This window comes from Leptodactylus fuscus, chromosome 1 (genome assembly GCF_031893055.1).
Source record: "Leptodactylus fuscus isolate aLepFus1 chromosome 1, aLepFus1.hap2, whole genome shotgun sequence".
In the NCBI taxonomy this organism is placed as follows: domain Eukaryota; kingdom Metazoa; phylum Chordata; class Amphibia; order Anura; family Leptodactylidae; genus Leptodactylus; species Leptodactylus fuscus.
In genome coordinates, this window is record NC_134265.1 from 329,378,426 (window position 1) to 329,522,604 (window position 144,179).

Here is a 144,179-nt window from a genome sequence, read left to right on the forward strand (position 1 = left end):
ATTGAGTCCTTAACTAAATACTAGCTAAAGTATGAGTGAACACATCTGCAACATCTGGACTCCACAAGGTTCTAATAAACAGAACATAGGACACCATAAGTTTCTGTAGTGATCCAAGTTTGGTTCAATAGAAGGATGTGCAGTCTATGAGTCAATAATACTGCAGAAACATAGTGGAGGAGTATGGAGAAGATGGAAGTAGCAGTGGTCTGTTACGGTTGGGTTTACAGTTAGTTGGTTGGTAGGGTTGAGCCGATCTTGAGATATCAGGATCGTTTTTAAAATCCGATTTTCGATCATTTTCCTGCCGATCTCGATCATGAAATTTGCTCGATCGCCGATCAGGATTCGATCTTTCCCGATCCCGATCGCTCAACCCTAATGTTAACTTTTCCCACAATGATTGGCCAGTAGCCAAGCATTGTGGGAAATAACCTCCGACCTTGATCCCCCTGGAAAAGATCAGGATCGGAATTCTGATTGCGATCGTGAAATTTACTCGATCGCCGATCGGAATCTGATCTTTTCTGATCCCATTCGCTCAACCCTACTGGTTGGTCTTACCAAACTCTTTTGATGATGATGATGAGGCCTGCAGTGTGGATGCCGTTGATAGTTGTTTTGATGGTGAGGTGCAGGAATAAAGGAATCTGGAGACAGTAGGCTAGGTTGTAAGTAACTCATGGCAAGGCACACAAAATGGAGGTACAGCATCTTGAAACCACTGAGCTGTAGCAAAGGTTTATAGATGGTTCTCCCTGGGTCAGCAAGTAGTAGTTGTTGGTCAGTGACTCGGGTGCCTGGTTCATTTTGGGTCTAATCTCTTTTAGATAGAACTGGAAGTGAAATTATGATACTCTGGGGTCACTTCAGGTGGTGACCCCGGGCGAATGACAACAGAGGTCATGAAAAATGAACGCATTGGTGATATCTGAGGACTGAAATATAGGAAAACTTTTCTAGACCACTCTTCTACTATGTTATTTTCAGCTTCTTTTATTGTACTGTATCCACCCTTACCTTACCTTAAATTTTGTTAAGGACTCCAATTTCTCAAAAACCAATTCAATACAATCTCGCAAAATGCTAGCAAGACTCTTGAGAGGGTGTAATGCACAAAAACACCCCTGGGTGGCCACTCGTAGACACCTATAGGATAAACATCTCGTGACAGAGTATCAGACGATCATGGTATTTTTTCAAAGCTATTCCTTTTGTGTCACACAACAGTAAGGACGGACACGTCTGTAAATTCTACGAACATTTTTGACAAATCAAATCCGGAGGAAGGGGTAAAGAATTGAAGTCTTGTGCCACAGCTTTTTCTTCTGACGTGTGGTTGTAGCACCTTCCCGATTTACCACTACTCGTCACCGTGGAGCCCTAGACCCTAGATTTGTTTGATCAGCCCCCCCTCACTGGACCCGGTACCTGTTTTCTATAGCAAACCTTAGACCATGGACCACTCTTATAGACCTTGGGTTTCAACCCACTTATTTATGTTTCACATGGATCAGTCCATACTCCTTATAGTTTCATTCCATTATACTGTATTGTCATCTCTACCTGTAATAACTTTCATAACTTTAAAGAAACAAAATCCAAAATTTCTAATTCCGAAAGGGATCTAGGATTCCCTAGGCCCTTCTTCTGTGTTGTCTTGTAGATTCTGTACATAGAAATAATAAATGTTTCTTAGGAAAAAAAAAAATCTCTATTTTTTTTTGCTCACCACTGTATGGCATAGGCTGCAAAAACACCACGTCTGCGTCCTTGGGTTCCTTGTGCAGCTTATTTTTAATGAGTGACTGTAGATCTAGAAAAATCAGGTATCTCAGGCTTTCCACGTCGTTCCTACATCCCGGCTTTCTATATATTTAGACTCCAAAGAAGTGTCATTATTCACGAGGATCCTCTACGACTGAATGTATCCTCACTTCATTTCGCTGTATTTAGTAACCTATTTGTACTTTTTTCTTGGATTTTTGTGTATACTGTTCCTGATAGGATTTTGTACTGTATAGCAGAATATTTATTGTATATATGGTATCTCTTATTTTGCACTAATATATAACTGTATTTTTTTGGAACTGTTTCAAAATATTTGAGGATATTGCTTGACAGGGTTTGCCCGTGAGAGCAACTTAATGTATCCGCCATATTGCTTAAAGGGTTTGCCCAAGAGACCAACTTTTCCCCTGTATTGCTTGAAGGGATTTGCCCATGAGAGCAACTTAATGTATCCGCCTTATTGCTTAAAGGGGTTTGCCGTCAAGATCAACTCATCCCCATCCCCAGGAAATGCTCTACTACTCCATTGCCTTCTATAGGACTGCCAGAGATTGACAAGTTCTATAAGATGAATAGAGTGCATTGAACCACTGCTCTGTTCATCTGGGGTGTGCATGCAGCCATGTTCCTGTGATCAGTGGGGGTCCCAGTGGTCGTATACCCTCGAATCTGCAATGTATCAGCTATCCTGTTGATAAGTTACTCCCATAAAAAAAAAAATGAAGGCCTGTTCTTAAAGAGATGAGTCCAATCATTGCATTAGACTTATGCTCCTGGCACATACGCAATTGTTCAGTGAAGCTGGGGAAAATACATCTCAACATCATTGCGCATGCACCTGAGATTTGGTGAATGCGTAGTAAAGCTAAAGTGACTTTTCACACTGCGCAGGTGCCAGGAATACAGAGGCTAGGGTAGAATTAAGGTTTATAGCAGGGCTACAGGAAAAACTATCCCTCACAGCACCCTATGGACTGATTTGTGGTTTATTGTCCAAAATCGACATGACTAGATCCCTTTAAAGGGATTCTATCATTAGAATCCCTTTTTCAGGTAGTAAGACATCAGAATAGCCTTAAGAAAGGCTATTCATCCCCAGCTTTTATATTTCTGCGCCGCCATCCTGTTGACATACAGTTTTTTCCCGGTATGCAAATGAGTCTCCAGACGACACAGGGGGCGTCCCCTGTGCTGCCTGAAGACTCTTTAGCAATGCCTCCATCTTCTACAGCCGCACCTCTCCGCCGCGTCCAAAGTGTAGTCTTCTTCCGGCGAGCCTCCAATCTAAATTCCACGCATGCGCAGTTGGCTCTGCCATCGGGCTTCGAGCAGACCTGACTGCGCTTGTCTGTTTGGCCATTTTACTGTGGCCACTTACACAAGCGTACTGTTCCTGTAAGCGGCCACAGTAATGACATGTGCACAGACATGTGCAGTCGGCCATGACCAAAGCCCGATGGCAGAGCCAACTGCGCATGCGCAGAATTTAGATTACGAATGCAGTCTCACCAGAAAAAGGCTAAATGAAGGACGTGGCAGAGCGGCATGGCTGTAGAAGATGGAGGCGTTGTTGCAGAGTCTTCAGGCAGTACAGGGGACGAATAGCCTTCCTCAAAGCTATTCCAACATGATATTACCTGAAAAGGGATTCTAATGATAAAATCCCTTTAAAGGATAAATATCTCACAGAAGTAGGTCCCACTTGGAGACAAGTACAGGTACCAGATGTGGGACCCTCACTTATCCTGTAGATAGATGTCCTATTGTAAATGTCTAAGATAAGAATACTCATTTTAGAAGGGAATTGGATAGGGCCTGACCATAACCTCCTCAGTCATATCACTTTAATGGTATTAAACTACAGAGTAAAATTTAACAGTACCTATAGAAGAGCGCCTCTACCAAAAATGAAGGAGTTTCTGGGCTAGCACTCCCACTGACTACACAGATGTAGTCAAATATAACAAGATAAATGGAAAATGCAGCAAGATTTAACTTGACTATTATGAACCTGCAGCAAGTTATCAGCTTCAGGTTAAACTGTGCTGCATCTGTAGATCCCAGAAATCTCTGACAAATTGTAGTTCATCACCTTAATGTTACTTATTAAATTAAATTTGCCCCATTAGCTGAAAAAACTGAACTAAAATGCAAAAAATGGCCATGGGTTAGGATGGGGAAGGAGGTAGGGGTGAGTCCAATTACTTTGCATATTCTCTATTTTCTCAGCAGACTAGAGATTGAAATTTACTGCAGATTAGGCTCCGATTGGATTCAAGCTACAGCCTGCCGAAACAATGTCTTGAGCAATTCCTTAATATATTCTGAGAAGCAGATCAAACATGAAGCTTTACTTTATGGGGAATCTGCTTTCTACAAACTATGATAAGATCAAAGTGGACCTAGTGAATTTTAGTCAAAGTCATCCCTGAGATACAAGGGCAGATAGGCGTGGATGGGGCCTGGGATCAGTGATGTCATATCCTCACTGATGTCACTATATACACTTTTCCCCTGTCTTCAGGATAGGGGATAAGTGTCTGATTATTGGGGATCCCAATGGTCACAAAAACTTTGATTCCCAGTGGCGATGTGGCTTAAAGATTGGTGCATGTACATAGCATACCCCTTATTCAAGCCCATTCTTGCGATTGCAGGGACCACAGAGACCAGATGCATATCCCCTATGCTGTAGTTAAGGGAAAAGCATTATTAGTGGAAATCCCTTTAAGGATGGAGCCCCACACAGCTTCTTTATTGTACACATTTTGCTTTATTTTTTTGAGCCAGGAGTGGATTGAGCAGAAGGTAGAAGTCTAAGAACTTCCTATATATTTCCCATTCCTTTTGTTGCCATTCTTGACTTTGGCTGAAGAAGCTGCAACAAAATCTGTACCAAAAAAGCTGCGTTTCCGCAATTTGGGGCCTCAGCCTAAAAGGGTTGTCCAGAATTAGGAAAACATGATTTTTTCCCCAAAAAAAAACAGCGCCACATTTCTCTTTAGGTTATATCTGGTATTGCAACTCAGCTAATAGAATTAAATTCAGTTAAACTGTAATTTATATTTGCCAACACTGGCACTGGGATGACCACACCCATTTCTCACAACACTCCTTTTGGGAGCATACCCCAGTCCGTTGTGTGACGTGGGCAGATAATGTCCTGACTACACCTCTCTTTTTTTTTTTAAATGTGACGGCACATAAGGTGTCTGTGTCACATATGTTAGAGACTCTGTTGGATACAGGAGCTTGAGAGATTTGCCAGTTCTTTTAGGACTCTGGCAGGTCAACTCTTTTTTCGGTATCTTCCCAGACGGAAGTATTCTGTAACACCCCCACAAACTATGGATGTGTGTGACACTGGTTCAGGAAGAAAGCAGCAACATATCAAGAACAGGGGGAACATCAAGAACAGGAGGAACATCAAGAACAGGGGGAACATCAAGAACAGGAGGAAGGCACCTTTCTTGTTTATGGCTATAAGAAAGCAGATATTGCCTCCTTGAGGTCACTGGATACTAGTGTGGAGATAGACTATGCTGGTAGTACCCCTAAAGATGGCTGCCTAGGCAGTATGTAGGAGACAGGACACTTCAAATTACATTTTATGACCAGGTATAAGAAGCGAGGAAGATTATTTTTTTACTGACTGCGACAGCAGGTGATACTTTTATGCAGATGGATATATGACATATATAGAGGATATTCTAGAACACTGCTGGAGCAGTAGGAGATATCTTTAGTAGAAGAAGGGTACTAGGTGTAAATCTGTATTCGACTGGAGCGTTTTGTGCCAAAAAGAGTTTTGATAATCCTTATCACAGAAAACCTACAATTTGGTGCAGTAATGTATTTGTTACGTCAATTGTAGGATTTTATTATTTTTAAGATAATGTAACTGCTAAGTTTTTTGTGATGCAAATTGTCCCATAATTTCTGTAATTGAATAAAAAACATATTTATCAGAGTGTTTTATATATTTTGTGGTTTGTGTGCTTTTTGACGTGAGAAAAATTATATTCTTTAGAATTTCGGCAATATAGATCATTCAGTCGTATGTAAATAGCTGGACAGTCAATGTCCATCTTTTAAAGGGGTTTTCCAGGAACTGACCTTTAACATCAATATCAGATCGGTGGGGGTCCAACTATGAGCACCCCCAGAAATCAGATGTTCGAAGCAGAAAGCACATAGCTTCATATGTAATACAATAGAGGGATGTAGACCCACTGTGTTACCAAATCAGTCTGAATTGGGGAATCCGCTAAGGGCGTTGTCTAGAGAGAGGCTACATCTAATACAGGAATCCAAACAGGACCTCAAGGAGTTCATAATAGAACAGACCTGGGCAAAGCCCGGCCCCCGGGCCATATCCGGCCCTTTGACTGATTCAGTCCGGCCCTCACAGCTTGACTAGGGGTGTGTGTCTAGGGGGGGCGTGTCTTAGTGCCGGCAGGAAGATGGAGACGTGGTGTGTGTCATAACGTATTGAGAGATGTAAGGTGAGATGCAGGGGGGAGAGTGTGTGTGTCTCTATATGTGTCTGTCTGTCTGTGTGTCTCAGTAACCTAGGGACAGAGATGGAAGGGGAATGTTATACTGGGGCAGAGATGGCAGATGGAGGAGGGGACATGAGACTGGGGGAGAGATGGAGGGAGGGCATGAAACTGGGGGAGAGATGGAGAGGACATGAATCTGGGGGCAGAGATGGAGGGGACATGAATCTGGGGGCAGAGATGGAGAGGACATGAATCTGTGGGCAGAGATGGAGGGGACATGAATCAGGGGGCAGAGATGGAGGGGGGGACATGAATCTGGGGGCAGAGATGTGGGTCATGAATCTGGGGGCAGAGATGGAGAGGACATGAATCTGTGGGCAGAGATGGAGGGGACATGAATCTGGGGGCAGAGATGGAGAGGACATGAATCTGGGGGCAGAGATGGAGGGTGGACATGAATCTGGGGGCAGATATGTGGGGACATGAATCTAGGGGCAGAGATGGAGGGGACATGAATCTGGGGGCAGAGATGGAGGGGACATGAATCTGGGGGCAGAGATGGAGGGGACATGAATCTGTGGGCAGAGATGGAGAGGACATGAATCTGTGGGCAGAGATGGAGGGGACATGAATCTGGGGGCAGAGATGGAGAGGACATGAATCTGGGGGCAGAGATGGAGGGGGGACATGAATCTGGGGGCAGAGATGTGGGGACATGAATCTGGGGCAGAGATGGAGAGGACATGAATCTGTGGGCAGAGATGGAGGGGACATGAATCTGGGGGCAGAGATGGAGGGGGGACATGAATCTGGGGGCAGAGATGTGGGGACATGAATCTGGGGCAGAGATGGAGAGGACATGAATCTGTGGGCAGAGATGGAGGGGACATGAATCTGGGGGCAGAGATGGAGAGGACATGAATCTGGGGGCAGAGATGGAGGGGGGACATGAATCTGGGGGCAGAGATGGAGGGGACATGAATCTGGGAGCAGAGATGGAGGGGACATGAATCTGGGGGCAGAGATGGAGGGGGGACATGAATCTGGGGGCAGAGATGTGGGGACATGAATCTGGGGGCAGAGATGGAGGGACATGAATCTGGGAGCAGAGATGGAGGGGACATGAATCTGGGGGCAGAGATGGAGGGGACATGAATCTGGGGGCAGAGAAGGAGGGGACATGAATCTTGGGGGCAGAGATGGAGGGGGGACATGAATCTGGGGGCAGAGATGTGGGGACATGAATCTGGGGGCAGAGATGGAGTGGATATGAATCTGGGGGCAGAGATGGCAGATGGAGGGGAGGGGCATGAACCTGGGGGAGAGATGGAGGGGGGGGACATGAAACTGGGGGTAGATGAAGAGGGCAATTAAACTGGGGAGACATTAAACTGGGGACAACTGGAGGGGGTATTAAATCGTGGAGGAAGCTGTAGGGGGACCTGTCTGCCTCTAGTTGCCCCCAGTTTAATGTCACCCTCCAGCTACCCCTACGGTTTATTGTCTGCTTCCAGCTTCCCGATTTTAATGTCCCCCTCTAGTTGCCCCCAGTTTCATGTCCCGCTCCAGCTGTCAATTTATTCCCCCCCCCTCCAACTACCCCCACTGTTTAATGTCCACCTCCAGCTGCTCCAGTTTCATGTCCCCTCTAGTTTCCACCAGTTTCCACTGAGGCACTAGGAGAGGGACCTAATACTGTGGGGCAGTTGGAAGGGAATATTATAGTGTGGGGGCATATTATGTACGAGTGACTGTAGGAGGATTATACTTTGTGGGGGCAAATGGAAAGATTATTGGGAATAGGCGGAGTCATCTTAGAAGTGGGTGGAGCTAAATTTGCCATGGCGCGGCCCTCTAGCATAGTTTCAATTTCTTATGCAGCCCCATGGGAAAATTAATTGCCCACCCCTGTAATAGAAGGACAAGCAGCAAAGACACAAACACAGTGGATGTTCAGAGACCCAACACACATAGCAGAAGGCCCAGAAGACACAAGCAGCAAAGGTACAAACACAATGGGAGCTTGTAGGCCAAACACCCGTAACAGAAGGCCCATAAGTTACAGGCAGCAGAGATGCAATAACATTGGAAGCATGAAGGCCAAACATTCAAAACAGAATGCCCAAAAGCCACAGGCAACAGAGATACAAATATGGTGGAAACCAAAAGGCCAGAAATAGCAGAGAGAAGGATAGTCATCCAAACATATAAGACAGAAGGACATGCATCCAAACATGGAAGACAGAAGGGTAGGCATCCAAACATGGTAGACAGGAGGACATACATCCAAACATAGAAGACAGAAGGGTAGGCATCTAAACATGGAAGACAGGAGGACATGCTTCCAAACATGGAAAGCAGAGGGACATACATCCAAACATGAGAAACAGGAGGACATGCATCCAAACATGGAAGACAGAAGGGTGGGCATCCAAACATGGTAGACATAAGGACATACATTCAAACATGGAAGACAGAAGAATAAGCATCTGAACATGGTAGACAGGAGGAGGACATACATTCAAACATGGAAGACAGAAGGGTAGGCATCCAAACATGGAAGACAGGAGGACACGCTTCCAAACATGGAAAGCAGAGGGACATACATCCAAACATGAGAAACAGGAGGACATGCATCCAGACATGTAAGACAGAAGGACATGCATCCAAACATGGAAGACAGAAGGGTGGGCATCCAAAGATGGTAGACATAAGGACATACATTCAAACATGGAAGACAGAAGGGTAGGCATCCAAACATGGTAGACAGGAGGACATTCCTCCAAACATGGAAAGCAGAGGGACATACATCCAAACATGAGAAACAGGAGGACATGCATCCAAACATGGTAGACAGAAGGACATACACCCAAACATAAAAAACAGGAGGACATGAATCCAAGCATAGCAGACAAAAGGACGATACATTTAAACTCGACAGAGCGAAGGATATACGTTCAATATACATTGAAACATGGCAGACAGAAGGACATACACAGAAGGACAAGCGAGTACACACAGACAGGGTTGATCAAAGGACAAATATGTCCAGAGAATTACAGACTCCAGTGTCAGATATATTCAGACATACAGACATGCATCCTAACAGCAGATCATAAAACAGACATCTGAACATTGCTCACCCAGGGTGTGGCTAGAGAAGCCTGCATTTATACAAACAGGCAGATAAGAATTGGTAAAAGTAAGCTTACAGATGAACATGGTAATCCATAAAGAAACGGGAGCGCTCACTGAAATAACTAAACAGGTATATTAGGAAAGGTAGTATGCTGGCAAGTGCAGAGCCCTGGTTACACCATACATTGTACACTGCCCATGAATGGAAAGGCAGATTAATCCTATTATTTTGAATGGGACTGAACTACATTAACCAGGCTGGTCATCATCATCATCAATATTAAAATTCCAGAAACCACTATGATTTATGGATAGAGTTCAGTAACAATATTTTGTCTGCCTCTGGCAGCCACTAGGGGGTGCTTAGAAGTTCACTGTATAATGTGTTATTACTGAGTTCAATGTATAACACTACGCTGTAAACGCCACCTATGGCAGCCAGCATTTTACTATGTAAATCTATGTTTATGCTAGAGCTCTGTATGGCATCGTTCACACTGTCAGTATATGGACATTGTACTGCACTGTCTGATCAGAACAACGGACATTAAAGTTTCCCTTTTTTGTGTTCATCAGCATGTAAAAGGGTGGATAGTTTTCGTAATCTTATAGTTTTGACACGTGCACTTCATTGTTTGGATCTATTAGTCAAGTGGGTGGTAACACAATGGTTCCTCTGAGGCGGGGTCTCTGTGCTTTGTATGTCTACCAGTTTCAATAGAGTCCATATGAAATTGGTACATTTCTTTTGTAGCAGGAAGGTGGAGCCATTTTCAACTCTCTTATACCATTACAGAAGAGACCTCCCAACATATGCTAACTCCTTTGGTAGCAACTGATGCAGGTGAAACAGAGATCAGGCAGATCAGATGTGCCCACCCTTGACTTTCTGAGAATTTTATAAAAGACTTAAATTTCTCACTATACAAATGATGTTATTATAACAACAACACGCCAGCAAAACTCTCAACAGGCCGTTATACACATCTTAAATAAAAAATAAAAAAAATGGACACCCCTTCTTATATATGTAAATTTGCAAGATTTGTCCTTTTTTCAGTTTTTCAAAAATTGGGAGATACAGTCCTATGAAAAAGTTTTCGCACCCCTATTAATCTTAATCATTTTTAGTTCTAAATATTTTGGTATTTGCAACAGCCATTTCAGTTTGATATATCTAATAACTGATGGACACAGTAATATTTCAGGATTGAAATGAGGTTTATTGTACTAACAGAAAATGCGCAATATGCATTAAACCAAAATTTGACCGGTGCAAAAGTATGGGCACCTCAACAGAAAAGTGACATTAATATTTAGTACATCCTCCTTTTGCAAAGATAACAGCCTCTAGTCGCTTCCTGTAGCTTTTAATCAGTTCCTGGATCCTGGATAAAGGTATTTTGGACAAACAATTCAAGTTCAGTTAAGTTAGATGGTCGCCGAGCATGGACAGCCCGCTTCAAATCATCCCACAGATGTTCAATGATATTCAGGTCTGGGGACTGGGATGGCCATTCCAGAACATTGTAATTGTTCCTCTGCATGAATGCCTGAGGATTTGGAGCGGTGTTTTGGATCACTGTCTTGCTGAAATATCCCTCCCCGGCGTAACTTCAACTTCGTCACTGATTCTTGAACATTATTCTCAAGAATCTGCTGATACTGAGTGGAATCCATGCGACCCTCAACTTTAACAATATTCCCGATGCCGGCATTGGCCACACAGCCCCAAAGCATGATGGAACCTCCACCAAATTTTACAGTGGGTAGCATGTGTTTTTCTTGGAATGCTGTTTCTTTTTGGACGCCATGCATAACGCCTTTTTTTATAACCAAACAACTCAATTTTTGTTTCCAAAATGAAGCTGCCTTGTCCAAATGTGCTTTTTCATACCTCAGGCAACTCTATTTGTGGCGTACGTGCAGAAACGGCTTCTTTCTCATCACTCTCCCATACAGCTTCTATTTGTGCAAAGTGCGCTGTACAGTATAGTTGACCGATGCACAGTGACACCATCTGCAGCAAGATGATGCTGCAGCTCTTTGGAGGTGGTCTGTGGATTGTCCTTGACTGTTCTCACCATTCTTCTTCTCTGCCTTTCTGATATTTTTCTTGGCCTGCCACTTCTGGGCTTAACAAGAACTGTCCCTGTGGTCTTCCATTTCCTTACTATGTTCCTCACAGTGGAAACTGACAGGTTAAATCTCTGAGACAGCTTTTTGTATCCTTCCGCTGAACAACTATGTTGAACAATCTTTGTTTTCAGATCATTTGAGAGTTGTTTTGAGTAGCCCATGATGCCACTCTTCAGAGGAGATTCAAATAGTAGAACAACTTGCAATTGGCCACCTTAAATACCTTTTCTCATGATTGGATACACCTGGCTATGAAGTTCAAAGCTCACTGAGGTTACAAAACCAATTTTGTGCTTCAGTAAGTCAGTAAAAAGTAGTTAGGAGTATTCAAATCAATAAAATGATAAGGGTGCCCATACTTTTGCACCGGTCAAATTTTGGTTTAATGCATATTGCGCATTTTCTGTTAGTACAATAAACCTCATTTCAATCCTGAAATATTACTGTGTCCATCAGTTATTAGATATATCAAACTGAAATGGCTGTTGCAAACACCAAAATATTTAGAACTAAAAATGATTAAGATTAATAGGGGTGCCCAAACTTTTTCATAGGACTGTATATCTATACCGGGGAAGCAATATTACTTTGGGGGAGGGAACTACTATTTCCGAGGACACTGTGTGGGACTCTATTCACTGCAGGGCACATAATCTGTATGGTATTAGTATTTCCAGACGGGGCAATCTGTTTGCCACTATTATAGTATTTGGCGTAGCAAAATGGATGGGGTGATGGAAAATTGGGGAAGCTAATATGTTTGTATTGTGTTCGTGGTGGTCTGCTCTAAATGGAGATGAGAAAAGAGACATTCTACATTCCAAGGAAATCTCGCCTCCGAGTCACTGGATCGTATAGGTTTGGATGTTTCCTATGTTAGTTATGGGGTCTTTGGTGTAAACAGGCGGAGGGCCAACAATTTCTGAATAACTGAGGGCCATTGGTACCATTAATCTGCCCATGGAGTATAGATTCGTAGGGGAGAAGCCTGCAGGCGAGGGCCAACAATCTCTGAATAACCCAAGGCCATCGGTACCCTTAATCTGCCCATGGAGTATAGATTCGGAGGGGGAGAAGCCTGCAGGCTGGGGGGGCCAACAATCTCTGAATAACTCAGGGCCATCGGTACCCTTAATCTGCCCATGGAGTATAGATTCGGAGGGGGAGAAGCCTGCAGGTGGGGGGGTGGGGGGGCAACCAGGCAGAGGTGGGCAACAATCTCTGAATAACAGGGGGCCATTGGTACCATTAATATGCCCATACATTCGGAGGGGGAGAAACCTGCAGGCGGGGGGGCCAACCAGGCAAGGGGTCCAACAATCTCTGAAAAACCCAGGGCCAACAGTATCTTTAATTTGCCCATGGAGTATAGATTCGGAGAGGAAGAAGCCTGCAGGCGAGGGCCAACAATCTCTGAATAACCCAAGGCCATCGGTACCCTTAATCTGGCCATGGAGTATAGATTCGGAGGGGGAGAAGCCTGCAGGGCCAACCAAGCAGGATGGCCAACAATCTCTGAATAATGTTGCCATGAGGAAGGTGCGTTTGCACCGAAACGCGTAGCTGCTCTAGGACTTTATTCACTGTTTTTTAAACAGTTGCTATGCACCGCTTTTTAATGAATAATTAATAAAATTTCAAAGATTTTTTATCTACAACTTCGGACCTTGGAGATTTCTTTTCTGGTTGGAGCCGAATTTTACAATTTTGTGTCACAATCTCTGAATAACCCAAGGCCATCAGTACCCTTAATCTGCCCATGGAGTATTGAGTCGGAGGGGGAGAAGCCTACGCAAACTGTAATACTGAAATGAGAGCAGAAAAGTCTGTGAAAAAACAATAGACCAGTAAAAATGCTAAAAAGTGATGATTTATTTTGCTAGTTTTCACAGCGGGTTTAGTACATGCTCACATATTTAGTCACCAGCAGGCATATCACACAGGTTTCCTACCAGTTCAATACTCGCCTCTGACTTTGTAACGCTCTTTAAGCTGCTTTGTGCCTGTAAATCCTCTGTGGCTACTAGCGGCCAAACTGTGCTGTAACATGTATAATGCATGGGATGTCTGGCCCCAGTCCTAATAACTTTGCTCTGAGCCTCTTGCCAGCGCTGCTATTGTTCCCATAGTTTAGCGTAGATGTGCTAAGTGGCTCTCTGAGCAGGCGAGCAGCAGGAGAGCGGCCCTTCTGTCTTCTCTACACTTGGAAGAGACGTGCAGTATTTTTAGAAGCAATGGCCTAGCTTAAGATGAACTAATAGACACATCCTGCCAGCACCGCAATATTGGCTGCCAAGCCATACAGTACATAAAGGTCTGTCTAGGCGGGGGGAGACGGAGAACCAGGCAGCGTGCCAATGGCTAAATACACGCAATAACAATGCCAGAATATTTATCGCTATCTATATGACTAGGAAAGGGATTTTAAGGGGTGCGGCGGAAGACATTTTGGGCTCTGCTCTGAGGCTTATTTTTATGGAGGTGTTTTATCAATGGTCTGTATTTTGTTAGGGGATCTGGCAGGGGCATAGATATAGGCAGTGGCGTAACTAGGAATGGCGGGGCCCCATGGCAAACTTTTGACATGTCCCCCCCCCCCCCCCGGCTGACGCCGAAGCCCCCGAACGCCCAACCCCCCTCCCCCCCCGCATTCCTGTGCGCACTATTATGCCCATAGTGGCCCCTGCATGCACTATTATGCCCCATAGTGGCCCGTGCTCGCACTATTATGCCCCATAGTGGCCCCTGCACCCACTATTATGCCCCATAGTGGCCCCTGCACACAGTATTATGCCACATAGTGGCCCCAAAACGATATGCCCCATAATGGCCCTTGTGGACACTCACGAACAATTATTATACTCTGGAGTCTTCTCAGAACCCAGAGTATAATAATCGGAGACTGAGGAGGGATACCAACATGAAAACCACTGTTACCTACCTCTCCCTGGCGCCGCTATAATCCTCGGTGTGTTGGTCATCTTCAATGACGTCCAGGATGTCACATGACCCAGGTCGCAGGCCCAGGGCATGTGACGTCAGCGACATTACACAAGTAGGCCGAAGCCTGCCTGGAGCCCGGAGAGGTAAGTATAAGTGTTTTTTTTTATGTTCCCTTACCTCTGCTGGGAAGTATAATAATAGTGCTTGTGGGGGCCCGCAGTGTTACTTACCGATCCCAGCCTTTGCCAGGATCATTAAGTAAATAGGACCCGTTGCTATCTGGAGTAACTCCAGCCAGTAGCAGCCTATTAAAAAAAAAAACAACAACAAAAAAAAAAAACGCAGCAGTAGCGGCTGTCCCAGGGCCCCTAATGCCCCAGGCCCTGTGGGAGCTGCTACCGCTGCTACCCTGGCAGTTACCCCCCGTTGGTATGGGGGGTGCAGAGATAGCAGTCACTGGAGCCCTGTATCCTGAGTGGGCCCCAGAGGTCTCTCTGCCAAAAAAATATACCGCTACATAGGTAAGGGCTAAAGATGGGCGCAACTACCAATATTTGATTTTGGTTTGGATGGCTTGGGTCTATGATTAGCTTCGGATAGAACAAGTTTGACAGCCCCCCCTCCCCCTTGAGGACAGGGGACACATGGCACCATGGTACCAAATCAAATTAATAAGTTAATTTTAATAGTTAATGCAATTTTCTCCTCAGGAAGTATTCTATGTTAAAGTAATGGCTTTGAATGGTGTCATTTTCCCGCCTTTTTTCTTGTCACTTACCTCCAGTGGTGGGGTTATTCCAGTTCAACTGAATCGGCTGAGGGGATCCTTCTGGAAGCTTCTAAAGAGGCGTGGTTAAGAATCAGCTGTTGGAGACTCTGTCAGCTGATTGGCGGCTGGGACGTTTTTGGCGGGAATTTTGAAAATAAATAGCCGCGCAATTAACTGTTCGGGGGAGTTTGAAGAAGATCTACAATCAAGCGCCCACCCTCCCTTATAATACAGTAAGAAGGATTGTCATGGTGTTTATTGAAGGGGGTCAGTCTAGCAGCTTATGGCCTATAGGACATTCCTTTTTATGGATTAAATTTTATTAATTGGTTTGGATAGTCACCGGAGCATAGGGAGGATGACATGGACTGCAGGGTGCAAGTTAAATCAAATGTCTTACCTTCCCCTAATTCCTCTGTTGCAGAGCTGTCCTGGTCCTATTCTGTGCATCCATCTTCCTTAGCTTGCCACTTCCTCCCTCTCTACTCCTCTGAGGCTTGATGGGTAATCCCCCTGCTTAGCAGCAGGGATATGGTATGCTCCGCATATGTTTAGGTGTACACGCCTCCTCCGTTGCCCTCCTCCCCCTGCTGGGGGGCGGGTTTCATTGTGGTACATCCCGGACGGATTTAAACTGGGACAGGCGGCCATTTTATCCTCTCCGGCTGCCTGTCACCAACGAGTTGCCCGCCCTCCCTCCCTTATGGCAGTGATTTCCTGGCGGAATTTTATGTTTACATGGCTAATATATATATATATAAAAAAAAGGGTTAAATAATACGTGATTCCGGTTCGTTTTACGGAAGTTGCCGATGAGTTACGGTTGGCAACTTGGTTGGTTTTTGGTGTTTTATATTAAAAAAAAAAAAAAAAAAGGGGGAGAATGATGGTTATTTTGGGTTGCTTACGGGAAGATCTTTGGTCTTAATTTCGTATGGAGTTGCTTATGGGCTCTTTTGTTTTGCAGTCAACCCGCATTTCTTGATGTCAAGTCACAGCTGGCGTGCAGTAGTTCAAAGGAGATAAGGGCCGGAAAGGGAGTTTTACGGGCCCCCCGGAAGCGGGGCCGGGCTTAGCTCACCGGTTTATTGACAATATCTCTACAGTTGTTTTGATACGGTTAAATTTGCATAATTTTTCATAAACAGGTTATTGATAACATGGTTAATTATTAAAGCTGTGGCCACCACTCGCCCACTTAAAAGAATCTATAGTGTCTTGTCTTTAATTCAGGTGAATTAAACCGGGGGAAGGAGAGGGTGGTTTGGGTTTACTTCATCCCTGCAGTCTGGTTATTTATTAAATTATTTAATTAATTGAATTACCTTATATACTCGAGTATAAACCGACCCGAATATAAGCCAAGGCCCCTAATTTTACCACAAAAAACTGGGAAAACTTATTGACTCGAGTATAAGCCGAGGGGGGAAATGCGGCAGCTACTGGAAAATTTCAAAAATGAAAATGGTTGGAGTTTTTGGGTGCAGTAGTTGCTGGGTGCTGGGGAAGGGGAGGGGTGATTTGGTTGTCTGTCTGCCCCTTCCCTGAGCCTGAGGACTGAGTTTTTTTTTTCCCCCACTTGGAATTCAGCCTGGCTGACTATAGGGTATCTGCAGTGCTCCTATTAACCCCTTCCCGACGGAACAGGAGCACTGCAGATCCCCTATATTCAGTAGACCGGGCACTGTCAAACACAGGGATACCTAATGTGTTTGTGTTTCACAGTCATTTTCTATTTTTATATGTATTCTAGGGAAAGGAGTGAATTAGAACTTTTACTTACTTTATTTTTTATTATTTTTTTTTAAAGCTTCTTTTCTTTTCACTATTTTATGGGAGATTCTATACATTACTATTGCAGCTGGTCATAGACACCCCCTCTCCCCCCCAAAAAAAAATAAATAAAAAAAAAAAATAATTTTTTTTTTTTGCTTGACTCGAGTATAAGCCGAGGGGGGCTTTTTCAGCACAAAAACTGTGCTGAAAAATTCAGCTTATACTCGAGAATTTTTTTATGAATTGATTATTTATTGATTTATTTAATTCTTTAATTAATTATCTATTTATTGATGAATTATTTATTAAAGTTTAAAGTTACCTTGATAAACACTGTGGCCAAATAAATATTCCACAAAAGATTATTAGTGTTGTGCTTTTTTTTTTTTTAAATTACATACATATATATATATATATATATATATATATATATATATATATATATATATTAATACATATAATAATATATATATATATAATAATCAAACAATTGGTCCCTATGGTCCCCTGAATAGAACCAGAAGTCACCACATTTTTATACTCTCAGACCTCACAGTATAACAGGTGGAAGCCCAGGGGAGGTGTAAAAATAAAACAAACATTTATACCGCCTTCCCTTACCCCCTTTGGGCCTCCTCGCAGCGTGTGGCCCTCTTGCTGTTTCTCCTTGGTGGTGTCATGCGCCTGAGATCACCGCTGAGACCTGTGGTTAGGCCTCAGCGGTGACATGTTCTTGCCAAGTGACCACTGTGGCCCACTCAGGTGCTTGACCTATTATACTCTGAGACCCCAGGTATTTGACATCATCTGGAGAGCGCCAGACGCTGCAACAGGGCCCAAAAGAGATAGTGTAAAGTTTTGTTTTTTTTCACCTTCCCTGGGCCTTCACCAATTATGCTCTGAAACGGCAGATTATAATAATTTGCATGTCACGGTGACCATTTTACTTTGTCCAAGATGACTTTTTTTTTCTTAAAACCGAGGAGTTACAGCCAGAGGAGTAACTTGAAGCTTGTGAGCCCACAATTAGGGTTGAGCCGATCCTGAGATTTCAGGATCGTTTTTAAAATCCGATTGTCGATCATTTTCCAGCCGATCCCGATCGTGAAATTTTCTCGATCCGATCTTTCCCGATCCCGATCGTTCAACCCTAATAAGGATATATACATGAATGGGGTTGAGCCGATCTTGAGATAACCTCTGACCTCGATCCCACCGGAAAAGATCGGGATCGGAATTCCGATTGCGATCGTAAAATTTACTCGATCGCCGATCGGAATCCGATCTTTTCTGATCCTCATCGCTCAACCCTACCCGCAATGCAAAATGGCACCTATCTTGTGCCATTTATAATAGTGGTATATGTAACATGGCAGGCCCCTCAGGGTAAAGGGCCCGGTTACAACTGCTACTTAGCTACGCTACGTCTCCTAAATTGTATAGCGACGTATGCTTCTATTTCTTTCTGCCAAATCTCCCAGTTTTATACATTGCAGTATTATTTCATGTTGCTGTGACTAATGGAAACGTACAGTACTATTTCATCTTTGGGAATTACGTTGGATTTACCTCTTATTGTGACTATTATATTACTTTTACAGACGGTTTTGTTGATTTGCCGGCTGCGAGAATCTTTGGAAAATTTTAAAAGATTTGTTCCTCTTGAATTACTAAAATTAATGTTATGGATTATAATTTTTCTGCAAGAGATTGAGTCAGATATAAACAGTATGTTGTATAATCTGCGGCGCTACATATGGGACAGTGGGGCCACCTAGTGGTAGTAAGGAGCGTTGCAGTTATGTTTCCGTTATATGTCCTTTGTTTTTCTTTCCTTGCTCATTGATTGTTTTCGCACTTATATAATAGTCATCATTGCAGAATTGTCAAATAGAAATTACAGATTTATCACCCAATGAAGGGTATTGTGCCCAGACTAGATGTGTCAACCAAGACAATTAGTTCATGTCGAAAGTTTGTAGCTTGGACAATGACTTTTTCGACCATAGGATATGTTTAAAGAGAATGTGTCATGGCAAAATAATCTAAAGATCAAATCACATTTCCATGTTAAACATATTTTTTTAAGAATTTTTGGTTGTAATCGATATTTTTAAAGAATTCTAAAAGCCATGCAGTTCCAACTCTTGCCACTATGCCTAAAAATAAATTCCTGCAAATTGCAGCATGTTAATTGTACCTATGGACACCGGCGGTTTCCTTATATATTAGAAGTAGAAAGTGAAAAGCGATGCATTGCTCCCGCAGTTTTTCCTGCTACATGGGGCCTTAACCTTATACAGGAAGTCTCAGCATATTATTTAGTTTAGTGGTCAGATTTTAAGGATTTTTTTTTTAATATAGATAGCGGAGTATTGTTAAAAACCCACCAAATATTATTAAAAAATATAACAACTGTATGTTGTCATTAGTCATAAAAACATGAAATAATACCGCAATGTATAAAACTGGGAGATTAGGCAGAAAAATTATTAAAAAATAAAACTTGATTTTAAAAAAAAATATTGTTTTCAGAAGACACCTTCCCTTTAAAATATGAGATGCGGTTGTCCCATATTACCTAAAAGCCACTTGTTTCTATGCATTCTATCTGATAGTGCTGCTCAACTTACTCACTTGAATGAGCTGCAATACCAGACACAACCCATAGACAGGAGTGGCGCTGTTTCTGGAAAGAAGAAATCAGACCATGCTTTTGTAATTCTGAATATTCCCTTTAAAAAATGACTTCTTTGCAGCTGTGTCAATGCTGTGTGAGATACTAATATTCATTATGGTAACATCTGCTCTGCAAAGAGGAGAAAAATGTGTGCATTGTTTTTGGAGGTCGAGTACAATGATGATTACATGCTATTACATTACATCAAAATCCACAAACAAATGTTTCATGTCTTGCTTTTCAAGGCTTAGAGCCACAACATGTGGACAATGTGCTGCGACTCCACCCTGCCTGATTATAGAGGTTGTCAGGGGGCTGCCTGTGCTGAGTCAGCAGAACATACAGGGAGCGGGTGGGGGAAGCACGGACAACGTAAGTTATAAGTAATTCTTAAGGAGACATCCTACAAAGTGCATGTGGCGGTCCAGATGTTGTAGTATTACATATAAGGATTAGTCACTGATAAGTCCAGCTCTTGCTTATTATGTCTTACGTTCGGTTCACAACTCTTTGTTTTTGAGGTCTGCCAGGGGACCCGAATGATAGAGGACCGGAACGCTAAACCAGTAGATACACACGATTGTAAGACTCAATTTAAAAAAAGTGAGGGTATGAAGCTGCAGATCCTATTACAGATACACTGTAGGGAGGCGTATTCTTCACAACTACATAAGTTTTCATGACATCCCATTCTAAATCCAAAGAATTAATATGGATTTTGTTCCCCTTTATTGCACCGTTCTTAGAAGGCTACAAGATTTTGGAGTGCGTCTGTGGGAAGTTTTGGCCATTCGTCCGGAAGAGAGTTCGTAAGGTCAGACACTGATGTTGGACAAGGGGCTTGGCTCTCTATCGTTATTTTAGTTTATACTAAAGGTGTTGGATGGGACTGAGGTCAGGGCTCTTTGCAGCCAGTCAAGCTGTTCCTTTCCAAACTCTTCCTAACATGTCTCTATGGACCTTATTTTGTGCACTGGGGCACAGTCATGGTAGAACAGAAAAAGGTCTTCACAACCTGTTCTCACAAAGCTGGAAGCCCAATCTCAATACTGATGCCAGTGCTTATGGGCCCCCTAAGGCTCCTAAGGCTTCTGGACCCCCTCAAGTTACCCCCTTGGTACTGATGTTAATGTCAGAGCAGATTTAGTATTCTGCAATTACAGAGCCAGTAGAACGTTTGTGACTATTATCACTATGCCATCAGTTGGAGTTGGCCAGGGTCCGTCAACCTTATGACACTGGTCAGGGAAAGACTGATTCTTCAAAAGCTGTTCCCCTTATACACCTGCAATTGCAAAAATCGGAACTCATCCTGTCTTAACTCTACAGGCAACAGAGATAAGTACTGATTTATAGGGGACACAGCGGTCAGGGTATCAGACAACCCAACCACTGTCATGGACTGCAGTGGGGACCCCTCAGTGGATAACCCTTTTAAAGGGTTATTCTATTCACCTGCTATTGATGACTGTCCTGAAGACAATGGGGGTCTAACACACGGGGCCTCTGCTAATCATCTGTTTGAAGGGATGGCAACACATTTGCAAGTGCCATGACCCCTTCACTATTTACATCACACAACATCTGCTTTACAGCAGCCATTCTATGTACTTACAGCCTCATCCTGTAGAAGTGAACACTGAATTACATTGCATGGTCAATACAAAACAGACACGTGAGATGTAAAGTAAAAGTATTGAGCGTGGGCCCTTCCTTCAAATAGCTGATCAGTAGGGGTCCCTTTTATTGATCTTCTATCCTAAAAATAGGGCATTAGTACCAAGAAACTGGAATAACCCTTTAAAGAGTTTATCCACTTTTTGAAAATTGACAACTTATCAATTTTAGTTCATCAGGGGTCCAATATCAGCACCCTGACTGATCAGCTGTTTCCCAGAACACTCAGCACCTAGCATTTATATGTTGCTTACTCACCATATTCTTGTGGGTACTATGGCTATATCCCAATCAAGTCAATGGAACACCACAACACTACTCATAGCACAGCTATCAAGAATACTCCATAGATGAGATAGTGGGCCCCAGTCAAATTTTGCACTGGGGCCCACAAGACTTTATTTATACCACTGACGCATCCATTTTTCAGTTGAACCCCTCACAGGTGATGGTGTAATATCTAGGAACGGAGCTGTTACAGTAGTGAGATCCTATTACAGGACTGCACAGGGATTCAGTGAGCTTCAGAGGAGCGGCCATTCTATCAGAAATGTATGTATGTCTAGCATATATTCACATGGTGCAGTTGAACACAGTTGCATGCAGTTTTTGTTGCAGTTTCTTAATTTCATGAACTTGTAAAATTGAGAAAAATCACATACTGTACTGTATCTTTGCATGAAGGGGCTCAAAACATTTGCAATCCTTATTTCGCGCCCTTTTTATAGCAGAATTCTGGAGTGCAGGTCTCGATAAATTCCCTCCATTGTGTTTTCTGAGAACTTACCTATGTGGCCCACCTTATTCCAATAAATGTGTAATAAACATCAAAAGGCAGCAATCCCATTCTTCTCGGTACTATGCGCGGCTTTCCTTCAAACATCTGGAGTGATTTGCGAGCAGAACATCCATTCGCTTTGATAAAAAAAGACTTTGAAGAAGGAAGATGAATGTCTTTTATCAGTCGTCTACAGCAGGAGTAGGACTAAGGTTCTCTATGTGACAGTCCAGACCCAAACAGGAGACTATACTGTACCTATAGAATCATTTTCTGACAATTATCCCCGGCTTCGGGGCTTACTGACTGCTTACTGACACCAATTAGTCCTGACTGTCTTCTATTTGTTTTCATTCGTTCTGAGAAGTAGTGAAACCATCCCAGTCTTCAAACACTTGAGTAATTGGTTGTCTTGATCTCAAAGATGTTTTATGGATTGCTTTAGGATTATCGTTTTCGCGAGAGTGAAGATAACTACCATAGGACCAGATGTCTGTATATACAGTGCTATGCTAAGTATTATGGGTGGGGGGTGGATTGCAATATTCTGTCAACACAGCAAAGCCGAGCTTGTCCTTTGGCACAATTATGATATCACAATGTGTTATCAGTGGGACGGGTGAGCTGCTGGGTTACCCCATATTATGGCTCTGTGTGTGCACTGGTCCTATGTTGCTTCAGGGGTTGCCACACTAGATCCTGAAGCTTTCGAGTGCACAGCACCACCCTGAGAAAATGAGACAGGGGAGAGCCAGCTGGCCCCCTAAACATGGTCATACAGAAGTGATGGATTTGTATTTCTGGCCCCAACTTTGGTGCACAGGGGGTAGATGGCATACAAATGGTCTGAGGGCGGGACATGGACTGGAGATCACAAAGGTAGAGACAGAAGACGAAATACTGGAGCACTGAGAGATGAAGAAGAGGGGCCTGAGTACGAGAGGGCCTACATCCGTAGTATGGTACTCGGCAGGTGAGTAACAATGACTGCAAAGTAGAAGCAGGTGCAGAAGAGGTACAACCTGCTTGGTGTGAGGGAGAGGACAGGGAGACTCCCTCGCTACAGGCCAGACAGAAAAGATCAAAAGCGGAAGAAGAGATTGTTATCCTTTTAAATAATAAGTTATCCCTGGCTGTTCTTCATTCCTTATCACAAGTAAACTAGTTGAATCTCCTGGCATGGGGTGTAAATTTATATAGGTATCTGCAGTCTAATTACTTAAGGGTGTGAGCTAAAGAGGACCTTTCACCACTTCCAACAAGCCCAGCTTTTTACATCAATTAATAGCTGCCCTTCCACTGATTTCGGCACAGTTGGAATTGTTTCTCTAGCCCTCACTGTTCCTGAGCAATCAATGCTGTTAGTTTTGGTGCCTGATATATTATATAAGGTTCAGGTGCCAGGCAGGAGCAGACAAGGGGTGTGACTCTGAGCTCTGACACTGGCTGCCTCTGATTGGAGCTATGAATCACACCCCCTGTCTGACACCACCCACCTGATATTACAGAGCTTAAGTAGCACATCAGGCACCAAAACTGACTGTACTTGTTGTTCAGGAATGGTGAGGGCTAGAGGGAAAATTCCACCAATTTTTTTTTTACCTCCCATTACGAATTCAACCTGACTGCAGTCAGGTTTAATGGAGGTGTGTCACTTGGTGGAGGGTGCTCCCCTTTACTTCTGTTGGGCACTATACATAGGTGAAAGCTGTATTTCAGCTGTCTCTGGTACTCCCATTGAAGTGAATGGGGGTGTCAGTAAGGATCAGGTATGTATCCTTTACCCTATGGCATGGTCTGAATTTAGTTAAGAGTCCAGTCTTCCTTACTTTGTTGTGATATTTTTAAGGGGTCTGTTCTGAAGTCTACATTTACTTATAGGTCTGAAATAATTTTGAGGACTAGTCTAGGTGGTAATTTATTTAGGGGTGTGTTGTGTACGTGTGCGGCATACGTTCCCTATGTGTAATGTTACACTAAATACTACATTTAGGAATAAGTCAAATGTTAAAAACAATGGGCACCATGTGGCGATAATAATTCACTGCTGTTTGGTTTTCTTATTCCAGAAATATCTCTTGGTTTTCAGTACATTATGTCAGTACTTTTTAGGTTACCATATGGAAACATTTTGTATGTGTACAGTAGGGTGCAAATACTTAAGAGCAAAATATAATGACATTGTTTAGTTGGACTGTAGGGGTTTATTATAGACAAGCTTTTATGTGAAGACTGTCGGAGTCCAACCATGTGAATTTCTGGTTAGCGTTTCTCAGGCTACATTCACATCTACGCTGGAGTCTCCATTCCAGAAACTGCCAGAGAGAAAAGTCTTGCCTGGAGGATTCCAATTTCAGTATGAAAACAGCGAACACCAGCGGACCCCATTTTAGCCAAGGGGGGCTGCCGATGTCTGTGGATAACCGCTGTTTTAGCGGTCCAGCTCTCTATTGTTTGGTTCACTCGGGGCAGATGTGAACTTACCCGTACTCCTAAATATTCATGCCTGTGAATCTTCCCTTGACAAAATCTTGTGTATACCTCTGGTTTGTCGATGTTATAGTAAAAGTCTATGGCCCAGATTTACTAATAATTAGACAGTCTGAAAACACGCCAGATTTACCACAGTGACTGATGTAGGATGGTAAATATGGTATATCCTTACACAGCCTATTTTACATTTGTACCCCTTTTTAGCTGGCTTATAGAGATGAGCGAGTACTGTTCGGATCAGCCGATCCGAACAGCACTCTCGAATAGAAATGAATGGACATAGCCGGCACGCGGGGGGTTAAGCGGCCGGCCGCCGTCAAAGCGGTACCAGGTGCATCCATTCATTTCTATGGAGCGTGCTGTTCGGATCGGCTGATCCGAACAGTACTCGCTCATCTCTACTGGCTTACTTCAAGCCTGAATTTTCCCCATGCTCCCATAATCCTGGTGCATTGTGACATATTCAAGTCATGTTCCCTTTTTTCTGAGAATCTACCCATAGAGATGAGCGAACCTCACGAGATTCATTTTGATAACTATTTGTAAGGTTTGTACCCATTAGTTTGGGGATAAACTTGTTCGGATAGAGCTGGACGTACTAATAGCATACTCTGGCGTCTTCTCAGATCCCAGAGTATAATAAATGGAGGCCCGGTTGAGATGAGTGAAAAAAAACCAAAACACTTACCGTATATACTCGAGTATAAGCCGACCCGAATATAAGCCGAGGCCCTTAATTTTACCACAAAAAACTGGGAAAACTTATTGACTCGAGTATAAGCCGAGGGAGGGGGGGGGGGGGGGAATGCAGCAGCTACTGGAAAATTTCAAAAATTAAAATGGTCGGAGTTTTTGGGTGCAGTAGTTGCTGGGTGCTGGGGAAGGGGAGGGGGTGTTATGGTTGTCTGTCTGCTCCTTCCCTGAGCTTGAGGACTGTTTTTTTTCCCCCACTTGGAATTCAGTATGGCTGAATATAGGGGATCTGCTGTGCTCCTATTAACCCCTTCCTGATGGAACAGGAGCACTGCAGATCCCCTATATTCAGTAGACCGGGCACTGTCAGACACAGGGATACCTAATGTGTATGTGTTTCACAGTCATTTTCTACTTTTATATGTATTCTAGGGAAAGGAGGGATTTACAACTTTTATATATATATATATTTTTTAAAGCTTCTTTATTTTCCCACTATTTTATGGGAGATTCTATACATTGATATTGCAGTTGGTCATAGACCCCCCCTACAAAAAATAAATAAATATATATATAGTTTTTTTTGTTTGCTGACTCAAGTATAAGCCGAGGGGGGCTTTTTCAGTACAAAAACTGTGCTGAAAAATTTGGCTTATACTCAAGTATATTTACCTTGCTTCACTATTCCTTGGTGTCTTTGTGGCGTCCATCAGTCCTTCAGTGTCCTCTTCAGTCCTCTTTTGGACTCTGGATGATGTCATATGTCCCGGGATTCAAGGCATAGGCCTGTGATTAGGCCTCATCAGTCATGGCGCTAGGTTTTAGCAATGTGATGTCGATGCGCCCCGTGAGATCACTGAGGCTCAATTACAAACCTCAGAGATGACCCTGAGCTCATGACATCAGTGGGAGTCCAGTAGAGGCCTGACCAGGATGATAAGGTTGCACAGGAGAGGTGAAGAAAGTTGAGTATAAGTGTTTGTTATTTTGCCTCGCCTCCTATGGGTCCTAAGGAGACCCCAGAGTATAACCGTATTTCATGGAAATTTCAGGTCGAATCCTGTTCCAAAAATGGATTGCCCATCCCTATTCACATGCCTAGCAAGTTGAAAAATTTTAGCCCAAACCAGATGTGTTGCTTGGCACCAAAGATGTTCAAAAGATGCGCCACATTTACACAATACACAATAGTAAATTTGGGCCTATCTGTGAAATAATCTATCAATCCATCTGCCAGAACTGGAGGCTGGAGTAAGGGTGCATTCACATGGAGGAAAATGGGGCTGAATTTGCTGTGGAATTCAACTGAAGTCAAAGGGCTGGCTTTTTTTCAGCCTTGAAATTCCACACCAAATTCCTCACTATTTTCCTCCATGTGAATGGACCCTTAGGCTGAGTTCACACGGGGTATTTTGGTCAGGATTTTGATGCCAAATCTGCCTCAAAATCCTGACCAAAAAGACGGCTCCCATTGAAATCAATGGGAGCCGGTCAGTTCTTTTATAAGCCATAGAAGAGGGGGTACAAGGAGGAATAGAGGAGTATCTTCATCTGTTCAGGTTAGTTAGTGGCTGGTAGGGTTGTATTGGCAGTTCCATGTCATCAGACCCCATACTCACAGAACTACCTTGTACCTGATTTATGCCGAATATTTGCACTCTAGTAGCAGTGAGGAGACATAGGTATACATGGCTAAAACATGCCCTGCATTTTCCTAAGAGTAGTTAAAAAGAGATGACTAAGTCCCAAGTGAATCTGCTGCAGTAAGTGAATGTGCCTCCATGTTGTCTCTTGTAACTGGATGAAACTAACCAAGGAACCAACCATACGTCCTTTGCGATCGACCGGTAGATCGCCATCGACATATTGAGCACCCCTGCTCTACGCCATGTCCAAAAAGTCACTCCGTTATCATCATGCCACCTCAGGCCCTATAAGAGGATTTGGCACCAACTGTCAACGCCACCATTATGGGCCATTACCAACTGCTTGATTTCCACACTGATGAGCCTTGAGACGTTGCACATGACCTTCCGGTCCTTAGCTGTCATGTGATCAATACTCCGACCCTCCAACTGGCTCTGAGTCTTATGTAGAATTGGGGTTCCTATTCATTCGCTATGCAGTGGTGGCACCAAGGTACTGCAGATCTGCTCCTATTTCTTGAGTAGTCGTAGCGTTACTGCCAGAGCTGTCCATCGCTATAGTCTCTGGTGCCCGGAGGAGCTGTATCAGCTGAAAGGTGAATGATTTGGGTGTCAGATCTCCACCGATCAGATACTGATGACCTGTGTTGTCAATAGGTTAATAGTATGAAAAACACAAAGGGGATGAGAAAACCACTTCATGTCCTAGAGAAGCCCTTTAACAACCAACTGACAGAAAGAGACATTTCTAGAATTTATTATATTTACTACATTTTCGGGATCACGTTCCTACGATTTCCTGTAAACAAGTCTATTGCTCAACCTTATATGTGATCAGTGTGTCTTACCAGACTTGTGTAATAAAGTGACCTTTCTCCAAGAAAAGGACAAGGTTCCATGGAAAACTCATTTACTTTTATAATGAAATAATTGAATTGAATTTTTTAGAAAGTTTTAGAGTAAGCACAATGGATTAACTCTTTAAGGGTCTAGTTTGGGAGTGAATGCTCAGCGATTTGACTTCACCTTCTAAAATTCTAAAATTTTTTGTTATTTTTCTGGAAACAGCTAATTGAGGGCTTATTCTTTGCATGACGTGTTGTACTTTAATTTGGTGCCATTTTGGAGTCCATGTTGATGTTTTGATTAACATTTTATGGGGGGGGGAGTCGGGTGAAAAAATCTACAAATCTATCATTATTTTTTGCATTCTATTTTCCCATTGTTCACTCTGTCTCATCATTGGTTTTTGCAGCTGCTCGCTCCTTATCCTTGCAACTCTATTGGATCTTCAGCCCACATACGGTATACTGAGGGGGGAGAAAGAGCTGGACACACCCTTTAAGTCCAAAACATGGTTACTTGAAGCTTGTAGATGTAACAACAATGACATGCCCCATTATAGTATTGGTATCTTCTAATGTTGGAGCTTGGTCTGTGGGCCGTCAAAAGGCTCAGGTGCAACAACTACCATCATAGCTGTACCCCTCGCCTAAATGTAGAGTGCCAGGGGCCCACAGCCTGCAATGACTGTGCGAATGAAACATTATTCTGCACAGGTGTACCTCCCCTACTCTAATTTACCCAAGGACAGGGCCTCTGGGTTCTTGATTGTAGTTATGAAATAGCTAAGTGCTGCAACCCAGATGGAGGGAACCGTAAAATGGGAGTAACGGTGGTGGATGACGTGCACCAGCTAGGCCGAGCACACTCAACCCAGCTCTGTTCTTGGGCCGGACACTGTTGAAGGTGGTTCTGCAGCAATACCTGAATGGCGGTGGTAGTAGTTTCTCCCAGGGCACTTCCAGTTGGTGAGGGGACCTCTACTGTACTGAGTCAGGAAAATGTTTGTTCTCGTAAAGGTATCAACTACTGAAGACTATCAAGTTTTTTGTTTTCTTATATTTCCTACTCTGAGTCAGTGAGATGGAAGTTGGAAGGACCCTGATGGTAAGGCAGGAACGACTCAGGCAGCAAGTTGTGCAGCTGAAACAGGATAATACTTCATTTCAGCAACTGTTTAAGTACCACAATGGGGGTAGTAGTCTCTCAGTATCCAAGTCCCCAGCCTTGGTCTTAGGAAGGTGGTGGCTCCTACAACCTTACATGAAATGAAAGGGTTATATAATTTGATCTGAGGAGAAGGTATCCATATGTTCCATAATAAATGAGATGTTCTGAACACTTACAGTCTCATCCCCTTAGCTCCGCTGTGTGCATAGCAAGAATTTGTGTGCATTTTTGTGGTAGTGTGGTTATAGACGGGGAGCATTTCTGCTCTTGTGCAACCATAGTATGGGAACGGTTAGAGACATATGCATTGCCTCAAAGTCAGGCCTTCCATAAGTGAAACAAATCTACCTCCTTAACTCAGTAATTCACCGCCATCCCAGGCCTGTACTTCTAGCAAACAGCTTCTAAAGAGCCTGGAATTAATGATCCCCTATGTAAAAAGAGAACTCTTATCATCCAGACTGACTAGGGATCTGCAGCCCGCTCCTAGTAAATCTGAAAATCCCTCGAACATCCAATGTAACATGACCCCAGGGATGTATTCATTGTAACACGTGAGCAATTTGGCTGCCTGGAAAGAAAGAAAAAAAAAGGGTCTTGATACAGCCCAGACTCTCAGAAGTGGTGCAGAGCTCTCCAGTGCTGCCTGTGCCACATCAGTCTGCTCCCTCCTGCTCACTATGGCTGGATACAGGTATCCCCTGCTTGGAGGATTGCTCATCATCATCATCATCAGTGTGGGGGTTGTACACTGCTCCCCCAGCTGCCTCCCCGGAGACCGAGCCCTGGGTAAGAACACAAGAACTTATTATTGTCTTGTGCTAACTCCAAGTGTCCAATGAAGATTTGCTGCAACTTCTTCTTTCTTTCTTTCTTTCTTTCTTTCTTTCTTTCTTTCTTTCTTTCTTTCTTTCTTTCTTTCTTTCTTTCTTTCTTTCTTTCTTTCTTTCTTTCTTTCTTTCTTTCATCCATAATTATCGGTTCCTATAAGAATCTTTCTCAAGCCAGGTTGTTTATAGGAACCGAAACGTTGCCTTAGATTACTAAGATTCACTTCGATTTTTCTTATATTGGAGGGTTGTCTTTGTGATTTTTTTTGTAAACAGTGTTAGACATTTTTCCATTGGATTTGCACCCATTTCCTAAAAGGTATATTCTGTTCTTCTTTGGACTTCAGTAAAATATCTATCTATCTATCTATCTATCTATCTATCTATCTATCTATCTATCTATCTATCTATCTATCTATCTATCCATTAACTATCTATCTATCTATTACATAAATCTCATTATCTATCTATCTATCTATCTATCTATCTATCTATCTATCTATCTATCTATCATCTATCTATCTATCTATCTATCTATCTATCTATCTATCATCTATCTATCATCTATCTATCTATCTATCTATCTATCTATATCATATCTATCTATCTATCTATCTATCTATTATCTATCATGTATATTGACCTCTGACCCCGCGCTTAGTGGGGAGAAAATGAGACTATATCTGCTTTTGGATTTGCAGCAGTTCAAGTTGCAACACTGCAGTAAAGGACAGCCTTAGATTTTTGTTGTGGATTCCACATTACATGCCCATTGGATTTTTCCGATGTGGACATGACCTTACGTTAATATAAAATAACTCTAAATAAATATAAACGTGGAATTTTATATGTGGCCTCCATTAAAGGAATGTTTGCTTTGCACTTATACTTGTGCGCTCACCTTGTATGATAGTGGATAGTTTGTAGCACTCCCTATTGTAAAACTGGCGCTATCAACGCTCACCTAATGACTGTTACTATTACATAACAGGGTCAGGGGACAATTGTACACATCAGGGAGAGTGTTTGCCTACATAGGCAGTATGGAGACTTACAAGTCATTCCTGCTCCGCTAGGGATTCTGGGTAAAAAATATGCAAATCTATTCTCCAGGATGTAATTAGGAGAACAGTGCACTCTGTACACCACCCTCTAGAGGGCAGCATCCTTAACATCATGCATGACAGTTATAAAGTCTAATTAATCATGATGTGGATTTAATTGCCAAACACTCTCCCTGCTGTGTACGATTATCCCCTGACCCTGGTCTATAGTCTCTCACTCTGCTAAATCATTATCCCTGCGCTATGCTGAGGAGGCCCAATAGGCCGTAACAGCACTGTCCAATGCTGGGAATCTGTTCCTTTTGGAATAGAAATACTAATTTGGCAATTAAATCCACATCATGATTAATTAAACTTTATAACTGAGTCATGCATGATGTTAAGGATGCTGCCCTCTAGAGGGCGGCGTACAGAGTGCACTGTTCTCCTAATTACATCCTGGAGAATAGATTTGCATATTTTATTGCATAACATGGATGGATACACTGGTCTTGGCTGAGTGTGCATGTTTATTTCAATGAGGAGGGAATGATACTTATGGCATTAACTTACCTACTGCAGGAATACATGACAGGGCAAGTCAGGGGTGCCTATGGAGGACGGAGTTATTAAAGGGGTCCAAAAGCAAAACTGTCTTAGTTGCAATTAGAAACCAATCACCGCGCAGCTTTCATTTTGTATTGTGCTTCTAGAAAATGAAAGATGGCACATGCTCAGTAGCTCAGCCCCCTCATTCCAGGGAAGCAGAGTGATTCCCGCTATTGTGCAGACCAGTCAATAAACATCATGGCCGCCATACACATTATATTATCGTCAGCTGAAACGGCTATTCGTCCAACGATTTTGTTCAAATTTGGCCAATGACTGGTTGGAAATATGGATGCCAGGAATGGCTGTCTTTAGTCTGCCGAGAACAAATTGACCATTCTGGCTGTCAGTGTTTGTTATGATAGCCACTTTTAGCTGACCACCAGCCCACTGGTATAGACTCACTGTGTGCTTCTGTTTTTTTTAACATCTAAACTGACCCCATGATCGGGCAATTTATTTGTTATTGATGATGGTGAGATTGGTTGTACATATGATCCCATCAACAATTGGACGGCTATCATGTAATCTTATTTATATGGCAGCTTCTTCTAACCAGGATACAGATAGTGGACATTCTAAATGACAAGAACAGTAGGGGGCGCCATAACAAATATGTAACAGCAATGTGACTGCTAGTGCAGTCATTACTTGTATACACAATATATTGCAGCAGCCAGTGTTAGCACACTCATTACTTGTATACACAATACACCAGCGGTTCTCAACATGTGGGTCGTGACCCCAGCGGGGGTTGAACGACCAAAACACAGGGGTCGCCTAAAGCATACCTCCAAACCGTCCCGGTCAGTGGGAGGTATGTCCCGGTTTCAACTCATCGGCGCCCGGAGGATGCCGATGAGTTGAAAACACAGGCGATTAAAGCAGGAGCTGGCTGTGACGCTTCCGTGCAGCTTCTGCATGTCTAGCCGCGATGTGATGATGTAACATCGCGCCTACAACTATATGAGTGAGCCAGACTGTCTAGAGAGCGGCGGGGGAGCATTGGAAGGTGAGTATAAGAGTTTTTTTTGTTGTTTTAAACATTAAGGTGGAACATAATGAAGGGGTAGATGAAGGGGGGGGGGACAGCATGACACTGGGGACAGAGATGAAGGGGGGGGACAGCATGACACTGGGGACAGAGATGTAGGGACATACAACTCTGGGCAGATGAAGGGGGGGACGGCATGACACTGGGGGCAGTGATGGAGGGACATGAAGCTCTGGGCAGAGATGGGGGAACATGAAACTGGGGAACAGATGGGGACATATAATGTACAGGTGACTGTAGGAGGATTATACTGTGTGGGAGCACATGAAAAATGAATGAGAATGGGCGGAGTCAACATAACAGTGGGCGGAGATAAATTCGCCGCAGCGCGCTGAGCGTGCCACATATCTTGTCCCTCTTTTCAATCTTCAAAAGTTGGGAGGTATGCCTAAAGCCATCAGAAAATACATATTTCTGATGACTTTAGCCACTCAGAAGCCACACTACTGTCTGCAGCAGCGCTATTCAGCTGGAACGCACGCCGTTATGGACGCACATTCCAAACTGAATTGGGTCACCGCAACATGAGGAACTGTATTGCAGGGTCACGGCATTCGAAAGGTTGAGAACCACTGCAATACACCATAGCAGCCAGTGTTAGTACAGTTATTACTTGTACACACAATATACTGCAGCAGCCAGTGTTAGCACAGTTATTACTTGTATACACAATATACAGCAGCAGCCAGTGTTAGCACAGTCATTACTTGTATACACAATATACAGCAGCAGCCAGTGTTAGTACAGTTATTACTTGTATACACAATATATTGCAGCGGCCAGTGTTAGTACAGTTATTACTTGTATGCACAATTTACTGTAGCAGTCGGTGTAGCACAGTTATTACTTGTATACACAATATACTGTAGCAGTCGGTGTAGCACAGTCATTACTTGTATACACAATATACTGTAGCAGTCAGTGTTAGTACAGTTATTACTTGTATACACAATATACAGCAGCAGCCAGTGTTAGCACAGCTATTACTTGTATACACAATATTCCGTAGCAGCCAGTGTTAGCACAGCTATTACTTGTATACACAATATACTGCAGCAGCCAGTGTTAGCACAGTTATTACTTGAATACACAATATACTGTAGCAGGCAGTGTTAGCACAGCTATTACTTGTATACACAATATTCCGTAGCAGCCAGTGTTAGCACAGTTATTACTTGTATACACAATATACTGCAGCAGCCAGTGTTAGCACAGTTATTACTTGAATACACAATATACTGCAGCAGCCAGTGTTAGCACAGTTATTACTTGTATACACAATATACTGCAGCAGCCAGTGTTAGCACAGTTATTACTTGTATACACAATGTACTGTAGCAGTCAGTGTTAGTACAGTTATTACTTGTATACACAATATACTATAGCAGGCAGTGTTAGCACAGTTATTGATTGTATACACAATATACTGCAGTAGCCAGTGTTAGCACAGTTATTGATTGTATACACAATATATTGCAGCATCCAGTATTAGAACAGTTATTACTTGTACACACAATATACTGCAGCAGCCAGAGTTAGCACAGTTATTACTTGTATGCACAATATACTGCAGCAGGCAGTATTAGCACAGTTATTACTTGTATACACAATATACAGCAGCAGCCAGTGTTAGCACAGTTATTACTTGTATACACAATATACTGCAGCAGCCAGAGTTAGCACAGTTATTACTTGTATACACAATATACTGCAGCAGGCAGTATTAGCACAGTTATTGATTGTATACACAATATATTGCAGCAGCCAGTATTAGCACAGTTATTACTTGTATACACAATATACTGCAGCAGCCAGTGTTAGCACAGTTATTACTTGTATACACAATATACTGCTGCAGCCAGTGTTAGCACAGCTATTACTTGTATACACAATATACCGTAGCAACCAGTGTTAGCACAGTTATCACTTGTATACACAATATAGTATAGCATCCCGTGTTCTCAATATTAGATCTGTCGGAACACATTTGCTAATCTTTTACTGTAAATGTGACGTCTTGACCTGTCTTCAAGATTTCTCTAGAGATATTTTTTTCTCTGTGATGGATTATCCCAGACCTCATTCCTTCTAGCCCAGCATAGCCTGAGGTTATGGCAGAGTTTAATGACGTGTTAGTGGTTGGTATTTTTACCGTGTAATAAACTGGAGATGCCTTATGCTGGAATGTAGAGATTGTAGAGAAGTGATTCATTCAGAAATGCTGGAGCAATAAAATACCAGGACCTGCCATATGATTCGGGGAAAGGGCTGCAATAAAAGAGCCACAATGTGGGATATTTCCATGTGTTGATGGATTTGGTTACTACCCCACGTCCACATAAGTGGAGGGATGTCCAGACTTGCTCCATTGTCCAACACCTGGAATGTGAATGACCCGTACAAATAAATCTGCGACCTAAAGTCATTGCAGCTCAACCTGTTCGCACCTTGTTAAGTAATAAAGAAGGGTAAAGGAGTGCACTAAGGAAGTTTCTCTGGTTTCACTATTGGTTTATAGTTTTCTATGTAATGTAATACTCATACCTGTATTCTAATATCGGGCTCCAAACAGATTAGGTCACCATTTTGGAAGGCAGAGATGTAGTTAGGCCTCCTTTCAACCAGGGCAAAGACTGTCATCTGTCAGCAATTATTCTGATCTTCAGGGACCGGGGGTAGGGGTTTATCCTGGACCCTGTTTTGAGCACAAAGAAAGGTTAGGCTTGGTTCATACCTTGTCTGGGGTTTATGATCATCTCATAGTCTAGAGAAAACCCCTGACGTGTGCACCAAATGTAAAGCCCGAATGTAATGCATTCAATAATGCATGCAATGCATGCAATAATATACATCATACATAGATAGCCTTACAAATTTTAGTATACAGAGCAGATTATGGTCAACTCAATGACTACAAGGTGCCCAGGACCCTTGAATGCAAATCACCCCTCCACCATTATGCTTGATAGTTGGTATAAGGTGTTCTGTGTTTGTTTTGTAGTGTACATTATGACCAAACATCTCCACTTTGGTCTCGTCTGTCCAAAGGACATTGTTTCAGAGATCTTGGATTTTCCTCAGATGCAACTTTGCAAACTTAAACTGTTGCGCCAAATTCCTTTCAGAAAAGAATCTTCTTCTGGCAACCCTTCCAAACAAGACATGCTTGGTCAGTCTTCTTCTAATTGTACTGTCATGAACATAAACATTTAACATCCTAACCGAGACCTGTAGAGTCTTAGAGGTAGCTCTTGGGTTTGGCAATGTCTCTAATCAATGCACGGTATGACCTTGGGGGTGAGTTTCCTGGGAATTCACTTGCCTTGATTTTTTTTGTCCTGTGAATAATCTTTCTCACTATACATTAATGGACTTTAAATTGTTAGGAAATTAGGAAATGACCTTCAACCCTTCCCAGATTGATGGACGGCAACAAGTGCTTCTCTAAGATCAGTGCTGATGTCTTTCCTCCTTGGTATTTGGTCTAGTTTTTGTTGGATAGGAGAGGATAGGTAATCAGTATCTGATCCGTCGGGGTTCAAAACCGAGACCTGGTACAGATTCACTGATCTGGCTGCCATCGGATGCTGGAAACTACACCAGTGAATAGGGAGCAGATGTAGTCTTCTCCTATTTAAGTAATAGCAATTCACCGGGGCCATATAGTAGACATGGCTGCAGTTCTGCTCTTATAACTTGAATATGAGAAGACTACTTCTACATTACATAGACTGGTGTAGCTTCTAGGGCTGTCAGATTAGAGGACCTGTGCATGGTCCAGCTATCAGACCCCCATGGATCAGATACTGATGGCCTATCTTGTGGATAGGTCATCAGTATCAAATATAATTCTGGTTCTGGACAACTCCATAAATAGCATCAGACTCGGAATAAATAGTATTATATGATCCATAGTCTGTCTTCCATGATATAATTAGGAAGTCAGCTGCTGCCTCAGTATTGCAAACCAATAGAGGGCGCTCACTGGAATGTGCAATCCTGTCTTCCCTGATGTAGTTAGGAAGACAGAATTCCAGTGAATCAGGGAAGACAGGCTTGCACATTCCAGTGAGCGCCCTCTATTGGTTTGCAATACTGAGGCAGCAGCTGACTTCCTAATTACATCATGGAAGACAGATTTGCATATTCTTCCCATGGTACTTTGCGAAGTGGAGTGCTAAAGGCTTAATAAGTCTCCACACACCTATATGGTGGTCTCTCCCCAAGGAGTGACAATATCCCCATGATCCATAGTGTAATATAGTACTCTTTATGTGTATATTTGAAAGTCAAATATGTTTTCATTCATTCATTCATTTATTCATTCTTCTTCTACTACATTTCAGGCAGATGCACGGATCCAGCTTTAGAGAAAGGTAAGCCTTGTGACATTGTACTAAATCACTACCCTCATATTTACTTTTCTTCAGTGTCTTCTCTTTCCTATTTGTTGAGTGATGGAAAGTAAATGAGAAAATATTATATTTCCAAATGTCCATATTCCTGGAAGAAAAAGAGATAATTTATTTGACATATGGCATTTCTGGATGAATTCATTGGGTATGGTCCTAGCAACTGTAACAGGAGAGCAGGACGGAGACCAGAGCTGTACAGGTGGTACTGATGTCAGGGGCCCAGGTGAATAAATCCAAAAAGGTACCCAGTGTCACCGGTCAGCTCTCACTTTATAGTCCCATAGACCCTGCACAATGGCCCTATTATCTATGGGGTCGTAGGCTGGAAACATTTATACAGGTCACTGAACATGACGGTAGCCACCAGGTCTTGCATGGTACATAGCAAGGCTGGATTCACACTAGCGTTGGAGTGTCCGTAGGAGAACCTGCCGCAGAATCCACCTAAATTCCACACAGAAAAAAGTCCTGCAAGATCCAAGACCATATGGAAACCCGGCGGAAACCATTTTAGTCTATGGAGACTGCATGTTTCCAAGTAGAACCTCTTTTTAAGCGGACATAGTCTCCGTCTTTGGGGTCCCCAAAGTATAGAGTCACGAACACTAGTGTGAACCTAGCGTAATATAGTAGATGAGTGTGGATGAAGACACAGATCCATCAAGTGTGGCCTACAGTGTTGATTCAGAAGAAGTAAAAAACCCTGAGGGTGATGCCAATTGCCCCATATCTCTCCAACTCCAAATCCAGCAATAAGTAAAACTCTAGATCAATTTGCCTTTACCAAAAATCTAAAACCCATAAGCCATAATATTTTTTTTGTTCAAGAAAGGCGTCGAGGCCCTCTTTGAACTTGTACAGTGAATCCACCATCACCACATCCTATGGCAGTGAGCCCCATAGCCTCACTGCTCTTACAGTAAAGAATCCTTGTCTACAATGCTGGCGAAATGTTTTCCTCTCTAGACGTAGAGAACATCCCGTTGTCACAGGCCTAGGTGTAAAAACATCATTAGTAGAGATGAGCGAGTAGTGTTCGATCGAGCAGGTGTTCGATCGAATACTACGGTATTCGAGATACTCGTACTCAATCGAACACTACTAGCTGTTCGAAGTTTAAGGTTCGATGCAGAACCAGCGTTGATTGGCAGAATGCTATACATTCAATCATACAATTCAATATACAATCAACGCTGGTTTTTCTCTTACCTTTAGAAGTCTTCCCCCGTGCAGCGTCCCCGCGGCGTCTTCCGGCTGGAATTCACTCTGCCTAGGCATCCGGCCTAGGCAGAGCCGAATGCGCATGCGCGGGCATGCCCTCGCATGCGCAGTCGGCTCTGCTCAGACGTCGGGTCGGGCAGAGCCGACCGCGCATGCGCAGTCAGCTCTGCCTAGGCCCCGATGCCTAGGCAGAGTGAATTCCAGCCGGAAGACGCTGCGGGGGCGCTGCGCCGGGAGAAGACTTCAAGGAGAATCCAGCCCGACCGTCACTTGTGGACTTGGTAAGTATAATTTTATCGAATTTTGCGTACCCCTGAAATGAGCATTTCCCCCCATAGACTATAATGGGGTTCGAAATCCGTTCGAACAGTTGACATTATAGTGTTCGCTCATCTCTAATCATTAGAAAGGTCTATGTATAGGGATGTTCAAACTCATTAGTTTAGAACCAGATTTGACCAGAAATTTCCAAATGTCTTTGGTTTACTCCAACACATTTTGGGGTTCACCAACAAAACACAGACCCCAGAGTAAAATAAGTGGAGGCCCAGGAAAGGTAATTGTAAATAACAAACATTAATATTTGCTGTTTCTCACTTCTCCTGGGCATCCGGTGGTCCTTCAGCATCTTTTTCCTGGACCTGGCTGATGTCACACACGCCGGGGTCACAGTCGAGGGCTGTGATTGGGCCTCCGTGGTGACCCCAGGAAGTGTGATGTCAGCCGGACACTAGAAGAGACCTGAGGAGGATGCAAGGAGACCAAAATCATGACGGCACAAGGCAAATTTTTCTATTCAGGCCATAGATTTTCTTTGTAAAGTAAGAGAGAAATCTTCATGCCAGGCCCTATACATACCTCCCAACCGTCCCGATTTCCGCGGGACAGTCACGATTTGGGTGACATGTCCCGCGGTCCCAGTTGGAGGGAGGTATGTCCCGATTTCAACTCAGATCGGCGTCCAGAGGACGCCGATCTGAGTTGAACACATACGCGGCTGAAGCAAGGAGCTGACACAGGTCAGCTCCTCGCTTCGCCGCTGCCCGCCTCTCTCCCTGACACATGCGGCTGAAGCTGCTCGCGTGCTCGCTTCGCCGCTGCGTCTCTCTCTCGCTGACACATGCGGCTGAAGCGAGGAGCTGACCTGTGTCAGCTCCTCGCTTCGCCGCTGCCACCGGCTCCTGGCTTGTAGACGCGATGTACAAGGCGGGCAGAGAGCGGCGAGGGAGCGGAGGAGAAGGTAAGTTTAATGTGGAGGTGGAACGTGAATCTGGGGGCAGATGAAGGAGAGGACGGCATGACACTGGGGGCAGAGATGTGGGGACATGAATCTGGGGGCAGAGATGGAGGGACATGAATCTGGGGGCAGAGATGGAGGGGACATGAATCTGGGGGCAGAGATGGAGGGACATGAATCTGGGGGCAGAGATGGAGTGGACATGAAACTGGGGCAGAGATGTGGGGACATGAATCTAGGGGCAGAGATGGAGGGACATGAATCTGGGGGCAGAGATGGAGAGGACAGGAATCTGGGGGCAGAGATGGAGAGGACACGAATCTGGGGGCAGAGATGGAGAGGACACGAATCTGGGGGCAGAGATGGAGAGGACATGAAACTGGGGCAGAGATGTGGGGACATGAATCTAGGGGCAGAGATGGAGGGACATGAATCTGGGGGCAGAGATGGAGGGACATGAATCTGGGGGCAGAGATGGAGAGGACAGGAATCTGGGGGCAGAGATGGAGAGGACAGGAATCTGGGGGCAGAGATGGAGAGGACACGAATCTGGGGGCAGAGATGGAGAGGACATGAAACTGGGGCAGAGATGTGGGGACATGAATCTAGGGGCAGAGATGGAGGGACATGAATCTGGGGGCAGAGATGGAGAGGACACGAATCTGGGGGCAGAGATGGAGAGGACATGAATCTGGGGGCAGAGATGGAGGGATATGAATCTGGGGGCAGATGAAGGGTGTATATGAAACTGGGGGAGAGATAGAGGGGGACATATAATTTACGGGTGACTGTAGGAGGATTATACTGTGTGCGGGCACATGAAAAATTAACGAGTGGGCGGGGCTAAATTTGCCGCACATTTTGTCCCTCTTTCAGTTCTTCAAAACTTGGGAGGTATGCCTATAACAATTTCACAACATTGACACTTTGGTCTCCATATCAGCACCATTTATTGTGCTTTTGAAGTGCTGGTCCCAAATAACGGAAAACCGAACACTAGCATAAAAGTAAATCTAAGTAAACTTCAACCTGATGTAAAAAGTAGAACATGCGTAAATCTCTTTTAGGTGGGTATCACCTCTAACCAGCTTTTGTCTCTTCTTTAACCTTTCAAGGAACCTGCACGGATAATGTCCTGGGATATTGTGATGATTTACCCTACAAGAAAACAATGTTTCCAAATTTATTAGACCATCGATCAAGAGGGGACATAGAATTTAGTGCTGAGTACATTCTTTTAAGCGTTCTTGACAACTTGCTTCAAGGAGAATGCAACCCTGACCTCCGAATTGTTGGATGTTCCGTTCTTGCTCCAAAATGCGAAAAGAACAAGATGGTGAAACCATGCAGGACAGTCTGCGAAGCCTTGAAGAAAAGTTGCCTGCCCGCCTTTGACGCTATTGACATGGCCTGGCCTTACTTTTTGGACTGTGATCGATTTTTTGTTGGAGAAGAAGAAGGTTGCCACGATCCACTAGAAAAGCTAAGAGGTAAACCAAAAGTTTTTGTAACCATGAGCAAATTATTTCCATATCACATGGACTCCAAAAAGATAATGGAGGAGATTTACTAATACTGTCAAAGATGTAGACAATGCAAACTCAGACTAACGCTGGGTTCACACTAGCGCCCGGACTCCGTTCTGAGCTGTCAGACCTGGTCCGGCCGTGAGCGCCGGTGAGCGTTTTATTCTCTCCGATGTGAAACTTTTTTTTTAAAACCGGACACAGAGTACTGCATGTCTGACTCTGTGTCCGGTTTAAAAGAAACGGTTTCGCGGTGGAGCATAAAACGCTCACCGGCGCCCACGGCCTGACATCTTTCAAACCCATTCAAATGAATGGGTTTGAAAGAGTCCTGCAGCTTTCTGTCTCCTGCTATGTTTTGTGCAGGAAACGGAGACCGGGCGCAGTGTGAACGAGCCCTTACCTGTATAATATAAAATAGTGAACAACGTATAAATGTGGCTCTCTGTATTGGGGAAGGGATGATACAGGTAAGGGGACTTTCACACCTGCGCTTGTTGTCCAGTTTGTGCATTCCACCGGATTTCTGTCTTCTGCCCCAGCGAAACTGGACACCGGGCGCTGGTATGAAAGCCCCCTTACTCTTTACTGTCAATGCCTATCCCTAGATAGGGACAAGGGAATGATATGTGTGTTGTGTATGACAGTCTGTATGGCGCTAGTATGCTATAAGAGTAAACACAGATCTTTTATTAGGTGTAAGAGGAACGGTAGCAACAATTGAGTGTGAAAATCTTCAAATGCGAAGCAATAAACAGGGATTTCTCCTCTTCCTTGGCATTTGCACTTTCTAACATTTTTCCTGGATAGTTTCAGGCAGAAAAGTTTCTCCAAAATATTCACTCACACCCTTTCTGTTGGCACTCGTATGCACCGCTGTCTAGACCTGACCAGAAAAGATTTTTTATTTTGGAGCCTTTGGTATTCAGTGTAAGATGTTCACCTTATGTCCTAATGTTACTTAAAGTGAATCTTCTTCCTAAATCCTACATGTTGTTATCTTATTCTCCATAGACTAAAAATTCTATATTGATTCATTTCTTTACCATTAGGTGGTCCTTCCTGCGTCCTAGAGCAGTAGTAAGTTCTATATTCATACAGTATGCAGCAAGTCTTTAAGCGCCCTCTAGTGGTAGCTGAAGAAACTAGAATTTATCATTTTACTCCATTCAGGGAATTTGAGGCTCTGAATATTAAATGGACTCTGTCAACAAACTTTGTATAAATGAACAGTATAGAATATAAGATACCTTGTGATATATCTTAGCAGAGGGAAATGCCTTTTTCTGCTCAGGCTGCTACAATTGACTTGTACACTTAAAATCATTGCTGTATTCATAGTGAGCTGAAACGCAGATCACCTGACTCAAGTGACTCATAGACTTCATAGAAGTCTATTGAGAAGGGAGGGGGGCAAGTAAACAGGAGGTAGAGGATAAGAGAAGGAAGACAGGACAAGGCTCTATTCAGATCACCTTTTTTTACATCCGTTTAACGGATGCAAAAAAAAAAAAAAAAAAAACCTGATGCAAAAAAGCAGTTGCAAACAGATGGCCATCCACTAACATAGACAACAATTAAAAAAAAAAAAATCTATTACTGTCCCCCCCCTTTTTTTTTTATAGAAGGACACAAAAACGTAGTATACTGTACTTTTGTGTCCATCCCAAAAAAACCAGACAGCATTTTTTTTAACATTGATGGCTATCTGTTTGCATCCACTTTTTTGCTTCCATTTTTTTGCAGTCGGTAAATGAGAGAGCTTAATAGGAGCTTTCTATCACAACCAAAGTTCTTTATGTAGTACATGTCAGTACTTCCCTACATAAGTCCTGCATAGTCCTAGAGCTGTTTCTAAGTGAAAGAGACATGTTAGGATAGCAGATGCAATTCGGAGCCAAAGTGAGACCCAGTACTAGATACACCAATTAAAATGGTCAATACGGGGCCATGTGTCCAACACCCCCCAGACCGCATCAACTTCAACCCCACAGTGGTGTACACCAGAGCCCCAGATGATGGGGATGGATTTGGCAGCACTGCTGGGCAGAGCGGTACGGGTTTAGAAACGCCAAACGGTCAACTGAATAGTCAGCAGCGGTCTGGAGCCAGAGCCCTTCTTAAATAGGCTCCGGCCCGTAGCTAGGCCGAAACTGGAGGTCCTCCGTCCAGCTCCCCCTCCCCCCACTGATTATCAGAACAGGGGTTCCACGCAACCCGTTTACATGTAGTCACAATGGTGCAGCTGCATCTCTATCATAGAAGATTAAGGGTAAGTTTTATTCATCAGGACCAAATTCCCTTGTAACCCATTTATATACTGTTGTATGGCCAGATAGTCATCATACCTTGTGCTAAAGTACAATCTTACTGCCCAGACCTGGCCATACTACCCAGTACTGCTTGCAACATAAAGATTGACAAGAGCTAATGTGAGACAACCATAGGCTATCAGTATCTGTGACAACTGTCAGCCATGCACTACACGATGGTAGATGGTAGCCATGGCAGTACTGCACTAGCCAGACCAAAGTCATGCTTTGACTTTCGACCACAGTTGTTTCTATCTGTGGATGTTTTGCTGATCATTGTATACTGAGGTGTGATCACAGAACCAGTAGACTTCTATGTACCCATCAACACACTTGGGTCATAGACGCCCCTACCAGGCATGCTCCAAGTATTATTTTCTGTCAGGTCTGACATATCACACCCTTGAAACAAATGAACAGATTTTTAGGACAGCACAAGTAATAAAGTTAATCAACAGTTATATAAGTTATGTCACTAGCTAAAAACGTGGCTCCGGTGACAGAAGGTGTGTCAGGAACTAGCTATTTTGTCCAACCCTGTATGTGTCCATATGGATACAGACTACAAGCTAACCCTATGTAGTCTGCTGAAGCAGTCATGTGCTGCTTCACTCAGTTTACAGTATAAAAGGTGGCTAGAAGGTGAAGTCATTCAGAACTTAAAGGGATTCTACCATTAAAATAGAATTTTTTGTCGTTGACACATAGGAATAGCCTTAAGAAAGGATATTCATCTCTTAGCTTTCATTGTCTTCTCTGCCATTTGGTAGAAATCCCGGTTTTCGTTGGTATGCAAATGAGTTCTCTCGCAGCACTAGGGGCGGGTCCCAGCACTCAAACAGCACTGGAGGCGTCCCCAATGCTGCAAGAAAAATCTCCAGCATCACCTACATCTTCAGGAACAGCCTCTTCACGAGTCTTCTTCCAGCACTGGGGGTCAAACTTCTAGGCCTTGGGCAGAGCTGATTGCGCATACCCGCGGCCACAAGAACAATGGCTGCTTACACAGCAAGTAAGTGGCCATTTTCTTGTGGTCTGATTAATTTGCTGATTAATATTTCTTGATGCTTTTGCTTTACAGTAAATGTAGAGGTCACCCCTGAAGACCTGACTCAAGCGCCATCTACCTTCATAAACTTCAATCATCACAGCTACAACCAGATGGTCAGTATACTGAAAAAGACAGCGGCCAAGTGTTCCAACATAGCCAAGACGTACAGCATTGGAAGGAGCTTTGAGGGAAAAGAACTTTTGGTTATCGAATTTTCCGGCAATCCAGGGCAGCATGAATTACGTGAGTACTGACATTATCTGCATACACTTATATACTTCCAATCTATGGGCGAAGTCTAGGCTTCAAGGTAGTTTTGCGTAATTGGAAAGAAGAAAGGTTAAAAAGATATAAAATGGAAGGTCTTTCCTTAAGGCTGAGGCCCCACGTTGCGGAAATGCAGCTTTTTTTGTTGCAGATTTTGCTGCAGATTTTTGAGCCCAAACCAAGAATGGCTACACAAGGAATGGAGAATATATAGGAAGTTCTTATACTTCTACCTTCTGCTCAATCCACTTCTGGCTTTGGCTCAAAAATGCTACAAAATCTGCAAAAAAAAAACGCTGCGCTTTCGCAACGTAGTGCCTTAGCCTAAAGCGCTGTTCCCATAAACATAACCAAATATTCAAATTTGTAGACAGTTAAAAGAGAAACATTTTTGCAATTATTAATAAAAATTAATAAAAAATTGCAGAATTGGTATTATTTATAGAGAAACCCCACAAGATTTGTTTTGTGAGTATTCACGGGGTTCTCCTGCCAGTTTCACTTCCAAATCAGGTTCCGGAGTATAATAATGGAAGGCCCAGGGAGGTGCAGGAAAATAATAATCATACTCAACTTCTATCATCCACCCTGAGCTGCCTCGCAGTGTCTGGTGGTCTCTCCCGGCCTCTTCTGACCTCCTGGGTGATGTCAATAGGGTGAGTCAGTGTCATGCCACGGGGGAGCCCAGGAGAGGAAAGAGGTGAGTATGGCCATTTATGGTTTTCCACACCTCCCCTGGGCCTCCGCTTCTTGTACTCTGAGTATACTTTGACCATCAGAGCATAATGATTTGTGAGTGGTAAAACCCCCAAATCTTGGGTTTGGCCAAACCTGAAATTTTTGGAAAATTTGAAGCAAAACTGATTATATAAAATAATAATAATAATAATAAATGATGGAATAAAACTAATAGTTTGGCTATGCCTTTTACAGTTGAGCCAGAATTTAGATATATTGGCAACATGCACGGCAATGAAGTGGTTGGTAGAGAGCTACTGATTTACTTGGCGCAGTATCTGTGCTCGGAATATCTTCTCGGAAATCCAAGAATCCAGGAAATGATCAACACCACCAGGATTCACCTTTTGCCTTCCATGAACCCTGATGGCTATGAGTTGGCATCGGAGGAGGTAAAGTTTAAGATTCCTTTAAATTCCGGATTCCATTTTTTCATCTGTGCACTGTGATAAATATCTACAAGGGCTTTTCCTCTAAAGACATTTACCCCCTTTCCACAACATAGGGGATGAATGTGTGACTGTGGGGACCCCTAGTAATCATGAGAACGGGGACTCGCGAATGTCTGGCTTGCTACATGTGACTGCAGCAGTGTCAACTTCCAAAAAATCATTTTTCTAGAATTATGATTTCTATGATATTTCTCACAGATTTATCTCTAAATGCTTTCATCTCACAGGGTGCTGGCTACAATGGATGGACAAATGGGCGAATGACCGCGCAGAATATTGATCTTAATAGAAATTTCCCAGATTTGACATCAGAGTTTCATAAAATTTTTAAAGTACGCTCCGCACGAGTCGATCATATGCCAATCCCTGAGTCGTTTTGGTGGGGTAAGGTATGAAGAATTTTGATTTTATACAGATTCCTATATTATATTCTTAATGTAGATGCTATTATTTATTTAGTTCTGCAATATTTTGCTACTTTTTGAAGATTTCATATTCAATTTTGAATTTATATTATTATACATGTAATTTTTTTTAATATTTTATTATTCCATATTTTAATTTTCATACTTATCATATATTATACTGTGCTTGTATTTTATATTGTATATTGTATATATATATAGGACAGTATAGTGTATTTTTTTCTGAAGATTTAATATAATCTGGAATTACAATTTTAATATTGAATTGTGGATTATTTTATACAATCTAAAAACAAACAAACAAAAAAAAAACAACTAAAACAATTGGGCAGATTTAACAATGTGCCAGAATACTGGTTGGAATCTGTACCAAAAAACCGTCTAAGGTTGGGGCCCCATGTAGCTAAAATCGCAGTGTTTTACAGTCCCTGCAAAGTGGATGGGATTACAGCGAATTTCATCCACATATTGCAGAAAAATACTCACAGCAGAAATGCTGCGATTTTCAAAACCGTTGCGTTTTTGGAAATCGCAACATGTCAATTATACCTGCAGAAATGCTGGAGTTTTCCCTATAGGTGTAATATAGGGAAACCTCTGTGGACTTTCTGCGAAAAGTGATGCCGGAAAAACCTCATGGGCAATACGTGGTGCTAGCAAAAAAGGTCCTTTGACCCATACATACTATAGTAATGAATTTTGCTGCACACACTAATAGTAGTGAAGAAATAAAGTGACTAATGACTACATGGGTTGTCACTTCCCTTTCTCAAATAAATAGAGTCCTGCTGCTACTATGAGGAGAGTTATCCTGGCCAAGTGATGTTTATAGGGATCCTACTTGGGGTCATATAAAAGCTTTCAATAGTAATGAATTTTGCTGCACACACTAATAGTAGTGAAGAAATAAAGTGATTTATTTTACAATAAAGTAAAACGCCATTGACACAATGCAAAGTGTCGATATTTGAAAGACAGGCTAGATCAATTGAGTATTGACGTTTCGGTCCTTAGACCTTCCTCAGAAGTGAACTAGTGTGGCTATAAAGGAGGATGAGATGTCACGCCTTGACATCTCATTGTCCTGTATAGCCACACTAGATCACTTCTGAGGAAGGTCTAAGGACCGAAACGTCAATACTCAATTGATCTAGCCTGTCTTTCAAATATCGACACTTTGCATTGTGTCAATGGCGTTTTACTTTATTGTAAAATAAATCACTTTATTTCTTCACTACTATTAGTGTGTGCAGCAAAATTCATTACTATTGAAAGCTTTTATATGACCCCAAGTAGGATCCCTATAAACATCACTTGGCCAGGATAACTCTTCTCATAGTAGCAGCAGGACTCTATTTATTTGAGAAAGGGAAGTGACAACCCATGTAGTCATTAGGGTTGAGCGATCGTGTTCGGAAAAGTTCGGATTCCGAACAGCGATCGAGAAAATTTCACGATCGCGATCGGAATTCCGAACACGATCTTTTTAGGTGGGATCGAGATCGGTGATTATTCACCACAATGCTTTGCTACTGGCCAAGCACTGTGGGAAAAGCTAACAATGTTAGCCTTCACACTGAGTATACGCTCCATAGGAATGAATAGAAGCAGCTGGCACACAGCCTTAACCCTCTGCATGCCGGCTGCATCCATTCATTCTAATAGAAGACTAGCTAACATCTCTAGTAGCTACTTACCTGCAGAGATGGCTGGTCCGGTGCCAGGTGTTCTCGTTCTTCTTCGCCTCGCTGCCCCCGCCTCCCAGGTTATTGTTAAAGAGCTAGGAAGAAGGCGGGGCTTGTGGCTTAGGAGAGTGTGGGCGGGTACAGGGCGGGGAGGCGTGACGTCTCCCCTCCCAGTACCCGCCCACACTCTTCTAAGCCGCCCACACTCTCCTAACCTGGGAGGCAGGGGGCAGCGAGGCGAAGAAGACCGAGAACACCGGGCACCGGACCAGCCATCTCTGCAGGTAAGTGGACACCAGGGGGGACTAAGTAGCCAGAGGATTAAAAAAAATCCTCTGGCTACTTAGTGATTAAAAAAAATCACTACACAGCGTGGATTCTAACAATTAAAGTGTTCAATTCTTAGATTCCATGCTGTATAGTGAATAGGATTGTTTTTAAAATCTGATCTCCGATTAGTAAAAAAATCCCATTGACTTGCATTGGGATCGGAATTGGGATCGAGATCGGGTTCGAATGAAAAATGATTGGAAATCGGATTTCAAAATCGATCCTGAAAAGTCAAGATCGGCTCAGCCCTAGTAGTCACCCAAAAACAGTTCCCATAGAGGTTGTGACAAGTTTTATTATGTGGATGTTACATGTGTTTGGGTTATTTATTGTATATTTAAAGCTTTGCTTCTAAATCGAGATATTGTTAGCTGACATTACAGACCCAAGGCCTAAAAAAGGGATTCTCATGATGCAGAATACAGTGCCCGGTTTAGTCAAGTGCAATGATAATTTTCTCCTGGGAATTTCATGATCACAACTTCATTTCCCTGGGTAACACTTTTTGCAGAGATTTATTGGAGCTTATTGTTCTGATTTGTTACTTTGTATCCATCTGGTTTCTACATAAAATGATGTCACTTATTTCTACTCAGTTTTCTTCTTTCTGGTGTTGAGCTACCTTGGATACTTTTTCCCATGAATCATTGCCTATAAGACTCGATGCCACAGCTTGATATCTTCGGTGAGAATCGGTACCCATAATAGCAAATATAAGTTGTCAGGGTCTGGGGTTGCTAGGTGGGGTGGCATAGACACACAAGTCCAGTTTCTTTTAGTCCAAAACAAAGGTAGAGTTTATTTTCACTCAAAAAGATAGTGCAGCAACAAAAGGAGACAATACAAAAATAAATCCCTGCCCGGCTAGGCTCTAACTAAACATAGAATAGGTTACCTCACCTAGACTAACAGAAATCCAAAAGCCAGTAGAATCACTCAGGACACAGCTCCAAAATATGACCTCTCTGTTTGCTCTCCAGCCAAGCTCTGCCCCAAGTGTTGCTGCTGGAGCTCGCTTCTTAAGCCTCCTTAATGAGGAGACTCTCTGCAGCTGAGTCGCTGCTGGATCATCCCCAAAGTGTGGACTGGAGGGGGGTGGAATGACAGGTCCCACTACCAACCTACCTGTCATTCCTAAAAATCCAGCCCAATAATGAGCATTTACCAAAATGCTCAGCAGACGAAAGTTGTCTGCTGAGAACAAACATTCCTGGAGTTTTCTCATCTCACCCACCTGAGTAGTCTGGGTGAGATGTACACCCCCTCCATTACCTGACCAGCCATCGGTTTACAAAGCTTAAAGGGATTCTATCATTAGAATCCCTTTTTTCAGTACTACGATGTTGGAATAGCTGTAAGAAAGGCTATTCTTCCCCTACTTCTAGAATTCTTCTCCGCGCCGCTGTGCCGTTGATATTCCCGGTTTTCTCTGTATTCAAAATTTCCGACAAGACATGTGCAGTCGGCTCTGCCATTGGACAGTTATTGTCAGACTCACCGGAAGAAGATGGACACACATAGCTGTAGAAGGAGAAGGGCATCACTGGAGAGTCATTAGGCAGCACAGGGGAAACCTCCCTGTGCTGTTTGAGTGCAGAAGTATTGCCCCCTGTGCTGTTTAAGTGTAGAGGTATCGCCCCCTGTGCTGTTTGAGTACAGAGGTATCGCCCCCTGTGCTGTCTGGAGTCTCATTTGCATACAGAGAAAACGGGGAATATCACTAGAATGGCGGCACACAGAAGAATTCTAAACATAGGAGAAGAATAGCCTTTCTTAAGGCTATTCTCACGTGGTTCTACTGAAAAAAGGGTTTCTAATGACAGAATCCCTTTAAGCTGTTATTCAGTTTCCAAAAACTATCTGAAAATACATCCACAGCAGTGCTAAATCCTCCATACCCCTTGTGCACCCATTGCTTGGTTTTACTTTACTTGATGCTCCTTGTATCACTGTTACCAATCTATGGACATACTACATTTCCCATGATTCATCTGCCTGCTCTCACTCTCTGTGTGTCCCTCCCTTCTCTACTCTCCCCTGTAATACAATCACAGGTAATAAATCCCTCCCACATCTGAGGTCATGCGATGCTCTGATGCTTTGTTTGCTGGCATAACTGCTCACTGGAAGGGGTAGTGAGCTTGCAAACAAAACGTCACTCTGAGGTCATTGATCTGAAAATAAATCAGATGAACAGTTGCAAATTTAAATAGGATATATATTAGGAAGTGTTTTGTATTGATACATCCTGTTATTTGGCCCCCTACTTTAAATAAGTTTGTATTACATCAAAACGTTGGCTTCTCAGCCTACATCTCAACTCCCTGCCCTGTCTATACCATACTAAAGCACATTATATATGCAATTATTTAGTTGTCCCTGCCTGTCACTATCAGCCCCAGGCCCCCTACCTTGTTGGTGCATTCTTCTATCCACTTACTAAGTAGCTGGTGGGCATGTGCTAGGAAGACAGAGGGGGCAGGGCTGTTAGCGATCAATGCTAACTGCAAGTGATAGGTAAAGACATGTGGATAAACATTGAAAGGTATATCTTCTCTTTATACCAATGTATGCAAACAGGGAAGAGGTAGGGTAAGGCTAGTTTCACATCTGCGCCAGGGTCTCCATTATCGAGGTCTGCTGGGAGACCTGGAGGATGGAGTGCTGGACTGCTAAAACAGTAGTTACCCCAGGACATTGGCAGACCCCATTAGCTATAATGGCATCTGCTGGGTGTCCGCCATATTTATACTGGTTGTTTGAAGGCTCCGGCTCAGATGTGAACCAAGGGATCGTTCACTCTACCATTGTTAATGTCCGTTGCTGTCTTCCGTCATAGGATGACAGCAACGGACATTAAACTGTTGCAGAGAATGGTCACAGACTGTTTCTGAGTCCATTCCCATTAACATTAATCTAAACAAGCTATCAAATTTGTTTATCTTTATAACGGAAGATAAAAATTGTGCATTCTACCCTCTAACTAAAAGTACAAAAAAAAAAAGTTTTCAAAATTAACAAAAATGTAAAAAAACCGTAAAAATTTAAACACGAACACATTAGACATCCTGAAGTTTGAAAATATCCAAACTATTAAAATTAAAAAAATTTTTTGGTAAATGCTGCAACAGGAAAATAATGTAAATGGCTCAATTGGCTTTTTTTTTGCCGCTTTGCCTCCCTAAAAAAATATAATAAAAAGTGATCAATACATCATCCATTCCCCAACGTGGTATCAATAAAAACTATACATAGTCTCACAAAAAAAACACCTTACACAGCTCTGTATGCTGAAATAGAAAAAAGTCACAGGTGTCAGAACATGGTGATTCAAAAAAAATTTTTTTTCAAAATTTACAATTTTTGTAAGGTCACTAAAATATGACAAAAACTATATAAATTTGGTATCTTCGTGATCGGACCGACTTGGAGAATAAATCTAACATAGCATGTTTACTGTACAGTGGATACTGTAAAAGCAAAACCCGTAAGAAAAAGGAGGTACTGCGTTTTTTTCTCAATTCCACCTCGTTTTGAATTTTTTCCCGTTTCCCAGTCTATTTTACAGAATAATAAATGGTAACGTTGTAATTGTCTTACAAAAATCATACGACTACGTAAACGGTAAATTGAGAAAGTTATGGCTTCTGGAGTAAAAAACAAAAACACAAAAATGAGAATGTCTGCGTCACGTCAGGGTTGAAACTTATTTTTGTGACCTTATTTAAGCTCAACTCAAATTCTAGGGAACTTGTAATAAATTCACATTTGTGTGTAATGAGATTCAGCCGGGGCCGGTACGAGAACCATCTATGTCATCATTAAAGACAATTACGGAGATTATTCACAGAGACGGAAACAATTACTGCGCCCGAACTGTCATCTGAATTTTTCCTTAAGATTATTCATTATCTTGGAGTCATCGTGAAGACATTACTGAGATTCTAGGTAATAATAGCAATATTCTGGGTTACCGGGGTGTAGGAAATCCTATCTGTCTATCTGACCTATCTTAAAGAGGTTGTATATGAGTACAAAGCAAGGGTTCTTCCAGACACATTGGCATTGACCAGTCCTGCTATGGTAGTGTTATCCAGACACAGTATGGGGGTGTAATCCTGTTATGGTATTGTGGTCAGTGGCGTATCTACCACCATAGCAGCAGAGGCAGCTGCCACAGGGCCCGGGACATTAGGGGCCCGGTGACAGCCGCTACCGCTGCGTTTTTTTTTTAAATAGGCCATTACAGGCCCTATTTACTTACCGATCCTGGCTGAGCAGGGATCGGTAAGTGACACCGCGGCCCCACAAACACTATCATTATACTCGGGGGTCTGCAAAGACCCCTGAGTATAATGATTGGAGGCCGGAGAGAGGTAAGAAACATAAAAAACACTGTTACTTACCTCTCCACAATCCTGCCAAGCCTCCTTCCTGACGTCCTTCCTAGTTGTCTGACGTCACATGAACCCGGCCTGCATCCCGGGTCATCTGACGTCTGATGTCATTGAAGAAGGACGGCAGCGGAGGCTGACAGCATAGGAGCCAGGGGACAGGTAAGAAACAGTAGTTTTTTTATGTTTTCTATTCCCCCAGGTCTCCGCTTATTATACTCTGGGGTCTGAAAAGACCCCAGAGTATAATAATTGTTTATGGGTGTCCACAGTGGGACATAATAGTGTGTGCAGGGGCCACTAAGGGACATAGTACTGTGTGCAGGGGCCACTATGGGGCATAATACTGTGTGCAGGGGCTACTAAGGGACATAATACTGTGTGCAGGGGACACTAAGGGACATAGTACTGTGTGCAGAGGCCACTATGGGGGATAATACTGTGTGCAGGGGCCACTATGGGGCATAATACTGTGTGCAGGGGCCACTATAGGGGATAATACTGTGTGCAGGGGCCACTAAGGGGCATAATAGTGTGTGCAGGGGTGACTATGGGGGATAATACTGTGTGCAGAGGCCACTATGGGGGATAATACTGTGTGCAGGGGCGACTATGGGGCATAATAGAGCGCGCAGGAATGCGGAGGAGGGGGTTGGTTGAGGTCGTCGGCATCGGTTGGGGGGTGGGGGAGCCATGTCAAAAGTTTGCCACGAGGCCCCGCCATTCCTAGTTACGCCACTGATTGTGGTGTAATCTAGTCACACTATGTTGCTCTTATTAAGTTTGTTTATGTGGATGTTATCTATAGCTGGTATGGTAGTAGCATTGACACACAGTATGGTGGTGTTATCCAGTTAGGTTAAGGGGGTGTTATTCACTCTTGGTATAGCAGTGTTATCCAATTACAGTATGATGATATTATCCAGTCCTGGTATGAAGAATTGGCTGAGTTACGGGAAGGTGTTTTTGTTCAGTTATGGTAAGAGGGTGTTAACCAGATGCAGTATGGTGGTGTTATCCAGTTAGGTTAAGGGGGTGTTATCCAGTAAGTCAGTGATCAATAAAGTAACCTGTGCTATTGAGTCTATAAATATTACTCACACCGTTACACATGCAGATAAGCAGGAGGGTTTGGCGCAGTCTATTACAACTTTTTCTAACTCAGTAACCAGCGCATTATACAATTTGTCCACAAGATGTCAGTATTGTTCTATATAACTGAATGTCTCTCCCGCACAGCAGATGTCGCCCTTTTCATTTGCAATGTGTTTCTTGCTTCCCAGTCTACACCATGCAGTAGGTTTGGATATAATAGGGTTGATATTCATAGCTGATATGCATTGCTAAAAGACATATCACGGACCTATTCATATTAGTTGATATCCCGTGTGCCCCCGTGCAAGCTTTGAATGGGGTCCCCTACCTGATCCCTATGAGGTATTTTGAAAAACAGCAGTTAAAGGTGCTGCAGAAATGTCCCATAGACTTGAAAGGGTTACAGCTATAGTACTGGCTATTATCAAGGATACATTGGGTGAGCAGGTCAGTGCCTGGCATGTGAGCTGTGTGCTCTGGGAAACAACTGATCTGTGAGGACCCTGACAGTCAGACCCCCCACTGATCTAAAATGGATAGGCTTGTCTTCAAGACAGGCAATTCATAAGAAGTCAGTACGGAATCCAACACTTGGGGTCCTGCTGATCAGCGGTTTGCTGAGACGATTGTGAGAGTGCCGTGACCCCTTCACCATTTGCATTGCATGTCATCTGTTTTATAGTGACCGTGCAATGTAATTACATCCTGTTCACTTCTATAGGATGAGGATGTAATTACATTGCACGGCCGCTATAAAACAGATGGCATGCAATATAAATAGTGAAGGGGTCACGGCGCTCATACAAGTCTTGTGGCCCTTTCAAGCAACTGGGTCAGGGAAAATTAGATCAGCCAACCGCTGTCTCTTTTGTAAAGACAATACAATTTCGGCAGAGATCAGCGCTTATCTCTGCTGTCTGGTAAGTTCAGTACAGTAATAATTCAGTATAGAAATACGTGATGATGCATTGTCTTTACAAGTATCAGGCTTTCCTGACCCCTGTCATTATGCTGCGGAGCATCAGCCATCTACAGCTGGTCGTGAGCCCCTTAACCCCTCCGGGCCAATTATTATGCCCCTGCCTGATAGATTTCTGGCATGTAACTTTACATATGTACTTATATTACCCATGACATAAGAATTCTGGGACTGAATCTGGTAGGATAAGTCGGAGGTCCACCAAAAATAAGGCAGACTCTGTTTCATTCTGATATGACCCTGCTTTGTTTACGTGATTCCTTCAAGGGACTTATTTCATCCCACAGATGTGTCCTTCCTTACCTTCCCTCTTGGCCTTGTCTGTTATGAGTTGCAGTTTTTCAAGGGTTTTATGAGCTTTTTAAGATATTATATTGAGCCGCTTCTATAAGGAGAGAACCACCATTAAGGTGTGTGGAGTCTTATTAAGCCATGAGCGCTCCACTGTGCAAAGAAACATGGAGTGACGATATCCCCTCAACCCTGTCTAAGCCTCTCACCTCTGCCAGATCAGTCCTCTCTACGCCAAGCTGATGAGATGCAAATACATCGAAACGGCTGTCCTTGGCTGTGAAGACTGTAACTGGTATAATCCCAACATCATTGCAAACAAAGGCCTCTGAGAAGGTCGGCATGATGTTAAAGGGAGCGCCCTCTATAGGTGTGTTTGACTGAGACTCTGTCTTCCTAATTACATCATGGAAGATAGACTTGCACATTCTCAGTCGGCGCCCTCTATTGGTGTGTATACTTGAGGCACTGACATCCTAATTACATCATGGAAGTCAGATTTGCTTATTCTCACCAGTCACCCCACTGAGACATGTTACACACCCTCTGTCTTTCTCTCCATCTCTTGCAGATAGCTCCAGAGACAAAAGCAGTCATGAAATGGATGAGGAATATCCCATTTGTTTTGTCCGGTAGTCTTCACGGAGGCGACTTAGTTGTCAGTTACCCTTTTGACTTCTCAAAGCACCCCTTAGAAGAGAAAATGTATTCTCCCACCCCAGATGACAAGGTAAGAAGACGCCATGTAGCATAAGAACAATGGGGCAGATTTATAAAGACTAGAGTTTTGTATGCCAGTCTTAATAAAGGCCCCTGATGGGCACATGACACTGCCATAGGTAGACAGTCCTAAAAAACTATTAGCTAATAAATTGTATATTAAAGAGTATTTACAGGCTAAAATTTTGGATGACTGAGCCTAAGGAAAGGTCATTAATATCAGATTTTTGTGGGTATGGGTTTTGGACCCTCACCTATCAGCTGTTCTCAGTGGCTTCTACACAGAGAATGGAGCAGGAAGCAGATAGCGCTGTTCTGTGTGTAGTGGCTGAACTATGTTACTGCAGCCTAGATCACAGAGAACAGCGCTGTCTGCTTCCTGCTCCATTCTCTGTGTATCAGCCACTGAGAACAGCTGATCAATGGCGGTGCCTGGCTTCAGACCATCACCGATTATACCTTAAAGTGATGGGAGACTCATAATGTTATCCACTAATATATTTCCCATTCGCCAGGTATTCAAGATGCTATCAAAAACCTACGCTGCTTCTCATCCCAAAATGTCAGATCAGTCAACAGAGAGATGTGGTGGAAATTTTCTGAGCAAGGGGTCCATAATAAATGGGGCAGAATGGTACAGCTTCAGCGGCGGTAAGTTCTCTCCATTTATATCACTGGTGCTATAGTCAGCAAATGGAAACATCTTTATACAATTTATTGTCTTCACTGGAGTCATTTATTTTTCAGCTTCTTTTATCTCTGTTACTGCTGTTGATGGATCTTAATATGGCTTTATTTTAATCCTCTTCATTCTACATGGCAGTCTGTTTACACATGAACGTCTCTATGGCACCGGTTTTCACAGTAGGGATGGGATCATTATTGGGATTTCCCAGTAGGACACATTGGGAATTTCATCCCTATGTTAGAAGAATTGGGAAATGCTCCATTCACTTACATGGGAGTTCCACAAACAGAACAAGTAGGCATGCTGGGAGTTGTAGTTTTACACCAGTTGGTGTGCCGAAGGTTGCCTACCTATATAAAGTCCGCTGGGCGTCCATCAGTTTTCCCTCATTTTTATACTAAAACCGATGGAGAGAAAAGTCCTCCGATTTCTGGTGGTTTCTGTGGCAGAGTCTCCAATGGTGCAGATGTGATCCTAGCCTCCAGCCATGGTTCCTTAGAGGTTACCTCCACGGGGGATTTCCTCTCCTGAGTGCTATAGGATGACTCTTCGTGAGTTGGGGGTTTGCCGTGCTTGGTTCTTATCTCATGGCATTTGCCTGAACAATTAGTTTTTAAAGGGGTATTCCCACGTCGCATACTCACCAGTCTTCACTGCTGTAAAATCTTCTTTCTTCCTGGTTTCTTGCGTCATTTGGTGGGCGGGGTTTCATGCAACCTTCCATTTAGCTCCGCCCCCAAATTAGTGTGTAGGTCCGCCCAATGCATAGCGTGATCCTATGGGGCAGCTGAAGGGCCTGTGATGTCATCAAAGGTCCTCAAACACTATATGCACAATACTGCCTGTCTCTGCCATAATGAACACAATTGAATTAGCTAGCCTGATAACTGGGAGAACAGAAGACGAGTTCAGAAATGAAAGCAGCTCCTCTCCCCTATCTGAGAGCAGGACGTAGGTCACGTGGTGCAGACACAGGAATAGCTAGATACACAGGCTCGCTCCCTGCACTTAGCCCCTCCTCCCTCCCCCCTGAGAGCAGCAGATACATCACTTGACTTTTGAGCAGATAAGTCAAGGGCTGTGCCTACAATGAATTGAATAAAGTAAGATAGTGGACAAACAAAGCAGTTTTGCTGAAGCAGTGTATTTAGGAAAAGTCTTACATCCACATTAACAAGCAGTATAGATAGGATCCTTGTGATGGGACAACCCCTTTAAGTTATTGGTTCATGGCATTGGCCATAAGTGTGGAAATAAATAAATATAATAATAATAAAAAAATTATAAAGGGAGTGAGTTGAATGTAATAAAGCGTTACATATCCCATGATCCATTTGTCACTGTCACGGCTTTACATTTCCGGTTGCGTCAGGTGGACGTTGCAGGTAAGTTACTGTGAACTTATTTTAACTAATAGAGGAGGTTACACTACAAAAACTGTGATGTCTCAGGCCCAGTTCATATCTGCGCATGGGTTTCTGTTTGGGGAATTCGCTTGGGGACCTCCCTAATGGAAATCTAATCCGCATTAAAAAAAAAAGGCTACCTTAGGAAACCCACGGACCCCATAGACTATAATGGGGTCCGAGTGGTTTCCACATTAAAAATGCTGAGAGAAAAGTAATGCAGGGGCAAGGAGAGGGGAACGGAATCCCAAAACACAGATGTGAACTAGGCCTCAGCCACAGAGGCAGCAATTCACAAGAGGAAAGCACTGTATGATTCAGGTGACCCTAACCTATCTATATGCAGGCTGGGGAGGCATGCTGGACTCCGATAGACCCCCTTTAAATACTCTGCACTGCCCTGCTCCTTTGTGACATCACTGTGGACTCTGTTTCTTACTTACATGATGACTCTACCCCCATCACATGAAGTCCTGTCCTCAAGAACATAGCTCAGCACATTCATTGCTTCTTTGTTCCACATATTAACTGCAGATTTTAGACATAAAAGTAAACGAATTGCTCCAATTTGTCTTAAAAATGTGTTTATATTTCATTGTGTTCTTGTTCCACTATTAAAACCAAACAAATTAAAACCAGCGATCCTGACAAGTGGCTTTGTTTATCGCCACAGCACTCACTTGAACAAAGTGGTCTCTACAACCAGCTTATCTGTGGGAATCTCGATTGTTGGAACCGCAGTGGTCACATATTGTCCCGGAAAACTACATTAATACTCAATGAGCTGTGGCTTAAAGGGAGTCTGTCACCAGAATGGAGCATATCAACTGAGCCCTGCAGATAGATAGGTTAAGAGTCACCAGAACCCAGCATAACAACCCAACCCTGCAGATAGATAGGTTAGTGTCACCAGAACCAGCATATCACCCCAGCCCTGCAGATAGATAGGTTATTGTCACCAGAACCAGCATATCACCCCAGCCCTGCAGATAGATAGGTTAAGAGTCACCAGAACCCAGCATAACAACCCATCCCTGCAGATAGATAGGTTAAGAGTCACCAGAACCCAGCATAACAACCCATCCCTGCAGATAGATAGGTTAAGAGTCACCAGAACCAGCATATCAACGCAGCCCTGCACATAGATACCGTGTTTTCCCGATAGTAAGACACCCCCGATAGTAAGACGTAGTGGGACTTTTGGGGGGTGGGCTAATGTAAGACGTACCCCGAAAGTAAGACATAGTAAATGTCTAAAAGTAAAAGTAAGACATACCGTAGTAAACATAAGGTGCACCGGACAGCGCTGCGCCTTATAGTTCAGTGCGCCTTATAGTCCGGTGCGCCTTATATATGAACCTAGGCAGGACTATAAGGCGCATTACCCATGAGCGCCTTATAGTCCTGTCTAGGTTCATATATAAGGCGCACCGGATTATAAGGCGCAACGCTGTCCGGTGCGCCTTATATGTGATTGAAAGCGTCATCCATGACGCCCAAAGAAGACAACACAGAGGGGGCGGACGTAGCTCAGGAAGAAGGAGGTGCTGGCTATGGCAAAAGGTAGGAGACGAATAGCCTTTTTTAACGCTATTCCGACGTGGTGAGAGGAAAGAACTTCTTTTAATGGTAGAATCCCTTTAAGCGGCGGCCGTCGGCAAAGTCTGCCTGCCGCTTCCATACATTGCAATGGGAGCGCGCTATTCAAATAGTATTCGCGCATCTCTAACTTCAATTGTAAGAAGTTACAATTGAAGTTAGAGATGAACGAATACTATTTGAATAGCACACTCCCATTGCAATGTATGGAAGCAGACGGCGCTTAACTCCTCGCGTGCCGCCGCTTCAATCCATCAACCCCTGTCATTTTTTTTCCAATATAAGACATACCCCGAAAGTAAGACATAGTGGGACTTTTGGGGATAAAAAGAATATAGGACACTGTCTTACTTTCGGGGAAACACGGTAGGTTAGTGTCACCAGAACCAGCATATCAACCCAGCCCTGCAGATAGATGGATGTGGGTCATCAGAACCAGCATATCACCCCAGCCCTGCAGATAGATAGGTTAGTGTCACCTGTATCAAAAAGTGTTTTCCCCTTGTGAATCGTTGCCTCCATTGTTGAGATATTGCTGTTATTGTCAATATCCAAATGAGTATTTTGCAGCAACGAAGGCATTGTCATTGCTCCAAAGATGTTGCCAACACCCTTATTCTTCCTCATTTTTATATTGACAAAAATGTCAGGCACCGATTCACAAGGGGAAAACACCACTTGATTCGGGTGACATTAAAGGGATCCTATCATTCACACACTGTTTTTTCTAGGTACCACGTCGGAATAGCCTTAAGAAAGGCTATTCGTCTCCTACCTTTCGTTATCTTCTCCGTGCCGCCGTTCGCCTACAATCCCGGTTCTTATTGGTATGCAAATTAGCTCTCTCACAGCACTGGGGGCGGGCCCCAGCACTCAGACAGCACTGGGGGCGTCCACAATGCTGCGAGAGAATTCTCTCCAGCGCCACCTCCATCTTCTTCAGCAGCGTCATCTTCAGCCTCTTCTTCCGGCGGTGGCTTGTAACTTTAAGGCCTCGGGCCTTGGGCAGAGCAGACTGTGCATGCCCACAAGCCACGAGAAAATGGCCACTTACAATACTGTTTTCTCGTGGCCTGTGGGTATGCGCAGTCTGCTCTGCCCAAGGCCCAAGGCCTAGAAGTTACAAGCCACCGCCGGAAGCAGAGGCTGAAGAGGACGTTCCTGACAAAGGAGGCGGCGCTGGAGAGAGTTCTCTCGTAGCATTGGGGACGCCCCCACTGCTGTCTGAGCGCTGGGGCCCACCCCCAGTGCTGCAAGAGAGCTAATTTGCATACTGATAAGAATCGGGATTGTAGGCGAACAACGGCATGGAGAAGACAACGAAAGGTCGGAGACGGGTAGCCTTTCTTAAGGTTATTCCGACATGGTACCTAGAAAAAATAGTGTGTGAATGATAGGATCCCTTTAACCTATCTATCTGAAGGGTTAATATGCTGGGTTTTGGTGAGTCCCTTCAAGATGCGCCAAAAGATGCGTAACATTTGCTTATTTTTAATGCATGCTGGCACATCTTAAGCCACAACCCATTGAGTGTCAGGCCTCACGCACAAGACCAAGTGTGCCGGTATATCGGATGACATCCAAGCGCTATTTGTCCCCCATTGACTTTGACCCATCTGGAGCACCTCAGTAGACACACTTGGTTATCTTCATGAGACCTCAAGCTGCCCACTTATTTATTCCAACAAATGTGCCCTCATTCTGGTGTCTTTACCTTAGTACCTCTCGGCCTTCCTTGTGGGATAACAAAGAGATAAAACATAAGGGTTGGTTTATGGAGAACAAGCTGGAGGATCTCTGTAGGAACGTTGGTCAGTGGTCTTCAGTCATATCCTTCATAACCACATGTCAAAAAATTCTTTCCTAGGAATGCCAGACTACAGTTATCTGCACACAAATTGTTTTGAACTGACCCTGGAGCTGGGATGTGACAAGTTCCCGACTGAGGACGAACTGTATCCTGCCTGGCAAGACAATAAAGAATCTCTGCTGAGTCTAATTGAAATGGTACAGCGCAGCGCTTCAGCATGCCGAACTATGACAAAATATTTCACTAGTATGTCAAGTCTCACTATTAGTGAATGAGAATAGACGGCGGGGGAGGGGAGGGGTGCGTTCATCAGCCCGCTCCGCTCATTGACAACACTCCTCATTGATAGTTGAGGCATGGGCCCGTGTTCTGGGGAGGGGATTTAATGGAAACAAATTCCAGATATAACCTGTGTCATTATGCTTTTCCTCGGCTCGGATTCTGCCAATTGCACATTCTTTTGCACCAATGGGGATTCTTTTTCATCTTTTTCCAAATAGCATCACATTTTAGACAGGGTCGTCCACGGACTGAAAAGTCTAACACATTTTCACATTCAATTCCTTCAAAGTAGTCATTCATTAAATGGCCGCAACCTGGGAACGCAGAATAATCTGGGCAGAGCATTTAGATGTAAAGGTTCCCAGGAGACCATTTTACTTCAATCCCTATGGCTCCGCATCTTAGATACATTCCTCTATGTTTTCATCAGACCTATATAGATGTTAAGAAAGTCTTCAAGTAACAATATGGGTAGAAGATACAAAGACGTAGACTTAAAGGGGATGGATAATAATGACAAGGCCTCATGCACACGACCATGTGTTATCCTGTTTTTTCCTGGATAGCACAATGACCCATTCATTTCAATGGGTCCATGCATAGTACCATGTTTTCCACGGGTTTGTATTCATGAGCATGTCCTATTCTAGTCTTAGTATGGACTAGCCCACAGAAGCCTACGGGACACAGAACACAACAGACGTGTACGTGATGCCTTAATACAATGTGCATATGGGCTGGACTGGGCTCCATGGCCCCATAGTGGCCCTTTCACACAGTATTATGGCCCATTGTGGACCACCCATGAACAATTGTTATACTCTGGGGTCTTTTCAGGCCCCAGAGTATAATGATCGGAGACCCAGCGGAGGATACAAACATAAAAAGCAATGTTACTTACCTCTTCCTGGCTCCGGCGCACTCCCTGATCTTCAATGTTGTACCAGATGTCACGTGAGCCAGGGCGGTGTCGAGACGCATAATGATGCTGGCCTGGCCCACGTGACTTCTGGAACGTCACTGTCACGGAGCAAAGGTATACGTCTTCCTCCGGATGGTCTTTTGAATCAACACGGACGCAAGAGGTCGGGAGACAACAGCAATTTATTGTAATCCACAAAGTTAGTAGCCGGCGGCGGTCACATCAACCGTAATAACAATAAGTCCACAGAAGTCACAATCCAATGATAGCTTTGGTTCCTTGGTCCTGTAACTAAATCCTGGCTCTCTGCAGAGCTGTGCACAGGCCGGCTAACACATACTAACTCCAGCTACAACTATATACTAAGACTGTTACACCTATATCTGTGGGTGGGAAGGGCTGAGTCACAGATCCTTCCCCCCTCACCTATACCAAGGAGAGCAGACTCCCTGTCTACTATGGACAATGCACCATCCAACATCTTCTTGGAGACACTGAGCAGATTATCTCCACCCATTGTCCTCACTGGTCCTCACTAGTTAGAGGTATTTGCATACAATGTGCTAACACACTAGACCCTAATCAGCCAACTACACATTGATGTATATAACAGGTTAGAGAATACATTCCACATGAAATATATATTACACATTGCCTATAGTATAGACTCTAACCATCCCGTGACAACCCCTCCCCCTCTCAAAACATGTGCATGACACAATTGGCCTACACAGGTAAATTGGGGAATGCACATCAGTCTCTATAGCTCATATGTCCTCCTGCCGGGATAACCCATCCGCGTTCTGGTGTTGGTTCCCTCGGCGGTACTGAATGGTAAAGTTGTAGGGTTGAAGGGCTGGCATCTGGCAGAAAATCCGGTCGATCCATGTTGGCGTCTCTCTGAGCTTGGCTTCGGGTCACTGCTCCCACAAAGTGGCACTGTAGATTTCCAACATCATTGCCTAACAGAACATCGGCCGGCAGCCCGCTCATCACACCAATTGTGCATAGTTTTGGTCCATAACCATAGTCGAGTTCCACGTTAGCTTTAGGAATACGTCTCCGAGTACCTCCTGCCAACTCGATAGAAAGGCCAGGGCCCTCCTCTAGGGCCTCGGGTCGAACTACTCGGGGGTCTGCTACCGTTAGGAAAGCTCCCGAGTCCCGGAATCCAACAACTGTTCGGCCATCCAGTAGGACCTCCTGCAAGTGCTTCCTCTGAATGTTTGCGGGATGTGTGGCGGAAGGCTGAATCCCATAGACCCCTGGAGGTGGAACAGATGGGTCATTCATGGAGTCATCTGGAAATGGGGCCAAACTTTCTGTCCTAGGGGTGGTTCCCAGGTAGTGAATAGGCCGGGATGCCACGGTGGCCCGTGCCCCCATGTTAACAGGGCAACTAGCTTGCAAATGTCCAGGCCGCCCGCACCCAAAACATCTGCACTCTAGCATTCTTCCAGTAGGTCGTTGTCTAGGGACAGGGTTGTTCATAGCTGGAGGCCGATGGGCTGGGGCAGGGGTAGAGGGGGAATTGTAATCCTGAGGCCGGACACGAAAGGTGGGTGGCTGGCTGAAGGGTGTCTGGCGGACTGTGGTAGTTTTCTGCTCCTCTGCAAACAACCTCTTCCACTGCGGCTTGATGGTCAGGCCCTCATCTGCAAGGGAAGCAGCTTGCTCCACTGTGGCTGGGTTCCGTTCCAGCACCCACTCACGGATCTCAGCGGGGCACTGGGAAAAGAACTGTTCCTTAAGTATGACTTGGAGGATCTTATCGACTGTGACAGCCTCCTCTCCTTCTAGCCAGCGCTTGCATGCTTGCTTCAACTTGTGGGCGAACATGTGGAAGGAGCTTCCCCCATTGTAAGACAAAGAGCGGAACTGAACTCGGTAGGTCTCTGGAGTGACTGCATAATACTTCTGCACCGCTCTTTTAATGGCCTCATAGTCCTGCTGATCACTAGGGTCCATGGCTCTGAGAGCTTCCGCAGCCCCATCTCGTAGGTGCCCCACCAGATACCGGACCCAATCCTTCTCTGGGACTTCCATCAGGCGGCACTGGTGTTCGAAGTCCTGAAAATATCCATCAACATCCCCAGCCGCTTCATCAAAGGTCTTGAAGTGTTTATGGGAGACATATGGTGGTTCTCTCACTGTTGGGCTGGGGGTCGACGTTTGATTATAATTCCTCATAGTTATCTCAGCCATTCGCATTTCATGCGCCATTCTTTCCTTTTCATGCGCCATTCTCTGTTCCTCCTTCTCCGTTTCCTGAGCCCTCTGTAATGCTCTACTCCTTTGCTCTGCAGTTGCTCCTAGCCCCAGCACTGCCAATTCCTCCTCATACAAAACAACCCATCTGCTCTTTTGGGTCTGTACCTGCCACTCCTGTATCTCTACTGTCTCCTGGGGGCAGCCCTCTTCATGGTCGCTTTGCAGGGTCATCTCCTCCAGTGCCTCGATCAGTTGATCTTTCGTTCTTCCCTGGTAACTCAGGTTTAGTTCCCGGGCCCTTACTTGTAGACTTGCCATAGTCCAGTTCCTGTATTCTGAGGTTGTGGCTCCATTAATCGCTGGGCTGCTGTAGTCCATCTCGCTGTCCGCTGTTGATCCCACCGCTGCCACCAGTTGTCACGGAGCAAAGGTATACGTCTTCCTCCGGATGGTCTTTTGAATCAACACGGACGCAAGAGGTCGGGAGACAACAGCAATTTATTGTAATCCACAAAGTTAGTAGCCGGCGGCGGTCACATCAACCGTAATAACAATAAGTCCACAGAAGTCACAATCCAATGATAGCTTTGGTTCCTTGGTCCTGTAACTAAATCCTGGCTCTCTGCAGAGCTGTGCACAGGCCGGCTAACACATACTAACTCCAGCTACAACTATATACTAAGACTGTTACACCTATATCTGTGGGTGGGAAGGGCTGAGTCACAGATCCTTCCCCCCTCACCTATACCAAGGAGAGCAGACTCCCTGTCTACTATGGACAATGCACCATCCAACATCTTCTTGGAGACACTGAGCAGATTATCTCCACCCATTGTCCTCACTGGTCCTCACTAGTTAGAGGTATTTGCATACAATGTGCTAACACACTAGACCCTAATCAGCCAACTACACATTGATGTATATAACAGGTTAGAGAATACATTCCACATGAAATATATATTACACATTGCCTATAGTATAGACTCTAACCATCCCGTGACAGTCACCATACAGGCCTGCAGATTGCCAGAGCTCAGGAGAGTATAATGATAGCAGTGTTTGTGGGGTTTGCAGGTATGCGGCCTTACATACTGATCCCCACTCCTGCTCAGAGCCGCATCCGCAGAAGGCAACCGTGAGCAGGAACGGGGATCTGTAAGTAAATAGGGCCAATTACCTGCTGGGGTTTCTCCTATTAAAAAAGAACAAAAAACATCAAGGGCCCACTGGACCCCTAAAGTCCCGAGCCCTGTGGCAGCCACTACTGCTGCTACCCCATACCCCCAGTATTTATGCCACTGTATGGATGTTAAAGAAGCAGGTCCTTCACTTGTGGCTATCCTCTGTGAGTCAGAATGGAGACTTACCATCTAAGAGCATCACTCTTCAGATCCCAGTCTGTCCATCTATTACATGGTTAACAATTTATTTTAATGGTCTACATGTAATACTACATTTCTCCTGCAGTGGCCACTATAGGAAAAATGTAGTGTTAGCTGATCCCTATAGATTTCTAAAGCTAGACTCATGACTATTAGCAAATGCTACTTCTTTAGCTACCAAAATTCAAAGGAGAAGCAATTCTTGTAAAAAAAAAATTTGTTTTTAATGACTTTGCAACTTTGTGATATATTTCAAAAATTGTTTGTTTCCCCAGCATGCTTATACCGTAAGTGCTAACTGTTTTTGTACATGTCCTCTGGGGAAAAAAAGTTTACATGGCTTATACTAAAGCTAAATTATTCAGGTTTTTAATTATGATAGTCATTCAGATTCTCATCTGTGGGTTCCAAGATCCATTTACAAATGTTTTTTTTTAGGATAGTCTATTTTTTCTTGTGGGATTCTGGCTATTTTCTTACAAGCATTTTTGTAAATTCATGCAATAGCCTAGAAGTTTTGTAGCCTCTGTCACTCCTATGGAGCTTGGAACTTAATTGCTTTGATGAGGTCCACATAGTGGTGGTGGCCATTTTCTTGGAGGTCTTGGAGATCCTTCCAAGAACATAAGTATCCGAAAGTTGAAATCCAACTGTGCAATCCTTATCTCCCCCGACATCTTAGCAGATTGCCAGGGGCAAATATCACTATAACAACAAAGATATATACAGTGAAAACCTCTCTAAAAGACGACCTATTTGAGGAGATCACCCTCACGTAGACGAGATTTTTATGGGACAGGTTTTCCACATCTCTGTCTTCCGTAGATATTTGTTTGCTCTTGGAAAGTACCATTTTACTAGAAAACCATTTTCACTGGAATTTTTGGTGTCAAATACTATTTGAAACAATGGTACTTCACTCCAAGTAAAGGGTGCTCCGAGGAAGGGTTCTCCAATCTTATCAAAAACAAAAAGTGCACCCAAGGTAGACTTAAAGGGATTCTACCATTAAAAAACTATTTTTTCTAGGTAACACGTCGGAATAGAATTTAGAAAGGCTATTCGTCTCCTACCTTTGGAAGTGCTCTCCGCTGCGCCGTTCGTTCGAAATACCGGTTTTTACCGATATGCTAATTAGTTCCCTTGCAGCGATGAGGGCGTCCCCCAGCGCAGGAGATGCGAGGGGGGCGTCCCCATTGCGGCTCGAAAACCGACTGCAGCGCCGCCTCTATGTTCTTCTGTATCCTCCCCTTCTTTCTTCAGCTTGATGTAGGACGCCTGCGCAGTACGCTCTGTTCGGCAAACTTTGCCGAACGTACTGCGCATGTCCGTGGCCATAGTGCCGACACCTCAATTTCGCGCATGCGCAGTACGTTCCTCGAAGTCTTCGCCGAACAGAGCGTACTGCGAACTAATTAGCATACCGGTACAAACCGGTATTTCGAACGAACGGCACGGCGGAGAGCACTTCCAAAGGTAGGAGACGAATAGCCTTTCTAAAGGCTATTCCGAAGTGTTACCGAGAAAAAATAGTTTTTTAATGGTAGAATCCCTTTAAAGAATTGATTTACTTGTTATGGTACATGGCACATAGGAGAGATTACATATATTCTATCCAGTACTAGCAACATCTGTCCTAGACTTTATCCAATCTGGTAGGACATGTTGTGTATGATGTTATCCAGGATGCATATAAGCAAGGATGGCAGTGCCAGCTATATCCAGGCTTGTTTGGACGAAGAGTCTAGATTAGAGCTGAGCGAATACTGTTCGGATCAGCCAATCCGAACTGCACGCTCCATAGAAATGAATGGATGCACCTGGTACTTCCGCTTTGACGTCAGCCGGCCGCTTAACCCCCCACGTGCCGGCTACGTCCATTCATTTCTATGCGAGCGTGCTGTTCGGATTGGCTGATCTGAACAGTACTCGCTCATCTCTAGTCTAGATAAGTCTACTTCTGATCCAGCCAACCCGGTTTATCCAAGTCCTAGCACTTGATAAAGTCATATGCGATTTAATAAAGGTCCCGGACGGATCAAAATGTTGTCTACGACTCTGCATAAAAATCCATCTGGATGTTGATGCATTCTGAATGGACTATATGTAATATCACGCCTACATGCCATATGCTGGGATTAAAAAAAAATTATTTTTGCATCAATTCTTTCAGCTTTCTGTGACGTAAAATTCAGAGCATATCGGGAAAAATTTAGCATTACTGATAATTCAGTTGGTTTCATATAAAAACTGTGCTTGCTTTTACCCCAAAATATTTGATAACATTTTTGATAAAATGTTTGATTAAAATTTCTCTTAGCAAAAATTAAATTGACAATTGTATTTTCTTTTGATATATTGAAAAATGTTTAAAAAATTTGAAATTGAACAAATTTGTCATTTTAATTTCTGCTAACAGTATAAATTATTTTTAGATGGCTTTGCTTATCTTTCTACTCGGCTCAGAATATCCCAAGATGAGGGTGATAACTAAGGCTAGGTTCACACCAGTGCTTGGTTTCTGTTCGGGATTTCCATCCCCAAATCTGTTTGAAAAATGCAGAGAAAAAAAGTAGGAATTTTCTCTCTGTATGGAAATGTGATTTATCCCATTATAGTAACCGCTAGTAATGAGCGAGTAATATTCGATCGAATACCTCGCCGGCATAGGTATGCGTGTAATCGTCCAAACTCCAAGGGGTTAAATGCTTCATATATTCGGTGTTCGGCCGATTACATGCATACCTATGCTGGGAAGGTATTCAATCAAATGTGTTTAACCCCTTGGCGTTCGGCCGATTACATGCATACCTATGCCGGCGAGGTATTCGATCGAATACTACTCGCTCATCACTAGTAACCACTTTTCAAGGAGATTGGGTTTCCATTTTTTGAATACTCAAGTGGAGGTGAGAACTAGAGATGAGCGAACAGTAAAATGTTCGAGGTTCAATGTTCGTTTCGAGTAGCCCCTCAATATTTGACTACTCGAATCGAATATCGAACCCTATTATAATCTATGGGGGTGAAAATGCTCGTTTCAGGGGTAGGCAACGTTCGATCAAATTATACTTACCAAGTCCACCAGTGAGGGTCGGGCTGGATCCTCCGAGAAGTCTTCTCCTTGCAGCGTCCCCGCAGCGTCTTCCAGCTCTTCATTCACTCTGCCAGGCATCGGGCCTGGGCAGAGCCGACTGCGCATGTCCGCACTACAAGCGATGCCTGGCAGAGTGAATGAAGAGCCGGAAGACGCCGCGGGGGAGCTGCACGGAGAAGACTTCTAAAGGTAGGAGAAGAACCAGCGTTGATTGGCCGACTGTATAGCAATCAGCCAATCAATGCTGGTTCTGCATCGAACTTTTACATTCGAACAGCGAGTGGTACTCGATCAAGTACGAGTATTTTGAATACTGTAGTATTCGATCGAATACCTACTTGATCGAGTACTACTCGCTCATCTCTAGTGAAAACCTAATGTAACCCCCCCCCCCCCCCCAAAAAAAAAAAAGCAAGAAAAAACTTTTGGCCAAAACAAGTTTATTTCTAAAGCTGGTCATGTTGCGCCTCTTAATTTGGTCGATCTTAACACAGGAAATTTTTTATTTTCTATCAAAACTTTTAATATTCACATCAATCTAATATTTAATTTTTTTAAATTCTACTTTTTGAAAAATTGAGGTAGATGCGAATCCTCCCACAAACCGAGCTTTGGTCTTCTACCTTTTTATTATTCTAGTCGTGTAACATTTCGGGATCCCTGTGGTTATTTAACACATCTTGTAAAAGAGTAACAGACGGACTAACAATTTCCTGAAAAATTTGCATGCACGATTTTTGGTGGTTGGTTACATTTACTTTTCTTCTGTAATCCAAGTCAGTTGTGGAAGTCCAGAATCTCATGTACTTTTTCCTTGTTTCCGTCTATAAAGTCAACCGGTGTTGGAATTTAGTCCAAATTTTTTTTTCCAATTGATGGAGTTATTAGAATTTTACGGCTAAGGTAAAAGTAGGGTAAACACCTCGGAAAGGTCTAATTGTAAGCAGAGATGTCCTTGTATCGGGTTGCATGTTTGGTTTTTATTCGTCCTACTTACTGCTTCCATGAAGTCTAGACATGGTTTGAGGTTTTATGATTATGACCGACCATTGTCCCAGATCCACCAGCCATATTTAATTCGGTAATTATGAGCCGCTACTGGGGATGTTATATCTATTATAAATCTCTTGTTAGGGTGTTAAAGGTTAAGTGATGTTTCATATTATTGTAACTAGAGTTGTAACTCCAGGGGAACCGTTTCTGAAAATCTGCACAACACATGGTGAATAGATCATGGCTGGTCACGAGTCAGACGTTAGCTTGGGTCGGTCGATTTGCATTTCCTCTCACGTGAGTAGTTTGGTTACATAAATGGTCCAGAGTCAGGTTAAGCACTGAGAATATAAGCTTACTGTGCCGAAAGGAAGCTTAATGATTTCCTTTATAGAGGAAAAGAGAATGGATGTACTGAGGAAGCAAGATGGACAGCTCAGAATTTAAAGCTTTTACCTGCAGGCATGTGTAATTGATAGCTTGTACATGGAGAAGTAAAGTTCCTGCTGCAGCCAAGGAAAGACTATGAATAACTGAATAACTTATACAGCAATTTTACTTAACAAAAATCCCCTTGATGTACATGCAATGTGTGGGAAATCACTTAAAGGGAACCAGTGAGATTCTGCAGGTTTTATATTGCTGGTATAGTTTAGCTTGGTCTTAAAGGGTTTTTGCAGCCCCTAATGGATGACCCAGGATAGATAATCTATATGTGATCTGCGGGGGTCTTATACTTGGCCCCTGCACAGATCAGCTCTTCTAGCAGTGGCAGGACATGGACATGTAGTGGATGTTCCTATTCAAGTAATCGGAGTGGAGCTGCAGTTCCCCGAAGCCACCACTAGACAGTGGACGGAGCTGTAGCTCTGCGCCTATTTCTAGGATAGGAGCACATCGTGTCCACTAAGGCAGAGTTCACACGGGGTATTTTGGTCAGGATTTTGAGGCCGTATTCGCCTCATAATCCTGACCAAAAAGACAGCTCCCATTGATTTCAATGGGAGCCGGTCGTTTCTTTTTTCCGGGAGCCGTTCGTTCTGGCTCCCGGAAAAAAAAAATGGACATGCTCATTCTTCAGGCGGATTGTGCCTTGCGAATCTGCCTGAAGACACTCCCGACTAGGCCCATTCATTTGGGCCTAATCCGGATCGCAGTGCCGTGACTGGATGCCAGTGCACTGCACCGGCATCCAGACGCGGCTGCCCCATATTTTGGACTGGAACCTGAGGCGGCCTCCATGTCAAATTCTGATCCAAAATATTCCGTCTGAACTCCGTCTGAGTCTGTCTCCGTCTGAGCCTAAGATGCCAGTTCTTGGAGGCTCCTGGATCAGCTGGTCTGTGTGGGTCCGAGTGTTGAATCCCCACATGTCATCAGTATTAAATATCTATTTGGGGCTGGAAAACCCCTTGGTGATGACCTATCCTAAAGATAGGTCATCAATTTAAAATCCATAGGAATCCGACACCACGGAACCCTGCGGATCAGTTTTTTGAAGCAGAAACGGTGCTTTACAGGCCATCTGTCTGATTGATGAGCATGTCAAGCGAAAAGGCTGAGCTGTCATACAAGTACAACTGCTGTCCAAATATATGAATAGGCTGCTCAAATAGGTGATCAACTGGGGATCCAGGTGTAGGACCCTTGCCGATCTTTAATTGATGGCCAATCCAATGGATAGTTCATCAATTATTTAGCCTGGAAAACCCATATCAGGTTGTGTTCACATCTGCATTGCGCCGTGTGTGTCCAACTTTTTTGTTCAGCAGTTTCAGTTTTACAGAACCCATCCAACATATTCCGTTATAGTTAATGTAATCCATTGGGCTCCATATGTGACCGCTATTGTACTCAGACAAACCAGTACCATGGAAAGGACAAAACTAGTGTGAACGTTGAACATACTACAAAGATGATACTGCAGTTATCGGGGCATAGACTAAAGACATTGGTCTCAATCCATTTTATTAAAATGATACCCTGATGATAAACTAATCACATAGTTTACCACTGCAGAAAACCTCATTATCAACAGAAATGGCAGAAAGTGTTACATTTCCCTACAGCGCCCCCATTAGTGAAAGGAAGCGTTACACAGTTTTCATTAAAATCAATGAAACCCCTGTGTCATAGATGTACTTGCTGAGTCCTCCAGAGAGAGAGAGATGGTCTGGCTATTAGATGAGGGTCCTGAACTGGGACTTGATTAACCCAACCATGCAGATAGATAGGATAGGGTCACCTGAATAAAACATGGTTTTCCCCTTGTGAAATGGAGCCTCCATTGGCAAGATATTGGTTAGATATTTAGAGCAATGAGGGTATTGCCATTTCTGCAAAGAAGTGACCATAACCTATCTATCTGAGGGTCTGGATTCTGGTAACAGACTTCCTTGCCCACATGGGCATCTTCATCCAATTTTGTATCATAATGTTATGTTTTCCAAAATATACATAAAAAAACACATTTGTGGCTGGAAACTGTGACCTGAGGAAAGACAGAACCAAACATCACCTCCTAAAATATTACACTGTTTTCATACATACCACTTAAAGGGGCTATCCAGGAATTTCACAAATCGTGGAGGAGGTTGGGGAAGGTCAAACATAAAAAAAAATACTCATTTTCCCCCAGTGCCCCAGTGTCTGTCACTGCAGTCCATTTCGGAACGTACCATGAAGCCGCTGCCAGAAGTCCTGCGTCAAATGTGACCACTGAGTCCATGTAGCGGCCTCATGGAAGGAACCGGTGAAGTGATTGGCCTCTGTGGTCACGTGTGGCGGTTTCTTGGCGTGTGCTGCAGACACTGGAGCCCCAGGGACAGGTGAGTGTGATTTTTTTTTTTAAGGTTTCACCTTCCTCTACCTCCTCCAGGATTTGTGAAATTCCCAGATGCCATTAAGTGCTATGTATGAAAGAAGTAAATCTTATATTAGAAGATGTTTGATTCTGTTACAAAATTACATGAAGGTGCCCATGTGGACAAGGGAGTCTGTTATCCTCAGGTAGGTTAGGGTTTTTGTGTTTCTTCCTTGGACTCTTCTGGGATTTGGGAAGTTTTTGAGATCTGGTAAGATTGTGTGGAGATTAGATGTGGACCTATACATCTTATCATGCCTCTTCTAGAAATAATACACCACTAAATGGAGGTCATACCCTCTATGGCTGTCAAGATGGCTGATAACATTACAAAGGGTTTCTTTATCTCCCCTTGAGGTCATTGGAGGTTGTACAGGGGTGAGATGATAGTAAGGGGTCATGTACTTTCTCCCTGCTCTCACTTGCAGCTTCATCTCCCCTCTTCCCTACCCTGGTACAGGAAGTAAAACTTTTCATCCTTCCGCCTAACCAAACTGGTGCTGCACCCAAAATATGTCACCGGTAAATGGATTAACTTTTGCAAATTTAAACATCCTATCTTTGACCTTATTTGTATCTATCCCGAGCTACGATGGTTACTTCTTGTTGACTGTCTGTAGTTGAGTTTTTATGTCTTCACATTACTTTAACTAACAGTGAAGCTATTGATACAGTCGGCGACCTCGCTGGAGCGCTGGAGGCTCTCAGTGCAGAACATTAATGTTCCTTGTGGCAAGTTTTATTACAACATAAGTACTACAGTTCAGACCACCAAGCCCATTCCATTTTACAGCTCTCCAGTGAAACTTTGTCTTGGTGAGTCCAATAAGGCCGGATAAAATCCATACACATTACACAGTAAAGCTTTCAAGATTAAAGATTTGAGGAGTGGAGACACAGAGAAAGTCTAGCCCGTATACAGCAGGGCTCTGATAAAATCCGCTGATACCGTTCAGCCAATTACTTTATCTATTGCTAAAAATTTGCCAAGACCAATCTAGAATATTACACATGGATGTGCAACAGATCCACTTCTCGGGATGTGAGATACCTGCTAGATCGATTATCTCCACGCTGGATGAAACGGTTTCATGTAATTATTTTACGTCTTTATAGAAGCTTGTTTAGGAAAGTGCAGTACTTAAATAAAGTGTCTGGGATGACAGTTCTAAAGTCAATAATCCCAGCTACACTGAGCAGACAATGCGAATTAGCCTTCTATTTGGCAGACTAAAGGACTCAATGAAATTCATTTGGGTTCTCGTTTTAAAAGTTTTATTCAGAATAGATATGTCAAGTAGAGTATTCGATATTATGAGCTCTGTCTTAGGGAGTCCAAAGGTTGCAGTCACATGTGGGACACCTTCAAAAAGTTGTCCTAATTCTCCCGATCCTGCCATATACATATACGATTGTTTCGGTCAAACATGAAGGTGTCTGAATGTGGCAATAAAAGTAAGCCATTACCAGAAACCTTAGGGCCCCTTCACACGGCGTAAGCACTCGGCTCATTCCGAGCCGTACACGTGAGCGCTTCTAAACACTTCCCATTCACTTCAATGGGAGCGCTCGTAAAGCCGGCTTTACGCGCACTCCCATTGAAGTGAATGGGAAGTGTTTAGAAGCGTTCGTAAAGCCGGCTTTATGCACACTCCCATTGAAGTGAATGGGAAGTGTTTAGAAGCGCTCGCGTGTACGGCTCGGAATGAGCCGAGTGCTTACACTGTGTGAAGGGGCCCTTACATCCACTTAAAACATGGTCATTAAAAATGGTGATACATCTTCAAAAAGTTGTCCTAATTCTCCCACTCTCTCCATGCACATACACGTTCTTTTCAGCCAAGTTTGAAGGTGTTCTGAATGTGGCAAGAAGAGTAAGCCATTGCCAGACACCTAACATGCCTTGAGAACTTAAGGATTGAGCATATTGAAATTCGACATGTCCAGTCTTTCTTTGATGCGTAAAAGTTTTTGGTTTTTTTTGCAATAGAAATGTCAAGTAGAGTATATGGTATCAGGAGCATGTTTAGTCCCAGTTTGTAGTCTTACAGAGTGCAGAGGTTGCCGTCACACCAGGGACCTGGTCATTAAACATGGCCGAACATCTTCAAAAAGCTGTCACCGGAACACCAATTCTCCCAGTCCCTCCATACACATACACGCTTGTTTTGTCCAAGATTGAGCCACTGCCAGACACCTTTGGCGGTTCCTTACATCCCATAAGAACAAAGGGATTAGGCATGTTGCAGTTCAATTTCATGATCTTTCAGATCTTGTTGATGGAGAATTGACACCCCCCCTCCCCACTCACAAAGAATAGACTACCTATGCCATCAAAATTGGTGGGTTGGGTTGAGGAGGCCCATACGTAGCAGCTATTTTTATTTTCTTATATACATGATACTTTTGCCATAGGTTTTGTTCATGCTGTAGTCCCTTCATTTCATGGATACAGTAACTTTTTATTCATTTTTCACTTTCTAACACTATACATTCTGTACTTTAACCTGACGAAAGCCTTCATTGTCTACCGTGTTCTTATTAGGTGCATCGTGGTATTAAAGGAGTAGTCAAGGACGAACATGGAAATCCAATCAAGAATGCTCGAATCTCAGTGAAAGGAATTCGCCATGATATAACTACAGGTATTGGAGCATACAGCGTGATATAGATATCAATCCTTAGAGAGATAGAGATAAAGTCCCATCTGTCCTGAGAGTCATGGGTCTCAGAGGTGGCCCCGGTTCTAAGATTCCCAACCAGAGCATTCATCTTACAATGAAATGGAGAGGTGACGGTAATAGAAGTCTTGGAAATTTATAGACGTAAAAAATAGGAAAGAGGTTCTTTCATTAAGGGGTTAAACCACTTGCCAAATGTGTCATGTTCTTTGAGTCATGAACTCCAACAAGACCTATAAAGGAGTTCTGTAGTGTATCTTGCACTGAGAAACGAGACTTGTTTTTTGAGACTTGTCTTGCACCGAGACTGGCAGCAGACTTGTTTTTCCAGGACATCTGACACATAGAGATTGAGATTTGGGGAGCTTTGAGGCCAAGTCAACACCAGTTGTCACAGTCTTAAAAACCACTCCTGAGCAATTTTTTTTTAGTGTGACTGCTACATCATATGGCAGAAAGAGGACACGGCCATTAGAGATTACTGTTGTTATGAAGGTTTGTACTTGCTCTGCACAATTGTGGTACTTGTATTGCTAACATCCACATGATGCCAAGAGTGAAGATGTTCTGGTCACCTTCAATTATTACGAGGGTTGAGCGATCGGGATTGGAAAAGATCGGATTCCGAACGGCGATTGAGTAAATTTCATAATCTCGATTGGAATTCCGATCCTGATCTTTTCCGGCGGGATCGAGGTCAGAGGTTATCTCAAGATCAGCTCAACCCTGTTATGTATATATCATTAGTAGGGTTGAGGGATTGGGAAAGATCGGATCCCGATCGTCGATCAAACAAATTTCACAATTGCGATTGGGATCGGCTGGAAAATGATCGGAAATTAGATTTTAAAATCGATCGATTTTAAAATTGATCCTAAAATCAAGATCAGCTCAACCCTAATCCACGGTCCAGTTTCAATGTTCACTTGCCTATTGTACTGTAGATGCCATCAGGGGTCTACAGGATCGATATACAGTATGCGTGTAACAAAGCATGCCCACAATACTCTCACACCCTCCCAGACGCATTCTCGATGGACAATCAGTGAAGATCGAAGGGGTTCCAGTATCTCCAATGATGGTGTAGGCAATTTAAGGGCAGGTATTTAGGCAGGGTTAGTGAAGTAGGAGTTTTAGGAAACTAGATATATGAAGGGGTGTCCTAGTAGTCGCAGTCTCATGATACTGGAAAGAAATAATCACTTTAAATGCAAAAATAAAATTGAAAAAATTGGAAAAAAAAAGAAAGCTATTTTTCAATTTTCCTGACTCTTTGTTTGCCCTGCCCTGTTGTTTTTGTAAATAATCCTAATTTATCTTCATTTGTGCATTTTGTATGAGCTGTGAATTTTCTGTCCTACAACTGTTATCTGACCTCCTCCGGGAGAGCTTTTCTAGATGCTGTTTCATCATTTATTTATAATAATAAGTATTGATTATATCCTCTTAGCCAACAGAATTTTCTCTCTTTCTTTTAAAGCGGAAGATGGAGATTACTGGCGACTCTTGATTCCAGGTGTCTATGTGGTCTCGGCAGAAGCTTTCGGCTACTCCAAGGTCTCCAAGAAGATCACTCTTCCAGCTAGTATGACTAAATCGGGACGCGTTGACTTTGTTTTGAACCGTGTTGAGGGAAAAACTCGCAAATTTGAGAGACTTATTCCAGAAGATATCTATGAACGATATGACCCGCTCGATTCTTATGATCCTCATGTTCAACAAGGGCAAAGGGAACGAGGCGAAGACGATCAACAGTCCCAGGATAGAGAGAAACCTTGGTGGTGGTCATACTTTAGCATGTTAGGTCATAACAAACCATCATGGCTACTTAAAAACAACTAACCCCTAATACTAGAATTGTGAGGAACAACAACATTTCTGAATTTTTGTGTTTTTATTCTACCATTTTATCCAATCTATATTGCTTTGATGGATTTATTAATAATTTTATTGTTCATAAGCCATTACGTTAGTTTGTTCTTTATTGCTCGTGTGCATTTTTGTGCACTTTTCATGATGGTTTGGCACATTCCTGTATAAAAGTGTATATTTCAATGAAAATTTAAGAATAGCGCACAAGATGTAGAAATAAATATTATTACCAAACTGATTTACAATTGTGTGAGTGGAGGAGAAAAGCAAGACTAAAAAACACTTTTTGGAGACATTATTTTTCAAAACTGCAACTTCAAAGCCCTGCAAGCATTTTTCATGCGGAAACCCGGAGGACCCCATTATAGTCTACGGGGTCCATGGGTTTCCATGTTCCCTGCAGCATTTTTCTGTCCGGCTCCCTCGGAGGTCCGGTGCCATAACAGCGAAGCCATGTGCTGCTGGGTACAACTGCCTCCATTCTTCTGCAGCACCCGGTGGCAATAAAAGTGAAAGTAAGCCCGGTTCACATCTGCATTCTTGTTTCCTCTTGGGAGGTCCATTTGGGGACCCCCTCCGAACTGAAACCTAATCCACTTCATAAAGTAATTACCCGCGGACCCCATACACTATAATGGAGTCTGTGTGGTTTCCACTCGAAAATGCGGAGAGAATGGCACTGCTTGCAGTGCATTTCTCGCCACATTTTTCAAGTGGAGAGGGGAACAGAATCCCCTTATGGAGAGCCGAAGCTGGTGTGAACCCAATCTTATCCAGATGCCATGTCTGCCGTCCCATGACAGGCTGTTCTTACGGCATAGGATGAACATGGCACCTGCATCACTATGGATCTAGTTGCATAGAACCTGGAGAACGAACCCTGAAGCCTTGTTCACGTATGCTGGCTGGGGCACAGTGTATACTACCTATTCCTCCAGTTCCCACTCTTTGATACTGAAGGAGATAGATGAGCAGCCATAGCAGCTCCCAAGTCTCCCAGGTAAGGGCCCAGAGGATTGTACTATACAACTATAACTCACCCTGAGTAGGGCATATAATGCTGGGGTTTTAGTTCTGAAGTGTGCAGAATTTAGCATGGGTGGGGGTTTAACAGTTAAGGGGCTGGGTTTTATTTCACTGATGTTTTGCAAGCCCAAACGCAGAGCAGGTAAGTGTAAAGGGATGTATGCGCAGTTTTAAGATATGTGTGATCAATGATTTGCAGGGGTGTAACTTGAAGGGTGCAGAGGGTGCAGTCGCACTGAGCCCAGGAGCCTTAGGGGGCCCATAAGCACTGGCATCAGTATTGAGATTGCAGCTTCCATCTGACCCTGGTGAAAATGGACACTAACAAACACTAATGAACAACTGATCAAATCCAACTGAAATCAATGGGATTTTTAACGGATCTGTTAGTGTCCATTTCCAATATTTTGCATCAGATGCTAGCAACAGACACTACTAATGGTGGTGTGAACGCCCCCTAATCCATGGAAAATCTAGTGACTGAATGGCTAAGAAAGCAATTATGTAATAAACATATGCACCTAATTAATTATACAATATCAATAGTTGCGTATAATTAAAACCAATTACTTATTTTAGTTTGAAGCTGGAGTCAAAGTTGGTAACCCAAAACTGGCCTTGTTTCCAACTCCAAGACACCACAACGCTGCTCAAATGTCAGATATAAAAATTAATATATCGGAAATATGAAAAAGTTATAGTATCAAAATACAAAGACATTTCTTTATTTTTTAAGCTTCTGGATTTTGGTAAAATTATTAAAACATAACAAATATTATAGAAATTTGGTATCGCAATTATCAGACCAACCCACAGAATACACGTAATGTCCCACAATGTCACAATTGCTGTTTTCTTTTAAGTTCACCCCATTCAGAATTTTTTTTACAACTTTCCATTACATTGTAAAGAATATTATTTTATATTTGTTTTTTTTTAGTATTTTTTTTTCCGAGCACCGTTAATTCCATGGTTTTGTACATTATTGTATTAATTCCATGGTGCTGTACATTATTGTACTAATTCCATGGTTTTGTACATGGTTCTGTACATTATTATATTAATTAATATATGGGCCGATTCACATTAGCACTTGCCTCCCGTCCGGAAGGAGTCCGCAGGAGGACACCCCCGAACGGAATATCAGCGCAACTGCAAGTACTGGACAGTTAAGCACACGGACCCCATAGCATATAATGGGCTTCGTGTGCTTGCCATGTACTGCCCGCATGAATCATTCGTGCGGGCAGTGCACTGCAAGTACACGGAGCCCATTATATGCCATGGGGTCCGTCCTTGCACCTCACTGTCCAGCGCTTGCAGTTGTGGTGATAGGAGGCCATGGAGGAAAGTGTTACAGTAGTCTAATGGGAGATTATGAGGGTGTGGACTAGCTTTTTTGTAGTTTCAGAGGTGAGGAAAAAGTGAATTTGATGAATGTATTTGAGTTGGAGGCAGCAGGAGGTGTTGAGAGCTTGTATATGAGGCTTGAAGGATAAGGTAGAATCAAAGATAACACAATGGCAATGGACTTACGGGAATGGGGTAAGTGTGGCACTATTAATCTCGATAGATGGGTCATGTACGGGGGCTGTATAAGGTGGGGAAAGATAATGAACTCTGTTATATACATATTGAGTTGGAGGAAGTGGGAGGAGAAAAAGAGGCTATGGCTGTTAGATTCTCATGTAACTCTACTTAGCAAAGAAGTGACATCTGGGACATAGATATATTTGAACATTGTGGACATTACAGTGGTATTGATGGAGATGGAGAAAAGGGACAGAACCTTGAACGACACCTACAGAGAGAAAGTGTGGTAAGAACGCGGTGTGTGAGTGGGAGACAATAAGTAGTAAAAGATCAAGGGTAGGGCCAAGTCGTGGATGCCAAGGCAATAGGGTGTGATCAACTGTGTCGAAGGCAGAGGAAAAGTCTAGAAAGAGGAGAAAAGAGCGGTGCCAATTGTTTTTGCCAGTTATTAGTAGGTCACTTGTGACTTTGGCTAGGACGGTTTCAGTGGAGTTGGTGTTGGAGTTGGTTTCAGTGATTAGGTCGGAAGCCTGACTATAGTCAGTGAAAGAGTCAGTAGAATGAGAGATAGGAGGACAGTTCAAGGAGGACGTGTTGTTCAAGGATTTTTTATAGCAACTGGGAGCAGTGAGATGGGGCAAATGTTGGCTGGAGAGAATGGGTCAGGGCACAGCTCCTTATTAAATAATACCATTACAATCCTACAAATATATGCCCTCATGTGCTGGGAATTGAAAAATACAAAAAGTTTTAGCTTTTGGGAGGCGGAGAGTAAAATAAGATTAAGCAAAATTGAAAAAAAGCTGTGACGAGGGGTAAAATTTCCTCAAAGTACCAAATTAAAGTTATTTTACTTAGAATTTATAGTAGTTGCAGATTCTGACTCTGGTTGAATGATGATTCTGTGACCCCTATTCCTCTAGGCAATGTGTCTTTACTTAAAAAAAAAAAAAAAAAAGGTATTTTTTATTTCACTTTTTTTTTAATTTACTGCAAAACAAAAAGCAGTTATCTAGATCATACATACAGGCGAGGTGGCTTGCTAATTTTTAGGATCTATTCCCTGGTTCTCACGACGTATATAAATAAGAGATTCAGCTGTGTTGAACTGTCTCACCTCTTTCGAGGAGCCCCAAAGTAGTGCAAGCTTTCTTGATATTTAGTATGTCCCTTAATGTAACCAGGCCTTCATATAAATTTGAATTAGTTTGTTATATTGACCAAAATCAGATTTTTATAAATTTTTATTATAAATATATGTGATGATTTGCGAAAAAAAAGTAACATGATGTGATGATGAGTTCTGTTTTCTATAGTGTAGCTGACAGCTTTACTGTATAGAATAGGAAAGAATGAACAGAGTCATTTCATTATCATTAGAGGATAGATGCCTATACACATAGCAGGAAAGACGTCCAGATTCTCATGTGTATGGTGATCTCCTGACTCTACACCAATGGCAGATGTTAGGAGGAAGGGGGAGAAGAGTGGGATTTTAGTGGCTTATATCCTTGCCACCATTGAAAACAAATACTTGACTCAGCCTGGTAAGAGTGACTGTTTGACCAACTTTGGAAAATAGTATAGATCTGTAGTATTACTGGAGGCCTTGATAAAGCTGAACAGTACACACTCAGGCTCTGTACACAGCCCTCCTGGAACTCCCTGGTGTCTGGGGGATGGGCTGTATTCCATTACTTCTTGGAGACTGTGACAAGTTCTGACATTTCTATTCAATTACCACCCATTCATTTAAGCCACCAGGAGACATGCACTGTTTACATAGAAAAAACAAGAAAAAAAGTGATTTCCTCCAATATGGCCGCTTACAGTAATAAGTTTTTTGAAAATAAAAAATAAAGGGCTACAAAATTTCAAAAAAAAGAGCAAGAACATTATTGCTATTTTACTGACCGACATCTAATTCTAACGTCCAAAAATCACACGAGACATTCCCTTTAAGGACGATATTCAATATCACGGTTAATCCAATAATAATTGCAATTTTTTGGAAGAAAAAAAATTCCTTATTTTTTTTCTTTTAAAAGTCCAAAAATAGACTTCAGTGGAGCCTCCAGACCGTTTCTCGCCGGCCTCATTCTTCACTGTTTGCAAAAGAGGTCACAATTTGTGGAAGGAATAAAAATCTTTTAAAGCTTTACGCTCGAAATCCCTGGAGTGAATAGAGTCCAACGTAGCATAGATAATTTGTTTGCTTTGCAATTATTTTCCGTCAGTGGAGACAAATTGATTCATACTAGAAAACTGACTGTCACTGGAAGACAGCTGGCTCTCTAAACTGGAAGAGGATTTGACTAGTTAAAGTGAGTGTTGAAACTCTGATATATGGCGATTTACAAACTAGGTTGCGGGTAATTATAACATTTGATATAAGTGAGACACCATCCGTGTTTTTATGGGTCAAGCATGGCAATTTGAGCGTTATCCATGCTCGGGTGGCCACCTTATCTCTAAACGCTTCCCTTTTTAAATTAAAGCAATCTAAAGACGCTCAAACAGCTTGTGTTCTATATTTGAGACGTCTTACATTGACTATATAAATAGTACCTTTAATGCCTGGTTAATAATTCATGGAAATGACTTAGTTTAAATGGGCCACATTTCACAGTCTCCTGCACTGTCATAGCTTATGTCTGCAAGGAATCGGGAAAAACTTTATGTTAAATCAGCAACGCCATCTGGATTATCTTCTAGAATGAAAGATATTAGTTCTGAACCTTTTCCAAATCTATCTATCTATCTATCTATCTATCTATCTATCTATCTATCTATCTATCTATCTATCTATCTATCATCTATCTATCTATCTATCTATCTATCTATCTATCTATCCATCTATCTATCTATATATCTATCATCTCTCTACAATATCTATCTATCTATCTATCTATCTATCTATCTATCTAATATCTATCTATCTATCTATCTATCTATCCATCTATCTATCTATATATCTATCTATCATCTCTCTACAATATCTATCTATCTATCTATCTATCTATCTATCTATCTATCTATCTATCTATCTATCTAATATCTATCTATCTATCTATCTATCTATCTATCTATCTATCTATCTATCTATCTATTATACATGATCTATCTAATCTATCCATCCATTATACAATATCTAATCTATTATCTATCTATCTATCTATCTATCTATCTATCTATCTATCTAATACAATATTTATCTTATCTATCTATCTATCTATCTATCATCTATCTATCTATCTATCTATCTATCTATCTATCTATCTATCTATCTTTCTGTAGATAGTTCTAGACTCCTAGGGGCAGTTTACAGTTTAAAAAAAAGTTTTCAAAAATTTCAAAAATTAAAAAATAACTAAAAATTCGTATCACCCCCTATCCCTAGAATACATATAAAAATTTAGAACTAATGTAAAACACATACACATTAAACATCCCTATGCCCAAAAATGGCAGTGTGCCTGTAGCCTAACTTGTGCTGTACATATCTGAACAGGTCCAGCCATGAGGTCAGATATTGAAGGCCATATCAGTAAGTCGAAGAGAGTGACATAAGAAGACCAGCTTTGCCAAGAAACATGATTTTGTTATACTCTACCAGGGGTTATTTATGTTGTATGTGGCCACCCAGTGAGCATGTATTGTATTCACAGAAGGGTGGACACATTTGGTCTTGGTTAAACGTTCAACACTTTGCGAGGGACATGTTGCAGGTTCCTTCTGTTAGCTGGACTCAAGATGTTCAGCTGATCACATGACTAATACTCTAATAATGAGATACTGTGATAAAGCAACCACATTAAAGAAGTTTCCAGGCTTATAAGATCGATGGATCTTTGGATAGAGGTCATCAGTCTGACACCAGAAGACTCCTCTGAATCATCATCATTTGGACAAGTGCTGCAGCTTCTTGGTAGAAAACCAAACACAGAGCAATACATGACATAGTGTCTATCCTTGCTATGGAATCTCAGCCCCATTCACTAAAATGGGACCAAGCTACAAACGGGACATGTGACTGATAAACATGATGTCCCATGAGCAGATATTGCGGGTGTTGGACCATCATGAACGTATTATCAGCCCAGAAAACCCCTTTATTATCTTAACCAATGCCCACCTTAAAGTGACAGCTTCCCTTAACCACTTCAGTACCGGGCCAATTTGTGGTCCAGGACCAGACACATTTCCGTGTTTTTTTGTATGTGCGGTTTTCAGGGCTATAACATTTTTCTCATATGTCTCATCTAATTTTTGCGTCTTTTTTCGGGACACATAGGGCTTTATTTTTATGTTGTTTTTATTTTCGAATGTGTTTTAATTTTTTTTATATCCGAGAAAATATAAACATAATAGGAGGGAAATTGTGTCTGGTTTTCACTTTATTTATTTTTTTATTTAATAACACAAAGCATTAATAAAAAACTTTATAAAATAGTTTTTCCTCTCCATTACGGTAATTTTTATTTTGTATGGTGTTGTCGTGGGTGGGGCTATAACCTTTAATAACGGCATTTTATTAGCGTATTATTTTATTTATTTTTTTAAATTATTTTATTTTAATTTTTTTTAACTTTTTTATTATATTTTATTTTATTTTTTTTTTTTTCAGATTGTGTCCCCATAAGGTCATAAGAGACCTTTGGGGACATCTGATCACTTTTTTTCTGTTAGGGAGGCTGATTTCCCCTACAACTGAGGCTGCTACATTTAGCCTCAGTTGCAGGAGGATTACAGCCTCCTGCACACTGTTCTTTACACTTACAGAGCTGATTTGGGTCCTGTAGGACCCAGCAGCTCTTGTAAGACTCTGCTCCCGGCGGATCACGTGACCGCCGGGTCAGAGGGCAGCCGCATCATGGCGGCGCCCATAGCCGTGTATACAGCGCTCATTGAGCGCTGTATACACAGCGATTGAGAAGGCAGGGAAAGGAATAAACCTTCTCTGCCTTCTCTCTGGGAACTCCGGCTGAAGTTACAGCTGGCTCCCAGCTTCAGCAGCTGAACGATCTCCGTGCAGCTGCTGTGTTCTGACTGGACGTACCGGTATGTCCTGTCAGAACTAGGCAACCACTTCCCGGACGTTTATACTCTATGGGCGGTCCAGAAGTGGTTAAAGTCTAATGCAGGGGAGCTCACACTTTTTCAGCATGTGAGCTACTTTATAAACTGAACAAGGCAAAAGATCTACTACCCACTTCTTGTGGCGGGCGGGCCTCTGGGTGGGGTGTGTCTGTGGGCAGGGCCGGGCATGTGGGCGGGGTCGGGCGGAGCGTGAGAGCAGGAGACAGCTGTGTTCTGTGGCCGCCCAGTGATCCCTGGTGTCTGCTTGTTCACAACGCAGGCTGAGAGTTATCTCTGGACACTGGCAGATGCCACTGCCAGTGTCTGGAGATGACTCTCAGCCTGCGCTGTGAACAAGCAGCACCCCAGCTCCCTCCATCGCTAAGAGCGGGGAACGCGTCATCCCCCGGAGCTGCTGCTGCCCGGCCTGCAAGTGTCCGGAGTTCTTGTTCACAGCGCAGGCCGGGAGTCGACTCTCAGCCTGCACTGTGAACAAGCAGACACTGGGGATCCCTAGCTGCATCCTGCGATCGACCCATACGTCCTTTGCGATCGACCGGTAGATCGCGATTGACTTATTGGTCACCCCTGGTCTAATGCATCGTTGATTTCATTGGAATGAGGAATCTTACACAATATTCATTTTCCGAAATGGTCTATGTCTTACGAATAATATTCACTGCAGTTTCCCTCATATTGGAATCCATTTTACTGCCAAGAACAACCTTGGAACATATTCAAGCCATCTGCCCCTGGTTTATGTCCAATAGATAAGTAAATAACTGCACAGCGCACTATTACTGTAACTCTATTATTAATTGTGACAATAAAATGAAAACTTTAGATATCATTAATATTACCTTAATATGAGCGTCTACGAACCGGACATGATCCATGACCACACCGCTATATCCCTTTTATCCACATGTTACAGCTGTTTGATATAAGTTCAGATCAGGCTTCTAAGGCCAAGTGTTGAATTGCCAAAGCATGCATGCCAGCCATAAAAAGAAAGTGGACCTGATGAGCGGGTCTATATCTGAATCCTAAATGAGATGTGAAGATTTGTTCTGTTTTTATGTCTTCTATGATTTTCATACTTCAGGCTCAGTTGTAGTTTAACTTTTTCACTTGGAGTTCTGCTTTTCGGACACAGAGTTCCAGTTTTAAATGCTGGTTGCCTGTAGGCACCTCTAGAGGGAGCCAAGGAGCTTGCTGCATACTGCAGTATTCAATACATTCCTAACCATCCCCTAGTGGCGGCTGAAGGAAGCTACACTTTTATGTTATGTCTAGTGGGAGGATTTGGTGTTAGGATCTGAGTTGTTTTATAAACTGTTGTGTATTTTTCGCGGTGTTCATCTGGGGATTTGAGCCGGTGTCCTGTGGTTCTTTGGTCAATTCGCTTTACCATTGAGCTGTTGGGATAGTGGTTGGGTATCTGCTTCAGTGTCTACATGGGCTTACTTTGTGTCTCAGTAGAGGTGAGCTTCAGGTGTTTGTAATGGTCGTCAATCTATCAGGTCTTTCCGGGGTCTGTAAAATGCTAACTGCTGGCTTCAGTCCTCGCTGGTTTTGTGGTTACCAGCTAGGATTCTTGGCCCTGGTTAGTAGGAGAGGTCAGTGGGAGTTGTACGGTTTCAGGAGCTGAATTGGAAGTGGTGTGAGTTGTGTTCTGTATAAGAGTCTGTTTTACTCTCAACATTCCTACTCAACCCCTGTCCTGCATTTCTGGCTGCCTGTCACTGTTTGGTATTAGTTAGTTTCTGTTTTGGGTTTCAGGTTTGTTTTGCCCCTGTCCTGTGATACCCTTTCCTCACTACTCCACTCTTCTTCTCCTCGATTCCTGTTGCGTATTTAGTGGTTGTGCTGCACCTGTTAGTTCTCTAGCACATCCCATCCTAGTTAGCACTGTTTGCAGCTGCACTTATTCTTTTGCTATGGGGTGACCGCCTCTAGTTTCCCAGTCCCTAGTCTTTTCAGCTCTCATCCTACCTGTCAGTAGGTCTTCGTGTTTAGAGAGCCAGTAGTTGTCAGGGCTGAGCTTAGCTCGGGTTCAGCTGAACAACACCCTCAGGCAGGACCTTGCAAGTGTCGTAGGACTAGGGACAGCTTATCTACCCCGTTTCCATAGTAGTGCAAGCAGCATTCAGTACCTCGGTTGTTCGGGCATTTACACAACCATGACTTTTGAAGAATTTTCCATATAAATGGAGCACTGACCACAATAAAGATATATTACTAAATTAATCATCAAAGAAAACCAAAAGTTGACATGGTAAAGGGTAGAGATTGTGTATAGACCTTTCCATTTGGTCCCCAATGAGAAAACGTAGAATACTCAAAGTGTCATTTAGGGTCAATGTCAAAGCATGCCAAATGTTTTGCTTTTTTTAAGAAAAGTCATCACCATAGGGCAGTACCTTTACCTTAGCTTCAATTTGGATAAAGGGAATCACTCAGACCTTCCATTGATAGTAGAATGGGGAACATTTGTACTTTTTTCTGAATGGGGCAGGGGTTGGGCAGCACGTACACTGCTGTATTTTTTTTCATTGGAAGTGCCATAGATAGCCACGCATTGTACTTCTCCTAATCCCCCACTGATCTGCAAGCTATATTCTATGGATAGGGAATACCTTACTTAAAGGGGAAAATCCCTTTAAAGATTTCAGTTTTTCATGAAACCAGTTCAGGAAAACAAAGCTTTGCTGTGCTGATCCAATCAGCAGCTGAGGAGGGATATTTAAACTCTGTTCCTGCCCACCCAGGTGCCTGCTATTAGTTTGTACTTTTGTGAGGCTCCAGGACCCTGATAGTATGTGATGGATTGATGTATTAATGATACATTCTCACTGCATACATTCTCTTGTCATCTGTTTTTGGCTTGGATGATACCTCTTGGATTGACCCTTTGGCTTGAACATGTTCACTCTTCTGATTCATCCCTCTGGTTTATATCTGCCTTGTGAGTTTGTTATGGGTTCTGGTTTGACTTAAATATTTAGAGCTTTCATTTCTTATACTGCTTATAGTTTCTATGGTCAAAACTTGGGTCCAAATTCATCAAAGGTCCATCTGGCTTCACGGCTGGCTCTGTTGAAACTATTGAAGTACCCAGGATAACTCTCTATCGTGAAGTCGAGACCAGCAGGGAACTGGAAAACAGGGGCATTATGGCATTGAGCGCCTAAAGCTTGTACCCCTTGTTATCCAAATCAACGATAATACAGCTACAATGTTATTTGGGCACTGAATTGTATTACATGGAGGCTGCAGAAAAAATGGAATGGTAATTGAAGGTAATGATCAGCTAACCTAAGCCCAACCCTTATCCTTATGGATATTGACTCACAAAACCCACGTAGTCCCGGCGTGCTAGTACTTAGCGTTCTATTAGCTGTTGAAGCATACAATTGACTAAATTTCCCTTTAGAGTAATAGATCATGATTATTTGTGTGATTATAGTGAAATACAATGAGAACGATGGAAACTTCTCTTATCTTCCCAGCAGCTGGAAGCATATTCACATGATTACAACCAGTACAAAGAAACCTGATGGTGTCATTAATAATGATAAGAGTTATGAGTCAACGCTTTCTACACCGATTGTCCAATAAATCATGTAATGTGTAATACGTATGTGATATCGTGCAAAAGAGCTATGGTCTTCCTAATGATCACATGTTGTATGGTACAGGATAGGGCATCACAATCTCTTGACATCTGGTTACAATATTAACCAATTTACTGCAATATGATGAAAATAATAGTAATTAGTCAGCAAATGATGTATTCTAGGGATACACGCAGCGGCATAACTAGGAATGGCGGCGCCCAGTGGCCAACTTTTGATATGACTGATGCCAGAGACCACGACCAATTCTCAGCTTTCATAAGGCACCAAAGTCACAGTTCTATCTGGAGAATCTCCAGAGAATCACTAGTTAAATACACAGTTAGCTGCTCCCAATCCCAACTATGTTTTCAACTGATGATATCGCTGGAAATACTACAGGTAGATAGGGTCATGAAATAATGTAATCCCTTCATTCAAACCAATGACATGCACCCCGGCTTCACTGTGCAAGTGCCAAAGGTATCAGTGCAGAGCTGCACCAGAGTGAGGAGTATAGCGACGGGTGAGTACAAAACTTTTTTATTTTTATCGCGAGCATTGATGACTTTATTACAGGGTGATTTGGGACACTAACCCCCGGTTCAAAAGGGTCTGTGAGTGGTTTAGCGTCACACTCAATTTTAACACTGCTCCAAATTCCTATCAGTAGCAGAATATCTTTGTTGCCACAAATCAATGACACAATGCCTATCATCATCTCTTTATGAATATGCCAATCAGTCTGCTTAAGTGCACTGGGGCAGGGCCTGATTTGTCAGATTTGGCTCCATCTCTTCTCTGGCATAGGTGCCCAATGTCTTCCCTTTATCCGTGCTTAAAATTTTCAACCTCTATCTGTCACATGGTTGCCAATAGACAGATCTAATCAATCAGGCTCCGCCTCCTGTGCAGGCTAATTTGCAGATCCATGAAAATATGATTATCTCATTTGCATTTCTTCATCGGTTTATGAGATATTTCTACTCTTTCTAGAGGCCCCTATGTGGCATTATTATTGATTTGGGGAGTATTTTAGACCTGACAGACTCCCTTTAATAGTTTAAAGGGATTCTATCATTAAAATCACATTTTTTGTCGATCACACGTAGGAATAGCCTTAAGAATGGCTATTCTTCTCCTACTTTTACATTTCTTCCCTGGGCCGCCATTCAGTAGAAATCCCGGTTTTCTTTTTTTTCTTTTTTTTTTAAAATAAATTCTTTATTTATAAACAAGTTAGAAATAAGCACAACAAAGCAGGACCAGAGAAATTGGGCCCTTAAAACAAAATTAAATGCCAAGGCGCGTCCAGCCGAACGCAACAAGACAGGACAACCAAAACAATTGTAAAGACAACAGATGCAATGATAGAGAGAGGGAAGGGAGAGGAAGGAAAGAAGGGGGGAAGTAAAGGAGGAGAAAAAACCCCAAAAACATTAGGGTCCTGCGCTCCCTATACCAACCCTGCAACAGCCAGGATCCAATAGCCAACCAGAAATCCCAGTTTTCATCTGTATGCAAATGAGTTTTATCACCGCAATGGGGGTGGTCCACAGCACTCAAACAGCACTGGGGGCATCCCCAATGCTGCGAGAGAACTCTCCAGGAAATACTCTATCTTCTTCTGAAACGCCCTCTCTGAGCGTCTTCTTCCAGAGCTGGGTTCAAACTTGGGCCTCGGGCAGAACTGACTGCGCATGCCCAAAGGCCACAAGAAAATGGCCACTTACTTACTGTGTAAGTGGCCATTTTTCTTGAGGCCACGAGCATAGGGACAGTGACATGAAATTCCACTTCATCCCCCTCGTCTTCCTCCACCAGCCAACGGTGCGAAGATGAGAGGAGTGTGCTCTGAATGTTTTCTGCCTAGCAGAGGCTACTTTTCACTTACGAAAATTTTCGCACTTTGACCAGTATATCAGGCACAATGGTGTAGGTTTCAAAGAACCTTTGCACAAACAAGTTGAAAACGTGGGCCATGTGGGGACCGTGTTTGAGTCTGGCAAGCTCCAGATCTTCTACCAGGTTCTGGCCATTATCACATACTCAAACATGCGTGGGCCCAGGTGCAGCGGGGAAAACCATATTGCCATATCATCCTGGATGGCCTCCCTGACCTCGGAGGCACTGTGCTGTCTGTCCCCCAAGCTGATGAGCTTCAGCACGGCCTGCTGACATCTCCCCACGCCAGTGTTACAGCGTTTCCAGCTTGTAGTTGGGGTTGAGGTTGCAGCACAGGAGTAGGCTTTCAGAGAAACCCTGCCATGAGTTTTGGTCTGGGAGAGGAGATAGGACACCCCGGGCCCAGACTCCACTACATTCACCCGGCCTGTGATTAAAGATAGGATGTGGCTATTTATAGGTACCATACCTATGAACTACTGGCTATTTTTTGGTCGTACCTATGAACTACTGGGTATTTTTAGGTGCCGTCCGTACCTTTAAACTACTGGTTCTCTATAGGTAGTACCGTGCCTATAAACTTAAATGAACTGCAGGTGTATCATATTTATCCCTGTAAATTTTCACTTTATTAAGACATTTATGTTACAATGAATATGGCTAGTCTTCCTCGTATTGCGGACATCCATCCACTCTATAACAATCTTCATGTAGTGTGGAACAACAAGAAAGCCAAGTTGTCAATTTTTTAGACTTTTTCCCCAAATCAAAGTGGCAAATCAGACATTTCTCCATTTCCTTGCACACACACAGCTCTGCTCTACTACCAACCATCCCTCCAGCTACTCCTCCTGTCACACACACAGCTCTGCGCTACTGCCAACCATCCCTCCGGCTACTCCTCCTGTCACACACACAGCTCTGCTCTACTACCAACCATCCCTCCAGCTACTCCTCCTGTCACACACACAGCTCTGCACTACTGCCAACCATCCCTCCGGCTACTCCTCCTGTCACACACACAGCTCTGCGCTACTGCCAACCATCCCTCCGGCTACTCCTCCTGTCACACACACAGCTCTGCACTACTGCCAACCATCCCTCCGGCTACTCCTCCTGTCACACACACAGCTCTGCGCTACTGCCAACCATCCCTCCAGCTACTCCTCCTGTCACACACACAGCTCTGCACTACTGCCAACCATCCCTCCGGCTACTCCTCCTGTCACACACACAGCTCTGCACTACTGCCAACCATCCCTCCGGCTACTCCTCCTGTCACACACACACAGCTCTGCTCTACTGCCAACCATCCCTCCGGCTACTCCTCCTGTCACACACACAGCTCTGCGCTACTGCCAACCATCCTTCCAGCTACTCCTCCTGCACTGGCCAATCAACGCTGGTCAATGCATTCCTATCGGAAAAAGTCAGCTCGCGCATATTGCAAGCTGACATGGATCCCAACAAGATAGAGCCCCAAAGAGCTGGGTGAGTAACAGTCCCCCCTAAATAAAGGTAATTCCTAGCTAACCCTGCCTGTAGATCTGTCCCTGTCTCACAGTCACATAGTTCACAGTCCCAAATTAATCGAATGTTAAATCCACCATTCGTCTAAATTGAAGGTCACCTGATTTCGGCAGCCAATGTACTGCCTCCATTGTCGCAGTTCGACAGCTACGGTAGCCCCGACTGCCAGTGTCTGTAGATGACTCTCAGCCTGCGCTGTGAACAAGCACTTGCAAGCCGCTCTTAGGGATGGAGGGGGCCGGGGTGCTGCTTGTTCACAGCGCAGGCTGAGAGTCATCTACAGACACTGGCAGGCGGGGCTGCCGCAGCCCCAGCCTGCCAGTGTCCAGAGATAACTCTGCGCTGTGAAGAAGCAGACAGCGGGGATGCCTGGGCGGCCACCTCTCACGATCTGCCCGGCCACGCCCACATGACCAGCCCCGCCCACGGACCAGCCCCACCCACAGGCCCACCTCGGTCCCGCCCACAAGAAGTGGGTAGTCGACCTTAGGGCTTGGTCATGTTAAGAAGTAGCTCACATGCTGACAAAGTGTGAGCACCTCTGTGTTAGACGTTTCTCTTCTGTCAATCCACTCCTGGCTTTGGCTCAAGAGAAGAGCAGCCATCTTACTACACCCACAGTTGGCCAAAGCACTAGAATATTTTCCCAATTCCACAGTAGCAAAAATCATACCAAACGGTGAGGCGTTTCTGGTGGTATTCATAGCAAATAGCGGTGGGGGAGGTGCAGATTTCACCCTATGTAAAGGGTGAAATCCTCGGTGACGCCTGCAAAATAAACTGACATGAGGCAGAATGAGAAACACAGATCAGGATACACTGCAGATATAGTAAAGCATTGTACCTATAGGGGGAGGAACCCTATATGTATATATAGCATCAATGGTCTGTATACAATACATAAAACCCAGGTCTGTAGGTGTAACCACCAGGGGTGCTATTGCAACGAAATGGTTAACCCCTCTCTATCCCGGATACACTAAATCTAGAGTAAAGCTCATTGTAAGAGGGGGCAAAATTTTCACGTACCCTTAGTGCCAGAGTACCCCCTAAAGAAGATTAGAGTGCCCCATAAAGATTAGAGTGCCCCCAAAGAAGATGAGAGTGCCCTCATAAAGATTAGTGTCCTTATAAAGATTACAGTGCCCCCATAAAGAAGATAAAAGTGTCCCCATAAAGATTACAGTGCCCCCATAAAGAAGAGTAGAGTGCCCCAATTACCATTGTCAGAGCCCTTTCAAATGATTATGTTTTTTATAGACCCCCAGGAACATGTATTACACATCTATTCTTTCCTTACATATTAATAGTAACACTTTCTATAATAATGGACTATGGGCACGACCGGCCCTCATATAGTGCTCAATTCTTCCCCATCTACTAATAATGCAGCACTAGAAGTCACCATAAAGGTCTCTCCCAATCCTCAGGACACTGGACTGTCCCACATGATGCCAACCACACAGTGTATATGGCAGTGCAGGACAATGGAGCACGGCCAGGCAGGAGCTACCCGAGTGTCTCACGGCCATGACATCACATCACCTGCGCACGGCCAACTGACATTCGGTTCTTAACTGTCGACGGCGGAGAGAAGAAGCATATCTAAAGATTTCTATGGATATTTTTTGGCTTACTGGATTTATTATTGGACTAGTGAGACGACCAGAATGGCGTCCATTGGAAGAGGAGACGACGAAGAGGAGAAGAAGAGAGAAGAGAAGAGAGAAGAGGAGAGTGATGGAGGAGAGAAGAAGAGAGAAGACGAGAGGGAAGAGGAGAGTGATGGAGGAGAGAAGAAGAGAGAAGAGAAGAGGAAGAGGGAAGAGGACAGCGATAATGGACCAAAGGAGAAGAACAAGAAGAGAAGATCTGAGGATAAAGGATCGGAGGACCAAGAGCCGACCCCTGGCAGCAGCCACGACGCTACAACATCAGGCCCCTACCCCGGCTTTAACATCAGCCGCTTCATCCTCCACAAGATGTTGGGTAGGGGCAGCTTTGGCAAAGTAAGTTTTATCACTTCTTATTCATTTTGACCCCATTTTATTTCCTGATGTCAACATTACAGACTGGGTAGATATTAATTGTAGTCTGGTTCTATGGGGCGACTGTTAGGAGACTTTCCTGTGCCCATAACCACTGTTGTAGGCCCCATATCTCATCTGTTCTGTGTATCACCATAGTTAGGTTTAGGGTTAATATAAAGGGGTACTCTGACTCATGGAGGATCTCAGGATCAGAGCTGTGGGGGGTGGCCTGTTTATATCCATGTCCTGGATATAGGGCACGGGGCACGGGAATTGCAGTTTTAACTGCAGAGACATCGTTTCCCATATCAATATCCTCCTAATGAGCTAGTTACCCTAGCGAAACGCTGCGTAGAGGGGAAACCAGGGACCTCTAAAGCAAATGGGGAGGACCTGGTAACTTAGTATAGCAGAGTAATTGGAGACTAAATAACTCTGGGGCCGTGCCGCATCTGGGCTCCTATGAGGCTGTAAGGTAGACAGTTTGACTAACACTACACAGGGAGAGATGAAACTACGGCTTGTGGCTAGGCTGCAGTGCTAGGAAGTGCTCCAGACCTTATTATTGGTATACTGTGGATGCAATGCTAAATACAGGCTCCACAATATAGAAATACCTAGCAGCATATGTGAACATCACTGCAAAACATTGTGACTGGTATAATGTGGATGCAATGCTAAATCTAGGCTCCACAATATAGAAATACCTAGCAGCATATGTGAACATCACTGCAAAACGTTGTGATGAATGGAGCTATTTAAGGTCTGGCTGGGACCTGTTGTGCCACAGCCAGCCTTGCATATGTGGTATATAGACCACAGAGCTTTCATTCACCTGGTGGGAGATGTTGATTGCTATCTGATCAACTGGGTCTCTGGTCTCTGCATTTGTTAGTACCCAGATATCAAGGGGTAAACTGTGTGGTTCTCAACAAACTATCTGAGAGCTACATATGGGAAAAAGTTATTTTGTAAATGACTGTATAGGGAAGGCAATAAAAATACTAATTGTTGCCTGATAATAGTGAAGTCATACTGCAATTGTGTTATCATTTTAATTAGGCCAATTTTAAACAAATATTAGTAAAAGTTATGTTTTAGTATTTACTCCTACAGTGATCTAGTTTAGTACCTTGAGTAAATTACCCGTCAGTGACTCCCCCACATATATATATACAGTACATACCTATAGACAACATAGTATATACAGTATAATAGCAATATATTAATATAATATGACCCACCCCCATCTATAAATAAAAATTTCCCCTTTACCTCTTACATCGTTGTCCTTGTCTTTATTCTCATTGGATGTCCTTGTAGTTAATGTTGTACAGGCCTCAATGTCCTTTCCCCAGCACTCGGGATCCTCAGGGGTTTCCAATCTTACTTAAATCTATAGGTGGTTTGTACAGAGCCCCTAAAACGGGTTGTCAGCTCTTTACCATTTTCTGTAACGCTAGGTTCACACCTGCGTTCTGGTCTCCGTTCTGTGGTTTCCGTCTTCTGCATGCAAGAAGACGGAAAGCACAGACCGGGTCCAGCCGTGAGCGATGGTGAGCATTTTATGCTCTCCGCCGCGAATCCGTTTTTTTTAATCCAGACACAGAGTACTGCATGTCCGACTCTGTGTCCGGATTAAAAAACCCGATTTCGCGGCGGAGAGCATAAAACGCTCACAGCCGGACAGCTTTCTCACCCATTCAAATGAATGGGTGAGAAAGAATCCTGCAGGTTTCCGTCTCCTGCTCTGTTTTATGCAGGAAACGGAAACTTGCAGAACGGAGACCGGGCGCAGATGTGAACGAGCACTAACCTGTGATCGGACCTGACTGCAAGTGTTCACTTTCCCTACAGTGCCTCTAGAGGTAATAAAGTATAACACACTTTCCCTAACATCACTGGGTTCTCCATGGACCTGTTGGGTCTTCTTTTAATCCCTTTCCATTCTGGCTAATAGTTGGTGGTCCTGACTGGAGGACCCCACTCTATTACCTCAGAATTCCCTGAGGCAGTATGAAAATGGGCTTTCTAGTAGATGCTATTTTATTAGAATATAGAAGTAAATATACTCTATTGTATAGAGTCATGTGATCACTGTATACACTGCCTACTAGAGTTGAGCGATCGGGATCGGAAAAGATCAGATCCCGATCGAGTAAATTTCACTATCACGATCAGGTTCCAATCCTGCCTAAAATAGATCGGGAATAGAATTCCGTACCCACCCTCACTCTCCTAAGCCACAACAAGCCCCGCCTACTCCCAGCATCAGTAATACTAGCCTAGGGAGGTGGGGGCGCGCATGGCGCTCTGAAGGCATGTGAATAAGAGAGAACCGGATGGAGAAGAACGGGGAGTGGCAGTGGATCTGTGCAGGTAAGCGGACACCAGGGGGACTAAGTAGCCAGAGGATTTTTTTTTAATCACCAGACAGCGTGGAGTCCAAAAATTGAAGCGTTCAATTTTTGGACTCCATGCTGTGTAGTGAATAGGATCATTTTTAAAATCCGATCTTCGATCATTAAAAAATCCCATTGGCTTGCATTAGGATCGGAATTGGGTTCAGATGGAAAATGAGCCGAAATCAGATTTTAAAAACGATCCTGAAATCTCAAGATCGGCTCAACCCTACTGCCTGCCATTTATCACAGTCCAGTGTTTGGGGTTCCCACCTTTCCTTCTACGAGGTTGTGCCTATTTTTTGTGTCACAAGCCTGAAGATGTGCTGACTATGCCGCTTTCTGATTGTGCCCGTGTCACACAATGATAGGGTGCTGTCCGGGCGATTCCCCCACCCTTCTGGTAGCTCAGGAACACAATGCAGAGCCTTCGACAAAGTATGGAGACTCATCCACTCTTCTGAGACTCCAGGACGTCACCCCTATCAGCAAAATCTTCCTGAACAGTTTGGGAAAGTCACCATGTATGGCCACAACCTATTGACAGGTGTGGCAGCCATGTTTAATGTGGCCTGTCCTTACTATAACGGACAGGGGGGCTGTCACTATTAGGATGGCCGCAGCATCCGCTTGGTGGCATCAACCTCCGGAGTTGGCCCATTCATTTGAGCCGATTCCGACCGCGACAGTTGTGGCAGGCGGGTTTTGACCCAGCTCACCGCTTCACTCTCAGTGCCAAAACCTGCTATACTGCTCCCTGTATGTACTAGCCCTTACCATTACCTGTAGCCACGCTGTCCTGGAAGAGCTGATCTGCAGAGGTCCTGGCTGTTGTATCATCACAGATGTAATATTGATGGCCTATGCTAAGGACAAGCCATTTATATTAGAAAGATGGATAAATCCTTGAGGGTAAGTTCACACAGGGTTTTTTTTGATCGGAACCTGAGGCGGAGGCCACCTCACGTTTCCAGCCATGCTCTCTGCTCCGCATTAGGCCCAAATGAATGGGCCTAGTCCGGAGTGTCTTCAGGCCGAATCGCAAGGCACAAGCCAGCTCCCGGAAAAAGCTCCTGAGCGGCTCCCATTGATTACAATGGGAGCCGTCTTTTTGGTCAGGATTTTGAGGCAAATATGGCCTCAAAATCCTGACCAAAAAACTCTGTGTGAACTTAACACAGCGTCCCGCAGCAAAAAAGTGCTGCAGGAAAATGCCCGGCGGCAACGCATCAGTTTTCCCCCAGTGCTTTTTGCAGAAATTCCGCAGAGCTTTCCTCTGAGGACTTTCTGCTTCCTTTATACCTATAGGGACACTATAGGTGATTCTGTAGGTATAAGTGACATGATGCGATTTCAAAACCGAAACAGTTTTGGAAATTGCAGTGTGTCCACTGTGTGCATTTTTCTGCAATGTGTGGATGGGACTGCACACACTCTATACCTATACACTGATAGATATACATTCATATATACTCACACATATATGTAATGGATGTGGCTATTTATAGTTACTAGAGATGAGCGAACACCGTTCGGTGGAATAAATATTCGATCGAATATCAGGCCGTTCGAGGTATTCGATTACAATTGAATACAAGGCCGCAAACGCAGTAAAAATTTGTATCCCCTCCCACCTTCGCTGGCGCGTTTTTTGCACCGATAACTGCGCAGAGGAGGTGGGACAGGAACTGCGACAATGGAGGCAGTACATTGGCTGCGGAAATCAGGTGACCTCCAATTTAGACGAATGGTGGATTTAACATTCGATTAATTTGGGACTGTGAACTATGTGACTGTGAGACAGGGACAGATCTACAGGCAGGGTTAGCTAGGGATTACCTTTATTTAGGGGGGAATGTTACTCACCCTGCTCTTTGGGGCTCTATCTTGTTGGGATCCCTATCAGCTTGCGATATGCATGAGCTGACTTTTTCCGATAGGAATGCATTGACCAGCGTTGATTGGCCAGTGTAGAAGGAGTAGCTGGAGGGATGGTTGGCAGTAGCGCAGAGCTGTGTGTGTGACAGGAGGAGTAGCTGGAGGGCTTGTTGACAGTAGAGAAGAGCTGTGTGTGTGACAGGAGGAGTAGCTGGAGGGATGGTTGGCAGTAGCGCAGAGCTGTGTGTGTGACAGGAGGAGTAGCTGAGGGATGGCTGGCAGTAGCGCAGAGCTGTGTATGTGACAGTAGGAGTAGCTGGAGGGATGGTTGTTAGTAGCGCAGGGCTGTGTGTGACAGGAGGAGTAGCTGGAGGGATGGTTGGCAGTAGAGCAGAGCTGTGTGTGTGACAGGAGGAGTAGCTGGAGGGATGGTTGGCCGTAGCGCAGGGCTGTGTGTGACAGGAGGAGTAGCTGGAGGGCTTGTTGGCAGTAGAGAAGAGCTGTGTGTGTGACAGGAGGAGTAGCTGGAGGGATGGTTGGCAGTAGCGCAGGGCTGTGTGTGTGACAGGAGGAGTAGCTGGAGGGATGGTTGGCAGTAGCGCAGAGCTGTGTGTGTGACAGGAGGAGTAGCTGGAGGGATGGTTGGCAGTAGCGCAGAGCTGTGTGTGCGACAGGAGGAGTAGCTGGAGGGATGGTTGGCAGTAGCGCAGAGCTGTGTGTGTGACAGGAGGAGTAGCTGAGGGATGGCTGGCAGTAGCGCAGAGCTGTGTATGTGACAGTAGGAGTAGCTGGAGGGATGGTTGTTAGCGCAGGGCTGTGTGTGACAGGAGGAGTAGCTGGAGGGATGGTTGGCAGTAGTGCAGGGCTGTGTGTGTGACAGGAGGAGTAGCTGGAGGGATGGTTGGCAGTAGTGCAGAGCTGTGTGTGTGACAGGAAGAGTAGCTGGAGGGATGGTTGGCAGTAGAGCAGAGCTGTGTGTGTAACAGGAGGAGTAGCTGGAGGGATGGTTGGCAGTAGCGCAGAGCTGTGTGTGTGACAGGAAGAGTAGCTGGAGGGATGGTTGGCAGTAGTGCAGGGCTGTGTGTGTGACAGGAAGAGTAGCTGGAGGGATGGTTGGCAGTAGCGCAGAGCTGTGTGTGACAGGAAGAGTAGCTGGAGGGATGGTTGGCAGTAGTGCAGGGCTGTGTGTGTGACAGGAAGAGTAGCTGGAGGGATGGTTGGCAGTAGCGCAGAGCTGTGTGTGACAGGAAGAGTAGCTGGAGGGATGGTTGGCAGTAGTGCAGGGCTGTGTGTGTGACAGGAAGAGTAGCTGGAGGGATGGTTGGCAGTAGCGCAGAGCTGTGTGTGACAGGAGGAGTAGCTGGAGGGATGGTTGGTAGTAGAGCAGAGCTGTGTGTGTGACAGGAAGAGTAGCTGGAGGGATGGTTGGCAGTAGAGCAGAGCTGTGTGTGTGACAGGAAGAGTAGCTGGAGGGAGGGTTGGTAGTAGAGCAGAGCTGTGTGTGTGCAAGGAAATGGAGAAATGTCTGATTTGCCACTTTGATTTGGGGAAAAAGTCTAAAAAATTGACAACTTGGTTTTCTTGTTGTTCCACACTACATGAAGATTGTTATAGAGTGGATGGATGTCCGCAATGCGAGGAAGACTAGCCATATTCATTGTAACATAAATGTCTTAATAAAGTGAAAATTTACTGGGATAAATATGATACACCTGCAGTTCATTTAAGTTTATAGACACGGTACTACCTATAGAGAACCAGTAGTTTAAAGGTACGGACGGCACCTAAAAATACCCAGTAGTTCATAGGTACGACCAAAAAATAGCCAATAGTTCATAGGTACGGTACCTATACATAGCCACATCCTTAAAAATAAGCAGCATCCCTGACCACAGGCGCTTGTCGATGCAGCGATGGTCAAGTGAACCTTGCAGAAAAGCGTGGAACTCTGGGCCCGACTGATGTTATGGGACACTTGCAGGTGCAAGGCGGGGACAGCACACAAAGAGAAGTAGTAATGGCTAGGCCCAGCATAGGGAGGTGCCCTAGCTGCCATCTGGTGACAGAAGGCCTGGGTATCCAGAAGCATAAACGCCAACATCTCCAGGGCCAGCAGTTTTTAGATAAGGCCGTTAAAGGCTTGGGCATGTGGGTGGCTGGCGCTGTAGTTCTGCCTGCAATGAAACGCCTGGGAGATGGGGAGTGGCGCATGATGGTGCAGGCGAAAAGGGCAGATGAGGGTGAACTCCCCAATGTGTCAGAGACAGATGTGTAGGTGTCCAGGCTGGTGTAAACAGTGGAAGAGGCAGTGTCGGCAATTCCAGGCGACGACTGTCCTGCGTTTGCTCTCTCCCACTGAGCCCAGGGCTTGCCTTCTAAATGACAGCGCACGCAAAAGGTGTTAAGGTTGCTCTTTTCAGAGCCCCTACTCAGTTTGGACTTGCAAAGTGTGCAAACCGCACTAAATTTGTCATGTAACTGGTGACACTAGGCACCTCAATGGTGGTAGTTTGGCCAGGGGTGCTGCTAGCCTCCTGTGTGATAATTAAATCATCTGCCACTTTGTCGTCCTCCTCTTCCACCATCAATATATGTTGTGAAGCGGACAGGAGTGTGCACTGACTATCCTGCTGGAATGGTTCTGCTCCTATGCCTGACTACTCAGCGTACAATGCGTTATCCCTGATGGTGTTGAGGGATTCTTGCATCACAAACAGGAGCGGGATTGTTAAAATCAGTAATGCGTCGTCAAAGCTGACCCTCTTGGTGGACTCCTCAAAGACACAGAGAGATCTTGTATAAGTCTGGCAACATGGGCGAGTTTTGCATGAGTGGCTAGTACATGGAAAATCTTTGGCCTTGCTGCCTCTGGACATGCCTCTGCCTGTAGCCACCTTTTTTGCTGCTTAGCCTGCCTCCATATTTAAATATCATTTGTGCGATTTTTTTTTTTTGCTCTCCTGTACCCAGAACAAAGGATGAGATTTTTAACTTATACCGGGGGTCGAGGATTGCAAAAATCCATTATTGTTTGCTCTCCATGATGTGAACTATGCCTTTGTCTCTTGAAAAGCAAGCCAACATGAAGTCAGCCATGTGTGCCAGTGTGCTACTTGACATGACTTATAATGAGCTTCTAACCAGCACAGTTGGGGGGATCAGGGTGCATTGAGCCTCTAACCAGAAGAGTTTGGGGGCATTAGTGTGAATTGAACCTAGTAGGAGCAGAATTGTGCAACGCTGATGGTGGAGGAGTATGAGGAGCAGGAAGAATTGTAGAGGGTGAGCACACACATCAAATTTCATGTCAGGGTGCTTGACACTGCTGGACATGAAAATGATGGGTCTATCCAGTGGCTATTCATTTTGATCAGCGTCAGCTGGTCAGCACTGACAGCTGGCTGTGCTTATTCATGATGATGCCCCCGCCTGCGCTGAAGACATTTTTCTGATAGCACGCTGGCATCAAGGCAGGAAAGGACCTCCAATGCGTAGAGCGCAAGTTCCAGCCACAAATCCAACGTGGAGACCCACTAAATGTAGGGTGCAGAGGGATTGGAGAGGACAGGGCAGGGGTCGGCCAGGTACTCCCGCAACATGCGCCTATACTTGTCCCTCCTGGTGACACTAGGCCCCTCAGTGGTGGTAGTTTGGCCAGGGGGTGCCATTATCATGTCCCAGACCTTGGAGAGTGTGCCCCTGGTGGGTGTGTACCGGATAGCAGTTGTTAGCCTGTTGGAGGAATTAGTCTGGCAACATGGGCCAATTTTGCATGAGTGGCTAATACACGGAAAATTTTTGGCCTTGCTACCTCTGGACATGCCTCTGCCTCTAGCCACTTTTTTTGCTGCTGCGCTTGAATCCACATCTACACTGCTTTCACCCCTAGACATCACCCCAGGCCATGCCTCTGCCTGTAGCCACCTTTTTTCCTTCTTAGCTTGCCTCCACATCTACACTGCTTTCCCCGCTATACATCACCTCTGTCCATTTAGGGTCGGTGGCCTCGTTTTCCACCAACTCCTCTTCCAATTGCTCACTCTCCTCAAACTGCAAACCGCACATGACAACAGCATGCCCTGATGGCAACTGTGTCTCATCATCATCATTGAGGACAGAAAATGCTGGTTGCGGGTCCACAACTACAAAATTGCCAGGTGATGGCGGATGCTCCATTGTTTGGGCGTCAGTACACACAAAGTCGTCTGGTAGCTCCTGGGATTCGGGAAGTGGTTCAACAGAGGGAGAGACAGTAAAAGGACCTGTAAAGAGATCTTGGGAGGGGGCAAGGGTGGGATGACTCTGTTGGGAAGATTGGGCATGTTGGGAGGAAGGAGGGGCAGACTCTTCGGTATGAAAACAACTGCAGGTAGTGACTGACCGGCTGCTGGAAAAGCAGTTGGAAGCATTATCCGCTAGCCATTGTAACACCTGTTCCTGGTGCTCGGGCCTGGTCTGCGTTGTACCCTGCACCCTGCTTAACGCAGCTGTCATATCAGCAATTGTGATGAGCGCATGCTAATCTTTCTTGTCCAGTGGAAAGGATGGGATAGGATTTCACATAAGTCTGCCACCCATGGAAACTCATGGTGCAGAAACTGAGGGAGCTGACTTTGATGAACCCTTGGGTTTTGTAGATGGAACTCCATCAAAGGTCTCTGCTGCTCACACACCACGCTCAACATACGGTATCTAGGGTTTCAGCGTGTGGTGACCTCGCACAACAGCCGGAGCTTCAGGCAGATGTAGGCGTTGCTGGAGTGTATTGAGGCTAGCTTCAGGTACTGTAGACTTGCCAAAGTGGGAGCACAAGCGCCACACTTTAACCAGTAGCTTGTGTAAATTGGGGTAAGTTGTTAGAAACCGTTGCACCAATAATTTGAAAGCGTAGGCCATGTGTGGACCATGTTTTAGTCTGGCAAGCTCCAGATCTGCTACCAGGTTCCGGCCATTATCACATACGCCAACTTGCAGCTGGGTCCAGGTGCAGTGGGGCAAAAAACATTGCCATCTCATCCAGGATGGCATCCATGACCTCGGAGGCACTGTGCTGTCTGTCCCCCAAGCTGATGAGCTTCAGCACAGCCTGCTGACGTCTCCCCACGTCAGTGTTGCAGCGTTTCCAGCTCGTAGCTGGGGTCGATTTAACGGTGGAGGAGGAGAAGGAGGAGGAGGGTGGTGTTTCAGCACTCCTGCCAGGAATATTGGGCGGGGAGACAAGTCTTGTGACCCGGTCCCAGCCTCAACTACATTCAGCCAGTGTGCCCCGATTGAGATGCAGCATCCCTGGCCGCATGCACTTGTCCACACGTCGGTGGTCAAGTGGAACTTTGTGCAACTTAGCACAGAACTTAGGGCCTGCCTGATGTTACGAGACACGTGATGGTGCAAGGCTCAACTCACCCTAAGGGCCAAAAACACTGCTGGTGAATTTTGTTCAGTTCCAAAGGACTCTGTTTAAATTTGGCTCAGTCGCAGCTCCAGAACATGCCTTTGAAGGCAAGGTTTCCTTTAGTGGCTCCATCTCAGCAGAATGATGATGGTTAAGCTTGGTTAAATCTGGTGTCGGAAGGGAAAGTGGTTTCTACATCTAAAGTACTGGAGCATGTTGTTTGGACTATTAACACCTGATCAGAACCCTGTAGAGGTAATGTAGAGTCCCATATTAGAGGACCATTACTGCTAGTAATGGTTTCAGCCAATTCTCCACCTTTGCGGTCCTCTAAATAAAAGTTACCCCCAGGACTTGATGCCAAAATGTTATCAATTTCCCAATCATAATCAAGGTCAATGTCTGAGTCCTCAGTCCAATCCACTGCATCAATCCCACACAATGAGAGTGATGGTTCTGGAACCACCGTTTTAGGGGCTAAGAATTTTAAAGGGGTTAACACTCTGCTGGTGCAAGGCTCAACTCACCCAAAGGGGCAAACACTCTGCCGGTGCAAGGCTGAACTAAGTTACAGGGCCTAAAACTCTGCTGGTGGAAGGCTGAAGTCACCTAAAGGGCCTCAATCTCTGCTGGTAGCTCAGCTTAAGGGCCTCTAACTTAATTTGGAAGGGCTCACGTTAAGGGCCAGAAAAGTGAATTTTGGAAGGTCTTACCACACACACACACACACACACACACACACACATACACATACATATCCACAATGACAGTTAAGGGTGGGGGCTTTTGGATTTCCCATTGCCTATTCCATCTGTGGTTGTCATGGGCAACGTGATTTAAAGGGGTGCTTGTTAATGTTTCTTTAGCTTAAATTTGGGTTTATGTCCATCCATTTGGGGAAGAAAGAAGGTTTCCAGGTATTTTCCCACTTTGATAGAGGTTTTTTTGAGTGTGGAAAGTGTGTAGTTGATAGGCTGTGATGGTGGGGTAATACTGTGACTTGGGCTTGTTAGATGCCCCCAGACATGCTTCCCCTGCTGTCCCAGTTGCATTGCAGAGGTGTTGGCATCATTTGCTGAGGTGTCATAGTGGACTTGGTGACCCTTCTGAGTCAAATGGTGGTTTCTAGAGATGAGCGAACAGTGTTCTATCGAACTCATGTTCGATCGGATATTAGGCTGTTCGGCATGTTCGAATCGAACACCGCGTGGTAAAGTGCGCCATTACTCGATTCCCCTCCCACCTTCCCTGGTGCCTTTTTTGCTCCAATAACAGCGCAGGGTAGGTGGGACAGGAACTACGACACCGGTGACGTTGAAAAAAGTAGGAAAAACCCATTGGCTGCCGAAAACATGTGACCTCTAATTTAAAAAGAACAGCGCCGCCCAGGTTCGCGTCATTCTGAGCTTTCAATTCACCAGGGACGGAGGTTTCCGTCCAGCTAGCTAGGGCTTAGATTCTGGGTAGGCAGGGACAGGCTAGGATAGGAAGGAGAAGACAACCAACAGCTCTTATAAGAGCTAAATTCCAGGGAGAAGCTTGTCAGTGTAACGTGGCACTGACGGGCTCAATCGCCGCAACCCAGCTTTCCCAGGATCCTGAATGGAATACACTGACAGTGTATTCCCGTATACCCTATATATACACCCCCGATCCCCATTCCAACGGTGTGCCCCCCCACCTTCACCCCAGAAATACCCAGCAAGTCCCCTAGCAATAGAATTGGGGCTATATACACCCACTATTTTTGCTACTGCCATATAGTGCCATTGTCTGACTGGGAATGCAAAGAATATATTGGGGTTACAAATACCTTCAAGTCCTGCCACTGCCATATAGTGCCATTGTCTGACTGGGAATTCAAAGAATATATTGGGGTTACATATAACTTCAATTCCAGGGAGAAGCTTGTCAGTGTAACGTGTCACTGACGGGCTCAATCGCCGCAACCCAGCTTTTCCAGGATCCTGAATGGAATACACTGACAGTGTATTCCCGTATACCCTACATATACACCCCCGATCCCCGTTCCAACGGTGTGCCCCCCCACCTTCACCCCAGAAATACCCAGCAAGTCCCCTAGCAATAGAATTGGGGCTATATACACCCACTATTTTTGCTACTGCCATATAGTGCCATTGTCTGACTGGGAATTCAAAGAATATATTGGGGTTACAAATACCTTCAAGTCCTGCCACTGCCATATAGTGCCATTGTCTGACTGGGAATGCAAAGAATATATTGGGGTTACAAATACCTTCAAGTCCTGCCACTGACATATAGTGCCAGTTTCTGACTGGGAATGCAAAGAATATATTGGGGTTACAAATACACTCAAGTCCTGCCACTGCCATATAGTGCCATTGTGTGACTGGGAATTCAAAGAATATATTGGGGTTACGTGCACCCACAATTTTTGCTACTGGTATATAGTGCCAGTTTCTGAGTGGAAATTCCCCAAATAATTTGGGGATTCATTCACCCTACATCTCAGGCTCTTGACATATTCACCCAGGTTGTCAGTGCTGCACCAGCTCGTTCCCAGACAGCTCGGCCCGAAAAACACATTACCTATATAGAGGATTTGGACAATGAAGACAACATGTTCTAAATATAATGTCTGCACCTTCTCCAGAATTAAAATAAAGGCAGCGTTTAAGTTTCAAATAGCACTGCACAAAGGAAGATCTTATCAGCTTGTCTCATGACATGCTACTAAAAAGTGTCATTTGTGTATCTTAATGTAAATATAGTTGTATAAGCTTTTTGGGTTTTAGGCACTGCCAAGTTATTTATTACCACCCGCTCCCTTATAATGATGATGACGCCAAAGTCACTCTGGGTGTTCAGAGCTCACAGCTTTGGTTGACATTTGTCTTGCTCTCTGTCGGTACCAGCTGTCTTTTTGGATACCGTAAAGTTATGTTGACTTTATTAACAGCTATAGAAGCTTTAGCCAGGTTGTGACGGTGTGTAACCCTAACAACACTAAGTGGGATACACATTAATAGTCAGTCTATGTACGCTAAACGTATCACTGAAGTAATTTTTCTTCCCTCTCCCCTAATATAAGAAAGGAACAGACATTAGACCTAGACCGGGGTTCGAGGCTTGTAAAAATCCAGTATTATTTGTTCTTCATGATGTGAAATATGTGTTGAAAAGCAACCCAAGATGAAGTCAGCCATGTGTGCCAGTGTGTTACTTGGCATGCCTTTGCTGGCCCCAACTGTAAGGGTCACTCTCCATTTCCTCCATTTTCCACTCCCCTTCACACCATTTGTGGTGAAGCAATGGGATGCACTGAAGTGCACCCTCTAGCCTCGTGTGGGACAGGGACATCAGATGCCACTCCAACCCCCTCGTCTTCCTCCGCCAGCCAACGGTGCGAAGATGAGAGGAGTGTGCTCTGAATGTTTTCTGCCTAGCAGAGGCTATTTCTCACTTACGAAAATGGCCCCACTTTGACCTGTATATCAGGCACAATGGTGTAGGTTTCAAAGAAACATGGCACCAACAAGTTGAAAAATGTGGGCCATGCGTGGACCGTGTTTCAGTCTGGCAAGCTCCAGATCTGCTACCAGGTTCCAGCCATTATCACAGGCGCAAAAATGCCAGGCCCCAGGTGTAGCAGGGAAAAAAAAATGCCATCTTAGCCAGGATGGCATCCCTGACCTCGGAGGCACTGTGCTGTCTGTCCCCCAAGCTGATCAGCTTCAGCACGGCCTGCTGACATCTTCCACGCCAGTGTTACAGCGTTTGCCGCTAGTAGCTGGGGTGGAGGTTGCAGCATCGTAGGGTTTCAGTCTACTCCTGCCATGAATTTTGGCCTGGGAGAGGAGATAGGCCACCCCAGTTTGCACCCGGGGACCAGACTCCACCACATTCACCCTGCCTGTCATTAAAGATAAGCACTGCAGCATCCCTGACCACAGGCGCTTGTCCATGTGTCGGTGGTCAAGTGGACCTTGCAGCAAAGCGCAGAGCTCTGGGCCCGACTGATGTTATGGGACACATGCAGGCGCAAGGCAGGGACAGCACACCAAGAGAAGTAGTAACGGCTAGGCCCAGCATAGGGAGGTGCCCCAGCTGCCATCTGCTGACGGAAGGCCTGGGTATCCAGAAGCATAAACAAACACCAACATCTCCAGGGCCAGCAGTTTATCGATGAGGCTGTTAAAGGCTTGGGCATGGGGGTGGGTTGTGTTGTACTTCTGCCTGCAATGAAAAGCTTGGGAGATGTGGAGTGGCTGGGAAGAGGCGCATTATGGTGCAGGCCAAAAGGGCGCATGAGGGTGAACTCCCCAATGTGTCAGAGATAGGTGTGTAGGTGTCCTTGCATCATATACTTGCACCATACTTGGCTTTGGAAGTTAATTTTGTGCCAAAAAGTGGTTAAGACAGCGATACCTCAGCTACTCCCGTTACACTGTCTATTGACAACTCCAGCCCTGAAATTACCACCTTTGGAAGTGGACCACCACTTCTAAGATCCCAAAGGAAGTAGGCAAGAGATGTGCAGTGCAGAAAAAAAGATGAAAAAATAAGTGTAGGCAGTAGAGCACAGAGGGATCGGAGAGGACAGAGCTGGTGTCGGCCAGGTATTCCCACAACATGCGCCTATACTTGTCCCTCCTGGTGACACTAGGCCCCTGAGTGGCAGTAATTTGTCCAGGGGGGACCATTAACGTGTTCCAGACCTAGGAATAAGTCTTCCAACAGGGTAGAGTTTTGCATGCCTTTGCTTCTACCCACTGTTTTTGCTGCTTAGCTTCCCTCCACATCTACACTGCTTTAGCCCCTAAACAACACCCCAGTTTATGCCTTTGCTTCTACCCTGTTTTTTTGTTGAATTAGCTTCCCTCCACATCTACACTGCTTTCGCCCCTAAACATCACCCCAGTTTATGCCTTTGCTTCTACCCTGTTTTTTTGTTGAATTAGCTTGCCTCCACATCCACACTGCTTTTGCCCCTAGACATCACCCCAGTCCATGCGTCTGCTTTTACCCCCAGTTTTTTATGCTTAGCTTGCCTCCACATCCACACTGCTTTTGCCCCTACACATTACCCCTATCCATGCCTGTGCCTCTAGCCATAACTCTTCCACCCATGGAAACTCATGGTGCAGAAAGTGAGGGAGCTGACTCTGAGGAACCCTTGGGTTTTGTAGCTGGTACTCCATCAAAGGTCTCTGCTGCTCACACACCCTGCTCAACATAGGGTATCTAGGGTTTGAGCGTGTGGTGACCTCGCACAACAGTAGGTGCTTCAGGCAGATGTAGGCCTTGCTGGAGTGTATTGCGGCTAGCTCCAGGTACTGTAGACTTGGGAAAGTGGGTGTCCAAGTGCCCCACTTTCACCCTTATCTCTGCTAATTTGGGGTATGTTTTTAAAAATCGTTGCACCACTAGATTGAACATGTGGGCCAGGCATGGAACGTGTTGGAGGCTGGCAAGCTCCAGAGCCCTCCAACAAGACAAAAAAGCCTGGCCCCAGGGGCAGCGGGGATAAACAAATTGCCATATCATCCAGGATGGCATCCCTGACCTCAGAGGCAGTGTGCTGTCCGTCCCCCAAGCTGATGAGCTTCAGCCCGGCCTGCTGATGTCTCCCCACACCAGTGTTGCAGCATTTCCAGCTCGTAGCTGGGGTCAATCTAACAGCGGAGGAGGAGGGTGGTGTTTCAGCCCTCCTCCCAGGAATGTTGTGTGGGGAGACAAGTCAGTCTACCACATTTTGCGACCCGGTCCATGCCTCAAGTACATTCAACCACTGTGCCAAGATTAAAAGTTAGCGTCCCTGTCCGCATGCACTTGTCCATTCATAGCCGGTCATGTGGAACTTTTGGGCAAAGCGCTGAACTTAGGGACCGCCTCATGTTTGGGGAAAAGTGCTGGTGTGGACGGCACAGTGAGGTGGCGCAGTAGCCAGCAGGCCCAAAAAGGGCAGAGTGTCCACAAGCCGGGACCCCAACATCTCCTGGGCCAGAATTTTTGAGATGAGGCCGTTGAAGCCTTGGGCATGTGGGTGGGTTGTGCTGTACTTTAGCCTGGAATGAAAGGCCTGGGAGATGGGGAGTCGCATTGCAAAGTGTGTAAACCACACTCAGTTTGTCCTCGACCTATACATTTAGAAATTATCTCCCCCAGCGAGGAATGTGGCCTCGATGGGGGAATTTTTCTAAGGAAGCTAGAAAAGAGGGCATCTTGGGCCTTGCTGGCTCAGGTCTAGCTTCTGTCATGCAGCTGTCTTCTGCCTCTGGACATCCCTTTGCCTCTAGCCACCTTTTTCCCTGCTTAGCTTGCCTCCACATCCACACTGCTTTTGCCCCTAGACATCACCCCAGTCCATGCCTTAGCTTGTACCCCCAGTTTTTGCTGCTTAGCTTGCCTCCACATCCACACTGCTTTGGCCCCTAGACATCATCCCTATCCATGCCTCTGCCCCTAGCCATAACTCTGCCACCCCTGAAAACTCATGGTGCAGAAACTTTGGGAGCTGACTTTGAGGAAGCGTTGGGTTTTGTAGATGGAACTCCATCAAAGGTCTGTGCAGCTCACACACCCTGCTCAAGATATGGTATTGTAGGGTTTCAGCGTGTGAATGACGGACAACAGCCTGTGTTTGGACAGATGTAGGCCTTGCTAGAGTGTTTTTAGGCTAGCAGCGACTCCTGTAAACTTGCAAAAGTGGGCGCACAAGCGCCGCATTTTCAACAGTAGCTTCGGTACATTTGGGTATGTTTTCAAAAAACGTTGCACCACTAGGTTAGACGTGGGCCAAACATGGAACGTGTTGGAGGCTGGCAAGCTCCAGAGCCGCTACCAGGTTCCAGCCATTATCACAGGCGTAAAAATGCCAGGCCCCAGGTGTAGCAGGGAAAAAAAAAATGCCATCTCAGCCAGGATGGCATCCCTGACCTAGGAGGCACTGTGCTGTCTGTCCCCCAAGCTGATGAGCTTCAGCACCGCCTGCTGACGTCTCCCCACACCAGTGTTTTAGCGTTTGCCGCTAGTAGCTGGGGTGGAGGTTGCAGCGTCGTAGGGTTTCAGTCTACTCCTGCCATGAATTTTGGCCTGGGAGAGGAGATAGGGTACCTCAGTTTGCACCCCGGGACCAGACTCCACCACATTCACCCTGCCTGTCCTTAAAGATAAGCAGCATCCCTGACCACAGGCGCTTGTCCAAGTGTCGGTGGTCAAGTAGACCTTGCAGCAAAGCGCGGAACTATGGGCCCACCTGATGTTGAGTGACACGTGCTGGTGCAAGGCGGGGACGCCACACCGGGAGAAGTTGTGACTGCTAGGGACGGCATAGTGAAGTGCCACAGTTGCCATCAGGTCCGGGAAGGCGGGAGTTTCAACAAGCCGGAACGCCAACATCTCCTGGGCCAGCAGTTTAGCGATGTTGGCGTTCTAGGCTTGCGTGGGTGGGTGGTTAGTGGTGTATTTCTGCCGGCGCTCCAATGTCTGAGAGATGGTGGGTTGTTGTAAAGAAGCGCCTGATGGTGCCTTTGATGGTGCAGGAGAAGGAGATAAGACAGAAACAGGGGAGGATGAGGGAGAAGTCAACAAAGTGGCGGAGGCAGATGAAGTGATGTCCTGGCTCGTCCTCTGGAGTGCATCACCAGCACTGTGAGCTGAGGCAGTGGCATGAACGGCGGGCGACGTTTGTCCTGCCGTTGCTGCCTGCCACTGATTCCAGTGCTTGGATTCCAAATGACGGTGCATTGAAGTGGTGGACAGGTTTCTCTTCTCAGGGCCCCTACTCGATTTCGAGAGGCAAATTGTGTAGACGACACTATATCTGTCCTCGGCGCATTCCTTGAAAAAACTCTACACCTTCGAGAAACGTGCCCTCGATGGGGGAGTTTTTCTGGGCTGGGTACAAAAGGGAACATCTTCGGACATTCCGGGTCTGGCCTGGCTTCGGCAAAGCAGCTGACCTCTGCTTCTGGACATGTCTCTGCCTCTAGCTACCCTTTTTGGTGCTGCATCTGCCTCAACATCCACACTACTTTCCCAGCTTGATATCCGCCTTGTCCAGGTGGGGTCGGTGTCCTCGTCGTCCACCACCTCCTCTTCCAACTCCTGTCTCGCCTCCTCCTCCTGCACAATGCGCATGTCAACTGGCTGCCCTGACAGCAACTGCGTCTCATGGTCGTCGATGAGGGTGGGTTGCTGGTCATCCGCCACCAAATCGACCGGAGATGGAATGGAGGAGACTCTAGTGTTTGAGCTTCTGGACACAGATACTCGTCTGTTAGGTTCGTGGAATCGCGAAATGGAGGGGCAGGTTGTGGTACAGTCAAAGGAAGGGAGAACAGCTCTGGGGAGCAGGGACAGTTGGGGTTATTGTTCTGGGAAGATTGGGAATTTTGGGTGGAAGGAGGACAAGACTGTTGGGTAAGAGGAGGTAGAGGCTGACTGGCTGGTGGACAATGTGCTTTAAGCGTTATCCGACAGCCATTGCAAGACCTGTTCCTGGTTCTCGGGCCTACTAAGGTTTGTACCATTCAGCCTAGTTAATGTGGAACCTTTGTGCAAAGCGCAGAACTTAGGACCCGCCTGATGTTAAGGGACACACGCTGGTACAAGGCTCAACTCACCCTAAGTGCCAAAAACACTGCTGGTGCAAGGCTCTACTCATGCCAAGGGCCTCAATCTCTGCTGGTAGCTCAGCTTAAGGTCCTGTAACTTTGTTTGGAAGGGCTCATGTTAAGGGCTAGAAAAGTAAATTTTGGAAGGTCTTACCACATCACACACACACACACACACACACACACACACACACACACACACACACACACACACACACTCAAAATGACAGTTAAGGGTGAGGGCTTTTGGATTTCCCATTGTCTATTCCATCTGTGGTTGTCATGGGGAACGTGATTTAAAGGGGTGGTTGTTACTGTTTGTTGAGCTTAAATTGGGGTTTGTGTCCATCCATTTGGGGAGTAAAGAAGGTTTCCAGGTATTTTCCCACTTTGATAGAGGTTGTTTGGAATGTGGAAAGTGTGTAGTTGTTAGGCTGTGATGTTGGGGTAATAGAGGGTCTTTGGTGTGTTAGATGCCCCCAGACATGCTTCCCCTGCTGTCCCAGTGTCATTCCAGAGGTGTTGGCATCATTTCCTGGGGTGTCATAGTGGACTTGGTGACCCTCCAGACACGGATTTGGGTTTCCCCCTTAACGAGTATATGTTCCCCATAGACTATAATGGGGTTCGAAACCCGTTCGAACACACGAACAGTGAACGGCTGTTCGATTCGAATTTCAAACCTCGAACATTTTAGTGTTCGCTCATCTCTAGTGGTTTCCCCTGAAACGAAGCATTTTCTCCCATAGACTATAATGGGGTTCGATATATTCGATCGCATAGTCGGCTATTCGAAACGAGTAACAAACATCGAACATTTTACTGTTTGCTCATCTCTATTAGTGATATATTAATAGGAAGATGCTCAGACTCTCAGTTTCTGCTGCTTTATTGCCACAACAAGGTCTTATTTTACCTCTGATCTTCTGGATGTTTAATTGAACATTGTGTTCCTTATGATGATATCTGGATGAAACATTTCCCGCTCTACTAGTGTTATTGTTCCCATACTTCTGTTACAAGTAAGCTTACAGCATTGCCTTACACTCCATGAGGCTGCAACACAGATCCATTGTTTTTCCGCCTTTCAGGAAGTTGAGTGAGAACAATCAAACAAGACTACAGAATTGCCCAGGGCATCGGTAATTCTTGATCTGATTTCATTTGGGGAAAATTTCAGGAAGTCAGTAGAATGCGTGATATAACATGTGTACATGTCTGTTCTCCACAATGAATGCACAAAGTCTGCAGTGATACCTAAGACACCCCCTGTGCACTCAATGATCATATCATAAGAAATTAGACATTGAATCGTGATCGGGTCATTCTACCGCCATGTAAATAAGGTGTTCTAGGCAGAGACTGAATGGAGCAATGTCTCCAATGTCTATGCGGCAAACTCAGCCAACCCAGCACATGGGCCAGGGGAAATTGCATATGAATAGCCATCACTTTCACATTAGGTATTCATTATTACTGTGGTACCATAGGGGGCAATGTTGGGCCCAATCTTTAATATATTATATTAGCCCTGTAGAGAGGTATACTTGCAGATTGCATGAAAACGACACAGAAGACAATATGTCCCTCTACAGCAAGATCACAGAAGCCATTTGAAAGCTAAGGCATCGGAAAACCATGTGAAGACTCCAAGGCCTGCCAATGCTATGGTAACATTGAATCCTGCTTGTGGTAGAGCTTAAAGAGGACCTTGATATTGATGCTGTTAATTTCGGTAGTGATATCTCTCCACAGTCAGAAGGGCGGGCCTGACAGCCTAGCGTTATTGCTCGGAGGAAACGCACCTCCCCCCAAAGTACTGTTCCATAGCCTTTTATAGATAGGTTCCTAGGAGCCCTGACAGTGTTATACACTATGTTTTATAGATTGGTTCCTAGGAGCCCTGACAGTGTTCTACACTATGTTTTATAGATAGGTTCCTAGGAGCCCTGACAGTGTCCTACACTATGTTTTATAGATAGGTTCCTAGGAGCCCTGACAGTGTCCTACACTATGTTTTATAGATAGGTTCCTAGTAGCCCTGACAGTATTCTACACTGTGTTTTATAGATAGGTCCCTAGGAGCCCTGACAGTGTTCTACACTATGTTTATAGATAGGTTCCTAGGAGCCCTGACAGTATTCTACACTATGTTTTATAGATAGGTCCCTAGGAGCCCTGACAGTATTCTACACTATGTTTATAGATAGGTTCCTAGGAGCCCTGACAGTGTTCTACACTATGTTTTAAAGATAGGTTCCTAGGAGCCGTGACAGTGTTCTACACTATGTGTTATAGATAGGTTCCTAGGAGCCCTGACAGTGTCCTACACTATGTTTTATAGATAGGTTCCTAGTAGCCCTGACAGTATTCTACACTGTGTTTTATAGATAGGTCCCTAGGAGCCCTGACAGTGTTCTACACTATGTTTATAGATAGGTTCCTAGGAGCCCTGACAGTATTCTACACTATGTTTTATAGATAGGTCCCTAGGAGCCCTGACAGTGTTCTACACTATGTTTATAGATAGGTTCCTAGGAGCCCTGACAGTGTTCTACACTATGTTTTAAAGATAGGTTCCTAGGAGCCGTGACAGTGTTCTACACTATGTGTTATAGATAGGTTCCTAGGAGCCCTGACAGTATTATACACTATGTGTTATAGATAGGTTCCTAGGAGCCCTGACAGTATTATACACTATGTTTTATAGATAGGTTCCTAGGAGCCCTGACAGTGTTATACGCTATGTTTTATAGACAGGTTCCTAGGAGCCCTGACAGTGTCGAACGCTATGTTTTATAGATAGGTTCCTAGGAGCCCTGACAGTGTCGAACGCTATGTGTTATAGATAGGTTCCTAGGAGCCCTGACAGTGTTATACTCTATGTTTTATAGATTGGTTCCTAGGAGTCCTGGGATTCTGAGCTGGTTCTAACCCCCGGGTCATGTGGTCGAAACCAGCACCCAGTCTGCAAGTCTCTTCACCTCCTCTCCCGTTTTCACAGGTAGTTTCCTGTGCTATGACTATTGTAATTCTGCACTATAGTAAAGCCAGCCCCAAAGCATAGGCAACTACTTGAGAAAATGACAGAGAAAGAAGCTGACTGCGTGATCCGTTGGTTGGGTGTTGGATCCAATAATGGACCCACTATCAGAAAAGAACCAGGTACAGCATCAAAGAAAGAGAGTAAGTAAAATAAGATTCACTGGGCAACACTTTTAAAGGGGTTTTACGAGGTTAAGGGTTTTATGGTCTATCCTATTCTTAGACTATAGATACCTAATCTGTGGGGGGCAGACAGCTGGTCCCTGACAAATCAGCTGTATGGAGGCGCTTCCAGCGTCCAATCCTATATATATATATATATATATATATATATATATATATATATATATATATATATACTAGCTTTTACCCGCGACTTCGTCTGCGGAACCTTGAATGTGTGCGTGATGCACCTGGCTGGGAACGCAGGCTTGTTCCTTTTTGTTGTGTCCGCAGGGGGGCCTTCCTACTTGCAAGGGTCCATGGATTCTCTGTGCGAACCTTGCGGCCCTCTTAAAGTGTTTACCACCTTTCCTTACTGGTGCCTGCTGGCCCCCTTTCTCCCTACCCGCTTCCCCTAGTGGTCACTCCTTGCAGCTACCTCGTGCCCCTTTGCGACCTAGGAACGTGGCAACTTCCCCCCTTAACAGCATGCCCCCTCCTTTCGTGTTACCTACTCCAGGCCCTGATACGTACCCCGTGCGGCCCGCTGGAACTGTTTACCTCCTCTCCTTCCTGGCAGCCGCCACCCCCCCATTCTCCCTACCCACTTCATCTTGTGGTCACTCCTTCCACCTACCCTGTGGCCCTTTGGCACCCCAGGAAGGTACCCCCTGACAGCGGAGTACAGTGAATGTCCCGGAGACGTAAGGGTAGATGGCGGCGCCCATGCGCAGCGGAGGCGCGGTAAAAGGTATGTGAGAACCGCATTGTCCACGGTCGGCGTAGGCACCGTCCGGGTACATTGTGGCGGGTGTGTCACATAAAGTGCAAGGGGGTGGCTATGGCGGAGGAGCAGTTGCGGCTGCGTAGTAGCCGTATGTGGGGCATGGGTTAAGTGAGTGTGAAGGCAGTGTACAGCGGCGAGTACAGGAGAGAAGCGCTGTGCACTTACCAGTGTGGTTGTCCTGGAGGGCCTGAGGACGGTTATTAAGGCAGTGTCCTTGCGATGGAGGGCCTCTGGAGGTGGGTGAAGGCTCCCAGCAGCGTCGGGGAGTGTGTCGGCCTGCAGAGGCAGTGAAGTGTGAGAAGGATACTGCGGAGCTGTGAGGGGAGAAGTGCGTAGCCGTTGACGGAATGGCAACTTACCAGTCTCCTTGCCCTGGAGGGCCTGTGGAAGGGCGGGTAGGCAGTGTCCTGGGCCCGAACGGATGGTGGAGACTCAGGAAGGCCTGTGTTAGCCGTGGAGAGCTGGGGAGGTGCGGGAAGGCTCCCACCGGCGTTGAGCAGTGGTGTGTCGGCCTGCAGAAGATTTTATGCGTGTGTCCACAAAATGGTGGCGTGCAGAAAGACGTTGTATAGAGGGGGAAGCTGCGCATGCGCGTGTAGTGGGCGGAGTCGGGGAGCATAAGATGGCTGATCTACAGCCTTGAAGAGGTTTCCCCCTGGACGGAGATGAAGGTGAGGGGTATTGGGTGAGGGTATATTGACATGTTGTATTGTGGGGTTAGGGGCTAGGCTTGAGAGGCCAATAGGGAGTGTGTGGCTTGTGTGAGTGGTCAAAAATGTGTGGGATTGTAGAGCTCATGCTGCGAGTTTGGGGTTTGGGGGTGTCCTGGGCAAAATGTGTATGTGTGAGTGGAACGAAAAGTAGCCTATCGTTCAATCCTGCCTAAAAACTATGTTTTGTGAAAATTTCACGCAAATCGGTTAAGGCATTTTTGCGTGATTGAGGAACAAACATCCAAACATCCAAACATCCAAACATCCAAACACACAAACATCCAAACACACATACTTTCACCTTTATAATATTATTAAGATATATATATATATTACAGACTTGAAAACGGAAAGCTTCATCCCCTATACAGAGGCTGGGCATAATCACTGCAACTCAGGGTCCATTTAAGACACTATACAAGGGATCAAACTTTCTGCTTCTTACCCTGTAGTATGTATAGGACGGGCACCAGAAGCATCTCAGTACAGCTGACCGGTCCTACGCCCAGCTGTTGGCACACAGATCTGTCCCAGAAAACCCATTGAATATTGTATTTTTAATGATATACCATTTACTTCTCTTAGGTAACGGAAAAATATGGAAAACTTTAACCTACAAACAAGAGTATATACAGTATACCAAACATGCTGACAGTGCAACTATTACTGAGCCTTTGGAGAGTTGCGTTCATCCCTATTGGAATCCCCTTTCCACATGGTCCTACAACATTTGTAGAGAATCAATCCAAGTATAAAGGAAAGGCGCTGTCGAGGAACAAGGTTCGTATATTGAGGTGTGTAGAGTTAAGCAGAAGGGCTTGCTAGGGGGGGAATCCTCACATTTATGCCAAAAATGAAAATTGCAATTCAGTGACATGTATATAATGTATATAATTTGTATACTTTGTTGCTTATGGGCATTGTGCGTCACTCTGTCTGCACTGCTACCTCCTGACTTTGGTTACATATTCCTAGTTTTATGATTATTTTATTGCAGGTACCATGGTAATTGGAATCATTTATTAATCTTGTCTTCCCATAGTCTAAATTATTTATCCTAAACATGCAGCGAGATGATAAATTTTCCAACACTTCCTGGACCCTGAATGATTCGGTCTCAGGTCTCCGCTATGTTCCATCTATATCAAGTGACGGATATTTGTTCTGCTCAATAATACATACCGCACCTGTGTTTTTAGCAATTTGCTTACCTATATGTAAAATAAAAAATACAATAGCTTCTCTCCATTGTCACATTTTCCACTAGATATATTGCAGCACTCATGATAACAAGAGCAAAACAAGCCCTGAACTACCATCACTACTCTCCATTAGGATTTTGTACAAAATCAATATTAAAGTAACCAAAGTCTAGACACATAAACGCCAAACTATTCAGCATGAGAAGCAGAACCAGATAGAACTCTTACATTGAGAGCATCATTTCAGAATATATAACAACCACTTATCATCTACCTGTAAGTAAACATGTTATCTTTGTTCTTTTACTATGTTATAAAGGAAGCTTCTTCTATGGCTACAACATCAAGTGGATAGGAGCCGAGCTGCAATACATGACCACTACACAATGTACAGAGCCATCTGATTCCAACTCCTCACAGCTTATTGATTGGTGGAACCCCACCAATGTAGCTGCTGATGAACCCTCGGAATAAGGGAACGCCAAGTCAGTGAGTCCTACACTGAACCCATAACCTGTCCCTGCCTACTTGCCTCACTGCCCTAGGTGGCAGAGGACAACTGGGCGACAGTCCCTTGTTATGAGATAGGTGATAACACAGAATGAAGACAAGACAAATAACAACAAATGGGAGGTCAGCTAACCAAGGGGTCAGAACCAAGTGAGCAGTGCAGTACAGAATCAAGATCCAAGAGCGAAGTCACAAGAAAATCTAGAGGTCAGAAATGTATATACAGACAGTATCAGTATAGAGCCAGCACACACAGAAAGGCAAATAGCAAGCACTAAGGTGAGGATGAGAAAACAATATATAGGAAGAAAGAACCTGAGCTTAACTATTTGGGGAAAGAAAGGTGTACGAGATGGGTGTGGTGGAAAATCAATTACAGAGGTGGGGGATTAGAGCAGTGTTTGGACAATACAACAACAACCTAAAGCAAGGAATCATAGCCACACATGCCTCCTGTGCCGTAGAATGGGGCCTGAGGATGGTGCTTAAGTCCAAACGGGCAAGGAAGTTAAAGGTGCACTTAGTACAACATAGTATCCTCTACTTTCCCCTTCTGCCTCCCTAATAATCCATGCACATGACCGAGTGTGCCTCCATGTTGGTGGCTGAGTTTATCATGGAATGCAGTCAAATAATACTCGGAGAGGCATCCGACTGTCATGCGAGTGCATTCTGTGATGCATTTGGGACTTCTGAACCCATTCAGTTCCATTCTGTTCTGAGGATCTGGAAGCTCTATAGATGTGAAGAGAGTGTGGGCGGGTACAGAGCAGAGAGATGTGAGTTCATCACTCAAGTCTCCACTCCCAGTACCCGTCCACACTCTCCTAAGCCACAAGCCCCACCTTCTTCGTAGGTCTGTAAAACTAACCTGGGAGGCGGGGGCAGCGAGGCGAGAAGAGGACGAGAACAGAGGGGACCGGACCAGCGGCAGCATCTGTGCAGGTAAGTGTTAGCTACTAGAGATGTTAGCTAGTCTCCCATTAAAATGAATGGACACAGCCGTTGCGCAGGGGGTTAAGCGGCCGGACACCGGCACAAGTTGTGTGCTGGCTGCATCCATTCATTCCTATGGGACCTACCTAACATTGTTAGCTTTTCCCACAATGCTTGGCCAGTAGCAAAGCATTGTGGGAAATAACCTCTGACCTCGATCCCGTCTAAAAAGATCGGGATCGGAATTCCAATCGCGATCGTGAAATTTACTCGATCGCCGATCGGAATTCGATCTTTTCCGATCCCGATTGCTCAACCCTAATAGTTACATAGTAGATGAGGTTAGATGAAAACATCAGTCCATCAAGTCCAACCTATAAAACTACAATCCCCTACAGTGTTGATCAAGGGGAAGGCAAAAAAACCCGATGATGTGTCTGGCCAGGAGGAAAGCAACATTTAGCATTTAAGCATATTGGCTCATACCATCATATCTTTATTGTATAGGGCTGCTGGAAGCCTCTTGTCTGCTTTTCACTTTGTACCATGTTGGATGAGCTGATTAGACTACCAAAGAATCATGTGATAGACCTATGCTCTAACGATAATCATGGGTCCCAAACAGGAGCACAACAAAATATGGAGCCCCATAGCAAAATTTGTAATGGGAACAAACTGTAACATGCCACCTTAGGGTGAGTTCACACTACGTAAACGGCAGCTTATTCTGAACGTAAAACACGTTCAGAATAAGTGGCGTATAAAGCAGTTCCATTCATTTCTATGGGAGCCGCCATACGAGCGCTCCCCATAGAAATGAATGGGCTGTTTTTTTCACTACGAGCAGTCCCATTGAAGTGAATGGGATGTGCCGGCGTGTATGGCTCGGCATGAGCAGAGCTAGCCATACACGTGAGCGCTTCCCATTCACTTCAATGGGACTGCTCGTAGTGAAAAAAACAGCCCATTCATTTCTATGGGGAGCGCTCGTATGGCGGCTCCCATAGAAATGAATGGAACTGCTTTATACGCCACTTATTCTGAACGTGTTTTACGTTCAGAATAAGCTGCCATTTACGTAGTGTGAACTCACTCTTAGGCAGCAAATTACCACCCCTAAATTTACCACAATACATGTTGCACCCATTTTAGTTAGTCGAAGAAAAATTCTACTTGTGTAAAAAAACAAACAATTTGGGATATTATTGGTTGAACCAAGCTCAGAACTAAACAATTTGCCCATTTCTAGTCACAGTACAGGAAAAATGCACATAGTGATGTCATAGTACAGGGATAATACGCACAGTGATGTCACAGTACAGGGATAATACGCACAGTGATGTCACAGTACAGGGATAATACACACAGTGATGTCACAGTACAGGGATAATACGCACAGTGATGTCACAGTACAGGGATAATACGCACAGTGATGTCACAGTACAGGGATAATACACACAGTGATGTCACAGTACAGGGATAATACACACACTGATGTCACAGTACAGGGATAATACACACAGTGATGTCACAGTACAGGGATAATACACAAAGTGATGTCACAGTACAGGGATAATACGCACAGTGATGTCACAGTACAGGGATAATACGCACAGTGATGTCACAGTACAGGGATAATACACACAGTGATGTCACAGTACAGAGAAAATACTCACAGTGATGTCACAGTACAGGGATAATACACACAGTGATGTCACAGTACAGAGATAATACACACAGTGATGTCACAGTACAGAGATAATACACACAGTGATGTCACAGTACAGAGATAATACACACAGTGATGTCACAGTACAGAGATAATACACACAGTGATGTCACAGTACAGGGATAATACACACAGTGATGTCACAGTACAGAGATAATACACACAGTGATGTCACAGTACAGGGATAATACACACAGTTATGTCACAGTACAGGGATAATACACACAGTGATGTCACAGTACAGAGATAATACACACAGTGATGTCACAGTACAGGGATAATACACACAGTGATGTCACAGTACAGAGATAATACACACAGTGATGTCACAGTACAGAGATAATACACACAGTGATGTCACAGTACAGGGATAATACACACAGTGATGTCACAGTACAGAGATAATACACACAGTGATGTCACAGTACAGGGATAATACACACAGTGATGTCACAGTACAGAGATAATACACACAGTGATGTCACAGTACTGGGATAATACACACAGTGATGTCACAGTACAGGGATAATACACACAGTGATGTCACAGTACAGAGATAATACACACAGTGATGTCACAGTACAGGGATAATACACACAGTGATGTCACAGTACAGGGATAATACACACAGTGATGTCACAGTACAGGATAATACACACAGTGATGTCACAGTACAGGGATAATACACACAGTGATGTCACCGTACAGAAATAATACACACAGTGATGTCACAGTACAGGGATAATACACACAGTGATGTCACAGTACAGGGATAATACACACAGTGATGTCACAGTACAGGGATAATACACACAGTGATGTCACAGTACAGGGATAATACACACAGTGATGTCACAGTACAGAGATAATACACACAGTGATGTCACAGTACAGGGATAATACACACAGTGATGTCACAGTACAGAGATAATACACACAGTGATGTCACAGTACAGAAATAATACACACAGTGATGTCACAGTACAGGGATAATACACACAGTGATGTCACAGTACAGGGATAATACACACAGTGATGTCACAGTACAGAGATAATACACACAGTGATGTCACAGTACAGGGATAATACACACAGTGATGTCACAGTACAGAGATAATACACACAGTGATGTCACAGTACAGAGATAATACACACAGTGATTTCACAGTACAGGGATAATACACACAGTGATGTCACAGTACAGGGATAATACACACAGTGATGTCACAGTACAGAGATAATACACACAGTGATGTCACAGTACAGAGATAATACACACAGTGATGTCACAGTACAGAGATAATACACAGTGATGTCACAGTACAGGGATAATACACACAGTGATGTCACAGTACAGGGATAATACACACAGTGATGTCACAGTACAGAGATAATACACACAGTGATGTCACAGTACAGGGATAATACACACAGTGATGTCACAATACAGAGATAATACACACAGTGATGTCACAGTACAGGGATAATACACACAGTGATGTCACAGTACAGGGATAATACACACAGTGATGTCACAGTACAGGGATAATACACACAGTGATGTCACAGTACAGGGATAATACACAGTGATGTCACAGTACAGGGATAATACACACAGTGATGTCACAGTACAGGGATAATACACACAGTGATGTCACAGTACAGGGATAATACACACAGTGATGTCACAGTACAGAGATAATACACACAGGAATGTCACAGTACAGACATAATACACACAGTGATGTCACAGTACAGGGATAATACACACAGTGATGTCACAGTACAGGGATAATACACACAGTGATGTCACAGTACAGAGATAATACACAGTGATGTCACAGTACAGGGATAATACACACAGTGATGTCACAGTACAGGGATAATACACACAGTGATGTCACAGTACAGAGATAATACACAGTGATGTCACAGTACAGAGATAATACACACAGTGATGTCACAGTACAGGGATAATACACACAGCGATGTCACAGTACAGGGATAATACACACAGTGATGTCACAGTACAGGGATAATACACACAGCGATGTCACAGTACAGGGATAATACACACAGCGATGTCACAGTACAGGGATAAAACACACAGCGATGTCACAGTACAGGGATAATACACACAGCGATGTCACAGTACAGGGATAATACACACAGCGATGTCACAGTACAGGGATAATACACACAGCGATGTCACAGTACAGGGATAATACACACAGCGATGTCACAGTACAGGGATAATACACACAGCGATGTCACAGTACAGGGATAATACACACAGCGATGTCACAGTACAGGGATAATACACACAGCGATGTCACAGTACAGAGATAATACACACAGCGATGTCACAGTACAGAGATAATACACACAGCGATGTCACAGTACAGGGATAATACACACAGCGATGTCACAGTACAGGGATAATACACACAGCGATGTCACAGTACAGGGATAATACACACAGCGATGTCACAGTACAGGAATAATACACACAGCGATGTCACAGTACAGGGATAATACACACAGCGATGTCACAGTACAGGGATAATACACACAGCGATGTCACAGTACAGGGATAATACACACAGCGATGTCACAGTACAGGGATAATACACACAGCGATGTCACAGTACAGGGATAATACACACAGCGATGTCACAGTACAGAGATAATACACACAGCGATGTCACAGTACAGAGATAATACACACAGCGATGTCACAGTACAGGGATAATACACACAGCGATGTCACAGTACAGGGATAATGCACACAGCGATATCACAGTACAGAGATAATACACACAGCGATGTCACAGTACAGGGATAATACACACAGCGATGTCACAGTACAGGGATAATGCACACAGCGATGTCACAGTACAGGGATAATACACACAGCGATGTCACAGTACAGAGATAATACACACAGCGATGTCACAGTACAGGGATAATACACACAGCGATGTCACAGTACAGGGATAATACACACAGCGATGTCACAGTACAGAGATAATACACACAGTGATGTCACAGTACAGGGATAATACACACAGTGATGTCACAGTACAGGATAATACACACAGTGATGTCACAGTACAGGGATAATACACACAGTGATGTCACAGTACAGGATAATACACACAGGGATGTCACAGTACAGAGATAATACACACAGTGATGTCACAGTACAGGGATAATACACACAGTGATGTCACAGTACAGGGATAATACACACAGTGATGTCACAGTACAGGGATAATACACAGTGATGTCACAGTACAGGGATAATACACACAGTGATGTCACAGTACAGGGATAATACACACAGTGATGTCACAGTACAGAGATAATACACAGTGATGTCACAGTACAGGGATAATACACACAGCGATGTCACAGTACAGGGATAATACACACAGTGATGTCACAGTACAGAGATAATACACACAGTGATGTCACAGTACAGGGATAATACACACAGCGATGTCACAGTACAGGGATAATACACACAGCGATGTCACAGTACAGGGATAATACACACAGCGATGTCACAGTACAGGGATAATACACACAGCGATGTCACAGTACAGGGATAATACACACAGCGATGTCACAGTACAGGGATAATACACACAGCGATGTCACAGTACAGTGATAATACACACAGCGATGTCACAGTACAGGGATAATACACACAGCGATATCACAGTACAGGGATAATACACACAGTGATGTCACAGTACAGGGATAATACACACACTGATGTCACAGTACAGGGATAATACACACAGTGATGTCACAGTACAGGGATAATAAACCTTGAAGAAAATAATTATAACGATGTCACATCATACAGGCATTATGATGTTCCAGTAAAATCATGGAGGCGCAGTCAGTTCCCCTTCCATCACCCATAGTTATCAGTGATATGGATATCCTTAGTTGTTGGCCCCATAGTAACTGCTCCATATGCTACCCTGATAGTTACACTTATCCAACAGAAGAACTGTAGGGTTTTTCTGTCTGCTTGAAAAGTCGTACATCTTTACATGCGGACAGTGAAGGAAGGGCACGGAGTGCAAATGAACGCACCCGATCGCCATTTAAATGAATGACAGGTGTCACGGACACAGCTAGTGTCCGCTCCTAATGTCCGTGCCAGATTTTGAGCGGACACTAGGAGCAGACACTACCTGTCGGACACAGACGGTAGTGTGAACGCTCCCTAATATTACAGAACTTATGGGGCCTATTCAAGTTTCTGCAACCCACTGCTCACACCCTGTGCTGTTCGTGAGACAAATTTTGCAAGGTTCACCCAACACTACTACTTACTGATGTAGGAAGGACATAAGGCATAGCTCCCAACCGTCCCAGATCTGGCAGGACAGTCCCGATTCTACACTGCTGTCCCGCCGCCCTGGATAGCTTAGGGTTTGTCCCGCTATACCCCTGAAGTGTTTTGCTGTTAACACAACTTTGTTAGGGTAGGGTAAAGGCTGAATGGTAGATGGTAAATCCTAGGGGGTCTGTGGTATATTCAGTGTTGTGAAACATTAGTGTGCAAAAGTTTTAGGCTGGGGGTGGAAGAAATGATGCAAAATAAAAATACTTTCCAAAATAGAAGTGTTAATAATTTCCTTTTGTTGAGTAACAAAATGAAGTGAATGAAGAAAAGAGAAATCTAAATCCAAACGATATTTGGTGTGACCTTTGCCCTTTGCCTTCCATCAGTTCTCCTCGGTACTTGCAGACCGTTTTTGACAGGGAGGTTGTTCCCGCCGTCTTGGAGAACTAAGCACAGATCTTCTGTGTATGTAGGCTCGCTCCAATCCTTCTGTCTCTTCATGTCATCCTAGACAGACTGGATAAGGTTGAGATCTGTGGGGGCCATATCATCAATTCCAGAACCCCTCCTCCAAAGGGCAAAGTTCACACCAAATATTGATTGGATTTACATTTCTCTTTTCTCCATTCACTTCTACTTCTGATAGCATTCTTACTTTGCCGCCTGCCTAAAACTTTTGCACACCCCTGTCAATAATGTAAATTCCCTCTGTCATTGCCTCACTACCATACAAATCTCCTGCCTGCTTTATAAATTTGCAGACACTGACATAGCAGTTCCCGGATAAGATTCAGGAGCTGGTATTTTTCGTCGGCCCGTCCAGCATATGAAGCAGTAGAGAGATGCTATTTGTCCCGCAGTCTCCATCTTTTTAGTAAATTGACCTTACATGATAACATTCATAGGATAAACGCTTAATTTATTTGTGTTTGACCTTTAAGCGAGCATTAAAATGTTTCAAGCGATTTATTCTGTTGGAACTCATTGAGCAAATTACGTGACAATAACTCTTATAGAATCTGAAGCCATTTTGATGATCTTTAAAGATAGTGGATGGTATTTCTGATAAGAGCTCTAAGCGCCTTTATATCACAGCTGTGGTGAGGCTTAATGTGGCAGGAACTGTCAGACCCAATCAATACATGCTACTCAGGATTCTTTGGTTCCATAATCCCAGCAAGTACTGACCTCATGAGCGGCGCACAGGCCTGTTGTTCTTTTTTCTGTTGTGTTAATTGAGAATGTATGGGCTTAGAGAAACGACAAAGATTGGCAAAATCCTAATTGTCAAAGGAGGACTATTAAGTCAGGGGTGAGTCCAGGTCAGCGACTGGATAACATCGGGCAACCATCCCGGTCTCGTCTTGCAATGACCCAGCTACTCGGTCAACATGTTTGGGAACGGAGATCAATCGCAGGTTTATATTGTCTCCAATACAGTCGCGCTGGACAACATTCTATTGTATTGATGGCTTGTTGCATTTTTCAAGCTAAAAAAATACAAAAAAAAATTGCTGATCTAGCTGATATCCAGTGCCTCCATGTTCACAGCATCTTATGCACAGAGAATGGAGAAGGAAGCAGACAGCTCTGTTCACTGTGTAGTGACCAAAGTTGAGACAGTACACAGTGAAACATCATGTGTGCTTCTTGCTCCCTTATCTAGCTCAGGGTCCCAAAGACAAGGCCATGGGGTTGCATGTGGTCCCTGAGGCCCCAGAGTATAATAATAGCTACAGTGGGATCGCGGTCTGGCCCCGGCCTATTCACTGCTGACCTCCGCGGCCTATAGTACAAGGGGAAGCGGGGGCGGCAGTGATCAGGTCCGGGGAGGTTGGTAAATAAAACAAAAATATGTTATTATACTTACCGATCGCGCTGCTGCTGCTCCCGCTGCCTCCGCGATCCTCTTCTCTCGGCAGATGTCAGACGTCTATGTATCAGCGTAGGCGGTGTGATGACGCCGCCTACGCTGATACGTAGACGTCTGAACCAGCGCACGGAGAGTGGCAGCTCTCCTGCGCTGGTTCAAAGAAAAAAAAAGTTTCAAAAAATCACCCGCTGTGCCGCTCCCATCAGAGGTGAGGCACTGGGTCCAGGGCCCCACTGGGCACGGGGCCCTGGACAGTTGCCCGACTCCCCGGCCCTGGATCTGTCCCTGGATTGGTTCCTAGGAGCCCTGACAGTGTTCTACACTATGTTTTATAGATAGGTTCCTAGAACACTGTCAGGACTCCTAGGATCTTATCTATAAAACATTGTGTAGAATATTCTTAGGGCTCCTAGGAACCGATGTATAAAATATAGTGTAAGATACTGCTGAGGCTCCCAGGAGCCTATCTATAAAACATAGGGTATAACTACCAGGTCTTGTAGGAACCTAGAGATAAAACATAGTGTAGAACACTGTCAGGGTTCTTGTGTTCGGGGTTACCGCTAACATCGTGATGCTTGACATACCCATGTGACTGCTGGTGGCCCAATCACAGGCCTTATTGGTGACCCCAGACGCATGAAGTGACCAGGAGAGCACTGGACATTGTGAGGAGGTCCAAAAAGATAACGGAAGGTGAGTATGAATGTTATTTTAATTTTTGTCACCTCCCATGGGCCTCCAGGAGACCCCAGGGTATAATTTGGTGGCCATTTTATTTTGCTCTACACAAACCTCCATTTTTTCAGTTACATAGAAAATAATTCAATATTTAGGTCAAACCCAAATTATAGTATAGGCAAAAATATTCCATGTAAGTTATACAGCAGCTGAAAATATACATTAATGCTTGTTGTACTATTGTAGTATGAGCCACTTTTTGAGAATTAGAGAAGGAGAACTGAGAATGATCAGGGACGTTCTTAAAAGATGATCATAAGAATCTTTGCAGTTACGATGCAAGAGTTAGCATTCAGGCTGAAACTCACAACACAACCACTAGGTAGTGTCACAACCACTAGGTAGTGTCACATAGACACATATAGGATAGGCATCTCATGATACAATATCATAAAATAATTTTTGTTGTTTTGTTTTTTTTTAAACTGATCATCTCATTGCACACATCTCAGAATATGTTAAGCCAAGACATAAGAAGGATACATTTTTGAAGATTCATAGGTCCCAATGAATGATGATGAAGGTCCTGGTGATGAATGAGGTGTAATAGTATAAGTCACACTCAGTGGCGTAACTACCGGGGTTGCAGGGGTAGCGGTGGCCACAGGGCGACAGCCGCTACTGCTGCATTTTTTTTCTTAACTTAATAGGCCGTTACCGGCAGGAGTTTCTCCAGTGAGTAACGGGCCCTATTTACTTACCAATCCTCGTAATGGACGGGATCGGTAAGTGACTCCACAGGCCCCACAAACATCATTATTATACTCAGGGGTCTTTTCAGACCCCCGAGAATAATGATCGGAAATCCAGGGGAGATAAGGTAACATAAAAAAACGTGTTATTTACCTCTCTGGGTAGGTTCGGGCCTACTTCTGTGAATCTCCCTGACATCACATGACCGGGGCCTGCGTCCTGGGTGATGTGATGTCCCGGGAATATGGCTGACACCACTGAGGACGGCAGTGGAGCCGGAGATAGGTGAGTAACAGTGTATACTCTGGGGCATAATACTGTGTGCAGGGGTCACTATGGGACATAATACCGTGTGTAGGGGTCACTATGGGTCATAATACTGTGTGTAGGGACCACTATAGGGCATATAATACTGTGTGCAGGGGCCACTATGGGCTATAATACTGTGTGCAGGGGCCACTATGGGGCATAATACTGTGTGTAGGCGTCACTATTGGGCATAATACTGTGTGCAGGGGCCATCATGGGGCATAATAGTGTGTACTGGGGCCACTAAGGGACATAATACTGTGTGCAGGGGCCACTATGGGGCATAATACTGTGTGTATTGGTCATTATGGGGCATAATACTGTGTGTAGGGGCCACCATGGGGCATAATAGTGTCTGTAGGGGCCACTTTGGGGCATAATACTGTGTGTAGGGGTCACTATGGGGCATAATAGTGTGTACAGAGGCCACTATGAAGCATAATAGAGAGCGCAGGAATGCTGGGGGGGGGAGGGGGTGTCCGTTGTGGTCTTCGGCGGACGTCAGTTGGGGGGGACCCATGTCAAAAGTTTGCTACGGGGCCCTGCCGTTCCTAGTTACGCCACTGGTCACACTTGTCTGTACTCAGACGTCTTATCCAGACTATTAATTGGCGCAATAAAACGGTATTATTATAGTGTTATTTTTTATATGTTCATACAAGGCTGCAATGTTGGTAACTCTACCCTGTAAATGTATATGAAGAATACATATTAATATTAATTTTGTAATATATTTTTTGGAGATTATGCATTATTCGCTCAATTGAGAGTCGCCTTTGTGAAAATTGCCCAGTTTTAATGGCTTTCTGGTTTCGATGATCCAATGCTTGAATAAATAACTGAGAAATGGCAGCTATATAGTCTTGCATTAAATACAGTGATATAGGCCTGTAAGGCAGCCAAGTCCATCCATGCATGTAATATGAAGACAAAGACTCCCATAACAGCTGCTGTATTTGCATTGGTGGATAAGGTGAGCCTTGTTAGCATAAGATGTCACATTTTGAGATTCTTGTACTTGGTCTTCTTTGGTGACCCAGATTCAATGCATATATAATGTCATCGGGCACATGCAGTCATTTAAATGCAATTTCCCCATTGGTGTCCATCCAAGCGCAACATTTCACGAGCCGTTCACTGATACATTCCCATATTCATATAGAATACAATTATTATTACAGCAGTACTAAGCCCTATTTTAATACAAGCATTTTCCGGGCAATGTACCAATATGTATGCGCTATGTAGTAACGGAATATAAGAAATTGCCTCTTCTATCCATTATGTTCTCTTCTTTTCAGTTGATGGTTGATTTAGCAGTGACCTTATTAAGGCTGTGTTTACATCAGGGCACATAGGCTGACATGCCCATAGACTTCTATTGACCAGACGTATGGCATAGAGCTTCCTTTTGGTAGACATTGTAAATAGAGATGAACGAATCGTACTCGATTGAGTAGGTATTCGATTGAATACTACGGTATTCGAAATACTCGTACTCGATCGAGTACCACTTGCTATTCGAATGTAAAAGTTCGATGCAGGACCAGCATTGATTGGCCGAATGCTATACAGTCGGCCATTCGACGCTGGTTCTTCTCCTACCTTTAGAAGTCTTCTCCGTGCAGCTTCCCCGCGGCGTCTTCCGGCTCTTCATTCACTCTGCCAGGCATCGGGCCTGGGCAGAGTCGACTGCGCATGTCCTCTTGTAGTGCAGGCATGCGCAGTCAGCTCTGCCCAGGCCTGATGCCTGGCAGAGCGAATGAAGAGCCGGAAGACGCCGCGGGGACGCTACAAGGAGAAGACTTCTCGGAGAATCCAGCCCGATCCTCACTCGTGGACTTGGTAAGTATAATTTGATCGAGTGTTGCCTACCCCTGAAACGAGCATTTTCCCCCTATAGACTATAATAGGGTTCGATATTCGATTCGAGTAGTCGAATATTGAGGGGCTACTCGAAACGAATATCGATCCTCGAACATTTTACTGTTCGCTCATCTCTAATTGTAAGGTATAGCACGTCAGCATTTATTTATAGGGCTTATCTGAAATGAAAAATAAAAGACAAAAAAAAATAACCTCTCTGCTTGCAGCTCCAGTGCCATCACTCTGATGGTCGCCCCCAAACTTTACTTACTGGCCATATATGTTATCATGAGGTCACATTGAATGAAGCGGTCATAACTCCACATGATCAATGTAGGTCTGTAGAAGGGCCATATAAGTGCTGGGCAACATAGCTTCTGGGTCTCAGTTGCACACACATCTTGGAGACACAGGCAATGCCCATGATCAGATGCAACTCTTCAGATGCTCTGGTCAGATACGTCTATGGCATAAGAAGGGTCATACTCCTGTATGGTGAGATTAAATGAGACTTTAAGTAGTTATGGCTGCAGGGCTGCAGAAGTAATATTACTGTCTAGCTTTCGTAAAATTCAACAGTAACACAGGGATTTTACCATAGACTGCAATACAGTAGTAGTATTGTAGTCTATGGTATGTGTGAGGAAATGATCACACGTTCAAGTCAGAAAAAAAAAATAAGATTTAAATCACCTCCTTTCCCAAAAATCCATATAAAATAGATCTATAAATATAAACATAAAAACATTAGATATTCCCTACAACACAAAACACCTATTTAGCCCATTGGTGAGTGGTGGAGAAAAAAATTAGCCTTGTTTTTTGCCTTTTCACCTTCTAAACAAATGTGAATAATAAGTGATGAAAACTTCATACATTCCTCAAAATGGTATCAATAAAAACAATGTATTTACCCACAAAAAGAGCCTTTAAACAGCTCCAAACAACAAGAAACTCTATAACGTTGATATTACAGTGATCATACCAGTCTGCGGAATGAATGCTACAAATATAAAATCCTCTAAAATATTATGCAATTGTGTTTTTTTTTTCCAATTCCACTTCGTTTTGAAAATTGTTCCCAATACGTTTTATGGAACATTAAATGGTGCCCTTAGGAAGCACAATATGCCCCACAAAAAATAAGACCATATGTCTCTATGAAGGGAAAAATAATAAAGTTATGGCCATCATTGGCCATGTGGGATACCAAATTGCAATCTAGTCTGAACAGATCCAACACTGTACACAGCCAAGTCTCGGCTCGGCCGTGTGAATAGAGTAGGGGTTAACCATAAGGCATATTTGGCATCACTTTCCAATACAATAGGATCTGACTACAAACTTATACCATGTAGATTTTATATCTTTTACAATGAGAGTAGGGTTGAGCCGATCCTGAGATTTCAGGATCGATTTTAAAATCCTATTTCCAATCATTTTCCAGCCGATCCCGATCGTGAAATTTGCTCGATCGCCGATCGGGATCTGATCTTTCTCGATCCCGATCGCTCAACCCTATTCATGATATATACATGAATAGGGTTGAGCTGATCTTGAGATAACCTCTGACCTCGATCCCATCTGAAAAGATCGGGATCGGAATTCCAATCGCGATCGGGAAATTTACTCGATCGCCGATAGGAATCCGGTCTTTTCTGATCCCGATTGCTCAACCCTAAATGAGAGTCAATAATAACCATATACAGCGGAATAAACATACATTTATATAGGTACAGGTATAGGTTTGGGGCAAATACTTTAAATATCCTCACTAAAAACATATACACCAGCCACAAATGTAATGTGAACAAGGGGCAAAACAAATGAGTGTTAAAAATAATCAAATAAATACAATAAAAAATACTATATTTTCTGGCGCTTACAAGTTTAGTAGACATATACTAGAGAACTATTCACATAGAGATAAAAGCATGGCGGGTTAAGTGCATCATTTTGTCAGTGCTGTATAAAAATCTGCCGTTTTGGCTAAAGATTCAGATAAAAAGGTTTTGCTGTAGCTTTTCATTTTTCACAACAGATGGTCTATGATTGATTTTTCATACCCCAAAGGAAAAATCAGCGCGAGCAACAACAACTACAGTACACCAGGAACTATTTATGAGGTTGAAGGTGGGAGAGATTTTGCAATTTAAAGGGCAAACATGCACAGGGAGCAGAAAACGGTGGTGGGAGCCGTTGTGGTGGAATGTAGAAAGGAACGGAGGATTTTGTTCATGCAGAATAAAACCATGGAATATTCAATCAGATGCCATAAGATGAAAGTATTCTTCCCTAAGAGTATTATATTAGGTGAGGTCAGGCTACTTCTGTAATATGGTTATTGAAAAGGAAAATTGGTGACCTGACCCCCGTCTGGTGGAATAATTGACTGGTTGCAGCTCTTACCCGGACACCGTCCCACAAAGTGGGTGGTGATGCAAATGTAAAGACAATAGGAAACAAAACGCAAAATGGTAGAGGGATCCTGGTAAACGTACTCCAATAATGAATACTGGCAAGAGAGGATGGGATGAAATAATACATTTTATTGTTTCCAAAGGACATAAAAGGCAACGCGTTTTGACACCAAGCGGGTGTCTTCTTCAGTCCTAGCATGAAGGTCCAGTCTGGCTTCATGGATAAACCTTAACGCTGAACACAAAGTTTCTACTGCTCTGTACCTTGATTTTGTATGTACCCTAGGTCCTGGGTGCTTGGCAAGGGGTGATGAGATGTCTATATAAGACCTGGATGAGCGCAGATTTTTTGCATATTGTCCAGGCAGTGCATTTCTATTTGGATCTGGTCTTCCTACCGAATAAGATGTCTTCAGGATAAAAGAATCAATGGGAGTATAAATTGTGGGTTTTGATGCCAACTTAACATATATCATCCTAAACTTGACTATTAACCTATATTACTTGTCAGTTGACAGCTATAAGGAGGGTACATGTTAAACCCCCATTCATACAAAACATAACCACACCAAACAGTATTGTGGAAAATGATGTCAGCCACTCTTAACAACACCGTATCATACAGAAAGATGAATCTGACTGATTGCGGCACCTCTCTTGATGAGCTGGGGGCCACTGGCCCTATGACTAACTTCTTGGTTGCCTAGTGACTTCGTAGTTGCCCAAGTCTGTCTGGGCCAGGGACCAGCCGTGTAAATTGTGTCCATCCTCAGATGGGAAGCTCTACCATGATGGTCATAGTTATTTCACCATGGCCCATGCATGCCACTTCTATGTGTCAACTACCTTATCTTAAGCAACCCAGCACTAATCCATGTGACACCAACCTACTATCCAAAGAATTGCCCCCATTGTCCACTTACTTCCCCCTCAGAGCCCCCAGCACCCCAGTCTTCTCACTGCTTCCTCTTTCTTCCTGGGGCCACATGGACCTCTATACGGTTCCTTACAGAAATTTTGCCCATTTGTCACTCTTTCCACTTAACCTCCCCATACCTATACAAGCCTTGATCTGCCCAGAGTGCATGCCACCTCGAAGCAGAGAGGGGAATAAAACACTGCCAAACATCTCCAGCTTTTCCTCCTTGAGAATAAAGGATTGAGCATGTTGAAATTCAATATGCCTGGTGCACTTTTACCCCTGCCAAGTGAGCTTTGGTTAAACACGTAATACACATTAGATGGTTCATCTGGTCCTACAATAATTTGGTCCTACAACAATTCTATTGTATTCTATTAACATGTAATATTTTCTTTCCATATAGAAGAATATTTTTATCATTTTAACCCTGCAAGAACTGAGCCATTGCTACAACGATCTCGTTCCTCTATGGTCTCCTGGGTCGTTGAATTGACGTAAGCCTGCTTAGCATATTAGACGTCTTCGGTAACCCTACCCCAATGAGTCTGCTTGTCTCCACCCTTAATTAAAAGCTTTTGGAACAATAGGAAAAGAGTTGTTGGGAATATTTCCATTTTGGTCACCAGCAGCCAGCATCTCTTTGAAAATGAAGCAATGCCCAGAGGCTCTAATGTTGCACATAAACAGAAAAAAGCAATAGTACTGGTAGCATTTAGGATCCTATCCATGATCAAAGCTCAGGAGGTGCCGTCTAGACAGCCAAGGTGTGGAGGAGCGAGTGGCTTTTATTAAAAGTTCTCTGCACCGGGGCTATTGTTCAGTACTGCTCTTCTTCACTCGGGTCTGTGATTGATTTCCACTGCGGTGCCCGAGTGCCTTTGGCAATGGTATAATACTTACAGGGCTGCTCTTGTTCTGTCAAAGTATGGTGCTTGCCTATCACACGGGCTGAAAGTGACACATTCATCTGCTTACAGTGGCCTTTGAAACATATACTTTACACTTCAATGGCTGGCCTTGGAATTTGGAGGTACAGACTTAAACCTACACTAAACGTACTCACATCATTGCTGAAATTAAAGTATCCCATAACACAAGGGGGGAATATTTCCTTTTGTTTCCCGTGTATTTCATTCAAACATATGAGCAAATATTTTGTGTGCAAGTTTAATTCAACTCTTTACTCCAGGGCCCCATATGACATGAAAGTCAAGACCTTCTGCTTATAATAACCTATACACATGCGGGAGTGAATGTGTCCAATATATACTACATACTGTATCAATTGAATCCTACAAATCTTTCTCCAGATCCTGCACCGAAGGTAATTAAAATCGTAACTTATTGACTAGAATTTATTCCATAAAATCCAGTTAGCAAGCATGGAGGCTTATATGTTTCGAATCAAGGGGCTCTTAAGGTACCCATAAACCCTCAATGCAACATGCCGATTCTTCAATCAGCTGACATAATATGTCACAGACACTCAGGAGGCCTAGTCTGGTCCTGCCCCAAAAGCAATACCAGGGGTAGTACCGATCTATATCAATGACAATGTCAAGTTCAAACCTCAAACACAACCAAAAAATCAATAAAGGATCAATTAGATCTATAACAAGTGTATACAGTGGCCCCACTAGACCTTTCACCAACTCCAACTTTTCCTTCAATAGGCCCTGTTCCACTGATTTCAGCGCAGTTGGAATTTTTTTCTCTAGCTTCCGCCATTCCTGAACAATCAGTCCTGTTAAGACTACCTGCTGAACCACATTTGCATGAAACTATTGGTTATGATTGTTCAGGAATGGTGGGTCTAGGAAAAATTTTCCAATGTACCAGAATCATAAAAATTGCACTTGAAAGATGGAAATTGTTGATTGAAGATGCAAGGAGTTGGAGTTGGTGGAGGATGTGAAAGGTCCTCTGTAGGCTAAGGCCTTACGTTGCAGAAACACAGCGTGTTTTGTTGCAGACTTTTTTGTGGTAAGGATGCGGGTAAGCAGTCTGAGCGGAATCAAAGGTTGTGTCTAGAGATGAATGAATTTCTCAAAAATTCGATTCAGCAGCTTTGCCAAATTTCCTAAAACAATTTGATTCGATCCAAATTAATTAAAAAACAGCTATTTTCTTGGCCACAGAGAGCCTGGGGATATGGGGATATGCATTTTAAAGAAAAAAGATGGCTGCCGGGCATGCACAGAGTCGCTTGTGTAGGAATAGAATAAAGATGGCCACCGGACATGTGCAGAGCCACTCGTGTAGGTATAGAAAAAAGATAGCTGCCAGTCATGTGTAGAGTAGCTCGTGTAGGAATAGAATAAAGAGGGCCGCCGAGCATGCGCAGAGCCACTCATGTAGGAATAGAAAAAAGATGGCTGCTGGACATGTGCAGAACTGCTCGTGTAGGAATAGAATATAGAGGGCCGCCGAGCTTGTATTGTGGCTATGCGCATGCTCGGCGACCCTCTTTATTCTATTCCTACAAGAGCGACTCTGTACATGCCCACAAGCCATCTTTTTTCTATTCCTACATGAGTGGCTCTGCGCATGCTCGGCGGCCCTCTTTATTCTATTCCTAGGCAATCTAGTAGGAACAGGACATTGCAGGGGGCGTGATACAGCGGCAAAAGTATGGGTATGGGTAGAATAATAGGGTTGAACCAATCTTGAGATTTCAGGATCAATTTTAAAATCCGATTTCTGATCATTTTCCAGCCGATCCCAATCGTGAAATTTGCTCGGGATCCGATCTTTCCCGATTCCTCAACCCTATTTATGATATATACATGAATGGGGTTGAGCCGATCTTGAGATAATCTCTGACCTCGATACCGCCGGTAAAGATCGGGATCGGAATTCCGATCGTGATCTTGAAATTTACTCGATCCGAATTCGATCTTTTCCGATCCCGATTGCTCAACCTTATAGAATAGCCTTTCTAAAGGCTATTCTGACATGTCCTTAGTTTAAAATGTGATTCGATAACACGAAGCGTGAGGAAATCCGGATTCAATGCGAATTGAAGATTTCCTGAAATTCCTCTTTGTCAGCTTTGATTTGCTCATCTTTAGTTATCTCACTGCAGTGAACTTGCGAGACCGAGTAAAGAAAATATGTCAGCTGCTTCACCGGGATATATATATCATTAACTTGTTGGAAAAATTCAACAAAACTTTTTGCTACGAGATATTAGGCTGTAAATATCCATCTGTAGATCTAAATTCTCACCATAACTTTTATTTGTCAGTTTTTGAAAAACAGCCACATTTTATCGCATTCCCTGAAATCTTTCTGAATGCTTAGCATGCTTAAAACCACCTGAAGCTAATATCTTTCTTAAACATTATTTTTTTCATGAGAACAGTAAAAGAAATTGAAAAAACCTTCTTTTACAAACTATGATGTGATTTGTCAAATGTTTTCTCAAGTTATAAAATTTCCAAAAATCACAATGGAAACTAAATTCAATTTTTTTTTTTATAATTTACGTGATTATTCATTGGCATAAATTGGTGGGCCACATTTACTAACTAGACAGTGTGAAATGGGAGCCAGTCAGTGGCCACTCCATGACCTTAATGTGCTTCTTTTTGGGCCACTCCTTTGTTGCCTTGGCTGTATGTTTTGGGTCATTGTCCTGCTGGAAGACCCAGCCACGGCCCAATTCTAATGTCCTGGCGGATAATGTCAGTCAGGATTTTACAGTACATGGCTCCATCCATTCTCCATTAATGAGGTAAAGTAGTCCTGTTCCCTTAACAGAGAAACAACTCCAAAACTTAATGTTTCCACCTCCATGCTTGACAGTGAGGATGGTGTTCTTTGGCTCATAGACAGCATTTCGCTTCCTCCAAACACGGTGAGTTGTGTTAATACTAGAGATGAGCGAACAGTAAAATGTTCGAGATTCGATATTCTTTTTGAGTAGCCCCTCAATGTTCGATTACTCAAATCGAATATCGAACCCTATTATAGTTTATGGGGGGAAAATGCTCGTTTCAGGGGTAGGCAACATTCGATCAAATTATACTTACCAAGTCCACGAGTGAGGGTCGGGCTGGACCCTCCGAGAAGTCTTCTCTGTGCAGCGTCCCCGTGGCGTCTTCTGGCTCTGAATTCACTCTGCCAGGCATCGGGCCTGGGCAGAGCCGACTGCGCATGTCCGCACTACAAGCTACTACAAGCGGGCATGCGCAGTCGGCTCTGCCCAGGCCCGATGCCTGGCAGAGTGAATGAAGAGCCGGAAGACGCCACGGGGACGCTGCACGGAGAAGACTTCTAAAGGTAGGAGAAGAAGCAGCGTTGATTGGCCGACTGTATAGCATTCTGCCAATCAATGCTGGTTCTGCATCGAACTTTTCCATTCGAACAGCGAGTGGTACTCGATCGAGTATGAGTATTTCGAATACCGTAGTATTCGATCGAATACCTACTCGATCGAATACTACTCGCTCATCTCTAGTTAATACCAAAGAACTTAATTTTTGTCCCATCCGACCCCAGCACCTTCTCCCAATCACTCTCAGAATCATCCAGATTTGAACAATTTGTTCCACAATATAAACCCCTAATATGGCTCTATAAATGGAAAAATAAAAAAAAACTATGGAGTTTGGAAGGTGGGGAGTCAAAAACAAAAAATTTTAAAATTTCACCAATGGAAAGGGGTTAAGGAGATTTGTTTCCTTCTCCCCTTATTAAGCTGTTCTCCTGCTTCTTCAATCTTCAATCTGACTCTCACTGTATTCAGCCTCACACATAGAGCTCTATGGAGGGTGAAGGAAGGAGGAAGATTCTCCTGTTCCTGGTTAATTGATTTATTGCCTCATTTTGTGCTCTTACAGCATTTTATCCACAACCTAGGAATAGCAGAGTGTAACAGCGGCAATTATTTGAGTATATTTTCTTTTCCTCTCCCATCTTCATAGACTAATATGGTGAAAGTAACTGCCTTAAAAGTGGGAAAAAAACAGATTGCTTTAATAAGATATATTACAAATTTCCTTAATTTTAACGAGTACCATTAATTTAGAAAAAGTTGTTTACAACTGGAGGCACCCTTTAGGTAACATTAAATGGACCTGTCAGGCCCCAAAATTCTACTAACTCCTTTCAAATGAATTGGGAGTCATAAAGTTTCCCATTGTCTCCTCTGTATTGGTTAAGCTTTATTACTAATGTACGTACCCAGAGCCCTGGAGTTACCTGTGTGGAGGGCAGCTGGAAAGGACTCTCAATAACGTCGTCAACTTCCCTGACCTCAGGACTTGTTGAGTAGAGGAGAGTTAGAGTCGTGAGTGAGACTTGGAATGTCAGCAGGGAATGCAGAGGAATGAGAGTTCCCAGCTTCTCTCTGCATAGGTAACTTCAGGACTCTGGGGGATCAAGATATATACCAGTAATAAAGCTTGAAGGGGTTATCCAGGCAAAAATGGACAACCCCTTCAACTTGTCCCGATGCTCTGGTGTCCTCCTGGCATGTTCTGGTCCTTCAGCTAACCAGGTTTCTTCTGGAGTTCTGCTCAAGCCGCTGATTGGCCTCAGCATTCACGTGACTGCTGAAACCAATCAGCGAAGGACCTGTCATGTCACTACCTGTGATATCTTGGGTCTCTTCCTGAGGCCGCTGATTGGCCTCAGCAGTCACGGGACCACTGAGGCCAACCCCAGCTTCAACGGAAGAGACCCGAAAGAAGCTGCCGGAGTAGAAGAACCGTTGGGCATCGGGGACAGGTAAGTATGCATTTTTAAAAATTTTTTCACTGCCCCCCAGCTGATTTAAAAATTAAAGGGGTTGTCCAATTTTGTTTGGACAACCCCATTAGCTGGTACAGGGAACAAGTCTTATAACTCCTCAGATAACCCCATTATCATGTTTGAAAGAAATTGTCTATGTAGCTCCTTCCAGCACCTTCACACAAGGTAATGGCATGGGTGCTGTCTCTATACCGGGTTCTTAAAGGGTTACGCTTGGTGTTCCATATGAAACTTGGGATAGTCAATGCTGATTTTAATCTACAGCCACAGTGCCGTGCATTGCTGTAAATGTTCCCAGATCCTCTGCCTCCATGTACTAGTAATGTCCTGGGAACAGGCAGGCTATCACTCATACATAACATTTTTACATTAAAGGTTTCCATATTATTCCTCACAAACCATAAGACTAAAAATCAATAAAACACTATGAAAGGGTTGTAGAGTGTTCTGGGACCTCAGCTGGAGCAGTAGTGGATGTCCTCGGTGGTGGGAACATCTGCCTTTACTATCGTCTTTATTAACTATTATTCTGTAAGGATACCTGAATCTGAGATTTCAAGACACAAACAAGGATGAGCCCCTGAGGGGCCCTATCTGTATGGAATTTGTATGTTCCTTTTTTTGTCACTTTGCGGTTTTTCTTCAGGCTAAAAAAAGAACTATCTATAGGGGTTTTTTTTCCAATTGACCCATCTATTTGTGACTAGAGATGAGCGAACACTAAAATGTCCGAGGTTCGAAATCCGATTTGAACAGCCGCACACTGTTCGGCTGTTCGAACGGATTTCGAACCCCATTATAGTCTATGGGGGGAAATGCTCATTTCAGGGGTACGCAAAATTCGATAACACTATACTTACCAAGTCCACGAGTGACGGTCGGGCTGGATTCCCCTTGAAGTCTTCTCCCGGCGCAGCGCCCCTGCGGCGCCTTCCAGCTGGAATTCACTCTGCCTAGGCATCGGGGGCCAAGGCCGGCCCGATGCTTGAGCAGAGCCGACTGCGCATGCAAGGACATGCCCGCGCATGCACAGTCGGCTCTGCCTAGGCCGGATGCCTAGGCAGAGTGAATTCAGAGCCGGAAGACGCCACGGGGAAGCTGCATGGAGAAGACTTCTAAAGGTAAGAGAAGAACCAGCGTTGATTGGCAGAATGTATAGCATTCTGCCAATCAACGCTGGTTCTGCATCGAACCTTGAACTTCGAACAGCTAGTAGTGTTCGATCGAGTACGAGTATTTTGAATACCGTAATATTCGATCGAACACCTACTCGATCGAACACTACTCGCTCATCTCTATTTGTGACTATAAAGGTGGCCATACAATTTCAATAGCCATTGGTTAACAGCTATTCCTAACAAACTGCCCATACACATACAAGCTTAGTTCAGCTGAGCATACATGTGTTCTGGTGGTGAGAGGAGAATAAGCTGCTGGTAGACATCTCTGGTGGCATCTTGTCTTCTGTATACAGGACTTTTACCATCTACACAGACTCCAACTCTGTATCCTTCAGTAGGTGCCGCTCCACTGATTCCAAAGTCAGAATTGTTTCCTAGCCCTTACAGTTCTTGAGCAACAAATGCAGGTGGATTTAGGAACCAATATGCTAATTCACTCTGTACTACCTGTCGATTTCAGTCTGGGACCACCCAATTAACTGTAGAGAACCTAATTAGCATATTGGGTGCTGAAACAAACAATGAAGATTAATCAGATACTGTGACATCACTGTGTGTATTATCTCTGTACTGTGACATCACTGTGTGTATTATCCCTGTACTGTGACATCACTGTGTGTATTATCCCTGTACTGTGACATCACTGTGTGTATTATCTCTGTACTGTGACATCACTGTGTGTATTATCCCTGTACTGTGACATCACTGTGTGTATTATCTCTGTACTGTGACATCACTGTGTGTATTATCCCTGTACAATGACATCACTGTGTGTATTATCCCTGTACTGTGACAACACTGTGTATATTATCCCTGTACTGTGACAACACTGTGTATATTATCCCTGTACTGTGACATCACTGTGTGTATTATCCCTGTACTGTGACATCACTGTGTGTATTATCCCTGTACTGTGACATCACTGTGTGTATTATCCCTGTACTGTGACATCACTGTGTGTATTATCCCTGTACTGTGACATCACTGTGTGTATTATCCCTGTACTGTGACATCACTGTGTGTATTATCCCTGTACTGTGACATCACTGTGTGTATTATTCCTGTACTGTGACATCACTGTGTGTATTATCCCTGTATTGTGACATCACTGTGTGTATTATCCCTGTACTGTGACATCACTGTGTGTATTATCCCTGTACTGTGACATCACTGTGTGTATTATCTCTGTACTGTGACATCACTGTGTGTATTATCCCTGTACTGTGACATCACTGTGTGTATTATCCCTGTACTGTGACATCACTGTGTGTATTATCCCTGTACTGTGACATCACTGTGTGTATTATCTCTGTACTGTGACATCACTGTGTGTATTATCTCTGTACTGTGACATCACTGTGTGTATTATCCCTGTACTGTGACATCACTGTGTATATTATCCCTGTACTGTGACATCACTGTGTGTATTATCCCTGTACTGTGACATCACTGTGTATATTATCCCTGTACTGTGACATCACTGTGTATATTATCCCTGTACTGTGACATCACTGTATGTATTATCCCTGTACTGTGACATCACTGTGTGTATTATCCCTGTACTGTGACATCACTGCGTGTATTATCCCTGTACTGTGACATCACTGTGTGTATTATCCTGTACTGTGACATCACTGTGTGTATTATCTCTGTACTGTGACATCACTGCGTGTATTATCCCTGTACTGTGACATCACTGCGTGTATTATCCCTGTACTGTGACATCACTGCGTGTATTATCCCTGTACTGTGACATCACTGTGTGTATTATCCCTGTACTGTGACATCACTGCGTGTATTATCCCTGTACTGTGACATCACTGCGTGTATTATCCCTGTACTGTGACATCACTGCGTGTATTATCCTGTACTGTGACATCACTGTGTGTATTATCCCTGTACTGTGACATCGCTGTGTGTATTATCTCTGTACTGTGACATCACTGTGTGTATTATCTCTGTACTGTGACATCACTGTGTGTATTATCCCTGTACTGTGACATCACTGTGTGCATTATCTGTACTGTAAAATCACTATATGTATTACTATTGTATGTAAAGGAGACAGTGAGCCCCATTACAATTTTTCTTGTAGGATCCCATAGTTATTTGTCCATCCCTGTGTATAACATATTATAGCAATCATCTCTGCATGTAACAAGGAATTGCTGGGATACACTCAATGCATTCCTCGGGAGTGTTTACACAAGCATACATTAATTGGAGACTGTCGCTGTACACACGTGATGCTGTTTGACAGCATGGCGTCTGGCACCGGTATACGACCATAAAAAAAATTGCTTAAATGACTTTTCATTTCCCTTTACCAGGGGAAAACCCTGACATTTCATCCAAAACATTTAATTGATTTCAGTGCCACCAATTTTTCTCTTTTATTTTCCTCAATGTTTTACTCATCTGGATCCACTAAAATACAAATTACTAAAAATTAAATGA

The 144,179-nt window shown here is 44.1% G+C and overlaps 1 protein-coding gene across 2 annotated transcripts; it reads left to right on the forward strand.

Moving 5' to 3' along the window:
• The first annotated feature begins 29,675 nt into the window (after positions 1-29,675).
• Positions 29,676-77,712, forward strand: CPZ (carboxypeptidase Z). Of its 2 annotated transcripts, XM_075260735.1 has the most exons (11): positions 29,676-29,827; positions 36,921-36,950; positions 40,563-40,937; positions 44,367-44,579; positions 45,537-45,733; positions 46,021-46,182; positions 55,564-55,722; positions 56,228-56,363; positions 61,273-61,412; positions 75,511-75,610; positions 77,127-77,712. In XM_075260735.1, exons 1-11 carry the CDS (start codon positions 29,719-29,721, stop codon positions 77,486-77,488), a joined length of 1,983 nt encoding a protein of 660 aa, XP_075116836.1. In that variant the 5' UTR covers positions 29,676-29,718; the 3' UTR covers positions 77,489-77,712. The 2 variants fall into 2 exon arrangements, with proteins under 2 accessions (XP_075116836.1, XP_075116826.1); XM_075260725.1 differs by lacking the exon at positions 29,676-29,827 and having other exon boundaries at positions 36,926-36,950.
• Positions 77,713-144,179: the final 66,467 nt, after the last annotated feature.

What these genes read in the sequence shown, in the direction of transcription:
- CPZ (XM_075260735.1), top strand. Translation starts at nt 29,719, where the DNA reads ATGGCTGGATACAGGTATCCCCTGCTTGGAGGATTGCTCATCATCATC. An exon ending in GGATCCAGCTTTAGAGAAAG is followed by an intron (nt 36,951 to 40,562) that starts GTAAGCCTTGTG and finishes TAACCTTTCAAG; the next exon opens with GAACCTGCACGGATAATGTC. An exon ending in TCCACTAGAAAAGCTAAGAG is followed by an intron (nt 40,938 to 44,366) that starts GTAAACCAAAAG and finishes TTTGCTTTACAG; the next exon opens with TAAATGTAGAGGTCACCCCT.